This window comes from Mchenga conophoros, linkage group LG6, assembly GCF_057382185.1.
Source record: "Mchenga conophoros isolate Kocher_MC1m ecotype Shallow Benthic linkage group LG6, M_conophoros_male_GT1.1, whole genome shotgun sequence".
Taxonomy (NCBI): domain Eukaryota; kingdom Metazoa; phylum Chordata; class Actinopteri; order Cichliformes; family Cichlidae; genus Mchenga; species Mchenga conophoros.
Window position 1 is genome coordinate 28419774 of NC_140531.1, and position 125553 is coordinate 28545326.

Sequence of the window (125553 nt, forward strand, 5' to 3'; positions counted from 1 at the left end):
ATGATGAACAGTATCTGAAAGTTATGTTCTTAAGAAATGGGAAAAAATCCCGAAAAGAGTTGACGCAGGACTTGAGAGATTACCCAGCTGAAGGGCCAGATGAGACCTTTTCTGATGAAGTTTCAGGAAAACCTTATCAGAACTGGTCTCGGTGGAAGAGTGGCTGTTAAGAAGTCCTTCTTAAGGAAGGTTAACAGGGAGAAAAGCTTGAGGTATGCCAAACTACACAAGAAGTGGATATTGGTGACTACCAGTCTTATGGAGTGACTGATTCAAATGAAAGATGTTGGTTTAGCTTGTTAAAAGAAAGAGATGAGGAGAGAGGTAAAACAACGAGTGTCTACAGCCATCTGTAAAACACAGTGAAGGCTGTGTCATGGTGTGTGGCTGCATTTGAGCCGGTGGTGTTTGAGATGTAGTTAAAAATAATGGAATTATGAACACAGAAAAGTACCGTCAGAATTTGATCACAGCGCAATCTGGAAAGCATGTGACTGGCAACAAGTTTGTTTTTCAGCATGACAAACAAAGTTGTTCTGCTTCTTTGCTCATGTGTTTTAGCATTTTATCTTCAAGTTATTATTTCATGGTTTGTCTTTGGTTTTAAATCCACAAAGCAACTGAATTACACAGGAATAAAGAAAAATGCAGCACAAGAATTTCAGTTTAATTCAATTCAGTTTTATTTATATAGCACCAAATCACAACAACAGTTGCCTCAAGGTGCGTTATATTGTAAGATAAAGATCCTACAATAACAGAGAGAAAACAATCAGCTGGACCCTGTGGGCAAGCACTCGGTGACTGTAGGAAGGAAAAACTCAGACAGGAAGAAACCTCAGACAGAACCAGGCTCGGAGAGAGACAGCCATCCACCGTGACCAGTTGGGGTGAGGGGAGGGAGACAACACAAAAGACTTGCTGTGGAAGAGAGCCAGAGATTAATAATAACTAATGATTTAATACAGAGGTGTGTATAAACACATACTGACTGAAAAAGGTGAGTAAAGAAGAAACTCTCGGTACATTGTGGGAACCCCCCAGTTCACTAGACCTATTGCAGTGTAACTAAAGGAGGGTTCAGGGTCACCTGATCCAGCCCCAACTATATGATTTATCAAAAAGGAAAGTTTTAAGCCTGATCGTAAAAGCAGAGAGAGCGTCTATCTCCCAAATCCAAACAGGGAGCTGGTTCCACAGAAGAGGGGCTTTAAAACGGAACTTTCTGTCTCCCATTCTACTCTTTGTAGTCCCACTTAATACTTTTAGTGCAGCGTTGTGGATCAATTGACTATTTTTCAGGGAGTTTTTAAAACAACCTGATAAAAATGAATTACAATAGTCCAACCTAAAAAAAAGATATTTCAGGGAATCCTTTTTTAAGAAATTCACATCCAGCACACGGAACTTTCTTTCTGTGGACAGATCTTTATAAAACATGGTCGTCCTGCTCCTTATCTTTTTCATTTGTCTGTGGCTTTACGTCCTGATTTTCAAATATTATAACAATTACAAGTGTGTTTTTATTTCTCTTTGTCAAATTTTTGCTTAGTTTCCATGCACTGTTTGCATCTTCTCTATCAGTCAGTGAAGTTCTGCAGTGCATATCCTTTTGCAGTCTCCCATTCTGTTATTTCCTCCAAGCCTTTTGGCATGACATGGCTACTGAGTTTGCATCAGAGCTGGATAGTCTCATGATAGAACTGGTAGATCCAGCATGATATTTGATGTCACAGTGATCATTGTGACTGACAAAAGACAGGCAACAACAAACAACAAGCTGATAAACAAACCCTACACTAAATCTCGGCGCTCCTTTTTTCATAAATAGACTATATTTAAACATGTATATTTCCTAAAAACTGAGTTTAAGATTACATTGAAGCTCTGTGGGAATATAATATGTCGTTTTAAAATGTATTTTTTATATAAAAAATATACATATATTCTGTGTATTATGTAAAAATTACCTTTCTTTATAACTAGAAACTAAATCTAAATCAATGTTATATTCATTAACTTATATTATATAAGCTTTGGATCCAGATGCTGCTGTGCTGGTAGTGAGTGACAAGAGTTCTGAGCCGAAACGCAGACAGTGTTTACTGTCACTGGTTTGTTTAGCTTGCCACTGCATTTCCCTCTCTTTAAGAGAAGGGGAATTCAAAGTCACACAAATAGATAACATGTAAATGACAAGCAAATCGACAGGGGAAGTAAGGCTAGTGTTTCCCTGACAGAATGGGGTTTGCAGAGAAAATGAAAAACTCAGAGTCCGCAGGTTTGAGTAATTTCTCTGTCATTCAAAATAGTTATTTTTAACACTTGAATTTAAAAGACACCGAAAATACAGAAATACATATCTTGGGTTTAAGTGAACGTAATGTGCGCATAAAACGCACACATGAAGCGTGACTTCTTTTCCGAGGCCAACATCATGCACAGGTCTAGAAACACACGGATTACCACACAGTTCCACTTCCCAGCTCTACACTCTCAGCGGCAGCAGCAGCCGTCGTCATTGTGCTCACATGCGCCTCGCTCATACACTTCCTGTTTGCCGTGTTTGTGAGCCAGTTTTTGTATGTAAAGCGCAGAACGGCGTACGGCTCCGCTCTTTTTTACCCAGGATGTGGGTTTGCCTATTAAATCGTGATGTGCGTGTTGAATGAATGGCAGCGACGCTGAACAGGAGACACCTTCCCTTGGATTTTTTGGACTTTTAAGACACGCACAGGGGCTATGGAGGCTGGCCAATAACCCACAGGTAAGACTGTGAAGAAGGAAATATTTTATTCTAAAGGCGACCAGCAGTGTTCCACTCGCAAATGGGTTAACTGTGTACAGATATGTTTGTGTTGAATTTCATGAACCTTTGATATATGACAACAGACTGTTTGTGTCACCTGTGCGCATCTACGTTTGCATCTAAGAGTCGACAGTTTATGACGCCGTCAAAGTGAAGCTGCTTCTGTCATTCATCTATTGTAATCTAGTTGTTCCTCATGTACGTGTGTTTTATGGCACCAGAGCTCGTTTCTCAGCAGTGTTAAAAACTGTTTTGTTTTCTGTCAGCATCAAACACTGATGGGAAACCTGTGATCTGACAGACCTCCACAGTCCTACCATTATGGTGACTTCTGCTTTTCTAGACTTTCTATGTGATTCATGCCTATAGTATTCAGTGAGGAAGTATAGAGATGCAGAAGCACGTGTTAGATGCCTGGATGGTGTCTAAAATATATGTTGTGATTTTTAGAAGGAGAAAAGTACTTGAAGCTAGTGGGACCAGGCGATCAGATGAAGGAAGAGTTGTGGGTCAGCACTTTAAGTTGCACCAATGAGCTGAAAGGTTTCCTGTCCTTGGGGTCATTTTGGTTGCCATGGAAGTCTATTGGAGTTTAACCAGGGATGCAAGCAAAGGATCCCGATTTACTCGAAGCTTCAGTTCAGGGTGAGAAGAAAGACCAAGTTTTTTTGATTGTCCACCCACAGAAATGCCACCAAGCAAACTGCTGAACTCGTGATACCTGTTACTGGGGAAAAAAACAACAACCCTTTGCTGTTCACACATGGGTTACAAGTACAATACAATTAAAGGTCACTCGAGGAGCTTTTTGAATAAAGTGCCTAGTAATTTAGATACTTGTCACCAGTAATGTAATGATGTAGCTGCATTTGTCACACTGTGATTTTGAGTGATATTGAGAAGACAAAACAAAAATATAAGATAAAACTCACTTCAAAAAAGAGAGAAGATTTTTAGACATTCTGCAACATCACTTTTCCATGTTTTGGGCTGAGATTTTGCTTTTTACGTTGCGTGGCCTCAAGCAGACCCAAGTGATGCATCTAATCATATCAGTTGTTTGCAGTTGATGAGACTTCCCACATTTTCCTTTGAAGCTATGAAAGGTTTTGTATAACTTCCTCTGCATATGCAGAAATGATCCCTGGTGATTGTCTTCGCAACCAGATTCACCAGAAATGATCTGCTGTGTTTTTAGGTCAGGATTGTGATCTTTGTAGGCGTTCTATTTGTGACTGGAGTCATGTTTCAGGCGTACGCATGATTTACCCACTACCCCATGTCACAATTTTCTCAAGAAAGTTAAAAAATGAAAAAGAACTACAAGCTACTCCGTGCTTCCACCCCACCCATTAGATGATGACATATTTGTTCTGCACAACGGCAGGAAGGGATCATCTATTTTTCATAGAAATAGTCCAATTTCACAATCGAGTTGGAATACAATCACTCCTATGTTGAGAAATAATAACTGCTGGAGCAGCTCGCGGACCATTTGTTGTATCGAAGAACACGGACAATCAAGCCTGTTGATTTGTGGGTATGAGATTGTTGACCACAATTTCACATCTAGGAGGGTTGACTGCAGAATCCTACCGCTAAAGTGTGTTATTCGTCAAATTGTTTCCTGTTTGTCTCTTTAAGGCTTTGATATCAGTAAAATCTTCGTGCTCACCTTTACGACACATACTTTGAGGTCAACACCCCCGGGTGTGTAAACACATGCATCTGTTAGCATTCACTATACATATACTATATACTGTTGTATATAGTTAGAACACAGACAAACATTCCTATATACTGACTATGCTGCCTATATGCTGTTGTATATAGTATATATAGTTTTTGTTATTTTGTTTGTTTGCTCAGTCTTGTTTGCAGTGCTTCTACTGCCTCCTCTGAGTTTCATAATCTGATATTAAAGAACCTGATATTTGCATTAAAATTTTCATATGTTTATCAGTGTTTATTCAGGAAGTGAAAACCAAAGTTTACATAGAGTGACCAAACAGGCCCTTTGTTTTGCTGCTGTAATTAGCAGCACAACAGCATATGTGTGCATCTCGTTGCATTATTAGTATAAAAGCTGATGATTCTAAACAGCCGTGCACATGCACGCAGAGCTGAAGAGCAAGTTCACCTTCATTATTTCCTAATGAGGTATTTTCTAGATGCTCTAAAGTAGGAAATACAGCATAATAGCATTAAACAAAAGCCACATCCACACAGTGTTACTTTTTGACCTGCTTAGCTTATATATAATGCCAAGTGGTCACCGGTAGAGGTTGTTTGGACTAAAGGGAAGCACTTAATTACAACAGAGCTTTGGAGTTGGACTGCTGTTATTTCCTAAAGCCATAAGAGGCAGGTTCACATCCACTAGGTCAGGGGAAGAGAGTAAGGTTGGATGTGAATATTGAAGTTGTGAAAGGGTTTGGGGCTGGGGTGAGGGTGATGGTGATGGTGGGGTGTGTGACTGTCAATTAAAATGAGAGGCACGCATGTATTATGCACATATATACACAGAGATCTCGTCCCTGGTCTGTGGGAGTATATCTAAGAGTCTGATCACACCACAACAATAGAGAGGCACCTGCTTCCTCAGCGACGCAGGGAAGCTATCTTCCTGTTAGGAAGCATTCGGTAATGGGATCTGTGGGAGACATGGGAAGAGGTCCGTGAGGAGATGGAGGGAGAGGAAAAAGAGGACATTGTGAGAAAGAGAGGGACGCAGGCTGAGGTGAAACGTTGGATGCGCTGTGGGAAGTTTGATGAAAAACCCTACAAGAAGCACAAGTGAGAAATGGGCTTATAAAGGGAAGATAACCGGGTGGCGGGGGGGGGGGGGTGTTCACTCTACACAAAAACCAGTATGTAAGAACAATGTTAATGTCATCGTGACAAAATCAAAACCCAGAATTCATCCTTTGGATTTCATACAGAAGCTGTTTCTGTTTGGATCAGCTGTTGCTTGAATGGCCGGCTTTTCTCAGTGTGGAGCAGGCAGGTAAGAGAAAGGAAAAAGGAACTAAACATTTGTGGGTGGAATAGTGGTATAGTCTGGTGGTTTGGGGATGCTATTATTGACAGAGCGGGGAGTCTATCAGAGTCAAACATTGGCTAAAAGCTTAAAAGATATCTCTGAGAGATTACCATTTGGTTGTATGTTGATCTCCTGATGGTAGACAGAGCTATCAGTTAATGTTTTCCTAGTTTGTTTCTTCCTAGAATAGATTGCTTCATGCAGATGTTGAAGATCAAAACATGACACCATCCGTGTTTTTAGTGCATGAACCATGCTTATTTTTTATTTTTTAAGCTCTTTAAGGACTGTCTCTGTAACATAATGCTTACTTCGCTTTACGTTTTTGAAAACTAGCTCTAAACCGTAGAAACACTGCTTGTTGTTGTCAGAATGTAAGCCATGAAAAAGTGGAAGTGACCTTGTTGACTCTTAGGGATGTACTGCATACATCCTCTTATGAAACACCACAAAGTCGCTGCATTTGCAACATGACTAGCAGGTCTATGTAAACAACTTCGATGACGCTTATGGTTGAATTTTGCTGCAAAAATCCCTGTAGTTGCATAAGCCCAGAAAATCCGCAACAATCTGGATGTGGTATATAGCTGTTTTTGCCGTATTTCTATTATAGTGTTTATGATTTCCACTGACAGGTTAATAGTTCAGCAGACACCCTCGCTGTTTTTAAGATTAATAATAGCTGGATGTACATCTTACATTGCAAAAGGGTGTGTGATGGCAGCTTCCTAAAATATATCTGACTTTTCTTTGAGAAGAATACCAAACAAAAGCTTAATCATCCATGTTTGGTAAAAGAGTACTGAATAAGTAACATAGAGGGACTATACCAGTTGGTTCTTTCATATGTAACACTTTCACTGCATCATACAGTGCTATCATCTCTTTTATTACCTTTACGTGTCCTCATTGAACGCCACGTTGGATGTAAGAGTCATTACAACTTTAATTTATTAGTTCCTTCCACATCAACTGGGCTCATATCCAGCTCTGTCCAGCCCTGACAATTACCGGAGCACTCAATACAAGGATCCAACGCACACGGCTCTGTAGTCCTGCTCAGTGCCGCTGGAACACTTTTAGAGACAATACATCTCTGGGGAGGAGGGACGGCTGAGAAAAGTGCTGCATGGTGGTTTTGTTTATGCCTAGAGCTGAAGGTATTGTTATTGAATGGTAACTTTAGGAAAGTGGAGTGCTGTGGGATAATTGAGTTTCATTCATCTGGCCTCCTGAACTTGGGATTTGCATGAACTTCCTGACCCGTGCCTATGGCAAGGTTGGAAGTTTGGATGTCAGTGCTGTGCATCTGTACTTAAGCACGAGTTGTGAGTAAAAATAAGGACAATTGTTTGGGGAAACAATAGCGCACATTTTCCTAAAGGTGTTTTGTGCTGTGCTGTGTTGTCAATGTCCACAGCACTGTTCCCTATGAGTTGTTGTGGCTCATAGGGAACAGTCTGACATTTTGAGAAATATCCTTGTTAACTTGCTTGTTAGATGATGATCAACTATTGTTCTGGTTCATAGGTTAATATAAAAGTCACTTAAATACAAATTTACAGTTGGTATCTAAATGTTTTAGCTCATTATGGAGACTGGAAACAGGAAGTGCACTTTCCTTGGTTCTTTCCAAAGATAAAAAACTGCCAAATAGTATCATCTTGTTTAGCTAATCCAAGAAAAAGAGAGGCGTAAAAGCAAGCTGTTTGTTCCGTATCTTCCATAAGGTCATTATAGACATTTATCATTATGACGTCTTTCTTCAACAGATATTATTTTTTTTACACATCTTTTGTGGACACATACAAGCATGTGATTCAGTCTGTGTTAATCCAAGTTAACCAGCTGCTGCCCGTCTAACTCTGGCCAAGAAACAAGCACATTCCCAAATGCCAGCCTGCTCTCAAGCATACAGACTGTTGGTGGCCAGGGTTGTGTTTAGGCTGTGGGGACTTAAATCTAGTTTCACAAACACTAACAAACTTTCCCTTCCTGGGCAATGTCTTAAGTACTTGAATTGCAGACATGTTTTACTGTTACTCTAGAGTGGGGTTACTAATAGACTAACTAGCATTTGATACATGTCAGAAAAAATCTCCAGGTAATCAGTGTAACTCAACTTCCTGTCCTCTGAAGTCAAGGATAAACAGTTATGTGCTTATGTGTGTCAGTGTGTGTCAGTTAGAGTTATTAGGCGTGTAGGTGTATAAAGATCAAGTGAGTAATTTGGTAACACCGTTCATCTGTCAGCCAGCATGTATTTCTAGCTTTCATCTGAAGTGGGGAATTTGTGAACCTGTCAGGGGAAATTTTGAGGAGATATAATCAGACACACAGCTTGATGTCATTACTCATTTCTGGTCCTGGTCTACCATCACTCCATAACCATTCTTGTTGAAGATTACACTGACTAAAAAAAATGTGAATGTGAAATCAGTGTGGAAAAAAAGCCATTACTACTAAATGAAAGTTATTTTTTTTCTTGGTACTGTTGACACCGGTGATGTTTCTGTACACAGCATGCTGATAGTTTTTTTTAAACTTTGGCACATTCAGATTTCACTTAAAGGAATAAAATGACTCTTGAAGGACAAACTCGATTAAGCTGTTGAGCGTTTCTGTCGGGGGGAGGTAGAAGATCTGATTGGTTGCTCTGTTTCTAAAATTGTAAATCTTCTAAAAGCGCTGTCGCCTTCATTTTAATTTTAATTTAATTTTTGTTTTTACAGAAGTATTTGTTCTGCTTCTTATATTTGGATGTTTCCTCATGCTTGCACATGCATTTATTGCATTTCCAAATTCTTAAGTGAGTCAGGAGAAACGTATTGAGGAGATACGTAATGCATTATCAGCAAGCTTATTTCTGACCATGTTAAACAATCTTTTTCCAACATTAACTATGGAAAACGCGCCTGTTCTATGTGTACATGCATTAACAAGTTAGAAGCTGTTTATTGGTTTCAATAATACATTTAGGCCCCAAATTATTGAATATGTTAACCCTAAAACTAGAGTATTGCACATGAAAATGTCTCTCATGCCTCTCTCGTCAATGCAACCGATACAGAGCTACTTTTATATATTAATTAACTAGTTGCGTATGCTTCTGGAGCTCGAACTCATTGTCCAGCCAGCCAACTTTAAGCTTGTTTACATCCTCTTTTAATAGATCGTAGGTTAGTTTCCTCTTCCCATTACAGAGGCTGGTCATGTGTGAGTTTGCTCATGCAGATTATTTGGGAAAAACATGTAAAAATGCATATTCAGCAAGAAATGCTGATGTTTCCCCCAAAATGTTCAAAAAGCTGTTGTCTAACCTGGATATGAAAACCATCTGTGTAATACAACATATCACACAGCTGGGGTCATCATTGCATCTAATGGGGTCATTACATGCAATTAGGTCATGGTAACATTGTGTAGCTGGACTCTGTTATGGGAAGTCTGGAAAAATCTAAGAATAATTAGATTCATACCATGCCATGGTGAGTTGGATGCAACTAAGGGTGCTTGAAAACCCATGGTTTTCCTGACAAATTATGAGAGAGTGCACTTTTTGTTGTATCGAAAGCAACAGGCTTCTTTGAAAATGGTTTCTGTGGCTATTCCTAATAAGAGTACAAGCTGGCCCACACAGAAACACCTGTTTAATTTGAACTGAAAGGCTAGATCGGGAAATTTTATAGTTGCCCGTGAAAAGAGATGTTCACTTTACCGTTTTCAAACCTATGAACTACTTTCTTCTTTATAAACTGTTTGGTTAGCGGTTAGGTCCAGTTTTCAGCTCTGAAATTGTGTCGTTAACCTTCTGCCACCACAAATGTTGTTCTTCTACATATAAAAACATCCAAGAATTACAAGTGACTACTCAGCCCATTTTAATTTGACTGGCGGACGCCTGTGTTTTTCCTTACGCATATGTCTTATGAGATGTGTTCATAACAGAACTGAAACAGCTTGCCACACCTGGGTTGTCCTCAGTTGCTGCATGAAAAACAGCCAAACGCGCTGATAAACTGAAAGTTTAAAAAAAAAAGTGAAGTTCAGTACATCCTCATGAGTCAGTGGTAAAATATGACGCACATTTTTGTCATACAGGAATTCTATAACAAGCTCTTCCTCGCCATATCTCTCTCATTTATAGGATTGCAGTGTGTGTGTGTGTGTGTGTGTGTGTGTGTGTGTGTGTGTGTGTGTGTGTGTGTGTGTGTGTGTGTGTGTGTGTTAATTTTAAAATCACTTCGGGCTGGGGGGGTTTTCTTTTATCCTGTTAAAAATGGTGAAAATTGTTTGCTTTCCAGTTTGTTTTCCTTTAAAATTTTCTCAGTCAAAGCTTGTTGAGCAATATGTAATGTCTTAAATCCAGAAATTCCCATCCTTGTACAATGTAACTGCTGAATACACTATAACTGAAGCAGGTCTGCTTAAAACCGTTGTATTAAAGTGGTCACAGATCCATTTAAGTCTTTAGATAAATATGGCTGCTTTGAGGCAGCGGAGGTTTCTGTCAAATGTGTTTAGGACATTTCAGGAACTATAGCAACAAAACAGTGACACAAATAGCCCTGTGTCTGTTTTCCTTACCACTTAGATTATGGTTTGTGTATCTTCTTCTGACTGATTTTCATACTTGCCGAGTGAACTGCCTTCATGCAAAGTAAATGCGATAACACAACACACTGTTGAGGAAAAGAGAGGAGCATGTGTGTACGTTTGCATGGGAACATTATGCATGAATGTATTTGAAGATAATCTTCCACAGAAGACATTAAAGGGCATTGAGATGCTTATCATATTTCGGTGCTTAATAATCCTCTCTCTCCTGCCTCTTTCCAGAACCTGAGTGGTGAATATGCAGCACACCTCTTGTACAGAGGACCGGATCCAGCATGCTCTGGATAGGTGTCTGGATGGACTGCGGCAAAGTCCCACAGCAGCACATCACTGGAACGGTAAGATCCTGCAGTTTTACCAAGGACTTATAGGATCACCGCTAAGATCTGGTTATAAAAGAAGGTTATAATCAGACAGCTGATCCTGTGAAGCCTTAAAAAGCTTTTCTTGGACAAACGCCATCCTCTGAATTTTACAACACCATTTTTTTAATGTGCATCTTTTTAGAGATGTACAGAGCAAATGCTTGGTTGTGCTCCTATCTGCCATGGCAATATAATCACATCATTTGTTTTTGTTAGTGTCGTCACTGCACCAAATATCTTTTAATCTTTATTATTTTTATTCTGAGATAAAGCCACGAGGAGCCTGATTCAGAGTTTCATACACAGAGTCTGAACTCTGTGTGCACAGATATAATTGTTACATTTGTTATATGGAGTTATATTGGTTGCAGCTCATTCTGTCTCTCACTTCACCTCCTTGTATTGTGACTTGTATTGGTTCACTGGCATAGTTTACTGGGACAAAATGTGTGGCTAAGCCATCGTAAATGTCAATAGTTCTGACTAACTAAATCGTATCACGGCATTAACCATGGCTCTTGTTAATATGTTTGTTGTAAGTTTTGTAATTTTATCTGCTTACAGCAGGTTTTTCAGTCTAAAGTGCCATACAATGAACAGAAATCGTTCATTACAGGCGTTCATTTAGAGTGTGGGGTCAAAATTCTGTTTCTAGGAAGGTAAAGGCACCACATTTTCTCAGAAGTATCAACCTCTAGCAAGCACATTTGGACATGTGTAACATGTGGTGTTGACAGAAAAAGTTGTTTGTTCACGAGCTCTTAACACAGGGACTGTGCGCGACATACGCTCAGAAGAGTCTGAGCTGCTTGTTGATGACACTGTTGCTGAAAGATCATTGGTGGAGCACACTATTGGGTGTTGAAGGAAGTTGTGTGAATAGACAGCTGGGAGGAAGTGGTGGTACAGACCGCAGCGTGTGTGTGAGGCATCAGAAGCAGGAGGTACTGTGATGCAGAGTATAAAAACAGGGCGGAAGATCAAACTGGCATCGGCCTCCGCACGTCAACCAGTGTCAGATAGAATGACGCATACCTGTGCAAACTGATCGGTGGTGATGATGTGATTTTGGCATTTAAAACGTGACCTGAAGGTCTTAGTTTGGTGTTCTAGTTTCATCATTCGTTTTTTCCAATTCAGAGCTTTTATTTTTATTTTTGAAATGCATTGACCGGATAAACTTCCAGGGATATGTAATGTGCTACATTCACGTAAACGTCCACATGTTGAGCACAAGCCGTCTACTGAAGCACTAATGTATTACATTCTGGATCTTAACAGGATCATTCAAAACAGGCAGCTGTATTCCCATAACCAGCAATATTAAAAAAGACTAGAGCTCCCAAGTGGTTAGGTGTGATCATGATGCAAATAGCGCACTGCTTTTTAGAGATGTTAGGTAGCGCACTTGGATGCAAAGGCCTGTTTATAGGACGGCATTTGTGTTTGACTGCTAAAGCTTTAATTCCTTAGATTGATGTGCAATCTAAGTCACGGAGATCGAGGGATCATATCAAAATAACATGCTTGTGAGGAGTCAGGTGTCATTTTCAGTTGTTTTTGTGACTGTGATACACCACACTCAAAAAAACAGATCGGTGTGGTTTGAAATACTGTATTCACAGATCTACTTTGTTGTTTTTAATTCAGGTTTCTGTTTCACACTGTAACAGAAAACAGTAAAACATTATTATGTATACCAAAAGCTTTATATTGAGACTTTTGATAAAAAGTTAATTGATTATCTGGGACTTGCCAACTGCACTTTTACCAAATTACCCTTTGTGAATAACCTAGTGCAAAATAAATCTTTCAAACTGAGATCTTATCTTGTTTTTATTTTATTTTTTTCTAACAACAGGAAATCCATCCTGTCGTATTTGTACATACACAAACATCCTTAGTGAAACAGTGAACAAAAGGTGATAATACACACCTATGATACGCACCAGAAGTGACAGCTTGAGACTTCAAAAAGCTGTTGGGTGTTTTTTGCAAACCAGTGTCAGAGCCTAGCACAATATTGTCCAGTGCCTTGTTTCATTACCACTATGGGGTACGTTTGATGGCTACTAAAAATATGTAGAAAATTAGAATCGTAGCATTAGATATTAAATATGTGAGAATGTCAAGCATATATGTTGTTTATAGCTGTAAAAACGCATGTATTGCAGTGCTGATGTGCTCAGTGGGACAGTCAATGAACCGATGGAGCCTGGAGGAGCTGGTGAAGAGAGATCCGGACAACTTCATCATCCTTTTACAGCAGATCATCAGGAAGACCCGAGAGGTGAGAGGTCAAGGAGAAAAGATGTATTAATCATTGATGAATGAATGCTATAATAATCAAAAGTCTACATTAACTAATCCTTACTCGCTTTATGTTGTGTTCATCTGTTCGTGCGATCAGGTTCAGGAGCAGTGTCAGTATGAGCTGGTGGCTCCTCTCGCTATCATGTTCTCCTCCACGCTGTTGCAGGTACAGCTTGTCTAAAAACAGATGTTATCAAAATATGTGACCTTTCTTCACCTCTCAGTAGCATTCAGAGTGTTCCAAGATGGTATGAGCTTTCTCCATCTTAAAGTTCAGTTAGTTTCTCAATTCAATCCCCTGTGACGTATGTTCAAGCAGTTACAGGATAATTACATAATACTAGAAACCGTAACAATGAAAGATGTGAAAGGAAGCCTTTTCATCATGCAGAAATCATGCCTACAGAAAACCTTTGATTTATCCGTTTATTCTTTCTTGCTAAATATTTTATTTTACATATATTTTTGTAATATACAACAAATGAACAACCATAGTATGACCCAAACATGACAATAAGATATGTAATTCATTTCCTGAAAAAAGAGCAGAACTGAAAAGAACAGTTTTGTATTGCTTTGTGTTTCCACCTCTTATGAACTAATACATCCCACTTAATGGACCAAATGGCTCCAATTAAAAGCATTCTCTGATCCCTCTGGATCAAATTATGATTGTTGATCAGCCAGTTGCTCCAAAAGAAAATGGTCTTTCCGTATTGGATCAGTTAGGCACAATTATTCACTATATAAATAACAAGTTATTTAAATAATTCATCGAGGTTTTATATAAAACAGAGTAATAGTTTGAGTTATGCTTCAAAGCTTCTAGATTGTAGAAGTAGAACTGAATTATGAACAATTATGATAATCGTAGTTTCAGTATGTTGTTGGTCTTCTGAGATGGATCTTGCGGTCTACAGAGCTCCTGTAGAGTAAAAACATCTTTTTGTGCTTTGGTCTTAGACACCGTACTGCACTGATAACACAGACCTGCTGGAGGAAGCCATGGATGTGTTTTGCCATTTCCTCACATGGCCTGAACCCTACTGCAGTGTGTGTAAAAAGCTTCTCTCCACAATACAGCTAGAAATGAAGGCCCCAGGTAAATATGGAGAATGTTGTTTATTTTTTGTGGTCCTTCTCTTCTTTATGTGTCTGTTTAATTCACACATCTTTGCCCTCTTAGACATACTATGCTTAATTTACCTCTTGCTTATCCACCTGTTGTAACTGTACTCCCCCTAGTGATAAGTCAAAGAAATGCATTTAGGATAACGCTTGGGGGGAAAAAAGAGCTCTGCTTGTAGCGTGTACACCTGACAGAGGCAGGATGATGACGTGGTTTCAGGTTTAAGAGAAACTTCTTCATTCTAACTGGATATTGTTTGAAAACGGATGTAGTATCAGCATTTACAGAAAGCAGAAACCACAAATGAGTGAGGAAATTCAGCTGAATGGTCAGGTATTTCAAAAGATTAAAAAAACAAAACAACAAAAGACGACTTAAGATAAGATAAGATAAGATAAGATAGAACTTTATTAATCCCTCGGGTGGGTTCCTCTGGGAAATTCGATTTCCAAAAAAGCACAGCACCGACAGAAGTTACAGAGTTATACACACACACATATATATAAATACAGAGACAATATAAATAAAATATACGAAGGGGATAAATAGAATAAATAGGAATAAAAATAAAAATACAAGTGAATTGCACATTTCAAGTATTGAGTCTATTGCACCGTTGACTATTTACAAAAGTATTGCACAAAAGGTATTGCACAGTGAGGTGAAGAGGCACTACAGCTTAGTTGTTCCCCCCTCCTTTGTCCTCCTGTTTCCCCTCCCTCTCCCCACCAGAGAGGAGTTAAACAGTCTGATGGCGTGTGGGACAAAGGAGTTTTTAAGTCTGTTAGTTCTTGTCTTTGGGAGAAGCAACCTGTCACTGAGCCGCTCTAGAGTCTTCATAAGATGTGACGTCAGTGCCACCGGTCGGAAGTCATTCAGCTCATTGGGCCGGTTCTTTTTGGGGACCGGGACGATGCAGGATGTCTTCCATAGGGCGGGCACTCTCCCCAGTCGCAGACTGAGGTTGAAGACTCGTTGTAGCGGCTCCCCAAGTTCAGCAGCACACGCCTTTAGCATCCTAGGACACACCTTGTCTGGGCCTGCTGCCTTTCTGGGGCGAAGCTTCCTCAGTTGTCTCCTGACCTGATCCACTGTGACACTGGGAGATGTTTGGGAAGAGGGGAGGGGGGGAGATGTCTTGCTGCTGAGAGAGGGATTGGAGGAGGGGGGTGTCATGGTGTCAGGAAGGGGGGGAAGCGAGGGAGGTAGGAGAGTGGGGATTGGACTCTGTAGTGAAGGTGAGGGTGAGGGTGGGGGGGTTGTGGGCTGGTCAAACCTGTTGAAGAAGTTGTTGAGTTCGTTTGCCTTCTCCACAGTCCCCCCCACTGTGCTTTTCTTGGTGTTGTGGCCTGTGATGGTTTTCACACCATTCCAGACCTCCCTCATATTGTTCCTCTCCAACTTCTGCTCCACCTTCCTCCTGTAGGTGTCCTTTGCTTCCCTCAGGCAGCGTTTCACCTCCCGCTGTGCTGCCTTCATCTCCTCCTTCACTTTGCTCCTGAAAGCCTTCTTCTTCATGTTGAGGACAGCTTTGACTTCCTGTGTTACCCACGGTTTGTTATTAGGATAACACCGTACCGTCTTAGCAGGGGCGACCGTGTCCACACAAAAGTTGAGGTAGTCTGTAAGACAGTGTGTCGCCCCCTCTATGTCCTCACCATGTGGGCTTAGGAGCACATCCCAGTCTGTGGTGTCATAACAGTCCCTCAGAGCATCCTCCTTTTCTGGGGTCCATCTCCGGATGGAGCGCGTTGTGACCGGCTGCCTTTGGACGAGGGGTGTGTATTGTGGCTGTAGGTAAACCAGGTTGTGGTCTGACTTCCCTAGTGGGGGGAGGGGGGTGGCTCTGTATGCATCGCTCACATTAGCATACAGTAGGTCAATTGTCCTGTTGCTTCTTGTGGGACAATTCACAAACTGGTGAAAAGCAGCCAGAGTAGAGTCCAGTGTGGCATGGTTAAAGTCTCCAGATATAATAATGAAAGCCTCGGGGTTTTGTGTCTGAAGTCTTGCTGTGACTGTGTGTATTTTCTCACAGGCAGCTGTTGCGTCGGCCCTCGGAGGGCCGATTTGTGAATGAGTGTTAGCTGGTGTAGTGTTTTGGTGTGTATTTGTTGTTCGGATAAGGTCACAGCCAGAGGTACCCATACCTCATTTATTCATTTCAGTTGACTTTAACCGTCCCGTGAGCAGCATTGGCTAATTTTAATGATTAACAATATTAACACTTCAATAATTTATTAGTAATTAGGTCATCAGTTACCCTTCATCTGCCTCTAGTTATTCCACCACAACATTTAATGTAGTCATGCTTTTTTTTTTTGGTGTCAATTCAAATGTTTGTGTTCTGTTTTCCAAACAGGAATTTCCTTTCAGAGACTGGTGAGGGACGAGCAGGGCTTGAACACATCCATCCAGTGCTCAAAAACCATGTAAGGCTTCCCTATGTCACTGCTCACTACGTTAAAGACTATAAAAATATAGAATATGCATGTAAGCATGTGCCTATGTAGAAAGAAATAGCATATACAGAAAAAAAAATTAGCCACAACTAGTCCAAGTGCTGGTGATATTTGATATCTGCATTTGCAAAGGTCCTATGCTGCATAAGCACACTGTGCTTTCTCTACCTTTGAAGCACTGCATGCAGAGGATGGTGTATGCTTAGTTCACTTTGGTGTGTTAACTTTGCACCTTCTGCTTTCTTGTGAAAAAGTTGCACAGCCATTCGTGCTGCATTTATCCGATCCCACGTGTAAAGTAACAACAAAAATAAACTACAGGTGCCATACTTAATGACACCATGTGTGATGTGTCATCTCAGTACTTTGAAAATCCCTTTCCATCCCCTTTTCTACCCACCAAACCTCATCATGACCATAGCATCCTGTTTGCATCGTGTCCTGCATACAGTGTATAGGTTGTGTACATTGTGTACAAGTCAAGGTTTTACTCTAACACTCCGTGTTGCTGACAGGACTGTGTTGCTGATGAACCCCAGTGAAGTTCCTGCTGACTTTGTTTCAGTGGCTGAGCAGCTCAGCTGCGTTCAGCACTCACAGAGAGAAACCTACATCACTTTGATTAAACACGCCTTCCAGTCCACACTAGGCACCAAGTACCCTCTGCACAGCATTCACAGAGCTCTGCAGGTAAGTGTGCTAAATGTACTGTTCTGCAAATATTGATTGTAAAAAGCTAGGAAACTTTGTGGTGTAGTACAAAACACACATTTTGTTATAGTTGGGTTGTTTTTTTTATTCTCATACAAGCTAAATAATCACATTGTTTCATTGTAACTAAATTCATTTCTTTTAGTAAGATATTTCATTCATTTTTAACCCACAGCTAATGGGAGAAAGTATTTTTTAGTGTAAACCTAACCTGAATGAATATGTTAATCTACCATTAACCATCTTTACTTTGAATTTCTGACATTACATTTGTTATATAAAGTTACAAAGACTTAAGTACATGCCTTTTTAATAGGTTTTGATGGTTAGATAAATGTAGTTTTTATCTTGGCTCTCCCCGCTGGCAGGAACAAAGATGTTCGTTGCTAAACTGAACTGAATGAAAGGGAAAAAGACTCTAGCGTACGTACGATATCGTCGTAAGGAGTTGCTTGTCAGTAGTTTTATGTTTGAAGAATGTTTTCAGGATGTGAGATATTTGCTTTGTAGTTCCAGCCCAAGATTTAAACTCTGAGATGGTTACTGTAGTTTGGAAATCTATAAATATTTATTAAAGGAAAATGTTATGACATCACATGGTCAAAACCTGTACTGTCCAATATGAGATTAATATGAGACCATGACTTTTTGCAGGAAAAACCTGTGAATGAGCTGGAGGAGATCTACTCCTTGGTAAGCAATGCCTTAGAGGCAGCTGCTACCATGAGTGAACCACTGAAGGGGCGGAGTCATGTCATCCAGGGACTGGAGAAACTCAGGGAGAAGATAAAGATCCCTGCTTCCAATGGAAGGAAGTCTGATGGTAAGGCTGGTTTTGGTAACTGGGGGGTTGGAGGTTGGAAGTGTGTTACATGGCACTAATCCGACTGTTATTTTGCTCTTCTCTTAGGAATGTTGCAGACGCTACCCCTGCCCACAGCCAAATGTTACATGTTTAACTGGGAAAAAGATAACTTTGGTAATAAACTCAACTTGTATTTATTTGTACTTCATATTTGGGAATAAACTTTTTCCTATTAGCTGACAGAGAATTTGTAAATCAATCTCTTAAGGATAGTTTTTCCTGGATCTTTCAGCAGGTGTTTTTCTCTCTGTTTTGATAGCTAAATTTAAATATTATTTTCTAAGTAAGATTTATATCCTGTTTCCTGCAGATGTTCTGAACACCCTTTTGGAGCATGAAACTGGCTACCTGTCCACTAATGAGCAGGAAGAAGAGGGTGATATTGATGACGAGAGGTATGTGACAGAAATTGATGTGGAAGAAGACAAAGACGAGGAGGAGCATGGTGTTGAACCTTCTGCAATATCTATCATCCCTAGTGACTACCGCAACAGCCATCGTGCCTCTACCTTCTCCACGATCTCCTCCACATCCAAAGACTCCATGTTCTCCACCTTGTCTGTAGCCTCAGAATCGTACGCTCCCTCCCTTCTTTCTATCACCTCTGGAGCTGATAGTGACTACTTTGAAGATCCTGATGACTACATTTGCTCCTCTCCTGTCGCTGAAAAATGTTCGCCAAGGTCAACAAAAAGTTCAGCTCGACTAAGCCAACACTTCTACCGGCTTTTCATCAAACCCAAGAGCCCCCTTTCCCGGGCCAAAAGTTTAGGAAACACTGAATCGAAAGACCTTTTTGTGGTGCGAGAGAAGCGTTCCAACTCCCTGCCACAGCAGGTCAGATTACATATTCCTGAACCCTCACTCCAGCCACAAAGTCAAACCCTTAAACATGTCTGCTTCCGAAGGAGGCCTATTCTTAGCAGTGATGAAGACATTAAGAATATTACGCTGAGGGTGGTGGTATTTGGTGCTGATCATGTAGCGGGGAAGGTGGCCCGAGCATACAATGACCTCAGGAGAAAGGAGACTGCATGTCCGCGTCTCAGCAGGGCTTTCAATCTTCAGTTCTACTTTGTGCCAGTGAAGAAAGACTCTGCAGTAATAGCAGCTCGGAGAGGTTCTAGTCCTTTAATTCATCCTGGAGCTTCAAAGGGAACAACCCTGTGTAACGTAAGTGCAAGAACACCACCACCAATATCAAATACAAGGCACAAGGTCTGCTTTAGACTAAGCTACCTGAGGCGTAGAGCAAAGAAAACATAATTTCAAGATGACTACAGAATGATTATTTGTGATTTTTTTTTGAACAGAAAGACAAAATGTCCATAAAGGTAAATGTATGACACTTTTGCTCATGCAGGACCACATGGGCATAGGGGACAGTACTAATGACATTGCCCATCTCCTTGGTATGCTGGATCCTTGGTACGAAAGAAACACCCTCAGCCTGCTTAACTTACCAGCCAACATCGTCTGCCAGGTATAACTGTAGTATAACTTTTCCACCACCAAGCCAAAGCTATCCTAAAGTCTGTTATTCCTGTTTATCCAACAAAGAATTTCACCATGTATCATAAACTCTTTGCTGCAGCAAACCTCAAAAACAGAGTCCGAGTCCTACGATAGCTCATATGAGCAGCGTCTACCCATCCTGGCCGACTTGGTCCTGTACTATTGCCGCTATGCTGCTCGGCCAACTCTAATCCAGCTCTATCAGGCTGAGGTTGGTTACACGTTAACACTTAAAATGCTTTTTTGGGGCTTTTTGTTCCCCTTTCTTGCAACTTCATTCACAAGTTTTTTTTTTTAGTATCAGAGAATGGCACTCTGCCACTCATTAACAACAAAACACAGTTTCATATTCAGTGAATAACGGAGGAACTTTGGTCTTGTAGCTGACGTTAGCTTGTGGAGAGCGGAGGACTGAGGTGTTCGTCCACTCCCTGGAGTTGGGTCACGCCGCAGGAACGCGAGCCATCAAGGCCATGGGTAAGTCAGACGCATGCATCAAACATTTGCATTTATACATAGCCTAGCAGCCACATTTCCTTACAGTGACATGGATTATCATTTATTATGAGGCTGAGACTACTAAATTTATAGTAGGGAAACAACTGCTTTTTTTTTCTTTTTTTTTTTACATCATGATTCACTTCTACTTTTCAAGTTTCACTTGTCAACACTACTTGCACTTCTGATTTTTAATTTCTTTGGAGAAGTTAAAGTTTAGGGAAATGTTTTTATGTCCTCTATCTGTTAGTTACTGTGCAAATGACCTACCCTTTGTTTCCATTATGTAAAAACTTATGACAACAGTGGCTAAACTACACAAATGTCTTTTTTTCCACACCAGGAAGTACATTTAAAAATATTTTGTAGACATATTGTTTTGCAGCCCTTTTAAGTACCGTGGATTAACAGTTTATGTGTGTACGTGTGCTTTTCTTTTTTTTTTCTGTAGGTGCTGCCAGTAAACGTTTTGGCATTGATGGTGACCGAGAAGCAGTCCCTCTAACTTTGGAAGTTGTGTACAACAAGGTAGGATGGCGTTTGGGTTGTATCCCTAATTAAAATTTGTTTCATAAAGCTGTGTTATAAACAAATTTTATTTGTAATTATGACATCTTATCAGGAGAAAAACAAACAAACACTTTAGTGCAGTTTTCCACCGCCTTAAGAACTGGTTTAAGTTATATGGTCGCTTCTTGAGTCACAGGAGATGACGCATCAAACTTCTGTGACAAAGCACAAAGACTTGCACAAAGGTTTGGTCTTTGTGGTCATGTGGTCTGAACCATTAGAAATTGGTAAAAGTGACATCTCTTTGTCTTTCAAAATCGACACAGTCGTCTGGAAGCAGTCATGATCATATCTGTTTTTCTCATCTCCCAAAACTGGAGTGTTTTGGGTTTTGTTTTTTTTTTTGTTTAAATAAAAGAGCCGTAATCTTACCCTACTTTTCCTCTCATTCAGGTTGTTATTAGCGGCAGAAGTCAGTGGAAGCGAGAAACCAAAGTTTGTACTTCAGTAAACTTAATCAAAGCATGCAAGAATCCTGAGGAGCTAGGTATGTAACTCTTTGTGTTTACCATTAAAAGTTATGTCTGTTCACAATTTCATTTCAGGGAAACACATTCCATTCTTCACTGTCAATTCGAATCATTCACTTTCTTATTCCCGTATTACTCAAGCTAGTTTTCTAATCGAAACCCTTTCTCAAGGTGAAAATGAACAAAATGTGCAAGTGTATTCTTAATTGACCTAAAATGATGTCTATCAGACTCAAAGATGGAGTGCCTGCAGCTGACAATGACTGAAGTCCTGAAGAGACAGAATGGGAAATGCAAAAAGGGCTACAACCAGGTGAGCAATACGTGATATCAGTCTGCCTTGGTGGTTTGTGGTTATGAAAGTGCAGCACCAATCTACTTTCGCAAACAGCTTTGCAGCACAGCCATCACTGAAGATGGAGTCCTCGATACACACTCGATTTCATCTCAAAATCTCGACTGAATATCTAGTCACACACGCAAGCATGTATGGGAACCGTTTACTGTCTGACACCGTGATGGAACAGAAAGCCACAACACACAAACAAGAACACAATTCTTTTGCTGGTGTGTGCTTTGGCAGTAGTATTGTTTTGCAGCACTGTATGCTGGTGTGTTAACCTAGTTTGGGTTTGGAGCGTTTATTTATAAGAGTTTTTAACCTCATCAGCAAAATGTAGACCTGATTAAATGATTGAACCCATCTGAGTTGTTTTCAATGCAGCTCGGTCGAGGTGTGAAAGTCGTGCGTGTTGTTTAAAAATGATTCCTTTTCGTGAAGTCTTGTTGGGTTTTGGTAAAATGTCTGTTCGTGACAATTTGCTCCGCTTATCACCTTTGCAGCAACTGACTGTGACTGAGGTGAAGGTGGACAAGGTGCAGGTCAGCGGTGTTGAAAACACAACTTTTGCTGTGTGCCTGGACCAGGATGAGAAGAAGATACTACAGAGTGTCACCAGGTTTGGAATGAAAATAAACACGTGCACCCAAATGAAAAGAAACCGGAAAGAAGCTATATGTGATGGTAGCTAATTGAGACAGGTTGTTTCACATCTACGTGGTCTACATGGTAACACAACCATACGTTAAGACACAGCTTTTTCTTTTCTTTTCTTTTTTTTTGGGGGGGGGTGTTTAGAAGAAACATTTGTCAGAAAAAAATAGTTTAGAATCACAAAGACATACAAATTAGATTTTAGCTCTTGATTTGTTCTCGGAGCAGTTTCTCTCTCTCAGCTGCGTCACCATGGCCCTCTTTCCTCTCAGGAAACGTACACAGAAATGACAAAACCCACTTACAGTACACAGTCCTTGCAAATGTTTGTTTTTCTCTAACCATATATCTCCTTCTTTGTCATCCAGGTGTGAAATATCAGTGTGCTACAAACCTGACAGCTCCACTGACTGGAGGCTACGAAAATTCCAGGCCTCTGCTCAAATCCAGCCACTCCACCCGACCTTCTGCTCCCTCCTCTGCCTGCCCATAGTCACTTTTAGTGGGGCTCTTCCCTGAGACTGCCGACCACTGATCTGGGAAAGATGCTCTGCACTGTTGTGCATATTCTGTGAAACTAGAGACTAACTAAAGAGGATATTTTAATATTTTTTGCTAATTTTTATGAAGTACTTGGACAGATTCACATGATGGTGCCTTCGACCTGCAGTGGGGTGCAACATTTGGAAACATAAAAACAGGGATAGTAACAAAAGTCACCTGATTATTTTATTTTATTTTATGTTATTTTTTTATATATATTTACACGTACCAGAAGACCCAGGCAACCAAGAGACCGAGTTGATTGTGTGTTGTTTTCTTTGTACACAGCAGTCATTCTGTGTAATTAGGGAACACTTTGGGTTTCATTCATCAAGTTTCACTTCCTCTTTCTGCACTGACAGACAAACATGACTCCACCCACAGTCACATTAAAATATCCTCTGGGTAAACAGGAAATCCATGTGGAGGTGTCTATTGGGGGTTATAATCAGATTAGGTGACAATATCTGAGAATGCACACTATTAGAGAATATGTAAATATTATTTTTGTAAATATTCTGCCGTGTACTATAACTTGAAAATCACATCATCATTTTTATGCCTGTTATACACAGTTATAACATTTCTCCTAAGGAGTTACACTGTACTGTTTTAACTGAAATTATAAGTATGACCAGCAGAGGGCCCCAGTGACTTTTTTATTTGACTTCACTTGAAGTACAGTGTACTTGGAATAAAGTGTCTTTGTAATTACTGTAACATATTTTATGAACGAAATGTTTTTGATTTTGTTTTTAAATAAGGACACCAGTAGGGGAAAAGGTGTTTAAAAATAGATTTGGATGTACACTTCCTGCATGAAAAGGAACTGATTCATTGCACTTTACACTCAGTAATCTGTGCAATTAAAATGTTATTGTTTTGTTAGTGTAAAGGGATAATATCCTGATGACTTGACTGACACTGAAATTGAAGCACTGCAGATTGGTATAATTAAATGACATGACAATCGAGCGAACAGGCGGTTAAATTAGGTACTTTTTGTGTTTAAATGTCAGATAAATGCATGACACCAGTGCCCTCCATCTACATGTGTCCTCTGATGAAAGTGTGATATTTCTTTCTGTAAATTATATTTGTCTATCTATGAAACATCTTCAATTCAGAGATCATTAAAATATGTATATGTCTGCAGAGTAAGTCGACTCAATTTATAGGCTACGTTTACAACATGAATGAACAGTGAATGAACAGAGCAACGTCGGACTGCTCTGAAACTGTAAGTGTTTCATATTATACTGCATGCCACGTCTGAGGTAAAAATGAATACCCTCTGAAATGCAGCGACACCCGTGCGGTCATCTGTAAGTAAAGATATGCACCTTCACACATATATCTTTATATAGAGACATGCATGTAAAACCAGCATTAAACAGTTTAAAATGGCTTTACTGCCACAAACACCAATTATGATCTGTGACATCTATCTAGTCATCTATCGAAGGCTCGTGCTTAGATGATCATTTCTGGTTAAGCGCTCTGATTGGTTTCCGGGCAGTGGGCGTGGTCAGCAGATTGTTCTGCTGTCAGACAGATGACTGGAGTGAAGCGACAGAGACGCAGAAATAGTACAGTAATTTAAGAAGAGCGAATGAAGGTTCCTGCATTAGCTCAACTTTAGGTAAGTTTCCCTAAAAGCTAGAATATCTTCGTTTCACCAACTGCTGACATTTTTAGTTTACTTAACCCGCTGCTCACTCGCGCAAAAGTTTGTGTCGACGACTGTTAAATTGTAGCTAACATACTGAAAGTGATGAAAAATAATTTGCATGCAGTTGTGCATTCAGTTTAAGGTGAAACTGTAAATGGCCTGCGTATTTTTATTGTTTATGCTGTTGTTTTACTTCAGAGATTGGCCGCTAAGTTTGAGATATGCTTTTTTGTTTATGTTGGCTTTTTTTTCTTTTCTTTTTTTTCTTTCTTTCTTTCTTTCTTTCTTTCTTTCTTTCTTCCTTAACATTGTTTGTGTTTGTACACTGGTACACGATTTTGTCAGCAGTATACACTTACTGTGATATATGGAGATAAGATATGTCAGTGGTTTTAAAGTAGAGCTCCAGGCAGAAATATTTGACAAGAAATTCTGTAGCTGTTGCTCATGACAGCTGCAGTGCCTGGTCTCTCTCGCGCTGTGTGTTGTTGTTTTTTTATTCCGACTATATTTTCTGAATAGTCTCTTACGTGCAAGCTAGCCTGTTCAAAAACCTCCCCACATCCTGGCTTGTGACACGGGAAGACAGGGGGGCGGCGGTTTATTTCAAGATTAGCAAGATTTTGATAACAGTGCCTGATCTGATTGAAGCCCCGGCTCTCTGTTGTGTCTGTTTGAGTCTAAAAGTAAGCCGGCATTTCCTCCAGCTTCCTTGTTTTAGATCTGAGCTTCCTGGCACCACTTTGGGGTTAAGTGGAATGATGGTTAGTTGTAGTTGAAGAAAGCAGATGGTCATTTGTGGGTAGTGAATCAGCAGCTATTTTGAGGGGGGAAAATGGATGATTGTCTCTTTTTAGGCTGTCTGTGAATCGTGATCACTGGTTAAGCAAATGTGCAACAATATCTAGTGAAGCAAAAAGAAATGTAATGTTACTTAAAATCAGACTACTGATGTCAGCTACTGGGTGAGGTTTTTCACTGACAGATGAAGGATGGGTGACTTCACTGCTTAAAATATTTAGGCTATTACCTCATTGACGCGGTTTTGGTTTGGACGGTGTTCAAGGGGAACTCATGAGTATCTTGCAATAGCGGGAATGAACAACAAATGATCATAATATAAATACACAGAATAAGGAAAATTAGTTGCACTTCGTTCATTATAAAGATAACCTTATCAATGCTGCAGTCACTCATAAACAGTTTCTGGGGTGAGTCAAATGCCTGCAGTGAGATAATGCAGCCAAGAAACATGTTCTGGAGTGTTGAGAGGATGACCAGAACAGGTGCACCATGAGACACAGGACCGCATTTAAACTGTCTCGTGTCAGCAGTGGAACAGAACTTACCTATTTAATTTAAGGATGATTAATCATTAAATATAGACTTTAATAGAACTTGCCTATATAAGTTCTATTAATAAGGATAATAATAATCATTAATTATATACTATACCCAATATGCTTATTGTGTAATCAATTATTAATGTGTTCAAAATAACAATAATAAACAATTAATTACATAATTAACTACATAATGCTCATGCTGTAAGCCATGAAACAAAAACAGGGTCAGTGTCATGTGCTGATGTAGTGGCGTTTCTCCACAAAGGATTCTTAGTTCTTAAATGTCAACCACTTAAGGGCAACATTTGGGAGAATTTTGGGAAATGTATCTTATAATATTGAATGGGTTGCATTGTTGTATTTTGTCATTTTTCTCAGGTCTTTGTCTGAATTTCTACGAACATTATTGCTAAGGATTGTCTTATTGCATTGGAGTCACACTGGGTTAAATATGTACACTTGGGTTTTAAGGGGTATTTATTATTTTCTTCTTTTTTTGGGGTTGTATGGAAGCCCCAAACGCAATTTCATTGTTCTTGACAATGACAATAAATAAATAAATACTAAATACTAAAGGCATCCTAACAATAATCTCTAAAATAATCTCTAATTTTGTTTAGTAGATCAAAAACCAACAGATGAGAATGCTGGCCCGCATGAGGGCACTGATAGCGCTAGAGACAATGCATTACATTTGTGTTCTGCTGGGAAGTGTTTGGTTGGAATGCTGAAGACAGAGAAGAAAATTCTTAGGCGGAAAAAAAGTGCTCAAGGAAATACTTTAGTTTGTGGCTACGGGCTACAGAAAATGTCTTAATTGTGTCAAGATGGGTCAAGATTGTTCCTGCATCATCATAATTATTGTTGGTCCAGGATCAACACTGAAACTGATCGATCATGTTGTGATGTCATAGCTTTGTGATGTGGGGAGCAAAAGTAAAATGAATAAATAACAAAAAATGTTTGACAATGTAGAACTCTCTTCTGGAACAAATATATTATAAAATACAATAAATTAAATATATAATACATTTGGCTTGCTGTTTGCCAAATTTGGCTCAGCCATGTTGGTTTGACACATAACCTAAAGACATGGCAGGAAGGACTTGGGTAGTTTCAGGTGTTGTGGGTCACAAACAACTTAATAAACCTTTTAATAGCTGCTGTTAAATTTAGTTGGAAGAACATCCTCCAACATATCTTCAGGCTGTGTTAACTTCTACGGCTTATTTAAGAATTTGCAGCATAGTCAGACGGCGTGACTTCCCACTACCAGTTACTTGAACTAATGTATTTTCCATATGTCGTATACGATCCTACAAACCACAGTGCACTCTATATCACTCGTTATATAAACAAGAAAATTGAGAAAACTGAATAAACATATTAACAAAAGTGTATTTTTAAAGCAGGTTGGAAAAATAAAAGATATATAAGAGATATGAGATATATGAGAGAAAATAGGAAATAAAATAAATCCTAATCTTTACTTTACTTTAAAATGAATCAAAACAAGTTGGTCAAAATGGCAGCGGCTTTCGTAAGAACAGCTTCACACGTTTGAGCATTTGTGGCTTTCCTTATCGTGAGTGAACTATCTCTACCAGTTACGCTTTTGGACAAAACATTGCGTTTTAGGGTGCCACTTTGCACTACAAGCGTGCGATGACGGCTTGTTTTTTTTCATAGAGTAAATTTTCAGATAGCGAACTTTACTGAGAAAGCTCTGTTTTGAAACTTCTAAAGTTTTTTTTGGTCACTTTATAGTTTTCAGATACAGCTTTGGACCAGTGTTAGCCCACACAACCGCTGAATTTTCCCAAACACAAATTCAAAAACACAACCTTGCAGAAAGTGATTATAAAACACACTTAGTTCCACGTATAGCAGATGCCAAAATACAGACGGCCGCAGACTGGCCTCACTTTGAGACACTACCCTTTTGTTTGTTTTAAGGGACATAAAAATAAATGGCAATACTTCTTGGCACAGTTCTGCAACTGTGGGTTCCTTGGAAAGTAGTGGCTCCATCGTAGCCACATGTGTGAAGATCTATTTGTGCTGCTGTTTTTCTTTATGTGACGCACTTGGCACATCCTGTGGCGGTAGCAGCGGGTCACTTTACCCCAAAAGATTTTTTACTTTTTCAAAGTTTACAGCTGTGATTCACTGTCGCCCATTTTTGCCCACTGTGGCTGAATAAGATCTGATATGTGGTTAGACTGGTGATCTTGGGCAGCAAACGAACAATGTTTGTTGTTGAGACCTTTGCAGTAATATTACTGACTACTGCAAGAACAACTACTTGAATTGAAAAAATATATATCAAAACATGAATGTGAGTTAAAGTCCCTATAGGCTATATACTTTCAATAAGGGCACTGCTAACACATACCTCAAACATTTATGTCAGTCAATGAATAAAATTAATTTTCTTATTACATTTCAATCAGTCTTTAGCCATGTGTGTATGAGAGACATTGCACTTGATTAAACAGATAGACTGATAGCAGGGATACCATCTCATCTGTTTGACGGACAGTACTGTAAAGTATTAGGAAACCCAGCCAGACTATTTTCTTGGTTGCCATGTAAGGGAATCAGCTGATTTGTGGCTATATAAGCAAACAAAATATGTGAAACCTATTCGCTGCTTCTTTCTAAAGATGTCTTTACAAACAAGCATGGCAGAACTGCATGTGAAGATTGAATAGCTGATTTAGCTGTCTATAAAAATAGCTTACTATTCATTAAGACCAAAAACATAAATCATTCATACTTCTCTACAGTGCTCCGGTTATCCTCAGGTCTTCTGTCTGAGGTCACAGCTGTACTGTTCTTACAATGCTGTCTGTGTTCAGAGCTGTCGATCATTGAGCTGAATGAATTTAGATGTATGACTGAATGCGAACACTGTTCCAAAATACTTATGTAACAAATGTAACAATAATATTTCAGATGAGTTTCCCTTTCATAGCAATGTTTGAGGAAAAGCAGAAAAAAGCACTGTAGTCAGTGTTATGAATGTGTGTAGCTAAACTTGTAGCCTTAAGGGTTTTGCACAAAAAGTTCCTAGTTTGCAAATACTGAATTTGTGTATATCAGCCAGTACAAGTTATGTTTTAAGTGCTTTGTGCGTGGCATGATGTATTTGTTCATGGGTGACTACACACAAGTAAGTGTTAGCTTTCATCGTCATTTGGGTTAAAAATACAATTTTTTGCAAAACTCTTGTTCTTGCGTGTTACCTAATTTAAGCTAAACGCCACATCCTCACATGAACCCTAGTGGTCCAAATGACCCACTTCTTACAGGCAAGGCCTTACCAGACACACACACACAAACTCTCACATGCAGACCTTTAAGGGAAACTTCTCTCTGTCTTGTTTTGTCCAGCTTCCTGTTGCCTGATGGATCTAGCATACTACACTAAGAGGCATACCTGGTGCATGTAAACCTTTAACTTAACTTAACCAGATCCTCCGATCTGAAACTAAAAACCTAAAAGTTTTGTTGCAAATATTTGTATCTCCCCTAAGGAGGAGATAATTCCTTGTTGGGCAAGTTTACACACAAACATGTGCACATTCAAGCACCCAAAAGGACTTCCGCATATTGTCCATTATGTTGATGCAGGAAATCAATTTGATTGATATCCCTTGTTGCTCATGCAAGATTACATGTCTGTTTTTGAAATATCTTTGCAGCTTTCGCTTGTGCAGGTGTGTGTCTGAAAAATTATAGCAGTGTTCAGTTACCTTTGCTTTGTTGTAATCACAGATGACAAACTGTTGGTTATTGAAGAGAGGGACTGTTTTGTTGCTCAATGTGAAGTAATTCACACGTAGAACAAAGTAACAGACAATCAGTGTCTATTCTGGGTTGTATTGTTGTCCATTTCCTGTGTTATTCTGATAACTAGTTTTCTCAATTTTTGCTTTGGGTTTTACTTTATTTTTCTTAATTGACTTCAGTGGGACTTTACACTATGTCTTTTTTTTCCTGAAAAGAAAAAAGAAGTCAAGGAACTTGTTTATGCTTTTTACTGTAAGTGATAACTCACTGTACCACACGCATTAATATTTATGTGAACGAGTCCAAAAGGTGTCACTCCACACTTGTTTTTCAGGTATTACTTGTTGTCTACTTGTGGGTAAAATTGTGCAGATATGTACTGTTGCACTCTGTCCAACTCTGATGTGAGAGACGATTAAACCTGTGTCTGTCAAAAGACCCTAAGCTATCCTAGGTTGGGGATTTCCAATCAAGCAGACACACATATAGCCTCACCTCCCCTGCATGCATCTAAACACCACCTTTCTCTTGCTCTATGAGCACACTTCCACACAGTGCTGTCAGGCCCTTCCTGTTTTCTGAGATGTCTGCAGTGTGCCTCAACGGAAATGAGCGCTCCTGTTTTCTGTTAGGTAGCACCGTCCGAGGCTTCAGCTGACCACTGCAACGCTTGCCAATGACTGCTTGTACAAGAAAGGTGTAGACAGTTGTGTACTGTAATGTAATCAGGAACTGAATGGCATTAACCGTAAATTGTCAACACTCATGGGGAAATTTGTGTCACTGGCATGAGGCCAAAAGGTAAGTGACAGGATGGGACCTCTATATTGACCTACTTTTTTTTTTTTTTAATTTTTTTAAATTATTAACTGTTTGGGTTATTTGTAAGGTTTCAGTGAAATTGGCAGGGCCAGAATGTGCTTTATTGTGGACATGGTGATAATATATCCAGAACAACGCAGCAAAAACACAGGAAGTACAACATGTGAAGTTGGAACTAAGCTGAAAACCGGACTGTTTATACACCTTGGGCTTTGGTAATGAGAAAATGAATGGGAATGAGACACAGTTAAAAACAATGAAGTTAGTCAAGAGAAATAAAGTAAAAAAAATAAAGCAAAAATTGAGAAAACTAGTTACCATCCTAGATATAGGATTGCAAAACAACAAGTCATTACAGTTATCAAAAGGGAGTCATGCTTTTGCTGCCGTTGTAACAAGTCACCTCAGGCATCAGATTTATGCATCAGTGTTTGCAAATCGAGACTGAAGGCATACCTTTTTTATCTTTGGGAACTCTTTAATTTAATTTAATCTAATTAAATTCAAATTAAATGTAATTAAGTTTATTTCAAAGCTTTTGGTTTTATTAATAAAGAAATTCTCATTCATTCCTAAATCAAAGAATCAACTTTGTCAGAAGAAGATGCTATTGGAATAGTAAAGAAATTAAAGCATGAACCCCAAACTTCAAAACTTGCAACACTAGAACAATAAACTCAAACTTACCTATATTCACAGGCAGTCCTGAATTTAAATACATGAAAGTTTCAGACTATGAAAATGTCAGAGCAGCTATGCAAACAGTAGGAATGTGGTCATCTCTACCAAACAATCACGTGATCTACTTAAATGAAAAAAGGGCTTTTTTGTTGTAAGGTGCACCATGGTAGTGGTAAGTCGATGGCACAATATGTGTGTGAGTTGTTACAGTGGAATAGTATTTGTGCATGTAGTTACTTGTTTATTACCTGTCTTTGTTTCTGTTTCAGCTAAAAAGTATGAGTGTAATAAATCACACGATCATATGTGTGTTAGGTAAATTTAACTTGACTTAATCTTGTGATTTTATGCATTTTAAATAAACATTGGGTATTTGCTGGTGTATGTCTGCAGTTGTAAATTTTAGCATTGTATTATTTTTGTGCATATATATTTTTGTCAAAAACATGACATATTGCTGCATGAGGATTGCAAACGAACACTTGATACAAAATAGTTTGGAAGAAACCTGAACGTCCAAATAACAAGTGTGTTTTTTAGGAGGTGTAAACAAACCTTTTATATTTATTTACATACCATATATGGATATTGTAATGGATATTGGTAGGACTACATAAGACGACTGTTAGAGTTTGTATTGTTGATTGTCATTTATGCTTAGAAATATTTAACCATAGATGCTTAGAGGTGTATAATCAATTGTGTAGTGATAAGTTGTGTGATCTTTAACAGGCTACAGAGGCTTGGTGTGCATTCCACACTAGAATGCACACCTACATCCTGGGAGCACGGGAAGAGGTCGCATCTTGTCTTAATTGTTTTATGGTAGGATTAACGTAGCTACGTCTGTTCTAGTCTAAGTGCTTTTCTGTTTAGATGAACTGCTGGACTTCCTCACCGGGGGGGGTCTAGTCTACCCTCTTCCTGACCAAGGATGTTTGACCCTTTGATCAGCAACACACACACACACACACACACACACACACACACACACACACACAGGCAAGGTACTCTTTGTTTGTATGTAGACGTCGGTATGTTAATGAACCTATGCATATTCATGTAACCTCAATAAAAGGACAGTGTTACGGGAGGACGGACGAGAGCTACTGGGGTCAAGCGAAGGAACGGCGTTTGTCCGGTTCTCTCCCGTGCACGAGTACCATGAAGAAGTTTGCCTACTTGTGTCTTGCTTAGCAGTGTAATTATATTGTCTTAACGTTCCAGCGAATAGGTTCAAGCTACAAACCTATCAACGACTTAAAGTTCGATGCCTTGATCATGAACATTTTTTTCATTTCAATGTAACGCAGTTAGAAGTCCACCGTCTCACCTTTTGCAGTGCATTTATTGCAGACTGGGATTTTCAAACTGCATATTTAGAAATGCTCTCAATGATAGGGTACATCTATTTTTAAGTTATTTCTGAGTTGAAGTTACTTCTCTCTTTCTCTTCTCTCTCTCTCTCTAAATATAGAGCATTGTCTGCCCACTCATTTGACAGAAAGGAAGTGCTACGTATGTGTCAGCTCCTGTACTGCATTAATGGTTTCACTTGAAAAAGCCAACATAGAGTCTACACTTGCAACCGTGTGTCAGTGAGAGCCAATGTATGCATTTGCGATGCATGTTTATGTGCATGCATGGCTAGTTTTGTGTCTGCATTTGTTTATACCTTAGAGAAACACAAAAATGAAGATAATATCTTGAGCCCTCCTGTGTATTAAAGGGGCCAGCTGCACAGCTGAAGATCTATGAAGAGAAAAAATGAGTGAGAGAGAGAAGGGGGAATGAAAGACAGTGAGAAAGAGAGTGATCATGGTAGAGGCAACCGGAAACTTGTGGTCAAGCAGGCAGCGTTGAACTGCTGAGGCAGCGCTGTTAACACTGTTTTTGAACACGCTGCTTTTCTTAGAGGGATCAGGGCTAAATCCATCATACTAAGTCCTTTCATTGTACAGACCCATTCAGTTGAATGACCTGAATCAGTGTGTGTGTGTGTGTGTGTGTGTGTGTGTGTGTGTGTGTGTGTGTGTGTGTGTGTGTGTGTGTGTGTGTGTGTGTTAGAGAGAAAGGGAGGAAAAAGGTCAAATGGGTAAACTTAGAGATGGAAGAATAAGTGGCAGGTGTAAAAGTTTATAAACGCCAGAAACCAAGGTATGAGTAAGAAGTCTAAAAATAGAAACAAATCCAAATACGTTCATTTCAGAAACCTGCACAGACCCCCCCCCCCCCCCCCCCCACACACACACACACACACACGCACACGTACACGTACCCACACACCCCTCCACACACCTCCCTTCTTCGTAACCAAAAGTAACTGAGCTCGTGCCCACAACTCTTAGCCTCATACAAAAGGAAATACATTCAGAAATGAATCGCTGTCCTCACTTGCGTGTGATTCACGGTCTCACTCGCTTTCAGTCTCTTTGACTCCTGTGACTTACATGTCAGTACAGCCTGTGTAGTGCGTGAATATAGCAGACTTGGGCGATATATTTGCCTGTCCCTATATGGAACAGGGTAAGTTTATGTTATATTATCTCTATTTTACTTTGTGTGTTAGAAATGGATTTGGATGCTTTTTGGTTATAGTGCCATCGTGTATGAAACTAAGAATATAGCTTTTGAGATTTTGTTTTTATTTGTTAGATACTAAGAGGATATCTACTATAGATTCTAAGTGAAAACACTTAGTTGTCATATTTTTATTTCTGTGAGTCTTGGTATGTTATGCTCCCGTCTTTTGCTCCTTCTCTGCTGCAGTTATTTTATTCAGCATTTTTCTGAGTAGTGAAGAGAGCAAATATTTATAACAAGCTGTCTCCATAACTGCAACAGTTCCTTGAAAAACAGGGTGTCTTCCTGATCTCATATACCATTTATCATGAACATAAAGGATCTGAAACTAAACTAACCATGGCCACAATGGGTGGTTAGTTCTCAGTCTTGGGCAAATATCACAATGAATTTGTATTACGGGAGATTTACAGATGACTCATAAACCTGTGTGGGACTTTCTACAAAGTAACTTAAGCACGGGAAGTAGGCTGTATTAATTATAGACACTTTTAATGCTTTTAGGTTGTTCGTGTGGAACCAGTTCTAATTATTTTATCTGTTAACCTTCAGTATGTGGTGTGAGGTGTGTGAGTGTGTAGGTGTTCACGTAGGTAGACTTTGAACACTTACCATACACAAATGCAAAACATGTCTCTTCTGAAGATACATTGAAATAGAGATGTATTGTCACTGTCTGAAAACACATACAGTGCTGGTATTAAAACAAGCCTTTCACTCTGCCCTTAGACAGGCAGAGTGAAAGGCCGTCTGTCCACTTAGTGTTTGTACGCAGACATGACAGAACATAAGTGACGCTCACTTTCCATGTCTATTTCCTGTCTACAGCTGATGGACACATGATGTGTGTGAGACCTGACCAACATGGCCCTATGGGATAGCTCAAAAAACATGTGTAGTATGGAGCCTACAGGTACAGATCACCCACTCAAATAACTATACACAAAGCTCAGTTATGCAAATTTAAAACAGAATCTTTCAGACTTAAACTCCCAGTGTCTCAACTTTTATTATCAGCTGACGGCTCCCCTACAGTTCCAGAGCCAGAGCTCTACCGGAGCATCCAGGCTGTGCTGCCCAGAGAAACCGACCAGCTGCAGCAATCTGACTGTTTCAACAAAGGTAAAAACAAACCAGAAAAAAATCTCAATCGCCTTATCCAAAATAATATCAGATGTAAAAGATGTGATAGTGTTTGTCTGTGTTTACAGCTGAGTCCGTTCTCATGTATAAGATTGCCTATGAGCCACATCATGTGATTATTTTTACTGTGACCAAGTCTGTTCCTTTTTGTAAACTTTTCCACTCAGAGTAGATATTTAGTGAAGCCAGTAAGTATTAGTAGTAAGCACTGTGTGGAATGTTTAGCCATGTCAGCAAAACTATGACTCATTCTGTTGGTAATCATCAACATCTTTTGGATTTGCACTGGTATGGAGAAAAATTTGACACCTTTGGTGAGTGTGTTTAGTTTTCTGTGTTAAAAGCTCATGCGTGCATGTGTGTGTTTGTGCATGTGTGTGCAGGGATGCTGAGATGGACACTTCATAAGAAGGTTCAAAAGAATCCTGCAAGTAGCTTGTCTCTGGTGTGGTTACTGATAAAGGAGCTGGAAAAGGTACTTGATCTCTAAGTCTCTGAAGCACTACCATTGACACTCTTAAATTACAATTTTAAAGGAAAACATCACCATAAACCAACAAATGCTGACAGCAAACACTGGAGGTTTTGAAAAAAAAATGCTTCCCTTTTCACACAAAGGAAACTGCAGTTATCTGGGATTCATAGAAACTGAAATTGGATTATTTTATTGAAATATGTGCACCCTGTCATATGATGTGTTATCTCTGCAGGCGGAGAGATGGGACTCTCGCAAATGCATCATCCCATTGCTCCACACACTGATGTATGCCATTTTCCAGGTATGGTTTGTCTGCCGCATTAGTACTCTGTGAAAAGGTACACAAGAGCTGTTTGTTTCTGTTAATTCACTTATTTCTTGTTGTTTGTTTGCATTCTAGGCTTGGTTTTGTTAACGTGAATATAGCTAGCTAAATACATTTAATTGATATATGTGTGGTTATTCTTTTCAATATTTATAAAGTGGTTTACTGGACTGCAAAAATAAAATAAAACCACGCATTGCTTTTAAAGCATGTAAAGTAGTGTGTTTCACTATGGTAATGTCCGTAGCACCTAATAGAAGAATTTTGAGAATTTTGTGTTTTAATTCCTAGAACAAATTGACTTAACAACACTGAGAAAATTATCATTCATAAGCATAAACGCAAAGTTGTAGTTGTGACTTCTACTTGTATTGTAAACCTTGTGTGTGTGTGTGTGTGTGTGTGTGTGTGTGTGTGTGTGTGTGTGTGTGTGTGTCCTTAATGGTGACATTCCAGACAGCATATATTCCAGATGAACTCTACAAGCGGGTTTACGACTTCTGTAAGAGGCTGCTGACGTTTCCTCACCCCTATTGCACTGTGGGCCTTAGCTACACAAGACAGATAAAAACTGAACGCTTCATTCCAGGTATTATTTCTGACCTTGACATAGTGATTGAATTTAAAATATGGGGTAAGAAGCTTGTATATGTTAGAACAACATGTTTAAACAGCTGCTGAGGCAGATCAGGGTCAAAAGAGATTGTGCTTTTAAGATTGTGGAACTCACTTCCATTGGACTTAAGATCAACGGACATTTATACCTGTCTCTTTTATGATTATTGCAACCATATAGTACCATTTAATGCTGCTTTAATCTACAGGTCTTATGTACCAGAGGATGGTCATAGCTGAGCAGAGATTAAAAACCGTGCACTATCCCTTCCAAGAGAGGTGAGTTAACTCTAAATAATGTACTTATTGATTGAGTTAAACCCTTTTAGAACTGGATATTTACATTTCCTCAGCTGTCTTCTTTGTTCAGTCTTTAAGTCTTTTTTTTATATCTGCAGGGTTTTTGTTTTAGCTGAACCAGAGGTCTTCTCTGAGTCCTTGGTAACAGTTGTGTCGGGGGATTTTGAGGTATCAGCTACATCTTCAGGTCAATTTCTAAATCCTCTAGATCACATGCGCAGTGTGGTACAACACTCTATACAGGCTGCTTTAGGAGATGAGCATTGCCATGGGCCAAAACTCGCTCAAGCCCTCAAGGTCAGTACACTTGTTCTTATTATTGGAGTTATGTTTTGTAGCAGTGTAAAGTTAAATGTGGACATTTTCTATATGCCTCACTTGTTTGTTTGTTTGTTTGTTTTTAATTAGACCTGGTATAGAAGTCACTGTTTCATTTGAACTTCACCATCTAGGACAAATGTGACTCACATAGTGTGAACACATCCTGGTCCCTCTCCCCACTCATGCAGAATAAATTTTCTGAGAATTACAGTTGAAATTAGTCAGTGATTGGTAGAAGTAAGATCGGATGTTTGGGTAAACATACTGCAGAAAAGATGACGATCTAGCGAAAGCATTGAGGAAGCACTGCTGAGTTTAACAGGTTCTGTAGAAAGCCATTTAATTATTTATTTTTAATAATACTAAGTCATACGAAGAGGATATTCTGTATTTTTTATTATCACGTGAATTGCGCGGCAGACCACCGCCGCTGGTCGCCCGCTAAGGACAAGACGTGAATATGTATTACACTTGTGGGGAGGCTCAAGTCAATGATGAAGGGTGCACAAAGCAATCATGCGCCTGACCTAGTTCAAGTGACATGCTTGAATCATGTTTCTGTTGGTGGCAAGAAGGAGCTCTTATATAACAGCTGGATATAAAATTGTGTAGAGTCATACCAAACATCATGAATAACGGGGTGTTGTTTCTGAGCTGCATGGTGGAAATGTCTCCTGGCACCGGTCCTAAGATAGCACCTCAGCAGAACACACACAGGGGCAGGCATACGCACATTTATGACCTCTCACCTCTTTGCTATGAATACATCATCTGTATATGTTTATTTTCCCGAGAGCGTGTGTGTTCAGCCAGTTGTTTGTCTGTTTTGCAACAGGACATGGGGCAAGAAGTTGAGCCATATTTTCAGGAAGTGTTGGCGTCGCTAGAGCAGAGCTTGGAGGAGGGCGTCAGAGGGGAGGGGGGAGTGCTGAGGAGCCGTCTTCTCCAGCTGTACAACGAGATTCTTGCCAATGCAGACTCAGGTAGGATTTCTCTGAAAAGCAAATGCAGAGCTGTGCCAGACCACATTTCTGTTGGCCAAGGTTCGTCTGTCTGAGTCATACATGAACTTACAGGTTTAGGTAGACATGAAAGAAAGTGAAAGAAGTTCAAGAACCACAGTCACATCAAGAGGCAGAAGCCAAATGGAAAATGAAAAATCAAGAAGTGATAACATCTGGTGTACCTGCTCTCTTGATATTAATTGATAAAAATAGTCATTACAGTCTCCATGAAGTAGAAAGAAGGTGCACATGTATAATTTATAGTCTTTATAGTCCTAACTACCCTTATTTAACCATCTTAAGCTTGGAATCTGCTGACCTGTTGGGCATTCAGGGCTTTTTCAGCTTGCAGTCAGGGGAGTATTGAAATGCTAAGGCTCTTGTTTTTTTTTTTACTAAAGTAATCTGTGAGTACTCTTTACATTCAGATCAAAAATGCCTGCAGTGTCACATTTCAAAAATTATTGTGGTTGGGAAAAATAGACCTTTGCAAGTTTCTAGGGCTTTGTTGGGTTGTAATTATAGCAGGATAATCAACAAAAATGAACGAGTGTAGAAATTATGTCGTTGCAAACTGTATGACAGAAGCTCTTCATTTGGTGTGTCCAAAGCATCTCAACATTAAAAGGGCCAAATCTCAGTCTAACCAAGCTGTGAACTGTAAACCAGTCAGTGTATTTTTCAAGCATTATCTCTGATGGACATGTTTTATATAACAATGTGGCCTGGATTCATCGCCTGTTGCTAAGATCAAACACGACCTTCTGTTTAGCTGTTTCCCCCATGGCCAATGTGTAAAGTCAGCTGTATGTATTATTAGTATTTCCAGGTATACATTTTCATGACACTCTTTTCCCTGCTGTTATCACATTGGTTTATCTGATGAATCTGCCCTGGCTTCATCTCAGCTGGAACACTGAAGGATAGACAGGGGTGTTTACACAGAGGAAGTTGTAGAGTTAGCGAGTGCTTTTTTTAATATTCATTGTGACAGTTTTGGTCTCTTCCTCTCTCTGCTTTCCGCTGTGTGTGTTGCAGAACCATTGTCTGGTGGACCACTATGTGACTGCCCTCTTCCTAACCCAGAGATGAGCTTCCACCTGTGGACAGCGGATCTGGATATTTGTGAGTGTCTCTTAATGCTGGCGGGACTCTAGAGGATGTTGTTGCAAACAGTAAGCTGAGATGAATTAGGCCGAGACTTGGGTGATACACCAAAAATAAAAAATCCATCATCTGACTTAAGGGGAAAAAATATGTTTTTATATCTTTGCTGAATTGCTTCCTTGTTTGATACTAGAAACATGATGCCAAGTTTGGTTTTGTTCCACAAATCTACCTTTTGTCCTTTCTCGCAACAGTAATAGTTAAAAATTCAGTCCAAATCAAAGCTTATTGAGAAAGAGAAGCTTTTTTAAATAGTTAGTGCAGATATGATTTCATTCAGTTACCAAATAACACTTTTTAATATACCTGAAACCAGTAAAGTCAAACTACAAGAGTCAGTCTGACACTGAACATTAATTAACATTGATTTCACTTATCAGAGATTAACACACTTAATGCAACAACATAATTTAAGCCCATATTGAACTGAATCAGTGGAGCCCTCAGAGTGACTATAGCTGAAGCGAGTGTACGTTTATTGAAATTTAAAATGATTTTTAAATTAAAACTAAATGTGTACACTGCAGTCTGGCACAATAGAGAATACCTCTCTGAGCACAACTAAGGACTCCTACTGAAAGATTCACACATAATTGGGAAACTAGTTTGTTGAAGATGTGACTTAAAGCAGCATCTGAAGTAGTCATGTGATTGTGTAGACAAAAGTATGACAACTGTCAGTAAGTAATGCGGTAAGACCAGATGTGACATTTATTGAAAGGACTCACATACTGTAGCTCAGTGTATATGAGTCTATATGACTCCATATGAGTAACATTATCTGTATTGCATGTGCATAACAAATGTTCAAACTGTTGACAGGGCGAGAGCTGGCCAAGTGGCTTCGATCCAGTTCCATGTCAGAACAGTTCTCCATCATTGAAGAGCAGGAGGACCCCGAGTTGGGTGAATCGCCCATTGACATGATGCCATGTGACATGACGCGCTTTTCCATTATGTCCAACGACAGCGGTATTGAAAGGGACCTGCCGCCCAGCACTGAGCCGTCCCAACTGCCATCTTTGGATGCCGTCAGCATGACTGGACCATGGGAACAATCCAAAAAGTAAATCTAATAATTTCTATTTCGTCATAATAACAAGTTTCATTGTAGTTTGCATGGTTTAATATGCAGGTTTTGTACTGTAGCATAGTGCAAAACTCCGGTCTGTTTTCCAAAGCATGCTTTTGAGCCACAGTATTTCATGTAAATTGCCCCCAAAGTCATGTGAAATATGGTTGTACCTAAAGGTCCTCATCAACAGCATGCATACTGTAGGAAGCGTTCATACAATGATTTAATGCTCATACCTTCTTGTTCCAGTGAGCAAGACTCAAAACTGTTGAGGCGCGGAGGCATCAAAATGAAACCAAGCGTAAAAGACAGTATGGTGCTGATACAGGAAAATATGGAGGACCAGGCAAGCCTCACAGGAGCGGGAGGAAGTGGAGGGAGGGGAGGAAGAAGAGGGATGACTTTGCAGAGAAGAGCAGGAAGCAGTGTGATGCACAACCCCTTCTCCAAGCAGCAGAGACAACTTACTGCCAGGATAGTCATCATGGGGACTGATAGGGTGCTGGGCCGCCTAGCTAAAGCCTATTACTTCTTCAGGTGAGGGACTACTCACATCACACAATGAATACAGTTTTTGATGACGATGCATTGACCAATTTTGCTTTGGCGCTTTTAGTATTCTAGGTTCTTATGTGGCCAAATATATAGCTTTTATTTGTTTGCTACTGCAAGCTGTGACACATCATTTATGATTTCTGCTACTTTATTACGCTATACTGTAGTCACTTTCGAGACAGAAACCAACAGAGCAAATTTAGCAGTGTCTAAACAGATGCAGCTGGGAACTGTCTCTTGTGGTTTAAATCTACATGTAGCTACATAGGTTTTCTTTCTCATGACTTTACTGGTCAGTGTTTGTTTGCGGTTTTTTCTCACTAGATTAAGTACACAGTACCTGGAATGTCTTTTTACAGAGAAAAATTAAAGTAAGCATGAGAAGCTCAGATTATTCAAATAGAGGATATAAGCAAACTGTATTTCTGTGTGATGTTAAATGTGTTTGTTGTAGTATAACAATGACCGCTCTTTCTATTTTAGGGAACATATTTTAACTGTGTGACAGTTGTGCAGGTACATTAACTGAAAAATGAAATAAAATGATGTCATAACAGCAATAGGAAGCTACAGTAGGAGGAAAATCGTTACATCAAATCTTGAATTACAATTTGTGTTCACAGTTACTTAGTTTACTTTATTACTGGTCTATGAATCAAGAGTACTTTTTCTATTGTAGGTATCTGGCTAAATGTTAAAATCCAATCATGCTCAACACACTTTAAACTCCTCATGAATCTCTGGTTTGCTTTTGCAGAAAAAGGGAAGCACGAAGGCTTTTTCTCACAATGAAAGTCGACCTCCAGTTTTACTACATCCCTGTTTGCAGTCCCAGGAGTCCCAGCTCCCCAGTTAAAGTAAGGGAACTTCCTCTTTTCAGCACACCACTGATTATTTGGTAAATAACAAACCTCAAAAGATAAAAAAAACTGAATGGCTTCTGTTTAACCAGAAGATCAGTATGTGAAACTTCATATTCACAAAGTTTAGTTTATTCTCTGCAGTAGTGGATTGGTGCTTTGATGTAATGAGCCACATTTAAGGTATTTATGGTTTCATTTCCATGTTCCTTGTTTGTAGGAAAACCACCAACAATCCAAGGGGGATTCCTGCACTCTTGGTTCCTATTTGAGCAACGTTGACCCATGGTACAACTGCAACATCAAGAGCTTGGGTAGAATGATTCCCAACCTGGCTAAAATGGTACGATAAAACATATTTAAAAGCAGGGTTTTGTTAGATACTTAAAATGTATAACTAAATGAGAGTGGAGAATTACTGTAGACAGTGGCAGTGTGTGTTGGAGTGCTTGAGGTAAAGCACAGGAAATTGCATTGCATAACATACTGTGAGGAAAATAAATATGTTGATTTCACTGAAACCACAAGTAAAGTAAGCTTATATCAAAGATTTCTTGACACTGCTCTGTAAACTCAAACAGGAAATAGAAGACTTCTGAAACTGGAAAATGAACAGTGATATACATGCATGTAAACTACTGTTACAGTTCATTGTTTGATGTGAGTTTGGCATTTGAAAAACGAAGAAGTTTCTTCGTTGCAGAAACTTCTCAGTATACTCTGGCAAAGCTATTTCCTTCTTTCTTTTCCTCATACTTAGATTAAATTCATATGTAAAATAAAGTTTTATATGCCATCGCTTTGGGTTCGTATGGTGCATAAGAGTTCAAACTGAAACACAAACTCTGAAACTGTCAACTTAAAGAACAGTAGCTTTAGCATAGTACCAAAATTAACAAGCGCTGTTGCATTTCCTGCCTTTCGTGGACTATTTAGTGACATCTATTTCAGATACAGTTGATTGATGTGCAATCAAAATGACTATGCAGTTACAACATTGTGCAGTCAGGTTAATTTTACAGGTCTTTTGTTTTCTATAGCAACAAGCAAGCAGCGAGAGGCAAAAAGAGCCCTTCATCTCTGATATAATTTCCTATTATGTCCGTACTGGTCAGCAGCCGGTCTACTTCGCTATCTACTTTGTTAAGGTAACATTACATATTTTCTTTGTGGTCTTTTTTTTTCTTCTTTTCATCAGTGAAAACAAAATTTATTCAACACAATGCATGTGAGCATTGTCAGTGTCTTTTTTCAAATATAAACAAATTTTTTAAACGTTGTGTCATTTCCATTAGATCTCATTCAACATCATGACGAAGGAGCCAGTGGAGGAAGTGTTTCTTACCCATCTGGACATGGAGTTCCCTGAATTCAGGCATATCACTGCGTCAGTTAGAGGTAAATTGTTCTTAGAAGTGTTTTTCCCAGTATTCTATGTTTTACTGTAACTGTGCACAGTCAAGTTTAACCACATTCCTCTAACCAACAAGGAGATAAACACAGGAAGAGCTCGGGGGAGGTATGCGGAGCTATGGTCTCAATGAATTACAGAAAGGTAAATTTCATTTTTTTTCTTGGATTGCTATTAGTGCTAGTTTAGCCAAACTTCTTAACAGTTACCAGAAGATGTGCTGAAAAATTTCCCACTCCTGATTCTGTAGCTTGTGTTGATGCATTTGTGTGAATGCATAACCACTCATTCTCACTTGTTTGTGTCGTGGTTCTGTATGAGTGCAGGTGACATTAAGTGGCCGTGACATCGATGAAGGGATTTCGGTCAGGATGACAGGTGCTCGGATCAATGCCATTCCTTCCAATGAAGCAGAAGGTGCAGAATTTTCTCAATGAGTCATGCTTTCAGTAGTTTTGTCAATACGTTTTTAAGTTCTGTGTTTTCTTATCCTTTATGTTGTAGATCTAAACTGTCTGACACTGATGATAAATGAAACCTCCGTAAAGACGAAAAACAACACTGTGGTGAGTTGACCAGATACCACAAGCATATATATATATATATATATATATATATATATGTATGTATGTATGTATGTATGTATGTATGTATGTATGTGTATATGTATATATATATATATATATACATATTAGGGGTGCAACGATACACAAAATTCACGGTTCGGTTCGATACTTTGGTGTCACGGTTCGATATTTTTTCGATACAAAAAAATGTTCATGCATTTTTAATTTGTCATTTATTAAAATTATAAATATATATTTTAACTCAAAAGTACAGTTTTTAAATTTAACCCTAACCCTAACCCTTGTGCGCATTTTTTATTTTGACAGCGAATGCGCACCTGCGGACCACTTATGTGCAGCCCTGGTTATATAGCTCGTCATATTGCAGCCACAGAAATTATTTTGTCCATGAAACCATAAAGCTGCACTTTCTTTTTGCCTTATAGTCTGATTTGTCATAACTTCTCCGTTTTGTGGTAAGCTTTTATTTGGCTGTCACTTCTTCACCCTGACCTGTCTTATTTGGCTCAGCAGAACTGAAATGCTTTTACACACTCACTCACATAAGCTCAGCGATTCTCTGCGCGATCAACCTCTCACATGTGTAAGCTGCGGGAGATTTCACTTGTCATGTTTGCATAGTAAGCTAACGATTAATAAGACGATGTCAGAGGAATTGGTGCACAAATTATCATCACTCACAGATCAGTGCTGTCGCTCTCTATACACAGTTCGCACGATTGCAAAGTGAAAGCAAAAAAACAAGCGCAAATTCAAACGCGACTTCAATATGTCACATATTGACAGTGGCTCACCGATGCCAATGACATAATTACCCAGCTACATTTCCGAAAGAATGCAAAAGCATTGACATATATTTTTCCTACAATAGCCCGACGGGCAGGGAAGAGAAAGATTTTGGTAGCCCGACTGAAAAAAATCGCTAGCTCCAGGACGTCGGGCTAGCGATATTGCAAGCCCTGTATCTGATTGAGGAATCACTCATCTTTGGAAAAGAGAGTTTATTACAGAGAAATGTCTCTTTCCAAAATAAAAGCTATACTATCCGCTTCTTCTGGGCTATATTCTCAGCAGCATAAGGAGAATCATGTGCTAACAGCTGTCTAAATGACTCGGCTAAAGTTAGTAGCATGCTTGCTTTTTTTTGTCTGCTTCCACTTGTCTTTGCACTAGGATGATGTCGGCGTAAGTGTGCAGTCATATTCGTTGTGTTCCCACTAGTGCTTTCAGGTTAATCTCGTTGAAATGACCTTAACGCCACAACACGGCAAATCTCCGTTAACGAGCTACCGCCGATCGCTCCGTGCATGGGGCTAGACGGCCAACACGTTAACGAGCTAACTGCGCTAACACACTAGTTCACACCAATGTAATTGAGCATTGCATGGCACATCCAACATACTGTTTTACTTTAGTCCATGACTCGCTTACCTTCAGGGTCATACGTCACATGAAAACCAAAATAATTCCAAACGCCAGATCTGAATGAGGGTCAATTTGCCTGTTGCAAGTAGAGCTTAACTTCTGTCTCGCTAGCTTGCCCTGCGCTCTTCCTTCTGACTATGCTGTCTGTGTTGAGCGCTCAGTGGATCTGCGCTCGACAGTGCAGCCTAGGCGGAGTAGTCGAACACAGATTCACTGAGCGCTCAACACAGACAGCATCGTCAGAAGGAAAATTGATAAAATAAATTACAAATGTTGTATTGTTCGATACATATGCGTACCGAACCGAAAGCACTGTATCGAACGGTTCAATATCGATACGAATATCGTTGCACCCCTAATATATATATATATATATATATATATATATATATATATATATATATATATATATATATATATATATGTATATATATATATATATATATATATATATATGTATATGTATATATATATATATATATGTATATATGTATATATATATATATATATATATATATATATATATATATATATATATATATATATATATATATATATATATGTATATATATATATATATTTATATATATATATATATATATATATATATATATGTATGTGCAAATATTTTTTAACAAAGTGCATTATTTTGCAGGAGCCGCCAAAGTTTCGAACCAGCAACATTAAAATTCGCACTTTGGAGAGACGTTCTTTCACTGTTATACTGGACAGAGATGATTCCAGGACCTACAGAAATGTGCAGAGGTAAAAGAGTGTAGTCTAAGTTGTATTGTCAGTGTATTTTGCTTGGTGTCTCATTGGTAAAGGGAAAAAATGTGTGATGCTACATTGCTAACAACTACAACAGTACTAGTTGGTAAAAGAGAGCTGCAGTTGGTTCGGGAGCTAATTAGTTTCCACGCAGTCCAAACTGATCTCCATGTTAAATATGTTTTTGTTTTAGCATCGAGGTCTCGCCCTGTGTGGATCCAGGATACTGTGTCCAGAAAACAATGAGGTCCAAATACAAGTTGGAAGAGGATAAAGATGCTGGACTGAGCAAGTACATGAACAAAGGACTTCCTCTGCCAATTAATACATTTGCTGGCATCATCAACTGATGTGATGAAGTGACCCCACAGAGACACTTTTAGTAGTTGTGGCAGTGGCAATGACCTTTCTCTCTTTTAAACATCTAATCCAGCAAATGAATAGAAATCACCTCTGAGTCATGATGAGCTGCTTCCGAAACTAGAGTTTCACTCCGTCAATCTGAAATGACTGGCACATTGACTGGCAGTACTAGTGTCAACTTTTGCAGTTAATGAAATAACCTGTAGGCTGCTTTTATAGTCACAGGACAACTTTTTTTTTTACTGCAGGTTATGATTAAACCTGACGGTGTTCATTCCTTTTGAATATCCTGCTGTGCCAGCCGGAATAATTCCAGAGTACAATGTTGTCTCTGACAGTGGAGAGATCAGCAACAAGCAAAAGCACGTAGCTGATGAGTATTTGGATCAACAGTCATGTGGCATAATAAAAACTCAGCAATCTGGAAATTTTGCTTCAAAAAGCTATCACTTAGTGGAGCAGATCTGATTTTGTAACAGTTGCTCTACTTCATAGACACTACCGTTTTCTGCTTCTTTGACACACACACACACACAAACACACACACACAGTATATACACAAGAATGCTGACAAACATGACCTGTCACCTACTGAAATATTCAAATTATTGAAAAGCTGGTACGATGACAGCTGTCGCTTCCTCTTGCTTTTGTCCTGACACAATCTTTCAAATACCTTTTTATCCATATACATGTTACATAATGTAAGCTGTTAATAGGGTGCTACTGTTTACTGTAGTTTTTGGTTTAGTGTTTGGGAACTTTTTTGAATTCTAGACTCACACTGTAAAAACTAAAACACTGTGCAATGTCAGATATTACTACAAAAAAAAAAAACAGCACGCACAGCTACTGTCTACCAAACAGAAGTGACAGATTACAGTTTGCCTGCCTTGTAATGTATGTGACAAACAGCTAAACAGTGGTCAGTAAATGTCTCCAGTCTGCTGAAGTGTGAAAATTACCCCTAAGACCAATCCACGTACTGCACTGTGTTAGATGAAGTAGATAAGTTGCACTAAAACTGCATAATTGTTGATCAATTTATTTTAGGAAAAACTTTGTGTGAGGTGTACAACATGTTACTGTGTAATTGTAATTACTGTATATGTCATAATTGTAGAAACATTCGTGTGACATGCAGTCATCATATGATATGCTCTGAGTTCTAGATGTATGGCTGATTGAGATCTGACACAATCATTGCTTCAGATGTTTATGCAAAAAGGTTGTGTGGCTATAGGTGTGAGTCTGGGGGGCAAAGGTCTCAAACTCAGGAAATGGAAATGATGCGTTACGATGTATGTGGCAAAAAAAAAAAAAAAAAATCAAGTGTGTGTATGTGTGTCAAATAGCATTGCTGGGTAAAATCACAAGTTTGAAAATCATGATATATTTTGCACATTATTTTCTTATATATCATATATTAAGTATGGTTCCAAATGTAATTGTGTAAATAACCGTGATTGTGTAAAATAAATTTAGTTTTTTTTAACTTGGAGTCTTGGATTCTTATAACAACCACGGGGGATTTACAGTGTTATGTGCATAGATTGTTGGTCAAAGTCGGCGAGATTTAATTCAAGGGATTATACAAAAAGTTTGCATTAACTGTTTAGAAATTACAGTCATTTTTATACACAGACCCCTATTTTCAGAGGTTCAAAATTAATCGACAAGCAGTTTCATGGCCACCTGAGACGTCTTCCCTTGCTTTATTGTGAAGCAGTCATTCAAAAAATGCTTTTCACTGTAATTTTAAATATCAGTTCCAAAGAGAACCTTTGGGAAAGCGAAGATTGTCGCCACTAAAGCTGAAAAAAAAGCTGCAATGACCAGTTCAGCAACACCAAACAACCTGAAAGACCACAAAAGGCAGCTGAAATGATGAATTATTTCCATGGTTAAGAAAAAAGACTTCATAACATCTAAAAAAAAGCTCAAGACGAGGAGAAGGTAGGTGTATCATCATCATCATCATCATTACAGTCAAGAGACGCCTTCATTCACGAATGAATGCCTTCATGGAAATAAACAACAGGGTTCACAACAAGGTGAAAACCACTAATCATACCCAAGAACAGGAAGACCAAATAAGAATTTAGCAGAAGACATAACATAAGCATAACTGATTTTTGGAATTAATGACCAGGAAATAAATAAAGAAATAAAAATGATCCATGCACTTGAAAGTATGTTTGCTTGTCCAATTAATTCTGAGCCTCTGAAAATGGAGAACTATTTATGGGAACTGTTGTAATTCCTAAAACATTTAATTTAATCTAAAAGTCTGGGCTTCAATCACATATCGATTGTTTCAATGATAAACCCACTGTGACGTGCCACCAGATGACGCTATTTATTTGCTATCAATCCGCGTTTGCGTTGACCAGGTAGTAACACTAGCAGGCTGCAAACGCGCACACACACGTCACCTGTCGGAGCGGGTGGAGATCACTGAAGCATCTCGCTGTCTCTGCCTCAGCAGGTTGTTGACTGACTGGCGATGACTTAATGAAGCACAACAACTGCGAGACCCTCCCCTGTAGCTGTCTTTGCTGTTCCCCAGCCTCTGCGATTGGAAGCACAGAGAATAGAGGAGCAGCTGTTGGACCGATGGATAAGAAGCATCAGTACGGTTCACTGGAGCGCACTGAATGGAGCAGAGACACCCACAAAGCAGGTTATCTAGTAAACAATTGCTGGTTTATAATTACTTTTCGATAATGTCAGTCACGTTTAAATGACGTCTTAAGTGTGTATGTGTTTTGAGTTTACTGCAGCATTACTAAATTCTGTGCATTCTGGTTTTAGTGTGAAATGTTCTCATTAGCATTGCATTGCTACAAATAGTATCTCCTGTCTTAACTGTTCGGTGAACTTGTGGTGACCTCATTAGCTTTGTACACACACAAAAGGAAAAAAAACAGATTAAATGTAATAATTTAATGTATCGAGCATATTAAAAAACAGCATTGTCTTTGAATATATTTATATCATTTTGCACTTATTAGCATACGTTCCTCGTTTAACAAATATGCATTATGTAAAGTTTATTTCTTGTGTTTATACAACTATGTAATCTAAATATATGGGTAAATTTGTAAAACACACAATAATAGGCCCTAACAATTCATTGGGAGTGTTTTCAGCACTGATAGATCAGATCAATGTATTTATCCAGTAGCAGAACAAGCTGCAGCTCAGAAAATGTCAAGAATCCACAGGTGTCTATTGAGTGGCAGTGTGTGTGTGTGTGTGTGTGTGTGTGTGTGTGTGTGTGTGTGTGTGTGTGCCTGTTTGTTTCCTTGCTTAATTAAAAGTAAGGTGAGGTTACTTAGAGACCAGCTATTCAAATAAGGAATAATAGCCCACATGTGGGTCTTGGCAGGACGCTGGCATCATCTATTAGTAACTAAAAAGATAACTCATTTATGCCTCATTATGACATTAATTCAATTTTTAATAATCATTAATAATGCCCAGTGACTTGATTTGTCTGAATAACAGTCTAGTACTCAAATAATGAATGGAAAAAAAGGCAAGTGAAAATTTATTTTCAAGGAAAGTGACTTTAACTGTTAATTAGCAGCATTTCTGTTTTTATTTTTATTTTTTTATTGTAATGTCTTTTTTTATTGCAGACTCTCTGTTAAGCCCTCTATGTTTTTCCTCTAAACTAAATGATTTTCCCACCCCTCTCTCCTCTGTGTTTGCCTTGGGGTCTCTAATCAGGCTGATCTGTCTGTCAGTATGATGGTTTGCCTCATTAGGCATAGAACGTATCAGGGCAGTGTAAGAGAGAAAGTTGGAGTCAAAGAAAAGAGTAAAACTGAGCTCATAATTTAATTCACATCTTTAGGGGTTTAGATGAAAAGAAGGGCAGGGCAGAGTAGGAGAGATACAGAGTGAGGCGAAGCAAAGGCAGATGAGAAACACTAGCAGTGAGAGTGAGAGAACGGAGAGAAGGTGTAAAGGAAGTCGAGTGATGAGTCATAACTGCTCAGTGGCAAAATTACTTGTCTTAGAGAGCCTTTGCAGCAGAGCATATTGTGTCTACTGATATAATTCAAAGTGCATTTGACTTGTTAACAACCCATGTAATAATAGATCTGACCTCAGGATACGATACAGTGTTAAAAACAGATGGGAAAATCCCTATTCATAGTGACAGAGAAATTTCCATGGTTGAGAAAAAAAACTTCACAACATTTAACCAAGTCAACAGGTGGACGTACCATTGTAAAGGCCCACGATCACAAATGGAAATACAGAGGGTTTACAACGAGGTGCACACCACTGCTTATATATGAGAACAGGAAGACCAAATTAGGTTTTGTCAGGAAAAAATGTAAAAGACACTGTGCAGTTCTGAAAAGAAGTCCTTTTTTGCACTATAATGATGCAAAAAGAAAAGTACATCTTTGATCCAAAGTATACCGCATCAACTGTCAAACATGGTGGAGGCAGTGTTATGGCTTGGGCTTGTAACGCCAGTGGGATCAGGTTACGAGTGTTTTTTGATGATGTGACTCCTGACAGAAGTAACAGGATGATTTCTGAAGTGTGCAGGGCTATACTCTCTGCTCAGATTTGTCCAAATGCTGCTAAACTAACTGGACACACTTCACAGTGCAAATGGATAATGACCCAAAGCACACTACAAAAGCAACCCAAGAGTTTTCCACGACATCAGGACACATTATAGTGTTTAACCCAGATAGGAAAATCCATAATCGTGTTTAAAAAAGAAGCTTCAGCGAGTTTTTGAGTAATAATAATAATAATAATAATGGATTGCATTTATATAGCGCTTTTCGAGAACCTCAAAGCGCTGTACAATTCCACTATTCATTCACTCTCACATTCACACACTGGTGGAGGCAAGCTACAGTTGTAGCCACAGCTGCCCTGGGGCAGACTGACAGAAGCGAGGCTGCCATATCGCGCCATCGGCCCCTCTGGCCAACACCAGAGTAGGCATACATGTAGTGAATTGTCTGTAATATTTATCTTCAAAGTGGCTGCAATGTCTTTTTGTGACAAGTCAGTTTTATTTTTGTAGCTTATTTTAAAATAATGTCAGCTGACCAAAGTGCTGTACTGTATTCATACATCACTACATCAACAGTAAATATACACTAAAAATGATCAAATAAAGTAAATAAGGCTGTGTTAATACAAGTCAGAGTGCCCTGTTCAACTAGAATTGAAAGAGAGTGAGAATAAGTAGGTTTTAAACAGTGTTTGAAAATGACTGAGAGACTGGGAAGCTCTCAAGGTAGGAGTGTAGATTTCTGAAAGTTCAGCAGAGTAGTGAATTTCATTTATGTAAAACCCAGGTGACCAGCTGATTAAATACTCTGCTGTGTCCTGTTAGCGACTATTTTGTTTTTCTTTCACTTGCCTCTATGCCATAATAACACACTTTTTAATCCCCATATCGAAACCTTATATATCCCATCTAAGAACCAAAACTGAACACTTACCTACACCTAACTGAAACCTAAACCCCCAAAACTAAGTGTGAAGTCCTCCGATCATGCCACAATAAAGCTTTCTAACTTAAAGCTAATGGCCTCACTAAATGTTTGGAAAAATGCACACACTGCTGTGACCATGTCAAAAAGATGAAAAAACAGGTTGAACACTTAACTTAATTTTTTTACAATCCATTGTCACCTTTTTACTGCAGACATTTCATGTCTGTAATTTTGATAACAAGAAGAGCACAGTTGGCACAGCAGGTAAAGAGACTGAAACAGATTGCTTCAGTTAAACACTGATTTCCCTGCGCTTCAAGTGTTAGCTATAAGCTGAGCTAATTGCCTACTGGCTCCATAGACAGTCAGAGTAGTTCCTATTCTCTATAGTTGGAAATAAAGTGAGAAAGCACACTGGCTCAAAGGTCAAAATGCTTTTCTTGAAACCTCATGACACAAATTTCTAGTTTTTACAGTTTTTAAGTAAGACAGTAGAACCAAATTGCTGGGGGAAAAAATGATTATATTGAAACACAAAAGACCAGTCGCACATCTGTGATGTCGCACAGATGTCTCTTATGCAGCAAAAAACAAAACAAAACAAGCTAATCTTTCATAGCAATGTGAGTCCATGTAAACCTGCAGTTATCGTGAAGTATGGTTAATGCTTTTACCCTGAAGTCACCCTGGAGTTTGAATTTCTATTCTGCTTTTTTGTCAGACTAGTGCAGAATAAGTGTTTTTACTGCACTTTGAACCTAGACAGCTCTGCCCCACCCCAGGGCTAATTGAGGCTTGAATAGAGATTCCATAATAAAGCTCCACTGAGTGATGGTGTGTATATAGAAAGACTTTAATGACCTCGGGAGGTAACAGGGACAGACTGTCAGAAGTGGTATCTCCCTGGCTGTGTTCCTCTCAGCCCATAATGTAAGGCTGCTCGCTGCAGGGAAGTGACAGGCGTCCAGCACCGCTACACTGATAAAAGGAACAACTCAAGACAAGAGGTGACCTGTTTCAGTTATAAAGTCACAGTAGCTGTCATTGTCGGTCTTCAGCCATCTACTTTTAAAAAGGTCAGCTTCGATTTGTATTAGGTTTTTCCCTGTGTTTTCTGATCTACATGCTAAAATAAATGTTTTGATAGAAATTTGTTGCAGTTTAATGTTTGAATTAGCAGCTGCTTATTGGTTGAGTTCAGTGAAGCTGCTTCTGCTGCTCACAGTGTACAGCAGCTGCTCTCAATGAAGTACTGTCTTTTTGTACCACACAAAATTTTCTGGATGCTTTGGGACAGATTGTGTCTATTTTCAGCAAGTTTTGCAATTTTTTATTGTGGGTTAATGTTTTAACAGTTGATTTCTTATGATAAATCTAGAGCCTGACAGATGTCAGATTATTTAGACTGATACCTGTACTGATATTTGGTGATTTAACAAGCTGATATGTTGGCCAATTACTTCTTATTTCTTTCAGACACCTGAAATCCAACATTTATTATGTTAGTTATAAGATAACCTTTATTATTATATTTATTATATGTTTATAAAAACACTGGAATAGGATAGGAGTAATAATAAGATACTGAATATGACTCCTTGCTAAGATATTATAACAGTGCAATTCAAAAATTAACTTGTTTTATTGTCACAACAAGTGCCAATAAAATGGTAGAGCTCTGCGACTTTACTGGGGGCGATCGTGGCTATGGGGCGATCGTGGCTCAAGAGTTGGGCGTTCGTCTTGTAATCGGAAGGTTGCCGGTTCGAGCCCCAGCTCCCACAGCGTCGGCCGTTGTGTCCTTGGGCAAGACACTTCGCCCGATGCCTACTGGTGGTGGTCAGAGGGCCCGGTGGCCCCAGTGTCCGGCAGCCTCGCCTCTGTCAGTGCGCCCCAGGGTGGCTGTGGCTACACTGTAGCTTGCCATCACCAGTGGGTGGATGATTGTGTATAGTGTAAAGCGCTTTGGGGTCCTTAGGACCAAGTAAAGCGCTACAGACCATTTACTCAGACCAACTGGTTGTTATGTTTACATTTCCACAAGCGTGGCCAGCAAGGAAGTTACAGAATGCCCTCTGGTGGGCAAACTATGCAAAATAAACACCCTTAAAGTGTTTTTCCTCACAGCCGTGCTTTATTTATTTTTTATTTATATATCAGCCATCAGGCTTTTGTTGGAAGTTATCAAGGATCTCTGTGCTACAACATGCCACAAATTCAGCATGTTGTAAAAATAATTTGAGAATTGTTTCATTGTTCCTTCCTATTAGCGTTCATTGTAAGTTATTTTGCGGCCAGCAGTTAATTATTAAATGTCTTTAAAGCACAGCACACACAAAAGTATTAAATGTTGTACGTGTATTCTAGTCTATGCAAAACAAGGATATCACATAGTCACATACCACAGATTGTAAATTTTATTTATGAACAGCACATGTGGAAATTCTAAAAGCAGGCAACTGCAAAATTAAAAAATGATGTGAAATATTACTAATAAACATTAAATATAACAACATGGAATAGAATGTTTTTTTTTCTTTATGCATTGTGACAGGCAGTTAGAGACTTTGTACAGCACAACATGGCAGTGTAAACAAAACTGCAGTGGAAGGGGTTGACAGCTTTACTGCCTTACTTCCTGGCCCAACGCATCATGCAATTAAAGTGTTTGTGTGTATGCAGTTATGTGTGTGTGGGGGCGACAGCCATGCAAGTTGTGCCAGCTGCTGACACATGGTAATTTGGCTGTGACACTCTGCTCTTCTGCTCATCTAGCAGCAGTTTCTGCTGCAGCTGTTTATACAGTTTAAAATGCAAATTCATATGCGTTATGGTTCTGAAATGCCACAGTAGATCATCTTCAAAAGTGTGCACACATCACTAATCTGTGTGTGGCTTGTTTTAACCTACTGAAGAGTCTATAATCTAAATGCCTTGTTAGGAATGTTGTATTTTTTTCCAGTGTGTGGTCTTTTGTCCAACGTTCAGAAAGACTAAGTCTCTCGCTGTCTCTCTTTCAGAGGACGACGTGGTGTCCATGGCAGACTCCACCATCACCGTGGATGACATCGAGGGGGAGCTCTTTAAGATTGAGAGGATCAGGGATGTCCTGGTTAGGAGAGAGTCAGAGCTCAGATACATGTGAGGACTTAAAATCATTGTTTGCTGTGGGTGTGAAAATTCATTGCTTGTTAGATTTTAGTTGAGCTGGCAGATGATTTATTTTGTCAGTATTATTATGCTTAAAATTGCACAACAGAAGGTAAAATTAATGCATGAAAAATTGAGATCCAACTGTGTTATTGTTAAATCTTTACCACTAGGTGTGTAAAAATGAGAAATCGAACCTTACAATTGACAAGTAGGGTCTTTTTTTAAATCTACATCTAATAGATAATTACACTGAGTATAATGGTAAGCCTATAAAAAAGAGGACGATGTAAAGTTATTTATATACTTTTTGTTTTGTACATCGTGCCACAATTTGCACCGAGAGCAGTCAAGAATGTGCACTTTCTGTATTCTGCAAAGCAGAAAAATAAGAGCAAGAAGGTTGCACAGTGGTGCATGAGTGTAAATATCCATCTTGGGCTCTTTTCAGAAGCTGCACATCTTTGAAAATGGTCTGCCTGAGATGTGGTTAGGATTGCCTTTGAGCGTGATGTTGACACTTTGTTATCATGCTAATATTACGTTAACATGCATTTGTAATCTAGGGCCTATTTTTGCTGATGCATAAACATTTTAAAACCAAATTTCCATGGCAATCTATCCAAACTTACCCTTCAAATGTTGCTAAAAAAATTAACTGATTGATCGAGTGGCATGAATTTACTTACTAGGATGTACTAGAATTTTAAATTAGATTTGTAGAAGTCAGTTTTGAAACTTGATGACTGTGTACATTTTTAGTGTAGATGCTTCAAATGCACCTCAATGTTATTTGAAATCAATTTTTTGATTTTCTTCATCAGTCCTGGAGGGCAACTTGTAGATTCTGTAGTAAATCTGAAGAAGATAAAGGATTCAGAGTTTTTAATGAGTGCAAAAATTAAACAACCTATAATATTTGCAGTGATGCTTTCCCTATTAAGAGCAGTGTAATCATTTAGGACACGTTTCAGAAATAAAACCTCAGGCATAATTCCTCTAATTTTTTTGTCTGTAATTCCCATCAGCTACACCCTAAACTACCCCCATTACAATTTCAATGGCTCCACTGCAGCTTCCACAAAGCTGGCTAATACATGGATATTTATTCATATACTCCTCTGGAAGATAGGCAATTGCCCTGCTCAGATGGCAGGGGGAATGCGAGGAGTGACGTGTGTGGAGTAGCAAGCAAGAGTCAAGCGAATGGAAAAATGGGAGACTGAAAGACCGAAAGAGTGGATAAGGAGGACATGTAGACTAGAGTAGCAATCTGAGCAAGATTTTTTCAGGGGTCCTCATGCAAACAAATACCAGGATTTATTTATTTATTTATTTATTTATTTATTTATTTGTCTAATAAGTTACGTTTCCATTCCAAATCGCCATCTCTTGGCCATTGGCCATTTTATCAGATGCTCATGTAAGGATGGGATCTGACATAACAGGTAGACAAGTGTGGCGTTGAGTCTCTTTTTCTATTGACAGTGATGAATGTGTGTAATATGTATGAATGTGTGTGTAGCCTTTTCTGTGTGTATGTGTGTGGTTTGTAATAAAAGTCTGTTCATAGGATACAGAGTTCATGCGATGGCCTCTTGCTTGACAAGCAAGGCACGGAGGGGCTTCCATCCCTCTTCACTATCAGTAATGATCCACTCACACTGATTCTGTGAAGGGTCACTGAAACAGAGAACGGCTATCTGGCTCAGACCTGCTTCAGGGATTTCTGCTCAGAAAGATTGTGTCACCTCCTTTGTTAAATATAAGATCAATAACAAGCTTTCTCTGTTTGAATTTCATTTTTTTCCTATTCAGGAGTGAAGCAAGAATTTACTCTTGAATACGGTCGTCCATCCCCATAAATCTACTTTTAAGGGTCATCGACAGCGTCTCGCAGGGGTTGAGGCCAGACGATAATGATGACCACATTATATTTCTCTTTCTCATTTTATTGACATGGCAACCAGGGATTCAGTAGTGCTTCGTGTATGGTGAAGATGTTTTTGGTTTTTTGTTCAGCAGGCACAGTTCTTTTTATTTTTTGCCATGACAGAAAATTGCTTAAGAAGTCCATATGTCTTGATGAGGTCATTATCTCATTTCCCAGTGAGATGGTAATTACAAACGATGACTCCTTGCTGATGGTAATGATGGTAATGGCCTTGCTGAACATCATGAACATTCAGGGGCAGGATGAAGGTTTATGCACAAACTCTGGAGAGCCTGGAGGATTTTGCACTGAGTGCTTGCTTTTACTCCAGAGACACTATCAGTTTCAAATACCTGTTTGCTGCTAAATGATGATGTAAAGTCCCATTAGTAAGCCTTTCTCTGACTGAATTAATCAATTCTCTGAGTCACTAGTCTTTATCCCAGGCTACATGAGAACTGTATTTGTCTAATAAGCTCTTTAAGTGGGTTTGTCTTTAAATAATATAACCCTAACCATTATACCCTGGCAAACTACTGACCATGAATTCTGTTTAACAATATATATGGATGAAGCAATATGTATGTGAAAAAAACAAGAAAAAGCCTTTAGTAAAAAACAAAATATGTTACTGACAAGTAATGTTGGAACATGTAGTGTAAAAAGTGCTGTGATTTTCATCATCTGCAGTGCTTACATAAGTGCTCTTTTTCTGTTTATGTGTGCATGTGTTTCTTTTACGCCATCATGCCTGAACAGGATGGATGACATTCAGCTCTGCAAAGAGATTACTCGTCTGAAGAAGGAGCTTCACAAATTAGTGTCCATACCAGGTAGAAGTCCTTTGGGTGTTCATGATTGCTGCTATTGGACCAAAACAAACAAACAAACAAAATCATGATGACATATTGGGGAATAGGTTTGTTCACTCTGTTGCCAAGAACAGAATGAGTAGATCAATTCCACTACCACACATTTGGAGCTGAAGCCAGCAAGTGCTTAGCTACGTTAGCATAAAGAGCCAGGGCAAACAGCTGGACAGGAAATTTCTAATATTCATGCTTTATCTAAAAGTTTTATTATGGCTTAGCATAAACAAGTGGAAGTAAACAACAGGGATGCAAAAATAATTATGGACATCTTATCCGACTCTCCAAACCTGCTCTGCAGTGCTGTTTTTTATTAACAGATGAAGCAAACAATTTACAATAAATAACGTAGCCACTGATGGTTGATCAAGAACTCAACCAATGTTAGGTGCATTGTTTTAAAGATCTTGATAAAGTGTTTCCTTTGCTTCTGGCCTTTATACTGACTTGCTTTTTCCATAGGTTTCATTTTAACTCTTAACTATAAATGATTGAAGTCAACTGAAGGATCAATCAAAATTTTTGCATGTGCGTTATTATAGTTAGCTGTTCATTCATCTGCGTGCACAAACAGTAACATATTACTCAAAGTAGCTAATGTGGGACATAGTCCTGATGTCGTCTTCTTTCGTGCTATTCCAGATAATGACAAGTCCAATGATGACCGGCAGAAGGAGGAAGAGCTGCTACAGCAGATCCAAAAGCTGGTAGAGACCAGAGATTTCCTCGTGGATGATGTTGAATTTGAACGTCTCAGGTGTGCTTTCATCTCAGTGATTTACAGATGGCCTAGACTGGAGTTCTTTGGTCACTTCCACACGTGAAATCTGAGTGAATCATTAAAAATGCAGTCCAAATGCATATGCAGATCACATGGAAGTAGATGCAGGGAAAAAAGCTTGATATGGTTTTTTTTCATCTTTCATCCCTCCTTAAAATCTTCATAATGACTGATAAGCCACAGATTCGCACCTCCTCAGTAGTCACTAATGCTGATAAATTTTTCTCTCAGTTCAGCATCCAAAATATGCATGTCTCCACAAAGGAGTTCTTTTGCTCCCCATGAAAAAAGTTGAATGTTTCCTCAGGCGCGTTGCTGCCAGAGAGGGTCCCACAGAGCGCACAGCAGAGAGCCATTTCAATTAAAGATGTGTCAGGGTGCATCAATGAGCTCTGCAAGGGGAGCTCCTGATGATTTAAAAAAAATAAAAGAAAGAAAGAAAGAAATAGGTTTAATGAGCCAACTGATGTGGAAATGACACATAGTGGATCATCATTGCTTATTAGTTTAAAGCAGGCTTACCATAGGTCAAAATAGTTCATGTTGTTTTTGAGATCTACTGTAATCGACTTCCAGTTTGTCCATTTTGCAGCAATAGAAAATAAATGCATCTTAAAATGTTGACCCAGATGCTTTGCTGTGAGGATGAATTTGCTACCAGAGTAGCATATTCATCCTCACAGGTTCAAACATTTCACATTTAATTTGCATAGCTTGAAATCTAACGTTGCCTGCGAGTGGACAACCACGTGTAGAATAATAAGCATGTTTTCTAGGTTTGATCTCACAGTGTATAAAACACTGTTAGTTTGTCTGAGCAGCGCTTTCTGCTGGCAGCTGACGGCATGCTGTGAAATAGCCGCAGGGCTGCTGGGAAGGTGAGAGCCGCGAAGAAGGAGAACGGCAGTGCGTTAATGGGTGCAGAGAGGAGAGGATGCATGTGACAGCGCCCAAGGCCACGTTGTCCATGCTCATAAATATAAAGCTCTCTCTTCTGTTATTTTACTTTACTTTTATAAAATCAGGACTGTTTATCACAGGAGAAATCTCTCTGTGATCTTTACCCGAGAGTTTTTATCTTTGAGACATTAATAGTAATATAACTGAATATAATTCATTAGATATCACTTTTAAATACATATGATATATATCCATATACAATAAACACTGCAAGTATCCAAGTTATATACACTTATTTGCATTTGGGCTGTATTCAAATAACACAAAATGAGACTGCGACATTCACTAATATGCACTAAGCGTATAGAAACCTTTGCCAGGAAATCTTAACTGCCAGAGGTGCATTAGCTCGCTTATCTAGTGGGTGTCTGGGGAGGATGTTTCATCTCTCTGCTTTAGTAAAAACCAGCCTTCTTGATTTTTAAGGATGCTTCGGATAATGAAAGAATACCTGTGGAAAAGATTTTCTTTTTAATATTCCTGGAACAGGGGGAAATTTAGGTCATAACAGCTTTGTCATTTTTTTGTGTTTTACTTTGTAATTGTAGTATTACATGTGTATTCATTTTTACAGGGAGAAAGAGGAAGATAAAGAAATGGCAGATTTTCTGAAGTCCAAATTGCCAAGAAATCTGAAGAAGACAGGTATTCAGTCATGAAAGCTGAAATGTTGTCTTTTTTGAAAGTATCGACTGATAAAATGGAAAATGGGTGTGCTGAGACTGTGCTTTAGACCTGACTGAAGAATGTATGTATTTATGTTCCCAAAAAATAGATTCTGTTCATCTGGATGCAGCGTTTTTCAGTGGGAGAAATGTTTCGTCCAAATGACTTCTTCAGTCTTAGCTAGTTGGGGAAACCTGCATTCTGCTGTCACTTGGGTTTCGCTTCTTCCAGATGAACAGAATCAGTTTCTGAGGAATTTCCTTAGTTGGTTGATTAAGCATGCATCAGGATATGCACTTATGATCTTTGCCATAAATGCATTAATTATCAGAACTTATTTATACAGTATACAGTGATTGATCTTGCTGTGTATGTATGTGTGCACACAGATGTAGATGTCTTTTGCAATACATAAATACAACACAGTTCACTGTACCGTGTTACAGGTATGCCAACCAGAAGGGCACCCACGGCTCAGCAGACGTCTTCGCCCCTCACCAAGACAGGACTCACCCTCCTGAAAGAGTGCTGTGGCTTTACGTGCTCCATCATGTAGACTAAAGCCAAATGACAGCGCTCCTCTGCAGTGCTCTTCCACAGGACTCCTTTTTCCACTTTTAGCTCCAAGAAGGACTTTAAAGCATGGGTCGAGCAATGACAGCATAGTGAGCTATCCATCCCAGGAATTCAGGAAGCAACTTCATCTATATTTATTTTATTATTAATTTATTAGCTGTGTCTTGGCTTTGCAGGTCAACCCAGTGTATTTGTATCTATTTGTCATTTTCACATAGGGTTTGAAGGACAGAAACCTCCTAACCCTGGTCATTGTAAGTAAGTTAGCACGTTCTCTTAAAGTAAAAGTGGAAAAAAAAAACTACTATAGCCCACAGGTTTATATCAGGATGCTTCACTGAACTATGATTATTGTCATCTCCTCAATATGTGTGTATGAGTCAGCAGGATTCTAGACACCGCTATAATGTTATTTGCATTATGAACACTACAATAATGAATCTGGCATTAATCGGGAGCTCTGTCAGGATGAAGTTGCCTGTGATCTGACTCTAGATCCAAATAGGTATGACCTTTTGAATAGTGGTGGTTTGTGAAGGAAGAGTTAGTCATCTATTTCTCTCTATTATTCTTAAATGATTGGTAAGCTAGCCAGGCTCAAGGAGGGTGGCTTTTGGCAAGACAGGTTTGGGTAAAAGGAAAGCGCATATTGGTGTTTGAGATTTTGGCAAAAATGACTAAACCTAGCCCTAACAAGTTGACATCGATGACAGCAGTGTTGTTCAATATCGAGACACAAAGCCGTACATATGCCACTGTACTCTCAGGACGTGGGGTCTTGTAGATAAAGGTCTTTAGTGCACAATGAGTCATATATACAGGACATGGAGTTCATGGATGTAGTGACCAATTAAGCTATCTTGCATCTCTTTGTGTTGCAAAGAGGAGTTGTCGCCATGGAAACCCACATCTTTAGAATGGAACAGTGAGGAAAGTTGGACGGATCAGAGAGATGAGACTTCAAAAGTGTAACACATCCAAAGGCAATTGCTATCATGAAAGGCAGGCGGAGAACGAAATAAAATTACTATTGCCACTTCCATTATTTTTTTCAATATTCTGGATTTCCAAAGCATCTGAAACTCTCCCGCACTCTTTCGGATCATCTACAAAACAGAGATTAAGTAAACATGAGATTGTTTTACTCAGTTGAAATGTAGATATGCTGAGGATACATGTCTCTAAAGTAGATTCTGTTTGAGACCCCTAAATCTATCTAATTGGTTTAAATGATGTCTCTTCGACAAGCTTTCAGTTCTTTTCTAGACTTTGAAATGGATGCAGCTGGCTCTTCACTTGAGTGATTGGGTCCTTTGATCAGTCTCAGCACTGTCATGGAGCCTCGGGTCATTTATCACTCAGCAACCACGTCTGATGGCGTCATGAAAGTCCAGAAAGGATTCAATGATTATTGAAATATTGTCTCTAACAGCCAAATTAAAATATGATGTAGCAAGTAAACTTAGCCATAATATAGGTTTGTGCAAGTTTTTTGAGAAGACAGTATACTTTGATGAAGGCTTCATTTTCTCTTTCTCCGAGATATGAAGTGAAATGATGATGTGAACCATCTCCTAGAACAAAAGCTTTTTGTTAGTAAAGGTAGGCCAATTTACAAATTCGCATGGAAAGAAATCATCATACCGCCTTTCTTTTCATGCAGATATTGCCTTTTATGTTGGTTCCTATGACTGAGCTGCACAGTGATAAATAAAGCTTTCTGCTCTGCAAAGACCTTCATTTCTTCTGTGTTGAGACTTTGAGCGTCTGTCATGTTTATTCTATTTCAATTTTCACATTTAGACATAAAAGCAGCCCACCAACTGAAAATGAATGCTACATGCCCAGACTGGGTATCCAAGAATTTCTGTGAAGAATTCTTGGAAGAGACCACATCACGTCTTGAGTTAGGCAGAGTTCACAGGATGGGAGCCACAGAGAGAAAATGATCTAAGAAGGAGGGTTGAAGTGGCTGAAAGCAGAGGAGCTGAAGAAGACGGGAGAAAGGCAGTGGGAGGGCAAAGAGTTAGAGAGGGGTCTCATCTTCGGTGTTAGTCATCTATAGTGGAAGCACTGTGACTTCTCACAAGGGCAGCTCTCAGTGAGCACCACCTGAAAAGGGCAGGCCTGCCATTCAAATGTCATAATCACACAGGCCTTGGGCACAGATACTGTGTGTATGAAGAGATGGCACGTGTCTGTTTGTAAGGGAGAATTACAGAGAATGATTGAATGTTTGTGTGGAGTGATATAAATATTCTTGCTTCTGTGCCTCGGCATAATGAGCACTATAGAGTAGCTGTCATTGCACAGTTGCAGCATCAATACTAAACTATAATAGCATATTCATCTCATTTATTAGGGCGTGCTAGATAACAAACTTTGCTGGATTCGGAGGAACAGAAGATGGCGAGAACACCTGCTGAATCTAAATGTGTACATTCAGCCCTTGAATATTATAGTGTCAAGCAGCCTGACAGTGACTGAAGTGTTCAGTAATGCATGTGACTTTGCAAGGACGTAGATGAGTAGCACTGAATAAAAAGGGCAAAAAGGAAATGAAACCCACTTGCTGCCATGGATACCACAATTTCTTTCTCTTCCTCTCTCTCTCTCTGTCGCTTGTTCACACGCGCACACACACACACACGCACACACAAAGAAACCTCTGCATACAATTACAAATACCACTTATACTGTTCTAGATTTATTTCTTACTTAGACACCAGATGAGAAAAGTAGAATGTGTCTGTCTCATTTCTACTTGTAGCACCAGGCATATTTTCCATCATTCTATGAGGCTTGTTTGTTACAAAGTGCTTAAAGACACAAATAGCTAAAACTGAACAAAACACTCGCACACACACACACACACACACACACACACACACACACACACACACACACACACACACACACAATAATACCATGGGAAAAAGGGAGAATGGGTGAAAGGCAGAAGCATGGTCATTAAATGGAGCAAGAAAAGTTGCGAGGAGGCATTTTAAAAAGCTGTCAGATTGGTGCTAAAAGGAAAAACTCCTCATGTTGTTCTTGTGGTGGTCACTTTTCCCTGAAACACTTACTGGAAAAGTTCTTTGATCCCAGCATGACCAGCACTGTGTGTCCTGGCTAATTAACAGTCCACTGACATCTGAGCACCAAGGATGCCAGCTGCTGGCACACAGGCTGCTACAGCCTGACTGTGTCATATTCTTTTATATGCATAACCATGGCAATGGTTTGTACTGTATAAACACAGGTTATGTGCGTTTGGTGATAACATTATTCATTTTTCTCTGTTAGTCAGTGTCTGTTAGATTGCATATTGTTTCCAGCTACTAATGTATTGTTTCCAGTTCATATTACCTGTTATCTCCTTTCAGTCAGGGAATGGCCCGATAAGTCAGAGGTAATGACAGCTTTTGCAGTGTTAGCGCCTTTACTTGGAAGGCTGCCATGTTTAATTAACGCTCTCCAAAAGTAACTAATATGGGAAACTGATTTCCTGTCCTTTATAAAAAGCAACTCTGACTCATTCCCCTAAGCCCTCCCTACACACTCCCTCTGTTTCCGTCCCCCACACCTCCTAATGTGGTTGCAAAACACTCCCTCAACCAAATAATCAAATGATTGCAATGCAGCGGGTTGCCAGGTCTGGGTCCCTGTTTACTTGCCTGACATTATGTCAGCAGCAATGTCATGCTAGTGTGGTTTTGCTTGCACAAGTAGCAATGACAGAGCGTGAGTGTGTGAGCACCATTAGGTCTACCTGTGGTTTTTGGAAAGGGTATGCTAAATATGGCCACAAAGCTTAACCGAAGCAGTGCAGTTTCTTTACCTATATTTACTCCTTAGTTTTTCATTCATGTTTTTTTCTATTTGCATGTTAGGTATACTAAGAATTTGCAATGTTTGTTAAATGGCCTATATTTATATTTGTATACAGTGTTATTTACAGCCCTATAGTTTCTTACTGTAAAATATTTTACAGAGAATTAAAGCTTTACAGCATGTAGCATTTACAGCATTGTTATTATACAGTAGTTTTATTTTAGGGTTCCTACTGTAATCTCCATAAAGAGCTTTCTTTGCAAAATATGACTGCCTGTCCTTGCATATACGTTAGTCCTTTTACAGCAAGGTTATTTGTATGTGAATTTATTCAACAGCCACATTGAAGGTTAACGCTGGCCTGATGTGATTAATCGCTGCGAGAATCTGTCATGGTGGCCTCTTGCTGTCTACACCTCTTCTTGGTCACACCAAGACTGGAAACCACATTACAAATGCACAATACATGAGCAGTCTGCACAAAACAACCAAAATAAACACCACAAAACATTTTCATTAATGATCCATGGAGAGCTTTTCATGAGTCTTTGTGTCCATCATAAAAATATTAAAAACAACTGGTTTGTAAAACTGCCTGGAGTGGTGGTTCCCTGTTTAAGATGGAGGACTGCAGGGTGTGCTCCAATTACAGGCGGATCACACTCGTCAGCATCCCTGGGAAAGTCTATCCCAGGGTACTGGAGAGGAGAGCATACCTGTTAGTCAACCTCTGATCCAGCAGAAACAACCAGCTCTTTATCCTCTTGAGCAGCGGTCCCTGGTTTATGTACAAAAATATTTTCATGGACCGGCCTTTAAGGTGTCGCGGATAAATATAGGGAAATAAAAACAGTACTGGTACCAAAAAAGGAAGATTTATTCATAACACACGGGGAAAAACCCAGGTAAACCGAGTTAACGATAAAAGCAAAAACCCTGAAAGCCATAAATTTCACACCCAAGCCTCAACTCTTGCGGCCTGGTACTAAACGACTCACGGACCAGTACCAGCCCAGGGGTTGGGGGACCGCTGCTCTTGAGGACATTTGAGGGTGCCCAACCAGTCTACATGTGCTTTGTCGACTTGGAGAAGGCATTCAACCTGGTCCCTCTGGTTATCCTGTGGGGGGTGTCTGGCCAGTTGTTATGGGCCAATCAGTCCCTGTTTAACTTTTGCGAGAGCTTGGTTCATACTGCCGGCAGTAAGTTCGATTTATTTCTGGAGGGTGTTGGACTCCACCATGGCTGCCCTGTCACTGAATCTGTGCATAGTTTTTATGGATAGAATACCTGGGCATAGCCAATTGTTGGAGGGTCTCATCTTTGCTTTTTGCAGATGATGTGGTTCTGTTGGCGTCATTGGGTCACATATATTGATTGAAATAGTAAGGTCACAAAAACAGGTTGCAGAAATTAGTTTTGTTGAAGAGTGGCTGAAATGCTGCTCCTCCACATTGAAAGGAGCCAGCTGAAGTGGTTAAGACATCTGACTAGAATGGCTACTGGACACCTCCTAGATGGTCAGAGGGCCCGGTGGCGCCAGTGTCCGCCAGCCTCGCCTGTCAGTGCACCCCAGGGCAGCTGTGGCTACAATGTAGCTTGTCATCACCGGTGTGTGAATGTGTTTGAATGGGTGGATGACTGAACGTGTAAAGCGCTTTGGGGTCCTTAGGGACTAAGTAAAGAGCTATACAAATACAGGCCATTTACCATTTAGGTGAGGTATTCCTTCTAGGAGGAGGCCCTGGGGTACACCCAGGACTTGCAGGAGAAATTATATCTCTCGGCTCTTGGGAACATCTCGGTGTCCCTCTGGATGAGCTGGAGGAAGTGGCTGGATGGATAGATGGATGGTTATTTTTCTCTCAGTATTTGCATACTGTTTTTATAATTAACAATACATTACTGTACAAAATGCCATGTATTTATAGTTTGTTAGAGCATTGCTAATGTGTGTGGAATATATTACATATAGCTGTTTAGGTGTAGGTTGCCGTGCCTTTAACGTGTGACACATGGTGTTAGTTTTTAATAGATTCCCTGCAGCGCTTATCATGTCTTCCACCTACGATCGTACAATTTTATAGTTTTACATGTATTTAATAAAGTAGATCTGTTAATTGTCTTGGGTCCTATTGTTACATGTATAGAAAGATTTTGTTTTGCATTAGCATTAAACATTCCTATTGAAATGGATACCTCCTTTGGGTCACATTTAAATAATGACTTTGGAAACTAGGAGTTACTCTAAAATGCTAAGGATAACATAAGGACATAAAAGAAGCAGAAATAGAGACGCAGGAGCAAATCAGTATAGAGGGAAGGAACAAGTTTACCTCAAACTTGAAATTTGATTTGTGATTTTGGACCATATATAAAATTGACTTGAAATTTGATTCACTATATGTAACAAATGTTATATAAACTTCATTTGACAGTTTGTAACTGTTGATACAGTACAAACAGTTTGATGGACAATGCATTGTAATGACAGTCACTAATAGCACTACAAGCATCTTTTGAGTTATTATGACCTTGCCTTCAGCAGACATGAATTATTGCTGCCTACACTGTTTTTATTATAATTTTTTTATAATGTAAAAAAAATTGTGAGACAGTTGCACAAGCATTTTTGCATGAATTAGAATTAGTCTGTTATTAATAATAGAGGCAGCCAATACAACCTTCGGCCGGCTATGATTAATACCCCTTGTCAATATCTCACGGCTGATAAATATAATCTATTTTGAGCGCTTGGTACTCTCTGGAGCCATATGCTGTTACTACGTTCCGATAAATCAGTAGCAGAAGTCATCTATACGCGTACTTCAGCATTCGACCTGCTGTCCTCTGGCTTCATCTTGTGGTCAAACAGAGTAAGCGCAACTAAAGAAGAAGAGCGGTACCACATTGTGATTCTCTGCCAAGTTGAGTTACACGTCAGTAGGGAACCGGTACTGGTGAGTGGACGTGTACCGTGCACGTCAGGCGGTTCCCGGATGCACCAAACAGAAACATGGAACGGGTAGTGGTGGAAGTGCCGATCAACAACGGTGAGATTCATTCCACCTCCACGTCTAACGCGCCTTTCAGCCACTTAAATAACATCTCCTAAACAGCATTTGCTGCTGCTCTCGATTAGTGCAGAGATGCTCCTCCTCCTCTTACGCATTTGGTTCGGCATTAAATTTGCTGTAGCCACAGTGGCGCTATCAGTGCTTTACAGGTTGTCTCGCTTCTCTGATTAATCTGTCGTAGCTGCAGGCTACTGTCAGCTTGTACACAGTGTGAGACAGTGTAGTCACAGAGTTGCTGTCATCTGTCAAATCGCAGTTCTGCAACTGGCACACTGCCTTTGCCATTTAACCTCTCTTCTCCAATACAAAGGCCCAGTTTATTCTCCATCGTGGTTTATTATGTCTTTTCCATTAACAAGCAGTAACATGCAATTGCACAATTAAACAGGTAACAGTGAATTAAGGAAAATAATCCAAACAAATAAACAAATAGACTTTAATTCTATTTTAATCAAAACACATGCGGTTTAATATTTCGCAGGAAGTCTACGTCAGGAAGTGCAGGTTTTTTTTTTCTTTGATTTTCAAGATTACTCTAGATTTTTTAGGTGTGGTGCAAATTAAGAGAACTATAATGCCACAGAGTCAAATTCATGTTTGATTTTCAAGTAGGTCAGAGGTCAAGAGGACCTTAACTAAGCCCACTGTGTATGAAGAATATCAGATCACCAATACACCTTGCTGTATTTCAGCATGTTCTTTTCTACTATTTTGGAAAAGTTATTCTGTTCTATTTCCATCTTAAGGTTTCCCCCTCGCTTGTCCTTCCACAACCCCACGAAAGCGGCAGGTGCGGTTTTCAGCACGCCATGACATCATCCTTCTGCGAGAGGTTATTGCACAGAATCCCTTTGCCTCCAAAGAGCCAGGTTTGTCTTTTTTTTTAACCCTTTATTGACCATGGGCCCACCGGCGGGCCCATTTTACAGGTAAATTTGAAGGGCCGGTCAATAAAGGGTTAATGACTTGTGCTTGAATGCCGACAACTGCATTTTCTGCATGATAAATGTGTGTGGTGGGGGAAAAAAAAGTTGTATAAATTTATTTTCTTCAAGTTGTTAAATGTGTCGGTATTACAAACCTCCTGTATACATTAATGAATGTGTGAACTGATTGATTTCAGGACGGATTTGGGCACGCGTGGGCGAGATTATCACTGCTGCCCTCCAAGAGGAAAACTTTGAGGTGGATGCCAGGAGATGTAGGGAGAGAACCATGCTGCTGCTAGACTACTACAAGAAACAAGACTTTCCCAGCCTACGCAGGTTGGTTCAGTCAACACAATGCCAAAGCCAGGAGTAAAGAAATCTTTGCACCGTATGCATGATGTACACTACTGGCTTTACTAGCAAGTTTTAGTTTGAGCACACGTGTGTGCTTTTCCTTTACTCAGGTTTGGAACAGAGAGATTGTATGCCCAGAAGGAGGATCTGCTCCATGAAGTTTTGGAGCTGGAAGCTGAGAAGGGACTCATAGTCAGCAATGATGGCACAAAGTACCAGGTGAGTAGTATTATTATTGTGTCAGCAGAGAGAGAGGAGCATGTGTATGTGTACTACAATGCTAGTGTAAAAAATGCCTTTTTTAATAAGGCCTAAGTCATCATAAGTGATAACCGTAATCCCAACCCAACCCTGTATTTTTGAGAAAGGTGCTTTCTTCTGTGGAAGAAAATGTGATTTTTTTCCCCTTTTTTACAACATAGACCTCAGAGGGTTGCTTTAGAGGGGTAGATAAATCACTTAAGTTACAGTATTGCACTTTTTTTCTATACAGTTACAGATTTATGGAAATATGGCTGACCAGATTAATGGGAACATTAAGAATGAAAACACTTTAACATTCTCTGCAACGATCTGCCTATTTTGCTGCTCATAGTTTAGCTTATACCCAGAATTACAAGTCACAAAGGAAGGGCATCTGGCATAAAAATCTCTCAAATCAAACATCTAGGAAATAAGGAAGCAGCTAAAAATCACTACATGTAGCACAATCAAGCTCAAGTCATTTGTTGCAGCATTTTTACCCAAAGGATCATATTCACAATCATAAAGTAAGCAAAGACATTGAGTAAAATGTATGTATTCTTTGTTGTTGAACAGATCTCTCCCTTATATTTCTTAGGATGAAGAGCGGAGAAATCGAGTCGCAGAAGAACTAACTCTACCAGAACAGGACAAACCCAACATCACAATCCCGCAAACAACCACTGCAGGTGAGCAGATTCGAAACACAGGGGCAAAGGATGTGTAACCATCCACACTGGTGTCACAGATGCTGTTTAATGTCTAAATCTTAGTGTCATAACAGCTGGGAAAGACAGTTTACAGAGTGTCGTGGTTATCGCTCATTAAATCACCAGGATTTTTCAGTTAAAATTGTGATTCAAGGTAAAGACCCTTTAAAAAAAAAAGATCAAATTTTTCTATTTCTGCTATGGTAGCTATAGGAACAGTAGCCTGAATTTTCATTTAATTACAGAACAAGAAGAAGAGCGTGAGGAAATGACAGAGCTGTCAGCAGCACCCACAGCCAAGCGGCCCTGCCAGTGCTGCTGCCAGACCTACTCTGAGATTCTCAGCTTCTTGGAGAAACGCTCAGAGGCGGAGCAGCGGCTTCGAGAAGAAGAGCTCGCCTTGCGCCGTGAGGAACTGGAGATTCAGAGAAGTATGATTTTTGCCATAGTCCTTGTAATATCTGCTGGTTTTGTTATCACCTTCATACTTATAGTTATCTTAGTTGCTGTTTTCTCTATTCCCCTGTCTATGTCTTCATGTCTAGTAAGCCTTTATAGTTCAGTGTTATTTATTTATTTATTAAATTTTTGCCAGCCTCACCCTCGTTAGTTTCACATGTGCTTAATTGTTCCCACTCATTTCTTATTTCCAGTAGCCCAGGCATGAGAATACTCAGTGGGCACTTAATTAGGTACACTTTGCTAGTACTGGGTTGAATGCCCTTGTGCCTTTGGAACAGCTTTAATTATGTGCGGATTACTTTAAACAAGGAAACATTCCTCATAGATATGGGTCTGTTGAGATGAAATCATCACACAGTTGCTGCAGATTTGTCGGCTGACCCTATATGACGCAAATCTTCTGTTCACTGGGCATTGTCACTAATAAGTAGCCTGTGATATTTAAACGATACTAGATGCTACTAAGGGGAGCAACATGTGCCAAGACAACATGCCCCCACACTATTAACATTACCATCCCGAACCACTGATACAAAACAGGGTGGATCCATGCTTTCATGTTTTTTACGCCAAATTCTGGTTCTACCATCGCAGAAATCAACACTTAAATGATCAGGCAACATTTTTCCAATCTTCTTTATAGTTTTGTTGAGTTTGGTGAGTTTTGTGACCAAAACTGTAGTCTCAGATTTTGTAGCCAAAGGAGTGGCATCCAGTGTGGTCTTCTGCTTCTGTAGCCCATCTGCTTTATGGTTTGATGTGTTGTGCATTCAGAGATGCTCTTCTGCATACCTTGGTTGTAATGAGTGGTTATTTGAATTACTTGACATGTTACTTGAATTACTATTGAGTTAATGACATCAGGGACATATTTTCTCCCACCGAAAACTGCTTTCACTGGATGTTTTGTCTTTTTTGGCCATTCTCCGTAAACCCTAGAGATGGTTGTGTTGCAAAATCCCAGGGGATTTCTTGAAGTACAGAGACCATCCTGTCTGCCATGCCAGATTCAAAGCCACTTAAATCAACTTTTTTTTCCCCCAGACTGATGCTTATTCTGAACTTCAGCAGAACTGAAGCATCATGCTTAGGTTTTTATGTTATGTTTAAAATGCAAGTGTGCATGAATAATGATAATAATGTATACTTTATTGATCCCCGTGGGGAAATTACTCCTCCGCATTTGACCCATTCACTCAGTGAAGCAGTGGGCAGCCACTAAGCAGGCGCACCGGGGAGCAGTGTGTAGGGACGGTACCTTGCTCAGGGGTACATCAGGGTAGCCGTTCAGTGGATTCGAATCCCCAACCTTCCAATCATGGGGGCAACCACTCTACCTACTGAGCTATCCCTGCCAAAAAAACCAACAAAAAAATACTAGTGTCTATACTAATAAAAAGAATACCACTCAACTGAAAACAATACCCTCTAAAACTTATCTGAAAAGAATTTTATGAAGATTGTCAAGCTGCCATTGTGCTGATATCCATTTTCACTTCACGTTTTCAGGTAAGATCGCTCTGGAGAGAGAACGTCTGGGAGCTGAGAGAAAAGAGAGGGAGCGGAGATTTGAGCTTGAGAGCCAAGAGAGGCAGGTCATCTTGGACCTTTTAAAAGAGAAGGTGCTGAAAGGCTGACAAATTAAAACTTTATCACCTGCATTTTGATGCATTTCTTTTTAGTAAATTTGCAGAGGTTGGGAGTGGGAGGGGCAAAGTTATCCACTAAAAAGAGGAAGGAATGCAGTGAAAATAGAAATAAAAGATTATGAGCGTCAGATACTGGTTACCTAGACAAATGTGTGGAATTGCTTGAAAAAGTGTTCAGACATCTTATTTATGTGCACTTTCTTTTGTTTTATAGTCTTAAACTGGTAAAATTGGCTTTTCCTTATCAAAGTACACTCAATCATTTATTTTTACAGGACAAAACTGATAAAACCACCTGGCCTGTTTCCCCAGACATAGTAAAGCATAGTGCTGGTAGCATTATGAAATAGGGTCCATAAAGAACTTAAATATGAATTTAATTATGCATTTAAAATGCATTTTAGGGACTCCAATTTACTGAAAACAAAGCCAGATCCACCAGAAATATTGGAATTAAGTTCAGAAATCCAGGTGTGCGAAGGCTCTGAATATTTTTGCACATAGATTTGCATTCATTCATTAGAAATGAGCTATAAAGCACTGAAAACAGCACAAAGTTTGGAGACTAAAAGCAGCTGCAGAACTGACATACAGGTAATGACAGCATCTATAACAATCAGCCGGCACAAACTGCCCCACGCTAATTGTTATAAATGTTAAGAGACTAGGTGAGTTTTATTTCCCGTGACAGTCTGAATTAGGTTTTTATAGCACTGCAGTAGCTGAAATTAAGTAATGGAAAGGATAAATAGGCGTGGTGTGGCATCTTAGGTGTGGTGATCCACTGAGCCAGAACTGGCAGACAGGATCATTGTGTATGTTCTGTTATAAAAAGTCAATAAAGCTAGCCTTTTCCTAGAATGACACCAACAACATTATAAGCTCTTTTCAGAGAATATAAAATTGTTTGCAGTGCTAGAATGGAAAAAAAAGCAAACATAATAAATACATAATAGCCTGTATATTTAGGAAATTGGGGTTGTGGACCTAAATGTTTCTTAGCTCTGTAGCATTTACCCAGATAATTACTTTACACATGCCTTATTAAACATTTTCTATCTGAAGGCATTTTAAAAAACATACATAGAAATAAAACTATATTTTACTGAACAAATTGCTGTATTTTGACTGGTAAGCACTTTTTAATGCAAAAATTCACACTAAAACAAGCCATGAAGTCTTTCACTTTATTCTTCAGATTGTAAGAATTGTTTTTTTTTTGTGTTCTTGATAAAAATTACTTTGTAATAAAATATTAATGAATTGATTAATGAAAAGTTAGCACCCTTTTTGTAAGCAGTTGTTAAAGTTGCTAATCCCTCGTAGGGATCGGTCAGCCATAAAAGTTACAGTATAAGGTAGATATATGTTCACGATGCAGCACTTTTTAAAAAACATTTTCTGCTGATGTACACATTGGTGTTTTTTTTATGATTACTTTAGTTTACATGATAGCACTACTGTGAAATTATATAGAAAACAAACTTGACATGTTATTTTTCCTTACAGTGGGTCCCCACAATGTGTTGTATAAAATATAAGGCAGATAAACAAATTGTTTTAACCTAAAAAAGGCAATGATGTCTATTCTGCAAATAAAACAAATAGTAAAGAGTGTTCGTGTGGCAGTTTATAATCAACATTGTTTACATTTACCCCCTCTTATTCAAGCACAGTATTTTTTAGAATCAAATGTACTACATGTCATAGTGCTGTTATAAAGTGATTCATCATCATCATACATTAATCTCCTAAATATTTAAACTCATGAGGTGGAACATCTTAGGTCTTGAAAAAAGGACCTTTTTGTGTGACCTCACATGGAGCAAGCTACCTTCCCATTATATGCAAGGTTTTGTTTACTAGGAAATGTTACACAAATTTGCAGACTGTTTACAAGACTTGTTGTGTAACTACTAGTGATGAGGGTGGTCACTTTTAGGTAACATGTTTCTCTGTATTTCTCCTCATTTTCCAGAAATGAATTCTTTCCTTTGTTTTACTTATCAAAATGGAGCTCAAATGCAGACCTTGTCAGGAGGCAATAGCATACGCACACACACACACACACACACACACACACACACACACACACACACACACACACACACACACACACACACAAACTTATTCCATGGGGAAATTATCTTGTCTAAGACAGTAACTTGTCTGTACACCTGCACACATGTACTAAAATATGTGGATTAATAAAAATATCTTTTTAAAGAGGCTAAAAAAATATCGTAAAATTACATGTTTTTCAGTAGAAATGTAAAATTAACTTAAAAACTCAGTATTTTGTAAATGATTTGATGCAGAGGGCGTTTTTTGTTTCTTTCTTTTTAAACCTATTTTAATCTGCTGGTACTGCACCTTACACCGAGCGATTACTCACTCGCTCCAGCGTTGTCTCATACGATTTAAAGCAAGAATCTTTTTTTTCCCCATTGCAGTCCAGTGCAGGGACAGAGGGGTAAACCAATCCCCGCAGCTCCCACCACATTTCTTTTTTTACTCCGTTGCGCTTTAATTTTAGGTAATACGAATCCCGGTTTCTGATTGGTTAAAAATTTAATCACGCACGCCTGCTATTTCTAACTTCTTTCTGATTGGGCCTCCAGCTGTCAGTCGCGACTTTCCCACATCCAATGAGCTTGTGCACGTGGCGTTTTTTTGTTACTGCGACGGCTAAGATACAGAAAGTTTTAACGCAGCTACGTTTTAATTATCCGGGCGACGTGTTTGCAGTAGCGGGTTGTTGCTGTACCCAAGGCTGCTTTTGGCACCTTTCAGTTCCCTTAATAGTTTCGAAAAGCAGCGCGTTTGCTCTGAATGCGTCACAACGTAAGTGACCGCATGGAAACGGAGAGCTCAGCTTTCCATCTGCTGTGGACTGTGGTAGAGTGGGGGTTTCTGTGGCGGTTGGCGATTTGTGGGTGGTCGTTGATTCGCTAACGCTAGCGTTGCATCCACATTACACGTGGAGCATGTGCTCTTTGTTGGTGTAGCGTATGTACAGTGTTTTTGGTTGTAGCGTTTTAGTGTTTATTGTATTTTTATTAATTTAAGAATCGTCCGCAAGGCTGAGATCTCAAACGTGCTCGAACTAGATTCAAGTATAGTAGTCGGTTTTCAGCTAAATTGGGCACTTTAAGATAAACAAAACCAGAGCCCACAGTGAGTCCAAACCAACATGCCAGTTAGACGCTTTGGGGGTCACAGGTCTTTGGTTTCTCAGTCTCAGTCCCCAAAGCTGTCCTATGGTTACACGAAAATGAACATTGCCAGAGGTGGCTACCGTGTTTTTTCTGCCAACTCTTCCACCGCATGCACCGAGCTGGCCCAGAAGATAACAGAGTAAGTGAAATTAATAACTGTTGACTAAATGTGTTCGTGTCATTGCAACATATTTAACGATTTAATAACGATGAGTACACAGTCATGTTGATTCGTGTGTGATGTTGACATGGCCTTGCTAGCAAGCCAAGTCTCTGTCAAAACACCACGTTACAGCTGCACGCGTGTGACTTTACGTTGTTTTTAATTCAGTACGACAAAAACAATCACTATTGTGAAAACTGTGGACCAAGGCATGACAATCACACTACTCTCGCCACAAGATGTTGGTGTTACTGCTCAGCGTAGTGTGACCCAGTGTACATGGCCTACATTCGTACATTACGTAATGCATGTTCAAAACATCCTTTTAACACACTTCAACAAGTTGTATGGCAAATACTGAACCAAAGAATAAAAGCTTTAGAAACGGAGATTAAAAAAAGACTTTGCACTGAACATTTTAAGAAAATCCAATTAAGTGGATATGCATCACCTCATTGTACCTGAAGATGTGACAGTAAATCTGCAAAAGTATTGATGTTTACTTCAACTAAACTGCCTATCTTACTTTTTGATAACTGATTCCAGATGTCACTGCATGCTGTGTAACTATTTAATCAGCTTATTGGCTGTAAAACTTGAATTTATGTATGGTCCAATTTATGTACCTCAATGGTCAACATAACCAAACCTGCCACTTTTCCTAAAAATCATTTTATTTTGAAGTGCTATTACATAGTAACGAAACACTGAGGACGGCACTGTACAGTGAAGTTTTTTTTTATTAGCTAATGACAAATCTGTTTTTCTTCTGCAATGAGAGATAAACCTGTCAGTGGTAATCATTGTTACAAAGGGAGTATGCTTTTCAGATCCAGGTCTGTCTTCGAAGTAAGCATGGTATAGATTTACTACTGGGTATTACTGTGATAGGCAAAATACTTAATTGGCTGTGATTCATAGAGCATGTACACGAGGCAGTGTTTCTTTTGGTTAAAAACAAGTGGTTCTCTTACTGTAATTTGAAAGCATCCTTTATTTTTTTGTTGTTTTTGTTTTATTTGTTTTTTTGCTCCTGTAGCCTTGTTAGATAGCCAGATGGAAGTTGCACTTCCCACCCAGTAGGGAGGGGAAAGAATCAAGGTTTCTTAGTTTTCAGTGCTTGGCAAAGTTGCAGGAGATTTCTTTTTAGCCAGATTATGCTTGCGTTTTCATTTTGTGTTTTCTTGGGGAGCAAAGGTTTTAAAAAACAACAGAGAAAATAGAGAGAAAAATATTAATGAATACTGTACTGAATATTTATGCTAACGTGCACTCAGAGGCTGGGTGTGAATACGACTGGAACAAAAGCATCCTTATTTTTATTCTTCCCTGGATGTGATGAAAGGAAAACAACATGCTTGAAACCTTCCCTGGTTAGACAAATATATCTTTCTATGAACGGGAAAAAATGTCCCATATGTTCATCCCCTGTTTTGATTAGGCTACTTTATGGTACTGTCATAACAAAAAATTGAAAAAGTCTGAGATTTATGAATGCAAACAGGGTGAGGCAGCAGTGTAGAGTACAGACTGATGGGTTCTCTGCTTGCATTTTGGCTGTTGCTTTTTGACCTAAATAGCTTCTAGTTAAGATTTCTAAAAAAAAATTTTAAGAACCGCCAACTTATCAGAGCCCAAATTGAGGTGTTTACCTTTGAGACTAACGGTAAAGAAACAAAGTACAATTTTTATGATGTGATCCAGGGGGATAAAGCAAGTAAAGAAATTTTGTCTCACCAGTAAGTTCAAACTTCTAAATTTATATCAGAAAATAGAAAAGGTCAGTTATCAGTGACCAAAATTATTTGTTAATTAAATGTATTTCTTAAAATCATTTAAGAAACTGATCATTTCACCTAGATAAATGGATTTTGACACACACGATGTTGATAGCCAAAATATAAGGTTTATTTCCACACAATAATGTAATAATTTTAAACTTTAGTTCTTGAAGTTCTTCAGATGGAGAGCTATCAAACTGCTGGGCAGAAAATAGTGTCTTAGTACAAAAATAATATTTACACGCTTCAGTTAGTGCAGTACACCAAGGTATGTTTTTTTAACTCTGTTTTTTTTTCCCCCAGGCGTTTGGGGGTGGAGTTGGGCAAGTCAGTGGTTTATCAAGAGTCAGATTCAGGTGAGGCCAAGCATTTAATGTCAAATATTAATGAACTATGGTTTCTTGTTGCCACAGTAACTCATGAATACATAAAAACTGTGCTTTTTATTCAGAGACTAGAGTGGATGTGAAAGAATCCGTCCGTGGACAAGACATCTTTATCATTCAGACCATTCCCAGGTGAGACAGATGTCTTTAGCAAAAAAAAAGAAAAATGATTCATCTTTTAAAGGTAGTATTTGGTGTTCTTAAATGTCTATCATCCAGCGACACCAATATTGAGCTAGAAAAAACAAAAGGACAAACAAATGAAAAAAGCTTAGATTAGCTTGAAAAGTTAGCTGGTTTTGACCATGTCTGCATGACATTGAGTTGTTGAGATGCTTAGGCAAACCTAATAAAGTGGCCAGTGAATGTATATGTTTTACAAGAAGTGAGAGTGAACGGTTGGCTGGATTAGGTGGAACCGAAAAAGATGACTCCAAATGAGTGCAAATGTATCACTTTCTGTTGGATATGTAAATGACCAATTAACTGTAAACACATCAGCTAAGACAACTTTATGCTTTGATAAAATAATAAAGTTCTGATTAGACACAACTCTTAATCTATTTATTTAATGTTCTAAAGTACTTTATTACTGAACTCAGAGTGTTTTCAAAGTTTAATGTTATAAGCACGTGCCCTTTATGCAACACAATAACATGGCCAGCTTTTTAAAATCTAGATATGACCTCAGATAGTTACTAGGAATTCTAACAGGAGTCGAAGCATATCTATTTTTGTGCTGTGACTCAGTTAAGTTTGCCTTTTCATGTCATGTGAGGTGAGTTTTCCACCTTGTTTGTCATTCTTTTGCTATGACAAAAAGACTGGCTCTAAAAAAACAACCAGAGGTATTCAGTGTTGTCGAGTTCTAGCGCTTCTCCTATTGAGTGTGCACAGAGGCAGCAGATAAGTCACCTGCCTATCTACATGTTGTGTCTTGCCATCAAAAACAAAAAACAAAAGTAGTCAAACTGGTCTAATAATAATATAAATAACTTTCCTGACAGTCGTCATCACAGCACAGTTTTGATTTGTAGTTACTATAGATCATCTGTTAGACCTTTTCTTACGTGCGAATGTTTTTCCTGAGTCAAACTTGTCATTTACGTTAGCTGACTTTTAAAGCTGTTCTTCTCTCCGGGTTCACAGGAAAAACCTGTTTCGATGGTGCAGGTTATTTGTAAACGATGCAAATAAAATAAAAAAGTGAACCTTTGTTCAGATACAGTGGTGTTTGCACTGTCTGTGGACGTGATGTTTGCAAACAAATGTTTAATGGCAGACCGAACAGTCTCTTTCATCTCATAATTATAAAGCATCGTTCTGTATTTTTTGTCCCTAGATTCAATATTCCATACCCGTACCTTACAGTCCGTGGCACCTGATATGGTCTCTTATGTCTTTCTTTCTTTTGATGTTGTGTTGCTCAGAGATGTCAACACAGCTGTCATGGAGCTGCTTGTTATGGCTTATGCCCTAAAGACGTCCTGTGCCAAGAACATCATCGGGGTCATTCCCTACTTTCCTTACAGCAAGCAGTGCAAGATGAGGAAGAGAGGCTCCATTGTCTGCAAGCTGCTAGCATCCATGTTAGCTAAAGCTGGTATATACGCTGTTCTCAATTCCTTTGTCATCATGTTTTTTTATACCCAGTAAAAGAAAGTGCAGATTAAAGTCAACAAACAGTCAATGACACTAAAAGTAGGAGGGGAGGTACATTATAACTGTAGCTTGAATAGTTAATATTGTTTTAGTAGTGATGCTTTATCAGGACCAGGTTGAATTAGTTGTTTTTTTTTTTTTCCCAGTCTGACTCAGTTTTTACTCCTCAGCCGTAAAAGGCCTGCGGGGGATTGTCGTCATCCTGCTGGCTAGGCGGGTGGCGTGGACACCCATGTTTTTGAATGCGATAACTTGAGAACGAGGAGGAGTCTTGTCTTGCCTGCTTACTGGGCCTGAAGACAAGATTTGTTGACCTTTTAAAATGGTTGAAAATGTAAATTAAAAAAAAAAGTCAAAAGGTGAATAAACGTGATACTTTGTTGCCTGTTTCCATTCATGTTTGTTTTTTAGCACAATAACCTATAGCAGTTAGTGTTTTTGCAGGATTCATAGGATGGTCTTCTGCCAGAATGTTATTCAGTGTCTAGTTTTTCAGTATGTTCCTGGTCTTGCTCAGTCATACTGTTTATGCTTCTTCCAAAGTGCCAAATGGCAAACAAATACCTGCAAGTTGGTAGAAACAATCTTCCTGTGTGATTATAAGTCAGCCACTAGAAGTTGTGAAATCGACAAATGTTTCAAAATTTGTGCAGTATGTACAGGCTTAGGGATGTAAGAAACTGTACATGTAAATGTATTGTTTTACAAAACGTCCTACCTTTTTATTGTTAATTCCATTTGCTTATTTCAGTTGTCTTAGTTCACTGTGCTTAAAACCAATGATTTAATAATTTGCGAAGCTATCAACTTTTAAACAAATCAAAATGTTATTTTTCTGTCACCAATCTTGAAGAGCTTTAATTTCATGCTACAGGCATTTCTGAAACTATATAATCTCACACACATAAACATATGTTATGTGTTTGTACTGCAGGGCTAACTCACATCATCACTATGGATCTTCACCAGAAAGAAATCCAAGGCTTTTTTAACTTCCCTGTTGACAACCTGAGAGCTTCCCCTTTCCTCATCCAGTACATTCAAGAGGAGGTTAGGTTGCTTTATACCGTAGGCTCAACAAGATGTGCCTCCTCATCAAACATACACACAAATAGTGTTTTACTGTTATGTATAAATGGTTAGAGGTCAAGAGTGTTTTTTTTTTCTCTTCAGATCCCAAATTACAGAAATGCTGTCATTGTTGCAAAGTCCCCCTCGGCTGCTAAGAGGTAATTTGGCAAGTCTGACAATGCCGATATCTTTAAAGTTGCTATTATGAAATGCATTAGTACTGTTTCTCTTGTCTAAGGAGCTTGGAAAGCTGTTTCTCTTGACTTTTTTTGCCTTAAAGTGTTACCCTTTGTGAGCTAGAAAAAAATCAGATAAAAGCTACACACACACCTTAGTACTCAAAATGTAAAAACTGAATTAATGGTGCAGCCAGGTTTTTATAAACTGTAGGATGTTTTCAAGCACGAGGTTCTTCCTCATACTTGAGTCTTGTGCTCAAAGTCACATGGATACTAAAGTCCCTATAGGGGCCTGCCTGGTGTGTGGGTCCTTCTGTTAATATACTGTGAAAGCTAGTCCAGTAAGCAGCTTACATAACTAACCTATTGAAACCTTTTCATCCTTTTATGATCTTCTTAATGTTTCAGGTGTTCACTACATGCACTGTGCACAATTCTCTTCAGAGCAAGCACGTTCCACAGTTTTTGCCATTGTCACAGACTGAATTGTGTAGTAGCTTTATTAAATCATGACTGCTGTTAGTTGCATTCACAGAACATGACATCCTTTTTTTTTTTCTTTTTTTTTTGTTAAAGAAAAAAAAAATCACTAATCATAGGTTTACCAATCATAGCAATCATAGGTTTTGGAGCTATTAACACTGTGGGCCTGCACCATTTGATTGCTTTGCTCATGTATGAACATACTGGCATGTATGCTAATTTAAGAAAGTAATATTAAAACATATTTATTAGGGGTGCAACGATACACAAAATTCACGGTTCGGTTCGGTTCGATACTTTGGTGTCACGGTTCGATATTTTTTCGATACAAAAAAATGTTCATGCATTTTTAATTTGTCATTTATTAAAATTATAAATATATATTTTAACTCAAAAGTACAGTTTTTAAATTTAACCCTAACCCTTGTGCGTGTTTTTTATTTTGACAGCGAATGCGCACCTGCGGACCACTTATGTGCAGCCCTGGTTATTTAGCTCGTCATATTGCAGCCACAGAAATTATTTTGTCCATGAAACCATGAAGCTGCACTTTCTTTTTGCCTTATAGTCTGATTTGTCATAACTTCTCCGTTTTGTGGTAAGCTTTTCTTTGGCTGTCACTTCTTCACCCTGACCTGTCTTATTTGGCTCAGCAGAACTGAAATGCTTTTACACGCTCACTCACATAAGCTCAGCGATTCTCTGCGCGATCAACCTCTCACATGTGTAAGCTGCGGGAGATTTCACTTGTCATGTTTGCATAGTGAGCTAACGATTAATAAGACGATGTCAGAGGAATTGGTGCACAAATTATCATCACTCACAGATCAGTGCTGTCGCTCTCTATACACAGTTTGCGCGATTGCAAAGTGAAAGCAAAAAAACAAGCGCAAATTCAAACGCGATTTCAATATGTCACATATTGACAGTGGCTCACCGATGCCAATGACATAATTACCCAGCTACATTTCTGAAAGAATGCAAAAGCATTGACATATATTTTTCCTACAATAGCCCGACGGGCAGGGAAGAGATAGATTTTGGTAGCCCGACTGAAAAAAATCGCTAGCTCCAGGACGTCGGGCTAGCGATATTGCAAGCCCTATATCTGATTGAGGAATCACTCATCTTTGGAAAAGAGAGTTTATTACAGAGAAATGGCTCTTTCCAAAATAAAAGCTATACTATCCGCTTCTTCTGGGCTATATTCTCAGCAGCATAAGGAGAATCATGTGCTAACAGCTGTCTAAATGACTCTGCTAAAGTTAGTAGCATGCTTCCTTTTTTTCTGTCTGCTTCCACTTGTCTTTGCACTAGGATGATGTCGGCGTAAATGTGCAGTCATATTCGTTGTGTTCCCACTAGTGCTTTCAGGTTAATCTCGTTGAAATGACCTTAACGCCACAACACTGCAAATCTCCGTTAACGAGCTACCGCCGATCGCCCCGTGCATGGGGCTAGACGGCCAACACGTTAACGAGCTAACTGCGCTAACACACTAGTTCACACCAATGTAATTGAGCATTGCATGGCACATCCAACATACTGTTTTACTTTAGTCCATGACTCGCTTACCTTCAGGGTCATACGTCACATGAAACCCAAAATAATTCCAAACGCCAGATCTGAATGAGGTTCAATTTGCCTGTTGCAAGTAGAGCTTAACTTCTGTCTCGCTAGCTTGCCCTGCGCTCTTCCTTCTGACTATGCTGTCTGTGTTGAGCGCTCAGTGGATCTGCGCTCGACAGTGCAGCCTAGGCGGAGTAGTCGAACACAGATTCACTGAGCGCTCAACACAGACAGCATCGTCAGAAGGAAAGTTGATAAAATAAATTACAAATGTTGTATTGTTCGATACATATGCGTACCGAACCGAAAGCACTGTATCGAACGGTTCAATATCGATACGAATATCGTTGCACCCCTAATATTTATGGTTCTTCTTTGCATGCTACATATTAATTGTGCAAGACAAAGCAATCACCTACAGGCTCTGTTAGCATTACAGTTACTTGTTTAAAGACATGCATGACAGCACATTCCAGTAACCCCCATGTGCCACTGCACTTAAAATTGTTTAGCAAAGTTTATTTGCAAATGATAACATACACATAACAAAGACTTAATGTCGATGTTCATTTTGTGATCAGCTACTACACATATATGACTTGTAAGGATCTGAATGTTATAAAAATAATTCCCAACACTATAAATGCAATATACATGTTAACGATCTTGGTGCTCTAGGGTTTTTTTTATAGTAACTTTCAAGCAATGGGAATAAGAAGAACTGTGCTGAAAGTGAAAGTGTGGACAAGCTAGAGACTAAATTAAGAAACAAAAGAATGCCTAACGCTTGTATGGCCTCCTAATTGTGCTTTTGTGTTTTCAGTATACCACTTTTTCTTTGTTGGTGTAATCTCTGTCCTTTGCAAACTTCTTTCTGCTCTCTTTTCTCTGTGTATTTTTTATGTGTTGTTTTTGTCAGTTTCTTTGACATTGTGTGTCTGCATGTTTGTCTGTCCTAGAGCTCAGTCTTATGCTGAGAGGCTGCGACTTGGGCTGGCAGTGATACACGGGGAGGCCCACCACTCAGAGTCTGATATGGCTGATGGTCGACATTCTCCCCCTTTGTCTCGTGCTATCACAGGACACACTGGCCTGGAGCTACCATGTAAGATAAATGGCGCAAACCTATCTGTATCTGTTGTTGTTGCTTTTCTTTCTTTCTTTTTTTTCTTGAAGCCTTGATGGTCATTTACAGGTATTATAATTTTACTGAGAAAGGAAACTGTTTTATTACTAACTCTGTTTTTTGTTACTGTCTGTCTTTAGAAAAATTCATTTTTATTTTCATGTTGATTGTTAGAAAGCTTCCACAAGCTCCCTGTTCCTGTTTTGATTCTTTGCCAAGACACCAGCAGTGTTCTTTTAATGTTTGACTTCCTCAATTCTTACCTTCGTGTGCATAATAATCATGAGAGCTGCCCTGTAAAACAGCGCTGGCAGAGTCCTGACTGAGAGGCTCTCCCATTGCGTATTATTTATTTTGACCACTAACTCAATGGTATATTTCAGGTTTAAAACATTGTGTTTTCAAACATGACATTTTCAGTAAGAATATAACGTTTTCCCAAAAGCTTGCAGGCCAGCTCTGCCTCAGACATTGTTATAACCACCTGTGAAATATTGCAGGTGCTACCTGCCACCGTCGCTTCCTTCATTTCAGCGCCAGATTTATTTCCCTCATCTCATTCCACCCTATGTACTCTCCTTCCAGCTAAACCATCTCCCCCGCTCTCCCGCCTCAACTTGGAAATATGTCAGCAATATCTTTTTGCTGTCTCCAGCAAGGGCTGAATCTGACTCTTCTTATGTCATCTCCCCCAATTTCACTTTGCATTGATTACATAAAATGTCAGACCTTCTAAGTCTGCTCTGAGTTTTTAGAATAATTTTTTGGGAGGGGTAATTTAATTATTTGTCTAACCATGCCATAATGTTTTGTACCATCCTATCCTTTTCCACAGCAAGCAGCAGACAGGTCCCATTCCCTGGGATAGAGCTTCCAAGTATGATAATATTGCCTGAATCCACTCTTGCCTCCTATTGATTGTTTATGCTTCCCTGCATGGAGTGACAGTGAGTTGCTGAAGGCTTCCACTTCTAAGTGGTGCTGGTCACCTGTAGAACCTGAATGAGCTTTCCTCTTTTTAGGATTAAATCACTATTTTTTCCTATCACACACTGTTCTGAAAGATGAATACGGCATTTCAAATTGACGTTAATGAAACCAGTTGGTGCAGCAAAAGAAGGGTTATACCCCATACCATGTCAACATTAAATACTGTGAGTCATTTTTTGACCTACAAAGTTATTTACAGTGAATTTCACATACACTGAGTGAAATGCACTGTCTTGATATTCATCTTTGAGCCACAGTGTCTCATGAGTGATCATGGTAATTGCTGGAAGCCTTCGTTTTTGCATCATCTGTTAAAATAATATCGATTCTTATAAAATTAATAATCGTTACCCGAGTGAGAAACTCTTAAATTTCTGATATTATGAATAAAGTATTAAATTATGGGCTGAAGAAAAGCCTCTAGGCCAGGGATAGGCAACTCCAGGCCTCGAGTGACGGTGTCCTGCAGGTTTTAGATATCACCCTGGGTCAACACACGCCTGAATCAAATGATTAGTTCATTACCAGGCCTCTGGAGAACTTCATTACATGTTGAGGAGGCCATTTAGCAATTTGAATCAGCTGTATTTGACCAAGGACACATCTAAAACCTGCAGGACACCGGGACTCAAGGCCTGGAGTTGCCCACCCCTGCTCTAGGCATATTAGCATTTTAGTGTTAACTCAAAACTATTGTTCATTTATTGCTTAACGTGAAAGAAATCCTGACAAACAATAACACCACCCTTTGATAGTTATGTTTTGCACTGTGATTACATCCTCTTGTTTCAAGTTTCTGTTTTTGAGTTTTAGGTGTCAGATTCTGCGTGATTCTTTCTGTCCAAAACGTCTAAATAGTATTAAGACTTTAGTTTCATGACTTCCTTCTCAATCCAGAAATAACTATTTTAAAATGTATATTTTGCACAGTAGTCTTTGTACATCTGATTTTTGACATTATTGGGATTTCCACGTGGGAAACGCAACAAATACGACGTGTTGAGTTCTAGACCTGAATCACTTGTTGCTTGAAATCCCTTCAGGTACATTTTAATGTTATGTTTGGGTTGAGCAACTTAAATTTCCGATGACCCTTAGTGAATCTCCAAGATGAACCTTTTTATATTCTTATGGTTGTAAATAGTGTTTTGGATTACAAATAAGAATCGATTCTGGTCTGTTTTCAAAGGGAAACCCAGTTCTGCAGTCATATCTACCACTGTACCAAAAGCAGCTGTACGTCTTGGTTTGGATTTAGTTGGAAGCACAAATGTGAAAACTGTGGAATTATATATTTTGCCAAAATCTTAACAGTTTGAATGGTACTGTGGTAGCTGAAGCTTATTGGGTTAAAGCTGTCTGCATGATGTTTGCAGGTTTTAACCAAATCCCTTCTCACCAAATGTTCATTAACTTTACTTCATTCCAATAAGCTTCCTCTGATTTGGGTTAAAAGAAAAGACCCGTCTTTTTTTCCAGAGAGCAATGCTAATATTTTTGTGTCTTTTAGTGATGATGGCAAAGGAGAAGCCCCCTATCAGTGTTGTTGGCGACGTAGGAGGCCGAATTGCCATCATTGTTGTAAGAGCTCTAAGTTTTATGTGATTATCTTAAAACTACTATTTTAACTGAATAATGGCATCTCATACATCTATGTATTGGTAGGAAACAGCTTTAGTGGGGGGTTTATAAAAAAGTGCAGTGTGATCATATCTTTTCCGTGTTCAGAATCTATTGTTAATTTTCAATAAATTAACAATAAATAATCATCTTTCCAATAAAGGATTTCAAATATGGTTAGTAATGCCACTGCATAAGCTACAGGGGAAAGGCTTCTTTTTGTTTACACCAAAATGTAAATGCTGAAATTCAGTTTTTGTCTGTATGTGTGGGCATTTTCTTAGGATGATATTATAGACGATGTGGAAGACTTTGTTGCAGCAGCAGAAATTCTGAAGGAGAGGGGAGCCTACAAGATCTACGTCATGGCTACACATGGCTTGCTGTCAGCAGAGGCTCCGAGACTAATAGAAGAATCTGCTATTGATGAGGTAAAATAATGTGCACTTGGTATAATTGATTATAATTACCCGTTACTGACATTAACTTTTAGCAGTCCATGGAAACGCATCAGCATTAGAGATCTGCTGTACTCTTTCTGTAAAAGCAAAATTAATGGGTGAAAAATATCACAGCCAAACCTTTGAAGCAGTCTCATCCTAGGTATGCACTCACTGGCCACTTTATTAGGTACACACATTCATTCAACACTACTGTCTTATCAGGCAAGCACATGGCCGTGTCTCAGTGCGTTTAGGCATGTAAACTTGGTCAAGATGACCTGCTGAATTTCAAACTGGGCATCAAACAGGTGATTTAATGATTTTAAGTGATAGAATGGTTGGTGGTGCCAGATTTGCTCATCTGTTTTTCAGAAATTGCTCATCTACTGACATCTTCCTCTTCTCTGGGAGAGAATGCTTTATTGATGTCAAAGGAAAATGGCCAAACTGATTTACACCTCGGTTTCTGCTGCGTCACTGGAGCGTTAGGGTCAGAATTCAGTGTAAACATGAAAGCGTGGCTCCATTCTGCATCGTTTCAAAGCGGGTAGTGGTGATGTTTATGGTGTGGGGAATAATTGCTTGGCATACTTAGAGCTGCAAGTTAATGTTGCTTGTTACAAATGTATCTAATTATCCCAAACTGGTTTCTAGAATGTCACAGTGAGTTCATGTAGGGGTGGGCGGTATAAACTGTATACGGTAGAAACGATATAAATTTGACCAACGGCAGAGATTTTGACTATACCGCTCTACTGCGATAGCGCATGTTGATGGTGTCACCCAGCTGTGCCTGTTTTGGTCGAAAACATTGCAGCGGCTGCAAACAACATCATCTGCAAATTATGCCGGGCGACAGTAATAGCAAAGAGACGAAGCACTTTTGGAATATGGGGAAAGCCAAAAACTGCGCTTCCTCCACTTCTGTACGATTGATTCATTAGTGCTGAATTCTCGCGCAGCTGCTCTATTCCCATGTTGTTGCAGTATATTCTGCCATGCAATTGCATTTGTCCCTAACCACCAGAAACCCTCACGTGAACTTTTATCGAGTGGTAAAAAGTTTGTAGCACATTATTATTTACCAGCTAGTTTGACTTCAGTAACCTTACAAAAGTCACTGCTGTTTAGTTTTCTGTCTTTATTTATGTTGGAAGTGATAGCAGAGCTGTACGTTGTAATTTTTTCAAAAATCTCTCTGTCAGAACATGCTATATCATGTTTAGGTGGAAGCTAGCGAGCTAACTTCCTGCTAACTTCTAACTCCGTTGAATTTAATAAATTCTGTTTTCATGGATGCCTGGATGTTAAACTTAATTGTTACACCTGGTAAAGCAGCAACGCCGATCATTTTATTAAAGATGAAAGAATTTAGACAGTTTTTAACTACTCCGCAAGGCTCCTGACTACGGCAGCCGTAATGCTCCAACAATCCATCAAGCGGTGCGCCTTCATAGCTTACCAAAGTTGTACTAAAACATTTTTGACAAATTTCTGCGCGCCGTTTGCCACATAAAATCGGTTCGCGGTCAGTAAGCACAACCAGAATTCATACATAAGGCACACTGTCGATTTTTGAGAAAGTTAAAGGATTTTAAGTGTGCCTTATAGTGTGTAAAATATGTTATACAGAAGAAAAGAATATATCGCGATATATATTGTTACCGCACATGCTTCAAATTATACCGTGATATGGATTTTAGGCCATATCACCCAGCCCTAAGTTCATACTCTCAAATGGCCTCCATAGTCACGAAATCTTTATTTAATACAGCACTTTTTGGATGTGGAATGGGAGCTTCTCATCATAGATGTGCAGCTGACAAATCTGCAGCAACTGTGAGATGTCATCATATCAATATGGGCCAAAATCTTTGAGGAATGTTTCTAGAACCTTGTTAAATCTATGCGACAAAGAACTAAGGCACTTCTGAAGGAAGTAGGAATCAAATGGTAAATGGCCTGTATTTATATAGCGCTTTACTAGTCCCTAAGGACCCCAAAGCGCTTTACACATCCAGTCATCCACCCATTCACACACACATTCACACACTGGTGATGGCAAGCTACATTGTGGCCACAGCCACCCCGGGCGCACTGACAGTACTAGCAGGTTGCAGCTAATAAAGTGTGTGGTGATGTCCATCTACTATATGTCTAATGAGATGTATTCCTTCCCAAAAAGGGAAATTAACAATCATAATGTTTTGTGTATATTAAATCTTTATTTGTTCATCTTTTTATGCTTTCATGCTTGGGTGTTGTTTTGTGTTATAGCTTAAGAAAGAACAAAGCTCGAGAGTTGGGGTGAAAGAATTGCTTTTAGTCATAACAAACGTTAAAAATGAAAAATACAATTTTATTAACATGTATGTGTAAACATGCAATTACAAGATGTAATAACATTTGACACACACAAACAAAAAAATTGAAAATGCACTACTAAAGAAAGCTGCATTTATCCTTAACTTCCTGTGTTGTTAAATAATAGAAAATGTAAGATTGTGGTTCAAAAAAACCTGTGTACCTGTGTGAAATACAGCAATAAAAGGGTACATTGTGCTTTTAGGTGGTGGTGACCAACACTGTTCCCCATGAGGTCCAGAAGCTTCAGTGTCCAAAAATCAAAACCGTGGACGTCAGTATGATCCTGGCTGAGGCGATCAGACGCATCCACAATGGAGAATCCATGGCCTATCTGTTCCGCAACATTGCTATGGACGACTGAGGCAACACACACGTACATTTAGGCTACATCATTCGTAAGCACATACACTGAGGACCAATCCAGTTTGCTTTAAGCTCGGCTTTTAAGCTGTTACAGTTGGTTTTCCTGTTAATCCTTAGAGAATAACTGACTCCGTGTACTGTATGTTACATATGAAACTCAGACTTTGCTTTATTTCTCATTTTTGTTACACAGAAGAACTTTACACACTACTCAATGGTTTCACTTCGCTAATGTGTCTTTCATGCAGTCTTGACAACATAAATGTCACAAATGATGTATCACGTGGACCCTCTCATTACACTGTAGCGTTTGGCAAATAAAGCTGTTCTTCATGGGGCTTTTTTATGTTTATTTTTTATCTCTATTTATTTTTTTGATGCCATCTTGATTCAGAATGATAAATGCTAATAACTGGGTGGGGAAGTAAAGCGCTACACCACATCTGGCATTTTCATATACATTCATTTGTATTTTAGATGTGTGAAGATTTTTGTGGAACTGCCAGAAAACTACAGTAAAGCCGCTTCACACCTGAACTGAAACTCTCGGTAGCAGTTTCAGTCACTGTTCAGGCGGCTGTTTTTGTGAAGCATGGAAAAGCATGAAGTACCCACCTGCAGTTAGTTTACAGTACTTCATGATTAATACTTTTACAGTTGTCATATGTGATAACGCACAATACTTAGGAGGAAATGAAATGCAGTCCAGTTAAGGAAGGGGAAAAATGATTTGTGGTTTTGGAGCCAGGCCGTTGAGATTTTCTTTTTTAAAATAAATTCTGCAAATAGAAATCTTTTGCAAGCATTGTAAAGTAAACTAGATGATCAGAATTTCAAGTGTAAAGCAGAAACTTTAATAGTGGATGCTGCTTTTTATTAATTAAAATTGAATATAGTTTTCAGTTTACTTTTTTTCAACATATTTCAAGCAAAGGCAAATTTATAAGTGTGTTACTCATCGAAACATGACATTTTCACATGCGGACACCACGTAGACATTTCGTAATCTTTGTGTTTCTGTCCAAGACCCTGAACTTGTTCTAAACGCCTCAGAGTCACTTCAATCTGCTGAGGAGCTTTGACCAAGTCTAGGAGCAGAGACGTGTTATTGGAAAAAGTCAGAACTGTTTAAATAGTCACCAACCCAGTAAATCTGATCATTTAGCATCAGTAAAGCATTCTCAGTGGGATAATAAAATATGTATATGTATTCTAAAGAGCCTAAGCTATTCCTTGGTGTAAATTAAAGTACAACTCCATGTAACAAGATGACAAAAGCACACACCTGCATGACTGTGAAGCTGTTAGGCCTCCCTTCCTTCGCAAATGAGCAAGAGCAGAGTGCGGAAGAATGTTTAAATGTGGACTGAAAGAGGAACTGCCCACAAACGTTTACCAGGCCACTTCCTCAAATTAAAACAGGAAACTTTGTTCAGTCTAATCTGAATGGGGGGGGGGTTGTTCGGACCAGAACTACAACTGTCTCCCAGTTGCATGTAGGGGAACCATGCACAGCTATTTCAGGAACTGCATAATGATCTGCGTTGTCACAGCTACACAGTAGTAATGCACAACTGTTCAGTATTCAAATGTTGTGATGCTAATGAGAGGCTTCATTTGTTTTGCTTAACTTTGTCTACCATTGTCTCAGGGGTGGAGACAGTAGTGCTGACCTTACTAACATATGCTAAAGTTGCTTTCATCTTAACACGTAGTTCCAGGAGACGTAAAGTCTTTTTTTTTATTTATTTATTTTTTTTATAGATTTGGCTGCAGGTGTTTTGGTGTCATACATAAAATCATTTTCCTCAATAGGCCTGCCTTAAATATGTCTGTTTTTAAAGGTTGTATTTAACCTGTATATAACCTTGTTTGCAGGTACCACAGTAAATATAGCGTACCCACATTGAGGCCTCAGTTAATGTAATGTGTGTTTTTCACCAGCAGATGGCAACAGAGGTCAGAAAATACTGGCAGGCGTGTGCAGTTAAGAAATTTAGAGCACAAATTGTGCTAATCACAATTGCTTTTACCGAATGTTCTCATTTTTTATTTTGTTTAAATCACTTGTCACAAGAAAATGAGTAACAAGAACAGTGAATACTTAATTTTGTAATTTTATGACTGCCCATGCAAAGGGAATGGTAGAGGGAACATGCTGGGGCCTCACCCAAAACAAACAGTCTTTACGGTCCTATAATGTATGCATGGCATTAACAAAGAGATGCTTCTAAGCTTTACTGCATCATATTTAACCATCTCATATTATGTAATTATACCTTTCAGTTTAGCTTTTTGTGTTATAAGAGGGCTATAAGACTCCAAAACATGTTCTAGAAAATAATTTTTGCTGTAAAAAGTCTTCTTTTTGGCTTCCAACTTTATGTATACACTACTTTTTATCAGCACGGTTTCTATTGTCTTTTTGCTTATTTTGTGACCTTATTACTACCTTATTCATTTGTAACCTCCTGACATCCTTTAATGTAAATAATAATTCTGGTGCTGTGGTTAACACTGTTGCATCATAGAAGGACAGCCCTGAGTTTAAATCCACTGGCCTGCTGGGGCATTTCAGTTTAAGATATGCATGAGCATTTTGAAATTGGCTGTAGCTGTGAATGGTTGTCTGTCGCTCTGTGTTAGCCTTGTGACAGGCTGGTGATTTGTGCAGGGTGTATGCCTATCATTCGCCCTATGAAAGGTGGTAAAGGGTCCAGCCCCTCTGAATTGCATGGGTGGAATAAAATTGACATTGTACTTCTTCACATACATATCAATGCTTATCTATTTTTCATGTCTTTAATTATGTACCTAGGTATGTTTATTTACAGAAACGGAAACATTTTCACAAGTGTTGCTTTTCGCTTTTATTACACATTAAAGACACTATTCCACATACATTTGTTAAATAAACAGCTAAAAAATATATGAATACATGTGATGATAAAAAAATGAAATTTATAAAAACAAGCATTTTGAATGGCCACATCAAAATGAAAAGTGCATTTATATTTCCATTTGACCACAGTTTTTTTTTAATGCAAGGGTAATGTTATGCTTAGTAGAAAATCCCAGTTAAAAAAAAATTCAAACAGTATCATGTGCTACAGGTGAATCACTAAGTTAAAAAAAAAATTATATGAGATATACAACTTTTGCAGTGACCACACCTGATACATATATACACATACTTCCCCTTAGTAAACAAAGGATAGCAACAGTCCAGATAGCTTAACATGAGGAAATGCAATAGCTTTACAGTGATCTGAACACCAGCAGCATGTCACCAAATAAGCAACAACAGCGTTACATCAAGTGCACATCTAATTCATTCTCTCCATTTAATTTTAGGTTCACAGATATTCATAAGGTAGCAGTCTGTTTAGGTTCGGTCTGTACTTATTTTCTTCTTCCTGAAGTGTTTTTTGTGTGTGTTTGTGTGTGTCCATAATCCCAGCCAGGCAGCTCTTATGATGTCCAGGTTTCTCTCTCGTTCTCTCTGTCCAGCACCACTGAGTTTCACAACATACCTTCCATATTCTCATCCACCCTGGCTTTTTGTGAATCAAAACACCATCTCCCCTCCTGTGACACTCACTATGACAAAATACAGCTGTTGGTCTTGTTCATGGGTGGCCGAAAATCGGTGTCTTTTGGAATGGTCTCCCTGCGTCGACGTAGTGCGGGGCTGAGGCGGCTAGGAAGGTTTGCCTGTTGCAGGAGCTCCTTGAACACTTCAACGACATTGGAATTTTCCTTTGCTGAAGTTTCCACATAACTGTTGTTCCAGTCCATCTCTACAGTTGATAGCACATCCTCGTTGGACACTTGACGCTCCTCTTCTCTGTCCACCTTGTTTCCCACCACCACGATTGGTGTGTACTTGTCCTCTTTGATCTCAAGAATCTCATCTCGGAGGCTCTTGACAGCCTCCAGTGATTCTGGGTCATCCACAGCGTACACCAGTGCGAAGGCATCACTGCTTTGGATTGAGAGCTTGCGCATGGCGGGGAAGGAGTAGCTACCGCTGGTGTCCAGGATTTCCACAGTGACCTTGACCCCGCCAATGTCATATTCTTTACTGTGCAGCTCCTCCACAGTACGCCGATGTTTGGGTTCAAAGGTGTCTTGGAGAAAGCGTCTGATAAGGGCCGTCTTCCCCACGCCTGCTGCTCCCAGAAACACTAGGCGCACGTGTGTCTTCTCCTTCACCTCCAGAGACATGTCTTATTTTTCTTTCTTGGCCCAATTGAGAAAAGAAAATGTCCCAAAAAGTGTCTTATTTAATGCACTTGCAAATATTAAACCTGTCAGTAATCTTTAACCTAAATATTTTCTCAAGGAAATCTCTCCATGTGCAGTTTGAAAATTCTTGTTCCTGAGCTTCTTTCCTTTTTGTTTTTTCACCTGATAGTTTTTAAGCTCCCTGTCGAAGCTGCTTATTGGGTGCTTCACTGTGCCCTAAACCTACACACACTGCCTTTTATGCCTGTTTTGGTGAGAGAGCTCAGTGGCCCACCCCTGCGATTGCAGCCAATCAGCTCAAGGCAGCCTGTTGAAGTACAACATCTTGACAACCAATGATTTCAGAGTATGTAAATCAGTGTAAAGGGCCACTTCAGGCAGAGAAAGGAGGCGCTATATGAGAGTGGATACATGATAAGCATAGCATAGAAAATATTGTCTGAGTAGAGCCTGATTATTATTCCAAAGAGTCGCAGAGTACTTCAGTGGAAGGAAGTAGTACCTCAGGTTTGATAGTATAAGGAAAGAAATGCACACAAATAATCAGGTAATTTATTTCATTAAGCAGCATTTTGACATTTTCTTTGGTTGCAGCACGATGGGCAGTTTTATCTTATCTGTTGTATTTATTCATCATAGAGTTCATCTTGATTAGACATGGTCATCCAATATATGAACATAATTTCTGATGATAAAAGCTCTGATGTCTTATTCACCATAAATTGCTATCAGTAACTCATTTGCAATAAATAATATAAGAATGCATTCGTAGAATGATAAACAGCCATCTCAGGTGATGAATTCATGGTGCATACAAAACGCACCATGAATTTTTTGCGAAACCAAACATTGTCCATAAGATCATCTTTACTTAAAATGAACAGAGGAATTGAAGGTCAGCTTTCAGGTAAGGTTATCGTTTGATTAGCAACAGCTGCCATTGCATATAATAATTTGGAAGTTGAGATAATAAACAAAAATCAAGCAAACAAAAGAAATGTGACTTAAGCTCCTCAGCCTTTATTATTCACTAGTGTGGCTATTACTAGCAAGTATGCCTCTAGCTGTCTAAGAATTAATCCTGCCTGCTTTCAGTTTGTTCCTTGGGTGTGAATCAGACTTGTGAGCCTTTCTAAATTCCCCTCCAGGAGATTGACATCGTCTCACAGCCTACCTGGTTTGTTAAGTTACGCAGCAGCGTGGAAACACGGCAAGCTCTAGAGAACACTGCAACCTGTCCCAGCTGCTCATATTTTTAATATGCACTCGTTTGCTTTCATCTGGGGACTGCTGTGTCCCAGAGCAAAGCGCTGTGGGAATTCAGCTGTGGACTAAAACAATGGGAGGAAGTCTGTGCTGGGGAATTTAAATTTGTAGAAACGCAATTTCACAGCTTGATTTGATCGCTTTCAGACGAGTCAAAGGTAGTTCAGTTAAATCACAAGATAAACTGTATCCTGTTGTTAGGCTCAGGTTGCTTTGTACGCATTGGATTGTATTCTTAAGAATACATTTCAGTGCATTAATAGTTTCTGAAATTACAAGATTGTCAGCATAGCAGGTGTTACTTGCATAAACTTAAATAGTGGTCTTCTTCAGGCTCTTGTCCTTTACTTTGTGTAGTATTTCATTTTATTGCTATAGTTATTAGATACTGTGTACAGTGTGCACTGTGTGCTAAAATACATCAATGACATGATCATTGCATAAAATATTTAACTGAGCAACAGCATACAGTTGGAGCATAAAATAAAAATATATTTAAACTACTCCAATCTAGACAAAAAACTTACTTAAGCGCTGTCATTAAGCACAGCTTTACTGTAAGTGTTGGCTTCTTGTTACAAGCCTTATGTATTAGAAAATGCAGTGGAAATATGTAAATTAAAAGTGGACCTCACACAACGTGAAGCCCTGCCCATTAATAGTTAACAAAGTAAATGAAAAGTGGCCTTCCCATCTGTTGCCTCTGGATGTTTTTTTTTTTGTGTACTTCATGTGCCATTATGTCTCACATCCCAGGCATTTTTCTATTTACGGTCACGTTGCCCCGTGGAGATGATAATGACCAGATGGCGTTGCCTGACGGACTGAAACGAATTCAGCTCTGATGTGTGTTAGCGCTGTTGTATACCATAGAACAACATAATGATTCCGTGGCTGTTCAGTCCAACGTGTTGATGTTTGTTTGATGCAGAAATAGCACTTTTGTTTTATCCTCCTGTCGTCTGAACGCTTTGATTTTTAGTTTACATGCAGTTTTCAGTGGCAGCTCAACAGGTTGCTTTGTTTCCACGAGCTGCGTCGTGACACTATTGTAATGAATGTGCCATTCTACTTCAGCTTATTTCCTTTTGCCCCAGTGGCAGTGGCACACAAAATTTATTGGAGTTACAGTTTGTTTGTTTTTTCCCTGTGCAACTAAAAGAAAACTAAGAAAAGATGCAGAAAAATGCTTAAAATATTCAAAGTAGTACACCTCTTTCTCTCTTTGTTGACATTGTCGTTCAAGGCTAATCGTGAAAATATTCTGTAACTGATGGACATCAACTGGAGCACCTCTTAGACAGGTCTATCAGTTTTTGTAAAGTGACATCTTTTTTGCATTTTTACCTCTGCACACGGAAATGGTGGATCAATAAAGGTGTAATTTGATCTGTAAATTTTTCCAAACTGCTTTGGAATTAGCCATTTTATACACAGTCCCCAATTTTCTGAGAGTCATTGTCAAAGTCTGTAATCAAGAAACAGCATCATGAAAGCAATTACACGGTTGACAATGTTCATCACCATGCTGATGTACTGGAGCAAAAACGTAACTGGCCAAAAACTTACTAAGACCTAAGTGTAGGTGAAGCTTGAACCAGTACTCGGGTGAATAACTGAAGTGCATTGGGACAAACACACACTTAGTCCAATTTCTTTTTTTCTTTTTTTTAATCGCTCTTCTTTTAATTCCATTGTAGTTAATTAGAACTTTTTTTAAGCAGGAAAAGGGTTAATATTAGTGTTACTAAAAAGAACAAAAATAAAACCTCTCAGGTACTTTTTGTTCAGATATCAGTCCCCGAACTGTCTTTTAGCCAAAGTCAATTATGATTAGTTTTACATCTTTATCTGAAACAGGGCTCCTTGAGGCTATGAGCCCCTTGTGTATTATTGAGAAGCATAGGCCCTGGCTGTGTGTATTGATAGAAAGTGGCCTGTGTCTTGGCCCCTCTGGCCTGATTGTCTGCACTCCTGTTGGAAATGCGTGCACTGCACTGCTGTCTTGTCAAGATGACATGAGATGATGGTCTTGCAATCTGACAGATGCCAAATATAAATGTTGCCCTATGTCATAGTTGACCTTGGCTGCTACTCATGCATCCTTTGCCTCTATATGTTCTTATATAAAGTGAGATGTTGTTGGAAAAGTCTGATCTTTCAATACTTTCTGTCATCCCTTCTGTTGCTGTGCTACTTGGCCCTAAGGCCATTTTTTTCCTACTAAAGAAGATATAAATCTTTAAAAGTGGATCGTCTTTAAAATATAATACGGCTCATTTGGACTATAATTGGCTCCAAATGAGCCAGTTGATGTCCAATGAGCCGTCGAACATTTATCAATAGACATTATGTTCTAAATAGCTTACTGTGGTAATTTTGTGCTTAGTCATATGCCATCCATCATAAACAGAACTGTGAAACTGGTTAAAGGTTTAAGTAGCACGGTTTATGCATGCTGATGATCATGATATTAATGCAGAGGGTTTGGTATTTTCCATGATTGCAGGTACTTGTCATGACAGCTTTCTGCTGTCACCATGAAATCTTTCCTCTGCAGCTGTAACACTGTGCTGATATTCTACTGTGCTGTGCAGTCAGAGTCGCACCTTGTTGAAGCAAATTGATTCGTGCATGTACAGTAGATGAGCAAATAGCAAGTAGTAAATGTTAATGGTAGAAATGATACCAACTTTATGGTCATGTTTTAACTTTATGGCCGCACAGCTGGCTTTGCCGCCCCTGTCATTTATTTCATGACTTCCTTAAATAGAAAGTAATCATCTGCCTTTTTTCTTTAGTATTTTCTGAGGAAAAAAGCTTTATTATTAAGGTGAAGTTATAAGCGTCTTGACGCATGCTCATCATCATCCAGGTAAGGAAATCTCAAAAAGTTGTCACTGTTCATCTAGGCGTCACTTGACTCCACGAAGAAGCCTCTTGGACGAGTGACGAAACATTTCTCCCACTCAAAATGCTACATCCAGATGAACAGAATCACCTTTTTGGGGTAAAGTTATAAGCACAACTAGCTGATGAAATCGTTTTTTAATTATATTTGACAATCAGGCTTGTTGTTTGTGCTCAAATATTGTAGCAGGCTATCCTCATTCAAGGACTGACAGGATGTCTCCCAGGATATTGTACGTCAACAGTCAAATCATCTGTATGGCTTGCCAACTACTATTAGGGTCATTGCATCTTTGTCAGTGTACAGATAGACATGCAGTGATAATGGTTATCACTACGTTCCACTGGTGTCTCATTCATGGCAAACACATCAGGACAGATTATTATGCACATATTTATCTATGTCCTTTGGCATAGCTAATGATAGTGTTATAATGGTAAGTTAAATTATCATAATGTAATATGTGTCTGAGTCATTTTAATTTTTGGGATTACTCCAGTATCTGTCTACTGATTTTGATTTTAAGGGATGAATGTGCTGGTATTGTGATTTTTGTTATTAATAAATGCTGCTAAAGCGCTCCAAGTACTTTTTCTGCTGATGGGGTGGGCATACATCGCCCTGCTGCTGTAAATACTCACTAAAGCTTGAGTAATTTACATCAGTTTAGTCATATGTCACATGTTGACCAAAGTGCTGCAGAGCAAATAAAATATCAGATAGTTAAATAATACAAATAATTGATAATAATAATAATAATAATGATAATCCAGTCTGGATGTAATAAAAGCCTGAATGACCTTCTCAAGGTTGCTAATAGAGAGAAATGTTTTAATGTTTTAACTTTAGTTTAACGTCTTAACTGAAAGTCACTGGCTTTAACAGCTGATTTGATCTATAAGTCAAATTGAAAAAAGAAGCAAAGATGACACCAAAATTGGGGATGTATGGGAAATGTAGCTGTCTGTTGGATAAATCACAAAGGTTATAGTTTTTAGGGAATTGTTTAAATCTGGATATAAAACAATCTATTGAAATTTTTTTTTAACGTTCTCTGGAACCATGACAGAAAGGGAAATCAGAATGACAATAGTGGTTAAAATAATGAATTGTGTTTGCTTTTTTTACTGTTACGAAGTAGTTTTCCTGTTTAGTTATATTTTTGAGCATTTTGTACTATTATATTTTTCTACTCGATGTAGTGAGATGCATAAAAGAGCAACTTTTTCCAGTGTGAGCTAGTGAGCTCTGTATTTGGTGGCTGTCTGCTCCTGCTCTGTGGACAGGAGTACGTTCTGGTGACGTACCCGGTTTTACTTACATTTCAGTTTGGTGACCAAATCCTGTAATTTGTTCTTTTCCTTATTAAAAGGTGATAGCAGGTTGCCCCTGTCTTTTAATTTAATTTGTAATAGAAAAATTATTAAAAACCTTTCATTTTGCCTCCCTGTCTTCTTTTTTCAACCCCCACTTTTTGCTGCTTTCCCACTTCCCGTGGACCTTAAACGTAACACGATGGTTAAAAAAGTACTACCAGCAGTAGAAAAAAGATGAAGTTAAGCTAATGAAAAACCTTTCAGAATCCAATTCAACAGCAAATAACCACATACTTTGTATAAGTCCAAATAAGTTGAGATTTATTGCTACACCAACCAGTAGGAGATGCCAAGCACCTACAACACAACAAAACTTTTTAAGTGGGAAAATCACTCTGGTTATATGACAGCTGTCAGCCCTGGATGTCATTTGGTTGTTGAAGCCAGCAATGTAGCTCACCCCGTGTCTTCTCATGAGGTTTGTTTATGGTATAAAATATAAAATGCTGGCAGAATCTGCCACTGTGGACAATTCACTTGAACACTCCTGTATCAGTCACATTTGGACACTCCCACAGTCAGTGACATACAGATACACACACTGTGGAAAAAGTGGCTCTTTCATGCATCTTGTAGGCTGTGCCGTTGTGATCTTTCTATTTTTGGGTTTCCATTTTTCCCCTGTAACTGCAGTGCGATTTAGGCCAGCGAAGCACAATATCATGTCTGGAGTGATTTTTCAAAGCACTGACTGTTACTCTCCTCTTTTCAAAACACTCTTACTTGGACAGATTAGGGTTGTTTCCTGAAGCTATGCACACTTCTTCAGCCTGATTTGTTCTCTTGTATGTTTTGGACATTATAACGTTGCGCTGAAATGGTTTTCTCTCCAGCTCCCATCTGTCTCAGTGTTTTGTGGAACGGCCTCAATGAATCTATGGAAAATGACATGTTCAGTGAAAAATGTGTATTTTTAGTGTTTCACTGATAAAACTTTATCTGAAAATCTGGGGAAAACAAAAAAATCCTGGTTCAGGTCACGAAAACATTTCTCACTTTAGGTTCATTCTCGTTGTGGATTCTCAGACTAAGTGTTGCACAAAATGTGCTCCTGCATAATCTACCCAAGCCAAGCAGAACCACTTGCAACAGCATAATTAACAGCTCCTTCTTGATTAGCACCTCAGTAAGAGTGTCAGGAAGGCTGTCACAAATCACCCGAGTTTTATTAGACACGCATCACAGTGGTCTGCAAACATAACAGCTGCTAAACAACATACTACCATACTATATCTATTGAGTATAATAGCTAACACAAACCACTATCTCACAGCAACAGCATCCTCTCAATCAACAAGAAAATCTTCAAACCAATTATGCACATGGCTATTGGATGTGGGAAGCACGCGTAGCGATATTGTATGCGAGTCTCTGTGCCTGGGGGTGAAAAAAAGACTTCATACAAATTATATTAATATCTCATTTGTCCCAAGCTACTGATTCTCTATTAAAATGTGTTGAGGTGATAAATAGATGTGGAGGATCATGGTGAACCACAGAGGATCAAGAATCCAGAAAATTAGGGTTCAGCTATTACTATGAAATCTTTTGTCATTATTTAAACCACAGAGAGGATTTTATTTTCTTACAGAGAGGGCAGCAGATTTCTGTGTCTTAAAGTAGGGGGATTAAAGCTTGGTTACAGGATACCTAAGCTACTGAAACACATTTCTGTTCATCTAATTATCCAGTTGATGATTACAAGAAGGGCTGGACCCTGCACAGATCACCAGCCTATCACACCCCAGACTTATTTATCCTATCATATTATACACAATAATAATTTTAATGGATACTGTTGCTTTTCTGATGTGTCTGTAATGGCGTTAATAGTATTTATTCAAGCCATCACAGGTAAACATTTCTGCAAAAAATAAAAATAAAAACAGTTTGAGTTCAAATTATTTTAACTGGAATAAATGGATAACAGTGCAATGACAGCAAAAGATGAATATAAATATTCCTTTATTTTTTTTAATTATAGTCATTTTTCCAGATTGATTGTCATTTGATTCTTTTTTTCAAATGAGGATTAGGGGAGAGCTGCAACCATCTGCACTTTCATGTTACAAAGCAACCACTATCTGTTATTACTGAGAGCTTCCTGCTGAAGGGTTTAACTGAATTTCAGTAAACCGATCAGTAAACTGATCAGCGCGTCATATCTCATTCCAAAATATAAATAGCTCAAATAGCGGTCCATAATCAAATATTTCAACATGTTATCTCTCATCCTCATAAATGTGGGCGTGCTGAATGCAGTCCACAGGAAACAAGTGAAACCAATTGAGCCGGCAGCTCAGTCAATGACTCACCTCCAAAAGTGTGGCTTAATGTATCCTGTTCTATAATCAGTTCACTGTTACAGCAGTGACTCAGCACCAGGATGTTTCTGACAAGCAGAACCCTGGTACCTTCTGCAAACACTTGCTGTGTGAATGTTTTTGTGTGTCAGTGAAACAGGAAAAAGGTAGCTAATGAGAAGTTTAGGTATTTCTGGAAATCGTGTGCATATGTCAAAACAATATTAGAATCATTTTAGTTTAATTATGTCTGTGAAGGTTCTCAGTCATCCAGGTCATCGTAGTCAAAGGAGCTTGCAAAGAAAAGCGTCTGGACTTCTTTAAGTTGCTTGAAGACGTTTCACCTCTCATCCGAGAAGCTTCTTCAGTTCTAAGGTCAAATGGTGGAGAGTCCCAGATATAAACCTAGTGGGAGTAACCCCCCACAGGGGGACAAAAGGACCCCCTGATGATCCTCTAATTGCCTGAGCCAAGGTGGGAAACTGGGCGTGGGTCCCAATCAGCCAGAGTTTCGGGTGTGTTCATTGTGAAACCTGGCCCCACCTTATCATGCGAATTCCTGAGGTCAGATGGCCCAGGATGTGAGTGGGCGTTAAGGCGTCTGGGAAGGGATCTCAAAACTGGATTATAGATGGCAGAGAGTTGGTGTCGTAAACCCCCGCCTCTGTTCAAAGATGGTTGCTCACAGTGGACATAGATGGCTTCTTTCACTCCTCTTTCAAACCATCTGATTAGGTGGGGCCAGGTTTCACATGAGAGGTGAAACGTCTTCAAGCAACTTAAAGAAGTCCAGACGCTTTTCTTTGCAAGCTCCTTTGACTTTTGTTTAATTAGTTCTGTTTTATTTACATAGCACCAATTCACAAGTACAGTTATTCAATTCATTTTATATTGTAAAGACTACAATCACATGACCCCCTCTGAGCAAGCAGCTGGTGACAGTGGGAAGGAAAAACACCCAGTTAAAAGGAAGAAACCTCCAGCAGAACCAGGATCGGGGGGGGGGGCAGTCCCCCCTGAGAAGGGAAAGAGAAAGGGGCAAAGAAAGTGAAGGGACAAAAGGCAAAGTATGGGAGAATGAGCCAGACTTTAAAAATTACTAATGACTAAATATAGTAGTGTTGTATAAAAACTTAGAAGAGATAAGCGTCTTCGCTTATCTCTTCTAAGCTTTTCTCTTTCTAAGTTCTCTTCTAAGAAACGCTCAGTGCATTATGGGAATCATTATGGGTAGGGATGGGTACCGGTGTCCGGTGCCATTATGGCACCGGTTCTGACATAAATGGTAGTAACCAGACCGAAAAGCAGCGCACATTTCGGTGCTTTATTTCGGTGCTTTTTTTCCCTGAGCTGTGATACACTTTAGATTCTAGCCAATCATTTTACGTTTCCGAGGATAGTAGGCGGGGCCAGGTACGTACGTTCTGTTAGAGCAGAGCTACAGATTAAAAATGTCCAAGGCGAAGCGGTCAAAAGTCTGGCTGTACTTCATAGCAAAATATGCAAACTCAGCAGCCTGCAACAAGTGCTTTAAACTGATACTGTGATACTGTCAAAGGAGGTAACACCTCAAATCCGATGAAACACCTGGCGACGCATAGCGTTTTTTTTAAAAGCCCAGAAATGCGCCGTATTTGATAGCTTGCTGCGAGACCTCACACCAAGCACATCTACTGCGGGTGGGTTGCCTGTTATGCAACATCCCCCAAAAACACGAAGAGGAGAGTCCTGGCCCCTAGCCCTGCCAGTGTAGCAGAAATGATGACGGATGATGGTGGCAGCAGCAGCCGTTCTTTTCTGCGTGAGTAGCTAATTTACGTTGAGTAGGCTAACCACGTTATTACATTAATGCATGTAAGGTGAACTAGCAAACATCATCATAGCTACATGCGGCTGTCCTCTTGTTTGATGGCAGATACTCCCTTCACCCTGGCTAAAAAGGCTAAAATGACCAAAGAAAAAGTGGAAAACAGTTAAACATGAGAGGTTTAGGACAAAGTTTGTTTTTTCCATTGATTAAGCACTGCTTCCAGCCAAGAGTGATACCATATATGCCCCATAGCTGCAGAAAAGGCTAACATTGTTATATTTTTACAAAAAACAGCTGAACATGAGAGGTTTTTGGACCAATTTTGTGTTCTCCATTCTTTAAGCACCGGTTTGAGCACCGTTTGAGCACCGGCACCGTTTCAAAAGTACCGATTTGGCACCGGTATCGGATAAAACCTAAACGATACCCATCCCTAATTATGGGTATAATGATGAACTGATACTTTGTTTTGAAGTGGGGCTTACTTCAAACAGCACATGCATACTCATTGAGCAGCATTAGGGCCAAACCTAAAATGCATCACATTTTAGTCTCTTAGGGAGTTTAACAGAACACAACAAGCAGTCTAAATTACTCCACTCAGTGTTGCACTACACACCTAAATGCATAGTTATAGAGTGGGGTTTACATCACTCAGCCATCCATCGATCCATCTTCTTCCGCTATATCCAGGGCCGGGTCCCAGGGGCAGCAGCCTAAGCAGAGAAGCCCAGACCTCCCTCTCCCCAGCCACCTCCTCCAGCTTATCCGGGGGAACACCAAGGCGTTCCCAGGCCAGCCGAGAGATATAATCTCTCCAGCGTGTCCTGGGCAGTGTTGGTCAAGTTACTTGAAAAATGTAATCAGTAACTAATTACTGATTACTTCCCCCAAAAAGTAATCCCGTTACTTTACTGATTACTTATTTTCAAAAGTAATTAATTACTTAGTTACTTAGTTATTTTTTAAAAACACGATTTACAACCTGAATAGGTGATAAAGCGATAGATCTTTCAGCCCAATTCTACTTTTTCTGCATAATCCATCATACAAAATGTAATCAAATGGAAAAGTCCCCTTTTTTAAACTTGTTTTATCAGTTTTAATCTTTTAACTTTATGCATCAAGCAAAAATTAAATTATATGCACCATTCTCTGACTTGAAGAAACTAGTTTAACATTTAAACCTATTTTCTGCACATTCCAGCACATAAAATAAAATATTTTTTGTGTTTACACTCAGTCTTTCAAATAGATGCAAGTAAAACACAGCAGAAAATAAATAAAGTCAAAGACTCAGCGGTCCTGTTGCTCTATTTTCACCTGTAAAGCAGGAGTGGGGTAGGCGGAGGTTTACCCTGGTGCAGGTGTGCCGCAGCGGTCAGTGGAAGAATCCGCGAGTTTCTCTGTGAATTTCCCATTACATCGTAGCACACTCGATGCTTGTTTAGGTGTTTTTTTCGCTGTAAAAAGAAGTTTTCTAATGTTTTTGTCACTTTTTATGGAACCAAATTCAAAATAAGGTCAGTACTTCCACACTTTAAACGCTGCATGCTCATACTCTCTCCCGCGCTTGATATATTATCCATTGTTGATCTGCAGACAGCTGTTGTCACGAACGTGGCACTAGCTTATTGTCATGAGACATTCTTGTAAAAAAATCATGGTTTTAGTAACGCAGTAACGCAGTTCCTATGGGAAAGTAACGGTAATCTAATTACCGTTTTTGCAATAGTAATCCCTTACTTTACTCGTTACTTGGAAAAAAGTAATCAGATTACAGTAACTAACACGTTACTGTCCATCTCTGGTCATGGGTCACTCCTTTGCATTGCTCAAAAATCTAAAATACTAAACACTTTAAAGGGAGGGAGACCATCTGTCCATTAATATGCATCCGTGAGCCTTTTTGGGCCACCAAGACAGTATGTCTCTTTTTTCTTTTTTTTTTAACACAGCATCTCCAGCTGTCATTGTTATAGGATTGCAAAGTTGTACAGGTACAGTATTTCAAAGTTTGTGCTCTATATATTTGAAGTAGTTTAGAATAGCAGTAAAGGATTGCAGCTTTTCACTTATGAAGACCCTTCAAACTTCTCTTACTCCAGGTATATTTCTATTTCCTTATTGTCTACCTGCAGTCTATGGTAAATGTTTTTGACATATTTTACATTTTAGAAATCTGTCATTGTGAATTGTGGTCCATATTTACCACGGGTTTGTGTAACAAAAAAACTTTCTGATCCAAATAAATTCCTTTTATTAGTGGAACTCTAGAGTTTTTAAATCACCCTAGCTTTCAGTTTATTTCTCTCTCGTTTAGTTTTTTTTTTTAGTGTATAAATCTGCATGTGCGCACATGTGAGTCAGCAGCTGTCAGTTTGCACTTGGCTCAACAATGTGACAGTTGGGTAATCAGTAATGCCACATCCTGTCAGATTCAACACAACAATTCCAAGGGTCCAAAAATTTTTCAAAAGATGCATTTTGAAATCTTTCCAAGCATTAATTCATTTGTTACTGATGCATTAATAAACTAATATGGTTATATATTATATATGTGCATGTTTATGGGTGCATTTATATTCTTAAATGTTTCATGTATTCCCATCTACAAGTGCAAACGTAGTCATGGCTCCTTTATTGCTGGCGATGATTAACTCTTAAATCTGTCTGTTAATCTCAAAGTCTGTCATGTTTTCATGATTTAATGAAGGAGAGGCAGCCAATGCCAGATCCTCCCATCAGGCTCATATGACACACAGAGAAGGACAGCAGTCACGCAGAGCTGGTTTTCAGATAGAGAAGAATCATATTAACTGTAAGTAATATTTATTGGCCAAACTCACTGAGATTCATAGACTTAAACAGAAGAGATAACTGAATTACTCATTTCAAAATTATTTTTTTATTGATATTTGACCTAATTTTGACTTAATGTCGCTGAAAAGGACAATGCCACTACCTCTCTTAGCCATTATCACTGGATGAACAAGCAAATGGGATCAATATAAGACACGCTGATTATTAATTAGCAGCTATGTGTGCAAGAGAGAGGTTATTATTATTTTCACATAGAAAAAAAGAGTGCGTTGTGTTTCTAGCTTAACTAGATACCCTAACTAAAATTACATAAGTCTTTAAAAATGTCAGTAATTAAAAACTTTTATACTGTTTCTAACTAGCAGTGCAGACCATTCAGTATGTGGAACAGATGCCCCTCAATTTTTTTTTTTTTTTTTTTTTGGTTTGTGCTTACTGGGAATTTCCATGCATATTTATTATGAAATGGGCCATATTGAATGTGGAAGAGAGAAGCTGTTGGTCACAGGCATTCAGCTAATGAGACTCAAAGGGTGGCATATTTTGGTATTTTTTTTAATATTATTTCTTTTCATTGCTTTCAGGGTTTAGATGTTAAAATGAGTTAGGTTGTGTGACTTTACTTCAAGGCCTTTTTCCAACCCTTATGCTTGACTTGACAAATCTGTTGTTTCACAAAACCTAAGTACCAATTTACAATTCTGGTTTGCAAATGTTGCGTCTGCATTCATGTAATTCTGTTTACTCTAATTTTTTAATACAATGATTTGCAAATCTCATAAACCTGTTTTTTATTCACGATAAACAGGAAACATATCAGATGTTTAAAATGGGAAAATGTAACAATTGTAGAAAAATATTAGCTCGTTTTGCCTCGGTCCATTTTAAATTAGCTTTGGCCCAGACAGAGAAGACAGCAGTGTTTCTGGGTCATGTTCACCTATGACTTAATCTTTGCATAGCATACCTTTAACCTGTATTTATGGATGGCACAGTGAACTGTGTTCACAGATGGTGATTTCTGGAAGTTTCCTGAGCCCATGCAGTGAATTCCTTGACAGCATTATGCCAAACTTTAATGCAGTGCTCATCTCAGGGCCCAAAGATCACCTGCAATGATACTGACTTTTCTGACCTACTAAAAATCTTGGATGAGCTTGAATCTCAGTGACCTTGACCTCAAAGTCAAAGGTTATGTTTACTAAAAATCTTGTGAATGCGATAACTTGAGAACAAGGCAACGTAGGACTGAAATTGATATCACAGGTGTGTCTACTAGAAGGCTGAGGGTTAGCAATGGCAGTTGCCAGTATTTTGTTTGTTTAACTTACTTTTCCAGCCTTTTCTTTCCCCTCTCTCTTACCTTTTGAGGCATGTTGCTGCCATCAAATTCAAAATGAGCCATTAATTTTTTCTTAAAATGACATTTTCTCTGTTCATTCTGGTTTCGTTTACATTTTCAACAGAATCCCAACATTTGTGGAATTTGGTTTTTATAGAATTCTTTGGCGAATGTTTAAAAATATGTATTTTTGATGAGGTTGATGATATTTGACACATACTGTCAAATATCATCATCACAAAACAACACCAAAGTATTCAAATACTGTGTGTAGCAGTTTTACTTTATGTTGGCAGATGCAGTACAGTTAATGCTTGTGTGCATGAATTAAGTCAAGACAGCAGGAAGCAGTGTGATTATAATGGCATTAAAAAGCATTTTACATTTTGTATTATATTCTGGTGAATACTTAAAGATGTATTAAAGTCAAATCAAGATATAAATGGATTAGTAGTAAGCAAAAGGGAGCATTTTTGTCCAGCAGCTTCACCATTGCTGTGTTTGCCTCAATTTTCAAGTATTTTTTTTTTTGCTGTTTACACTGATTTAGAATGGATAGTCAAGCTGAACTTTTAACTTTTAAAGCCATCTTAATTTAATCATTACTTTCAACATCATAAACTGGTATAAATGCTGGGAAATTAACTGGACCGTTACTTTTGCTGTTAGGTCATTGAAGCACATCCACTTCTTAACTCGCTATGGCATTTGGCTTCTGTTGTAAAAAACAAAAAAGACCCAAAAACACCCCAAAACAAAAACCCTTTGGCCAGGACTAACCCATTGTCATTTGGTCCAACAGCTATTAATATTACAATATGCTGCAAGGAACAATATAATATAGTGTATGCATGTATTTTCTGCTTAGCTTAGCACTGTGGATGTAGATGTGCCAGTGTATATATGTATATCTATATATGTATAGCAGGCACTGTAGCTTATGTTTTACTTTCTCAGTAACATTGATTAAGGCTTAAATAAAACCTCTTGTTAATGTTTTTTCCCCCTTGGTTTAACGATGCACGTGCATTTTAATGCACAAATACAGTGAGTGATACTTATCATGCTTCTTTAATTACTTATGACTTTATGCACTGGTGCCCATTCCTTTGACAGGCTGATGTTACACTGATCCCAGCTCTGCTGGTGCTGCGTTACCCCTTAACTGGTCGATACTCTATTAATAGCAGGATAGTGACTTGAGATTCAAGGCGATACATTCAGATTAGACAAAGCTTCCATGAACAGAGGATAGAGTTCAAATGACACATGCAGCTAATATTAGCAGATAACAGCACATAGCAAGCTCAAGTCATTAACCCTGGTCTGAGGTCAGTACATCATGGAGCTGAGAGATAACAGCATGTACTGTGTTAATGCTATATACACACAATATATAAACACAATATGGAAGTACATTACATTTTAGCAAAGAAAAGCAATCATTTTGACTTCTTTGTGATCTTTTTACTAATTGGAAGAAAATCTCTTTCTCTGTAATTATAAAACCCAGATCTCATGTTTCTGTGAAAATCTGAGTATAAAAATACTTCATGCTGTTATGAGATACCCAGGTCGGACAGATAACCTTAACCCTTTCCTGGACGCATGGTGTGTCTTTAATATAATTCTGTTAAAATGAATTCAAATTGATATTGTGCTGGTTTACACATTCACTTCCAAAGAATGGGATTTCCATATCCTGTGGGAGTTTTGTCAGAAAGTGGCGTAAATATTTGCCAAATCAAACGTGCAGAGCTACCTGCAGTGGTGACCTCTTGTGAATAAGGGAGCAGCAAAAAGTAGCACTCATTCAAAACAAATCCCACTGCCCCTGCTTTCTGGCATAATGTAAAAATTAGAGCTAACTGTACTGAGCATTCAACCATGGTCTGGTCGTAAATACAACATCGAACTGAGAAACATGTATGTTAACTTAGACATGTAAAACTAGGCATAAACCCCATTGTTGTGCTTTTTTTCTTGCTCTTGTTAGCCATTCAATGACTTTCCATCGTCTTTTTTTTCCCTATTTCTCTGATGCTCTGTACAAATGCACTATACTTTGCTGCTGGCCCTGAAATTTATTACAGAGACATGTTTAGAAAACAAACTGCAGATGTGTTGGCTGTAAATTAATTTCAAAGGGAACTCAAATTGTGAGCTTTTGTGAACTTTGTATGCAAAAGTTTTCTGCTTCTTTCATAATTGAGATTTCAGACTGACATCAGTGACTATGCTTTTGCATTGGCAAGCTAACAATATTATCACTGACCCATATATTTTCTCCCTCCAGTAGATTTTAAATTAATACCACGCATGCGGAGTTCTGAAGCTCTGGCCCAGAAAGTTAAAAAATGGATGTCATGTTGAGCCCCTAATAGACTTTCATTTTTTACATCCCATTATGAAGCCACGATCCAGTGACTCGCTAGAGTAATTGCTGTTATTGTGTTAAATTTGTGTCATTTTGGAAAGCCAGTATCTAGGGCACAGTGATGCTTTGCTATTTATTACATGACATTTTTGTTTATTTACTGCTCAGCGCTTTTTAATTGTAGGGTTCGGGTTTATCTGCAGGGAAATTTCAGTTTGAGATTTTAGTGCGTTTTAGTATTTTCACATTTTGATATGACGACAGTGTTAAAAAATACTATAAACACAAATTATTCTCGAAACATCACGTTTTACTTCAGCTTGCAATTTATGATTCTTATGATCGGGGAGAGTCAAAGTCTACAATGGCCGCATCACGCAAGCAGCATCTAAAAATGTCCATCTAAAATGAGCATTACGGCCTACAGCCTTACCACCACCTGTCGGAAGATTCTATCAGTGGCCTATTTTTCTGGACTGACGTGGGAGAAGTGAACATCAAGGTCCTTTTCTCGCTCACGTCCTCTCAGCTAATTCTCTTCATCACTGGCAGTCATGTTGTACTGCAGCCATTTAAGCAGGGAGGAAATGAATCAGCATTATATCACCTCATATCAAGTGTGATAATTTGTCCTATTTGTATGTACTTATTTTTCCAACATGTTAACTTGTTACTTACACTTATTTCACAGCACAATCTAAACAACGACCCCCAAAGCAGTGTTGGCTGTTGGTGCGTTGGATAAGTCAGTCACATGACGCTGATACACCAGACGCGCCTGCGTGACTATAGGTTACTTTTCAGATGCTGTCAGAGTTAAATGTGCAGGGTTTTCTTTAATTTTTTATTTGGCAGACATTAATCTGTAACTGCTTAACAGGGCCTGAGTGAAAAACCTCTTCATATTATCCTTTTCAGAAGTCTTACCTCTATTGAACTGGTAAATTTACTGAAATCAACCACAAGCCAAACCCAGTGCCCTTTTTGACCGTTTTAAAAACAGTTACCTGGCTCCAGAACTGTCTTCTTACTCTTTTTTGCCCATGTTCCACTTTTCCATTCAGCTTGGTAGTTTTTGTCAAATACTGCTGGCAAACAGAACAGCTGTCATGGGCCATGACTTACCGCACGAAATACTATGATAATCTGCTGAGTAGCTGCCAGTAGAAATCTGGGTTTCGGTCTGAACAGATGAGTCAGGGATGAAGTAGTCAGTAGAGCCATAGCCTGTTATATCACCAACTGTTGAATACAGTCGACGCAGGTTTATTTATGTTCATTCGTTATCGCCAGAATATGAATAATCAAAAATATTGGATATAAGGGTGAGTCCCCATGTCCTCAAGGTCTCTGCTCCCACGCTTTGTCTTCATAAACTCATCATGAGGAGCCTGAGTCTGCAGAGGGTCTCAGTGCTGGGCCTTGTTCCTGTACCAAAGATGCCAGGATCACAGACCTGTGGTACTGACTTATTATGTCACGAAGACCCTGGACCCCATTCAGTTCTTTTACCAGTGTCGTCTAAGAGATGAGGACGCCATCATCCACCTGCTCAGTTGTTTCTACACCCATCTGCACCAGCTGACGAGCACTGCGCGGCTCATGTTTTTTAAATTTTTCCAGTGCATTCAGTACGTTCAGCTCGACCCTCCTGGATGACAAGATGACAGAAATGCAGCCCCTGGCTGCCTCTCTCATGTCCTGGATTGTTGATTACCCGACAAGAAGACCACAAAATGTGCATCTTCAATATTTTACGTCTGATAAGGTGATCAGCAACACCGAGGCACCACGAAGGACTATCCTCTCTTCTTTGCTCTTCACACTATTCAGCCACTACACAGAGACCTGCCATGTTCCAAGTTTTCTGATGACTCTGCAGTGGTTGGATGCATCAGTGAGGGTGATAAGACAGAGTACTGGACTTTGGTGGACTGCATGTCTTCGTTGTAATGAGTGGCTGATTGAGTTACTATTGCCTTTCTATCTGCTCAGAGCACTAGTGTCTCTAGAACTAAAACTAGTGTCCTCTGACATCAGACATCAGTAAGAAACGTTTGCTAGACCGCCGTTGAATGTTTAAGTAGACAGACCACACCTATGGGCCTAAATGCGCTGAGTTTTGCTATGTTACTGGCTGATTAGATAAGTGCTTTGACAAGCAGTCGAACCTGTTCGACTAAGTGACCAGTGAGTATACGTGACCTAGTTTTCCTATACTTTCACAAACTTTTCCGTTTCACTTGTGGAGAAATGTTCTTTACCATCACATTGCTTCCTTGTTCTATTTTTGCATGACTTCATGCTGTTTTTATCATCTGTAACGTTGTACGTTTTTCCAGATCCTCTAGTAGGGCAAGACTACTCAAATGAGTCATGGCTACGGCTCGATAAATAATTCTGTTGACACTACAGAATTTGAGATATTTTCCATAGCATTTCACTTGTTCTTTATGTATGAAGTGCCAGCTCTGCTCATAGATTTTAGTGAGACTAAGAATACTGGAGATGACAGCATCTTCAAAAAGTACACTGTCTTGTGGCTTGCAGGCTTGTATTTCATGCTCACTGTATGATTCAGAGGGTTTACTTTCCCTCGTCTGTTTCACTGTCCTTCATTTAGCCCTTTAGCCCTCGCTGTGTTTGGGACTTAGACTCAGCAAGAGTCATATATACACAAAGCTGCCTCTGCATAATTGTGAGAAATAAAATAACAATTAATTAACAAGTATAAATGATCATGAATTGCCTGCTTTAATCAGCATGCACAAGGAGCTGCTCTACCTCCTCTAATCAGCTTGAACACAGATCTGTGGAGTCCTGAGAGCATAAATTCACCAAGCCAGAGCTCAGCTCTAATGGCTTTGTGGAGCAACGAGGTGAGAGGAGTAATCACTAAACATGAACATGGTACATTTCTCCGAAGCAGGTTCAACAAACTGAAATTCCCTTCATCCCCAAAGTCTGTGTTGTTCAATTAAAATGCTTCTGTTGGACAGCAGCATTAATCACAGCATGTTGGACTGCTCCATGTTTCTCAGCCTGAACGTAGCGAGGACATAGGTGTGACACTGAAAGTCTAATTAGGAATAAGCATGTCAGACATTGTAGCTACTGGAGCCAATAACAAACTGACTGCGTGTATGAGGGAACAGACTGACTTCACTTTGACCAGGGGCTAAAACATCAGTCCTCTGAGTTTTCAGCCTGAAAACCGTATTTTGTTGCTTCTTCCTTCTTTCTTATATCAGTGTAAAAATCTCAATATTTCCTCAGTTTGTTTTAGCAAACCTTATAGGAAGAATTAAATGTGTAGAGCAGAATATGAAACTGATGTGCGAGTACCAGTGCACCTGTGCTTGTGGACATTTGCTTCCCTTTCAACACTGACCACATTGTGTCTTCTAATGAAGTATCTCTGAGTGGAGGAGTTGCCTCTCTTCTTTGATGTATTTCTTTCTGCATAATTGTCAAGTGTTGGTGCCAAAAGGAACCACAGAAAACAAGATTTCAACCCCAAAGTTTGATTCAATCATGTTCTCGCTCATGCTTTGTGTAGAGATGCTATTTCCTCTATAATAATGTATCTTTTCAAATAAACTATAATACAATAATTCTAATTTATATAACCACTTGGAATCAAATGTTTCCAGTGTTTTCCCAACCAAGCTATTTCCTACATTAAGAAAAATAATTTTCATTCTCCATATATACTATATGTGCATGACATGCGTTATGTTTTCATCTTATATTAATCCCCCTTATATGCCACAGTGCTGCTGACAGGTAAGCTGTAATAGGCGACAGTGGGAAACAGCCTGCTGGGCATTCATGTGCTAAGAAGTCACATTTGGTTGTGTAACTGTCAGCTATCTAAAGTCTTAAATTTAAGTCTTTCGTCATTTCTCTCCTCTACAGCTGCATGCTGCCTGAGGATGTACACAAGCAGAAGACGACAAACAGCATCCCTAAAAAAAAAAAAAAAAGGAAAACAAAAACATTTTTCTGATTTTCTTTAGTTATTCTCACCCAAAATATAACCAGTGCAATGTTCATTTAGGGCATTCCCTGTACCAAAAAGGGTACACGTGCATTTAATATGCAGTATGTTCTGCTGTCAGTTTTAATATCTGATTGACTGCTACCCGGACCTGCACTGTGCCATACACAAGTAACAGATCACTCTGTAACTTGGTTTTGGTTTGATTCAAGATGAAAATAATTACAACTGGATGTAACTGTTTTTTGAAAGTCTTATTTGCAAGTGTGTCAGACTACAGACTCCCTCAAATTGGAGCCGGAGCAAAATTAAATGTGTTTCCAAAGTGATTTCTGTCTGCAACAGATGCACATTTAAAATTTGATGAGAGCTTTGAAATAAACTTTAAATCTAAGCCCTTGAAAAAGTTAGTTGTTCTCTCTTTAAAGGACATTTCTGCATTGGTGCATTGATAAGCCAGACAGCTGTGAGTCAGTCAGAGAGATGTTAGCTTTACTGTCTGTGCCCGAGGAAACGTTCTGCTTATTATTCTGCTCACCCTGTAAACATTTCATTAGTGAAATGTGAAGATAGGCATTTTCCCTCTGAAGCTGATGAAATTGTTATTGTTCCTATTTGTAGGTTTGCCCCCCTGTTGCGTGTAGAGCTAATACCTGAACTCAGCGTGGATGTATGTAAAAAGGCAGCTCATGTATTGTTTCCACCTCTTACTGTCTGTATAGAAAGATGCCATTCTTTTATAGAAGAAAAGCAGATCTCAAAAGAGAAAGTAGAAGAAAGAAATTGTTTCAAAACAAATACAATTATTTGCATGAAAATGTGTTTTGTGACTATTTTTTGGTCTTGCCTTAAACCAACTGGTATAAAAAAAATTGACCACACAACCTTACAGTATTTATTAATGTGTGGAAAGTGTCAACATCATTCCTGGGAAGGTGATCTATGGCAAAAAAAATGTTATTCTTGCTTTTTTTGTTGTTGTTGTTATTATTATTTGGGAATGATTCACCACAAGCTAATCGGATTCCTTTCAGCTTCATGCTTGCGAGGCAGAAGGATAAGCTGGTTGTGACTTTCCACGCAGAAGTGTGCCAGGCAGATAGTAGCTTCAGCCTTATCAGTTTGTGCATATGCTTGAGCAGCAGGATTTGGGAATATACAAAGTGGGGCAGATGGGGTCTTTTGGATGCATAGAGGCTAAAGAGCTCTGGTGTAATCTTGGTAATGAATGCTAATGAGAACTTGTTGCTGACGTTTGTGCTTGATACTCTGATGTGGTCTTTTACAAACAGCAGTGTAGCTGGCGAGTACTAACAGAGCGAATCAAAGAGGCTTTATGATGAAATTGAGATTTTTTTCATGCTTTGTTTAGTATTCCGCGTCTTATCACATGCATCCACTTTACTAATGCATAAAATCATTTTATTAATTTTCATGTGACAGACTGGTGCAACTCTGCTCTGCTGGATTGTAGTGCTAAATTTTTAGGGAAAAAATGACACAGTTTGTGTGAATAAAATAATGTAATATGTTATGAACATCGTTATACAAAAATGGACAAGCATTTCATTTATTGTAAAAAAAAAAAAGGAAAGGAAATAACACAAAACATCTGCACTTTAAAAACAGGAAAAGCACATTTTCAGATTTCTTCAGACAAATTCGTTATTTGTAATGGTAATTCAAGAGCTGAAATTCAGAAATTCATAGCAATGTTTATAAAAGACAGTCTGACAGTGAAGTGTTGATAAGTTATTTATTTATTCTAATGACCAGCCGGGAACGAGACTTCTGTCTCAGAAAACTAAATTCAGTTGTAGAAGTGTAAACGACCTCACTTCTCACTTGATAAATGGTCTGAGCAGTATTTTCCTCCATTATCCCAGTCACTAGTTTCAGGTCTTACTGAGTAAAGCATGATGTTCAATTTATATTTGTTTACATTTTCGAGTAAAATAATAATAATAATAATACAGAGTGTACTTGAGGTTGTGCTGTTTTTTAATTGCCAAGTCAAAACCACTACTCTCCCGTCATGTCAGGTTAAAAAAACAAAAAAAACAAGTTACTGCCAAAATGCTCTCACAGACACTCACAAAAATTATATTACAGTGGCCACTTTTAAAATAAATAAGCTTAACAGTAAGGTTCCTAAAACCTTACACAGCATTATATGCATACTTTACATGTTCACACCAAACAAATAAAGGAAATTTTAATTATTATTATGTATGTGCTTAAAGAATGGCAACATTCAGTATGTTTTCTAAAAATAATGCAACCATGTAGTATAATGCTGTTAGTATTTTATATAATATGGAGTTAGCCATATATAACATTGTATATAACACCTGTATTGGAATTTATTTGCACAGAAACCCGTGAAGATTAAAGTAACAGCTAGTACAAAGAAATCTTTGCCAGTATCAAATGTTCTGCCACAGTGAGCCTTCCATCACATTTGATGACAGAAAGATTAAGAATCCCTACTGACATCATGAAAACTCTTAACTGGACAGAAAATGATTGTGTGCACGAGATAGAAGAAGCTAATCAGCTGGGAAAATCCTGTTCCTGTATGTTATCACACAAACCAGTGCTCACCTCTTTTACCTTAATCCTGATGATCTCTTTCTCCTCAACTCACTCCATCTTATCCTTTTATTTCTCCTTCTGCCATTTCTCATTTTGCAAACACTCTCTCTGTGTTTCATCACAATGAGGCTACAACAGAAACACACTGACAGGAACAGACAAACCTCTCTGCGCTATCTTTAAGGTTATTTCAATCTGCTGAAGTGAATTTAAAGAGCTTTACAAGCTCTTTAAATTCAGACCAATGTCTGAGTTGAATATTTGATATTTGATCCTGTCAGTTGAACCCAGAATGTGATGAATAGCCTCTCAGCAGTGCCTTAGTGATTGGTTAAAAGCTCCAACATAACACCGTCAAAGCACAAGTCCTCTAACAAGCCCAGAAGGCAAAAAGGAGCAATCAAGTGCATGTGATGATTCACAGAACATAGACAGCACTGCTTCTTTTAAGATTAATGGCTTTTCCACTTGTTGTGTTACTGACTATGGAATTGCCTTTTTCTGTTTCAGTGTGTAATGGAAATGGAGGTTAAGGTTTCAAATTGAGGTCATGCTTGTCAGGGGATGGAAAAAAACTAAACCTTTAGATCCATTTTAATAGTAAACACAGTTAGCTCCATACATATTACACAGCTCGATGTTCCACATACTATGGATGTGCATTGCTTTTGGGAATTGGGGATAGAAAAGGAATGATGCACCAGGTAGCCTGAATTAAATCTGGATGGCTGAAAGTGCTTGGAGGCCAAAACACCACCTTTTCCGTTTGTACCTACTCAGATTGACTCGGCACGGTTTGCTGCTTTACTGGTCCACTGGGGGAACTGAACTAGTTAGTTTGCCAATTTGAGGTTATTATTGCTAATTTTAAAGGATATCAGTTGAAATGTCTGTGAAGGTTCTCAGTCATCCAGGTCATCGTAGTCAAAGGAGCTTGCAAAGAAAATCGTCTGGACTTCTTGCTTGAAGACGTTTCACCTCTCATCCGAGAAGCTTCTTCAGTTCTAAGGTCAAATGGTGGAGAGTCCCAGATATAAACCTAGTGGGAGTAACCCCCCACAGAGGGACAAAAGGACCCCCTGATGATCCTCTAATCGCCTGAGCCAAGGTGTGAAACTGGGTGTGGGTCCCAATCAGCCAGGGTTTCGGGTGAGCTCATTGTGAAACCTGGCCCCACCTTATCATGCGAAAACCACCGCCTCTGTTCAAAGATGTTCAAAGACGGCTTCTTTCACTCCTCTTTCAAACCATCTGTCCTGTCTGTCCAAAATGTGAACATTGGCATCCTCGAACATAAAGGATAAAGGACACTCTTTCGAGGATGCCAATGTTCACATTTTGGACAGAGAGGACAGATGGTTTGAAAGAGGAGTGAAAGAAGCCATCTATGTGCACTGTGAGCGACCATCTTTGAACAGAGGCGGTGGTTTATAACACCAACTGTCTGCCATCTATAATCCAGTTTTGAGATCCCTCCCCAGACTCCTTTTGTCCCTCTGTGTGGGGATACTCCCACTACGTTTAAATCTGGTATTTACCTTATTCATTAACATAAATGCTGTATGAAGTTTGGATAATGAGAAAAAAGCACCAAAATCAATGGGGTTCTCCTGGGAAAGCAGCAGATGCTGCAGTAGGTTTAAAAGCTAGAGCAGGATTGGATGTCATTAATCTGCTATTTATAGAGATCTACTTAGGTTATCATTGATTTAGTTCTAGCCTATACACAATGTGTTAGTACAGTATATTGTTGGACATGAGAGACTATCTACAGGTCTCTCCTAAAAATAGGAAATTCAATTCCAAGAGTAAGTAATATTTAATGTAATTTATAAGATGTAGTGGTATTTGGGGGAAAATAAAGTCTTTGAGATGCAGAGTAAAAGGAAAAAGCTACAAGAACAAGCAACCAGTCAGCTAGTTTCAAGTTCCTCTTTGTTATATGAGTTATATTGTGAAACACTGCCACGTTCACTTTTTAATCCACAAGTTCTTCCTCCTTGCTGAACTTATTGATTGTGTGCAGTAGTTATAATTCATTTGAACCCAGCTATTCAGTACAGACTCACTACAAAGAACTCCTCATCTCCATTTTCTTTTTAACACTCGCAAACTTTGCAGTCTTGAGACCAAACTGTCACAGACTGAAGTAACGCTACCCGAGGCAGTTTATCTGATTTGCAACAAGAGGCTTCATGAAGCTTTTTACATTTTTAAAATAAACTTTTCACATTTTTTAGCAACAGTGTAGTAGACTTATAAACAAACTTACAGATCCACTGTGCACTATTGGCACCGTGAGAAGGGAAAGCATAATCCTAACATAACCTTTAACAGTTTTTCGTGCAAACACGTAAAGGTGCTGACAGAGTTCATTCATCCCACACAGTGTGATGAAGTTTCAGTGAAGACCCTTTTGTTCCAGTTTTAGAGGCATGTCAGGCTTACGGTGTATGGCAGTTAAAACACGGCAACGCTGATTTTGAAAAACGTTGATATTGACTTGATATTGAAATGAACTGATTCCACCAGTGTTTAGAAAACAACGCAACTTTAGTAAATCAGCCATAAAACTAACCACACTTGGGAGTGCTATTTGGAGATTATCCCATTTATTAAACCTGGCTTTAAGTTTGTCAGGTACATCTACTGTTAACATATTTTAGGATATTACTCTCTGATATTGTCTGTTTGCATTGTGGCTGACTTATTCCAGTATCACACTGCAATGTTTTTGCTTTGCAAAGCCAAGAACATACTGCACTGCAGGCTTCTAAATCAATATCCCAGCAGATATCCCATAAATAAATCTCTTTTCATAGATGATGAGGTTTTTCACTCCACCACTGCTGGATTCCTTGATTCTCCATAGGACACATCAAAAGGTCACCCTCTGTGCGACAAGTTTGTGAACACATTACATACACTATGAAGAATTTCTCCCTGTTTAAAACCTTACGAGTGCCACACCTCTACAGTGTGTGGCACTGGTTTTATTGTTTCCTTGGTCTCTTAAGCAGCGCGAGGCAGTGGGAGTAGTATAACTGGTACACTCTCTCCTTTCTCTGTTGGACTTCTTTACACTGCATTCACTAATCTATGCTCCTCTTGTTCCCATTATCTCCAGCATCTACCTGCTTTTACCTCACTGTCTTACATTTAAGTCCTAATTTTTAATCCAAATAAGATAATAAATAAAATGATTATTAATAACTAGCTTACTAAATACAAACAATTAATCAACAGTATTTCTATATTTTTAATTTCTAAAATTAACTTTGGCTCCAGTGAAGGAGTTCCCTGGTAACTGCAGTCTAACTGTTCATTAGTTAACTTTTGACAATTATGTGCCAGAACAAATAATCACATACCCATCATAATGAGTTAAAAAGAGAAAATGGAAAAATAGTTGATATAGTTTGTGTCTGAATTCTCCAAATCACAGTAAATAATACAAGTTTGTGGTCTTTAGGAAGGCCCTTTTTGGAAACAGGTTTTCATCTCAGTAGTTAAGTGTGTGCCTGTAAGAGTCAGGGTAGACTGCTGTCAGCACTGCCAATACTTATATACATTGGTTTATATTCAGCTCTTTATGTGCTCAGTATGCAGTATGCCCCATGACTTTACAAGATCATCCTACTGTGGAGTAACCCGGTAGCATCATTAAAGTCCTTTTTACTGTAATGGTCAAATTAGAAAATGTAACTAATTTGCTTAAGGTGTACATTATAATATGCACTATAAAATGACAAAAAAGAAACATTTCAAATATTGAAGTGCATACCTGCACTCAACCTTAACCTTATTAATATATGGTTTTCTTCTTTTTCTTCTCTCTTCTCCTTTCTTCCTTCCCTCACACCAAACTGCTCATGGCAGATTGCCGCCCCTCCCTGAGCCTGGTAGTGTCAGAGGTTTCTTCATGTTAAAAGGGAGTTTTTCCTTCCTACTGTTGCTGTGTGATTGCTCAGTTTTCTCTGTATTATTGTAGGACTTAACCTTACAATATAAGTGCCTTGAGGTTGTGACTTGGCACCATATAAATAAAACTGAAGTGAAGTGAATTACAGTTAGTCGTACAAAAGTGCTTCAGACCTGAAATACCTCAAAGTAGCTAGATTGTTTTGTGGGTGTGTATAATGCGGCATAAAGATGGATAATGTATTTTAAACCAACTTTAAAATAATGTTGAAGCAGATACTGAGGCACTTTTAAAGTCACCCACTAAAACCAAAGTGGATCTTTCCCACTTTCACAGCTTTATTTTGAACAGCGGCTCCTGAGCGATGCAGATGTAAAAGTGAAGACTGCTGAAATTATTCATACTCCAGAAAAAAACCCCATGTAACTTTAAGCAGCTTGCAGGAGAAACATTATGAGAGATGCAAACATGCCTATAGGGGGGAAAAGACATTTACTCAGATATGGAACACAGCAAGAGCACATTTCTATACTAATGTCTCATATTACCAAATATATCACATATTCTCCAATAAGATGGAAACTGCTGATTTCACACAAGAAGCACAGATAAACTGACAAATATAATCCTCACATGTCTATTGTAAACTGGCACAATTAATGGTTGATCATGTAGAACGAGGTCACAATTTTATACTTTATTAAAATCAATGTTTATTTTTTAAAAAAGCTTCAGTGCTGTGTGTCATTAAAATAACAGCAATACCATAAATTCAAGGTAATTCCTAGGTGTGTGCACCTATCCACATTTGTGTCATGGCTCAAAGAGAAAGCAATTTAATAACACAGTTCTTCACAGTATTATAATTATAAACACTGTCTATAAACCCTGGCATCCACAGAAATCCTTCACCGGTTTTCTATAGTAAAGACCACAAACTAAGACATTTTTTTGTTAGATGTACTAAATTTATAAATAAACAATCTCCTTAATGTGTCTTCAAAGTAATGAGTTGTATCAATGGGCTTATGTTTATTGGAGTCATGTTTATACATTAATGAAGCATGTAGAAGGAATCGTTCTGCATATTTAAGCTTTATTTTTCTTTTTACACTCTTTCACCTCCCTCACTCTGTCTGTCCCCGAGTCTCTATTATTTTCCATAGGCTGACACAGTTCTTAGTCGCCATGGAAACTCTGTACTAGCATGTCCCACTTCTAATGGGAAAATGAAGGAGCTTTGCAAAAGGAGCAAGTGAAACAGGAAATAAAAAGCAGATGAAAATGAAAAAAATGAATAAAAAGCAATGGATACAGGTCACAAAAGGAGAGAACTACAGCGTCGAAACAAACCAACCACTTATGCCTTCTGGAAGCCAATATTGAGTCAAGACATCAGTGCCCAAGGATACCTTTTGTGCAGCAGGGAGACACAGGTGGCATCTGGCAAAATGGTATTACATTTGTATGGTTTGAGAACGCATTGCAAAAAACAGAGCACTTAAGTTAAAATAGATCATTTTAATTAGAGTAATAGAATAAAGCCGAAAGTCAGATGCTGTCCTGCCAGTTTATAGATTCTCGAAGTTAGTGAGGTGAGGGTGTCAAAGTGAATCCAAATGTCTGTTTCCATGACTTCAGCTAAGCGTGACTGACTTGTCTCCATCATAGCCTTAGGTTATCTTGCGTGATGCTCATGCCAGTATGAGCATACAAACAGAGCTGATTGTAAAAACAAAGGTTTGGCAGTCTCTTTAGTTCTGGCAGGGAAGCAAAATCATTACTGGGCAACTAAGAATCTGTGCAATCTTCTCTTGTTTATGTGGGTCATTTTGAATCATGTTGCATGTAGTGCTGTTTTTTGATATCACTGTTTAATACTGCAAACATTATGCTGCACTTTTCTACGTTACAGGTTTTCATTTCAGTATTATTTTACAAATATAAATGACAATGTTTTTCTTGAGTGCGTTATAATGTACTGCAAGCTGCTTGTCATTAAAATCAGTTTGACATTAGACTGTGTATATAAGGGTCATAAAAATCAACAGTCTGTCGCAATTTTTCTTACATTTTCCTGTGATGCACATCTTGTGATGCATCAGACCACATGTTAACTCATTTGAATGTCACTAAAATTATGAAATCATTAAAAGGCAGTAGACTTGATTGCGTTTGTATGCATCTGCATAGTAAATCAGTATCATTTTATTGCAGTTATAATCAGTAGAAAGAAATGTTTTCGAGATAACATTTAATGTGTTGTTTAAAGGAAACTGGGGTCAAAGTGAGGTAAATGGATGAACTAAATAAACAAGGTCAAACATAGACAGAAGCTCTCTCACGAACAGTCTGGATGCCCTTTAACATCAATCATGCATAAATATCAAATGTCAAAACAGGAGAAAAAAAGCAAGACAGAAAAACCTTTAGTGACTTGGGTTGAGTGAAAAAAAAAAAAACAGTGAGAGGGTTGGATTTTGGTTTGTTGAAGCATTAACACTTTTGCTGATGTTGTTATGGTAGCCTATGCAATACTTAGTAATACATTTCAGTGTTCCCATAATATAGTGTAGATAATATTCTTTCTTAGATATAGGACAAAAACATTTTAAACATTTTAAATAATTAACCCCAAATAGTAAACCTTTAGTAATAATTTAAATTAATGAGTAGGAAAATCTCTGGTCAGGACTAATTCTAGTTTGAAATGATGACCTACAGGTGTGAAGTAGGACTTGTTGCTCAATCCTCATTGAGGTTAGAATAAAATACAGTTGTCTCGTAAGAACTCTTCAGGCTAATCTGTGTGGCTAAGTTTGTATTTCTGTTGTTCAGAAAGGTTACACTGACACTGAGAGTGTTTTTTACTCTGTCTACAAACCTTTCCAAAAAATGCATTTATGTCTAATATGCATGCATATATAGGACTGCTAGAAATTTTGCATTACTGATTTGTTAAGTGCTAATTCTTTGCACCAAGTATTCCAGTCTAATCTAACCTAATCTGTGTCTTAGTGACATGATATCATTATGTCAGTTTTCCTGAGTGTTGAGTTTTTGTTTTTGTTGGGTTTTTAAGCTGCTTAAAACACCCTTTAAAAGTGTCGTGCATCATAAAAGCCTCACACAGGAGTAAGTAACAATTGATTATCTGCCACAAAGAACGTCATAAAGATGCCGAATAGCCATGTTTGTTCATTTTGACCTGTTAGATGTTATAAAGTTAAAACTGGGATGTTAAATGCTGCTCAGTGCAGTGTTGGTACATCAGCATTCTCTTTTAATATTGAGCTTCAGTAAACATCTCTGTTTTGGACATCTGGGTCATGTAAGTCTCCTTCCTGCTTCTATCGATTTCTATCATAATGATAATAAAATCTGACCAGCGACCAAATCAATAACTTCATTTAAGATCCCTTTTTAGCCCTCACTTTACATGTTAATGCAATGCAGGTGGTATTTTCACACTGCAGTTCTCATCAATAGTGCAATATTCACCAGAAGAAAAAAAACAGATAAATACTGTATGTAAACTTTGTTTTGGTGTAAACTAACTGAATACATTTTGGGCAGAGAGACGCTGCATGTGTCTGGGGGTTGAAGCTGTGACTAATGAACTATCACATGATGTGACTGTGATCCCAATGCATCACTCTGCTCAATGACCTATTTAGTTACATGAGAAGACTTGTATTGAAAAACAGTATTTGGTGGACATATTTTGTGTCACACCCACTCATTTCTGAAGGCTTCACTGGCCGGATGATGCAGCGCGAGGTTACCCAATTGGTTAAATTTTGACACATGAAACATGGGCACAAATAAATACTTCTGATCCATTAACAGACCTGGGTATGAGTGTTCATTTGCATTCTGTGTGTGTGTCTGCTTGTGCGTGTGGATGTTTACCATGTTTGTATATCTTTGTGGGGACTTCTCTTTGTTTACTATGCTTGTGGGGACCAATGGGCCTTTTAGGGACAAAATCCCTGTACCCATGAATTTGAAGGCATTTTTGAGACTCAAAGTGTGGGTTTAATGTCAGCGTTACAATTAGGTTATGGTTAGGTTTAGGCTAAGGGTTAGGATTAGGCATTGATTTTTGATGGTTAGGGTTAGGATAAGCATCTAGGGAACACATTATGTCAGTTAGATGTCCCCACAAAGAGATGAAAACACGATGGTGTGTGTGCCTGTGTCTGTATGTGTGCACCTGTGAACATGGGCCATTGCAAATATTTATCCATAAACAGGATATATTAATGAAATCGGACTGTTTGCTAATCCTAAAAGACTTTATAGATTCCCTCCCCCACATTCTCTCCTGCTAAAGCAGTGTCAATATAGACTTTATTCCCGTTTAGTCACATATTAATGCAAATTCTGTTCCACAAGGCTAAAATAAAAATCATTACCAATACATATGTTAATAGCTTGAAAATAACTGCACAAAATCAACTTTGTAGAGTATTTAATTTTTGTCTCATTTAATTTGTAGAGATGAAATGAAAAAGTACGAAGCTGCACAGCACAAAGTAACAGTGCCTACATGCGACTTTTAAATAAGTACTTTCCCATCTCAATTTCCAGACCCAGTATGAGTCATCTATCATCATATGGTAAGTGAAAATAGTTCTATCACAGTATCTTTGTTAAAAAAAAAACCCAATTATCTGCTGTGACAAACACCATCTTTTTAGAAGACCCTTTAAATTGGCTCTGTCATCTTAGGACTGTGACCCCCTTTCAAGAGTAACCTGCCTACAGGTTTATTAGTGCTAAATCACAACAGCAGTCACCTCAGCCTGCTATGTACTTTAAGATAAAGTTCCTTTCTCAATTTATTGTTTTTCACCATACCATTCCTTTTGTCAAAAGATCGATCTAATCTGATTGATGATACAATCTGATCATGGAAAGCAAAAGTTTAAAGCACTCAGACCAAATGACAAATGAGAATTGAAGCCCCTTGTTACAATTACTGCCATATAGGCAGGCATACCTGGGTTTTAGCGATTACTCAAATAAATGAGGATGGCAGATGGAAGAAAATTGATGCAGTGGAATATAACCTGACCATCTGGGTTTTATTCTGTGAACACACTGAACCTTCAATCAGCCACCAGTATTGTCTCTTGTGCAATGCCCTTCTGATTATGAAGAGAATGGATGGTGGAGTGTCAAATTTGCAGATTGAAGTAGGACAATGACAATAACTGCAAATTACCAGGGATAAAAAGAAAAAGGAGATATTTGGGGAGGTAATGGAATATGGTT

The 125553-nt window shown here is 38.8% G+C and overlaps 5 protein-coding genes and 1 pseudogene across 10 annotated transcripts; 5 read left to right on the forward strand and 1 right to left on the reverse strand.

Annotated features, from left to right (window-relative positions):
- Positions 1-2522: 2522 nt before the first annotated feature.
- pik3r5 (phosphoinositide-3-kinase, regulatory subunit 5) lies at positions 2523-24054 on the forward strand. Of its 2 annotated transcripts, XM_085277253.1 has the most exons (19): positions 2524-2767; positions 10692-10807; positions 13009-13124; positions 13245-13313; positions 14111-14249; positions 16639-16708; positions 17254-17428; positions 18104-18272; positions 18360-18428; positions 18625-18709; positions 18794-19487; positions 19678-19797; positions 19909-20040; positions 20213-20306; positions 20779-20855; positions 21291-21384; positions 21598-21680; positions 22211-22326; positions 22730-24054. In XM_085277253.1, the coding sequence occupies exons 2-19, from the start codon at positions 10708-10710 to the stop codon at positions 22878-22880; spliced, it is 2553 nt and encodes an 850-aa protein (XP_085133379.1). In that variant the 5' UTR covers positions 2524-2767; positions 10692-10707; the 3' UTR covers positions 22881-24054. The 2 variants fall into 2 exon arrangements, with proteins under 2 accessions (XP_085133378.1, XP_085133379.1); XM_085277252.1 differs by having other exon boundaries at positions 2523-2767; positions 18625-19487.
- A 391-nt stretch (positions 24055-24445) lies between these two features.
- On the forward strand, positions 24446-47698 carry pik3r6 (phosphoinositide-3-kinase regulatory subunit 6). 4 transcript variants are annotated; one of them, XM_085277254.1, is made up of 21 exons: positions 24446-24546; positions 34632-34716; positions 34821-34925; positions 35330-35421; positions 35657-35725; positions 36206-36338; positions 36574-36643; positions 36763-36961; positions 37821-37968; positions 39028-39114; positions 39979-40222; positions 40481-40768; positions 41544-41643; positions 41867-41989; positions 42687-42794; positions 42942-43044; positions 43137-43201; positions 43384-43474; positions 43562-43623; positions 45725-45834; positions 46034-47698. In XM_085277254.1, exons 2-21 carry the CDS (start codon positions 34668-34670, stop codon positions 46188-46190), a joined length of 2403 nt encoding a protein of 800 aa, XP_085133380.1. In that variant the 5' UTR covers positions 24446-24546; positions 34632-34667; the 3' UTR covers positions 46191-47698. The 4 variants fall into 4 exon arrangements, with proteins under 4 accessions (XP_085133380.1, XP_085133383.1, XP_085133381.1 ...); XM_085277257.1 differs by lacking the exon at positions 24446-24546 and adding an exon at positions 30423-30518; XM_085277255.1 differs by lacking the exon at positions 24446-24546 and adding an exon at positions 31845-32045.
- A 955-nt stretch (positions 47699-48653) lies between these two features.
- pik3r6a (phosphoinositide-3-kinase regulatory subunit 6a) lies at positions 48654-62357 on the forward strand. The gene is made up of 6 exons (XM_085278693.1): positions 48654-48886; positions 54707-54827; positions 57529-57602; positions 58281-58395; positions 59954-60024; positions 60492-62357. The coding sequence occupies exons 1-6, from the start codon at positions 48718-48720 to the stop codon at positions 60599-60601; spliced, it is 660 nt and encodes a 219-aa protein (XP_085134819.1). The 5' UTR covers positions 48654-48717; the 3' UTR covers positions 60602-62357.
- Positions 62358-67450: 5093 nt separating this feature from the next.
- On the forward strand, positions 67451-73494 carry LOC146572835 (uncharacterized). The gene is made up of 7 exons (XM_085278694.1): positions 67451-67508; positions 68279-68401; positions 68656-68797; positions 68926-69034; positions 69657-69747; positions 70014-70199; positions 71740-73494. Exons 1-7 carry the CDS (start codon positions 67472-67474, stop codon positions 71865-71867), a joined length of 816 nt encoding a protein of 271 aa, XP_085134820.1. The 5' UTR covers positions 67451-67471; the 3' UTR covers positions 71868-73494.
- Positions 73495-74500: 1006 nt separating this feature from the next.
- Positions 74501-89638, forward strand: LOC146572836 (phosphoribosyl pyrophosphate synthase-associated protein 1-like). 2 transcript variants are annotated; one of them, XM_085277258.1, is made up of 11 exons: positions 74501-75236; positions 77345-77397; positions 77493-77559; positions 78858-79030; positions 80024-80139; positions 80263-80318; positions 83351-83496; positions 84353-84394; positions 86018-86088; positions 86412-86558; positions 89140-89638. In XM_085277258.1, the coding sequence occupies exons 1-11, from the start codon at positions 75073-75075 to the stop codon at positions 89296-89298; spliced, it is 1194 nt and encodes a 397-aa protein (XP_085133384.1). In that variant the 5' UTR covers positions 74501-75072; the 3' UTR covers positions 89299-89638. The 2 variants fall into 2 exon arrangements, with proteins under 2 accessions (XP_085133384.1, XP_085133386.1); XM_085277260.1 differs by lacking the exon at positions 84353-84394 and having other exon boundaries at positions 74503-75236.
- Positions 89639-92157: 2519 nt separating this feature from the next.
- LOC146572837 (GTP-binding protein Rhes pseudogene) lies at positions 92158-93765 on the reverse strand (annotated as a pseudogene).
- Between the last annotated feature and the right edge of the window lie 31788 nt (positions 93766-125553).

Bases quoted from the DNA above. Each gene is read 5' to 3' on its own strand.
- pik3r5 (XM_085277252.1), top strand. From the start codon at position 10,708: ATGCAGCACACCTCTTGTACAGAGGACCGGATCCAGCATGCTCTGGAT. The intron at 13,125-13,244 runs GTGAGAGGTCAA...TCGTGCGATCAG, and splicing joins TCATCAGGAAGACCCGAGAG to GTTCAGGAGCAGTGTCAGTA. The intron at 16,709-17,253 runs GTAAGGCTTCCC...TGTTGCTGACAG, and splicing joins ATCCAGTGCTCAAAAACCAT to GACTGTGTTGCTGATGAACC.
- pik3r6 (XM_085277254.1), top strand. From the start codon at position 34,668: ATGGCCCTATGGGATAGCTCAAAAAACATGTGTAGTATGGAGCCTACA. The intron at 37,969-39,027 runs GTAGGATTTCTC...TGTGTGTTGCAG, and splicing joins TCTTGCCAATGCAGACTCAG to AACCATTGTCTGGTGGACCA. The intron at 45,835-46,033 runs GTAAAAGAGTGT...TTTTTGTTTTAG, and splicing joins ACCTACAGAAATGTGCAGAG to CATCGAGGTCTCGCCCTGTG.
- pik3r6a (XM_085278693.1), top strand. From the start codon at position 48,718: ATGAAGCACAACAACTGCGAGACCCTCCCCTGTAGCTGTCTTTGCTGT. The intron at 54,828-57,528 runs GTGAGGACTTAA...ATGCCTGAACAG, and splicing joins GAGTCAGAGCTCAGATACAT to GATGGATGACATTCAGCTCT. The intron at 58,396-59,953 runs GTGTGCTTTCAT...TCATTTTTACAG, and splicing joins GTTGAATTTGAACGTCTCAG to GGAGAAAGAGGAAGATAAAG.
- LOC146572835 (XM_085278694.1), top strand. From the start codon at position 67,472: ATGGAACGGGTAGTGGTGGAAGTGCCGATCAACAACG. The intron at 69,748-70,013 runs GTGAGCAGATTC...ATTTAATTACAG, and splicing joins CCCGCAAACAACCACTGCAG to AACAAGAAGAAGAGCGTGAG. The intron at 70,200-71,739 runs GTATGATTTTTG...TCACGTTTTCAG, and splicing joins GGAACTGGAGATTCAGAGAA to GTAAGATCGCTCTGGAGAGA.
- LOC146572836 (XM_085277258.1), top strand. From the start codon at position 75,073: ATGCCAGTTAGACGCTTTGGGGGTCACAGGTCTTTGGTTTCTCAGTCT. The intron at 75,237-77,344 runs GTAAGTGAAATT...TTTTTCCCCCAG, and splicing joins CTGGCCCAGAAGATAACAGA to GCGTTTGGGGGTGGAGTTGG. The intron at 77,398-77,492 runs GTGAGGCCAAGC...CTTTTTATTCAG, and splicing joins TTATCAAGAGTCAGATTCAG to AGACTAGAGTGGATGTGAAA.